The sequence below is a fragment of the Martes martes genome (genome assembly GCF_963455335.1).
Source record: "Martes martes genome assembly, chromosome: 6".
Classification (NCBI taxonomy): domain Eukaryota; kingdom Metazoa; phylum Chordata; class Mammalia; order Carnivora; family Mustelidae; genus Martes; species Martes martes.
In genome coordinates this window covers 49,398,537-49,542,715 of record NC_137893.1, presented here as the reverse complement: position 1 = coordinate 49,542,715, position 144,179 = coordinate 49,398,537, and the positions used below count along the sequence as shown (strand labels likewise).

Here is a 144,179-nt window from a genome sequence, read left to right as displayed (position 1 = left end):
AGTCAATGCTTAATGGGCATACAATTCAAAGGACGCAGAAGAAGATGGATTCAAGATAATAAGTTAAGGGGTCTGGAGAGAAATGGGACCTCTTTTTCCTCTGACACATGTAGGAAAGTTTAAGGAGGGACAAAACTACAGAAAAATTTGGAGGTTGATAAGGGGAATTTAAAGGAGTTTATGATGGACACTACGTTCTTGTGATATTAGAAATTAAGTCATCTGCTGAGAAGGTGAGTGATAAGATGGAGGGAAATAGAATTATTGAGCAGTTGAGGGGACTGTTACTGTTTCCGAACGGGAAAGATAGCCAGGTAGATAGGAGGGAAAGTACTGCTGAGCAGCGGTAGGCAAATGCCCAGCTGGGTCTTTGGTCAAGCATTTATAGTGAGGTCAGTCAGCACGAGGTTGCCACTTACTATAGGTATGATTGCCAGCCTGAGAGAAAGAACAGCAAAAACAAATAATAATGCCTATAGTAGGGCTTGGAAAATAAGTTATGGTGCAAAGAGGATATCTCTAAATAATTAAGGAGGCACGGGAAAGTATAGTTGAAGGGATTGACAATACTGTGTTAAAGCCAAATAGGAAGAAAGTGAAGTCAAGAAGGAGTCTGATTGGGGCGCCTGGGTGATTTAGTCACTTAGGCGTCAGCTTTCAGCTCAAGTCATGATCAGGTCATGATCCCAGGGTCCTGAGATAGACCCCCGCATCGGGCTCCCTGCTCTGCGGGGAGCCTGCTTCTCCCTCTCCCTCTGCCTGCCACTCCCTTCTTTGTGCCCTCATTCTCTCTGTCAAATAAATAAGTAAAATCTTAAAAAAAAAAAAAAAAAGGGAGTCTGGTAGCGCCAAAGACTCTATAAGAAACTATGTTTTAATAGAGTTAAAGGGAAAGTTTGCAGGACTATTCGTGTAGAAATATCTAAAAGACAGGAGGTTATGCTTACAGAAACAGTAGTAGAATATAGTGGCTAAGAGCAAGCAGCTCTGCCCATTACTAGCTACACAACACTAGGCAAGTTAGTCATATTTTTTTTTTCTGCGCCTCAGTCTGCTCAAAGGACATTCTAAGCGACACTGAAGGATTTTTGTGATGACTGAATGAATCAATGTACATAATGCTTCTAGAATTGTGCTTGGTATAAATTATTCTGTAAGCATACGCTGTTATAATGACAAAATTTATGTAGCTATGGAAGTGGGTGTTGAGGAATAAGGAGATGAGCATTATAGATGGAAAAAAGATTAAGGAATTGCAAGATGGGGATTTGGTGAATCATTAATGTGAACACTGTGTATTTTCAAGATGTTGAGGAGAAACAAGGAAAATAAGATTGTGGGGGCGCCTGGGTGGTTCAGTTGGTTAAGCGTCTGCCTTCAGCTCGGGTCATGATACCAGGATCCAGGGATTGAGCCCCATGTTGGGCTCCCTGCTCTGCAGGAGTCTGTTTCTCCCTCTCCCTCTGCCACGCCCCCTGCTTGTGCTTTCTCTCTATCAAATCGATAAACAAAAATCTAAAAAAGGAAAAGAAAAGAAAAGAAATAAGATTGTAAGCTAATGTGACGTACAGTTGATGCAGTGATATCATAGGGTAATGACCATGAGGAGAGTGGCATAACTACGGCATGGTTCAAGATTGGCAATTCAGTAGTGTGGGAAGGTTGTCTTCCCTAAAACTTGTCGCAGAGACAGAGAAGGCATGAAAATATGAATAGCTTCTTCTTTCAAGAGTTTTCAGAAACTTTTGTCAAGAAAAAGCCATGGTTTAGTCAATGCAGCAAGAAATAGAAGAAAGAGGAAGGTTCAATTAAGCAAAATCTGTGGGTATATATGAATGAAGGGTCCCAAAGTCACTTTGGATAATTTTTTTTTTTTTTAAAGGAGAACCAGTAAAGGCAGGATAAGAGAAATAAAAGGTAAGACATTTTCTTTCCTGAAGTGGAATGTAAAAGTACTCACCTTGAGCCATTATCATGGGGGTAAGAGATGGGGAGGTAAGTTACTTTTGATTTTTGTTCACCTCAACTTGACATATCCATTTTCTTTTCTGTCTTGACCATAATATTCTTAAGAAGGTATGTATTCTTAGGCCTAATCAAGAGTTGACTGTGACCTCTTTTACTAAGCAAATAAAATATAAGTGCATTTACACATTTAAAATTAAGGAATAAATAATTCCAATGTTATTTAAACTATTCCAAATCATAGAAAATGATGTTATGAAGTTGACATTATATTAGTACTAAAGCTATATAATAAGAGAAAGAGGTAGTAATGGTCCAATTTCACTTAAGAATATAGATACAGGGACCTGGATAGCTCAGTTGGTTAAGCTGCTGCCTTTGGCTCAGGTCATGATCCCAGGGTCCCGGGATCGAGTCTCGCATTGGGCTCCTTCCTTGCTCAGCAGGGAGCCTGCTTCTCTCTCTGCCTCTGCCTGCCACTCGCCTTCCTGTGCATGCGCGCGCTCTCTCTCTCTCTAACAGAAAGAAAGAAAGAAAGAAAGAAAGAATACAGATACAAATTTATTAATAAAAATATTAGCAAATAAAGTCCAGTATGTATCAGTAGTGACCCAGTATAATTTATTGCCAAAGTGCAAGGATGGTTTCATGTCAGGAATTTTTCAATAACACAATTTATTACATCATTATTTTAATGTATTAAAACTATATTAATAGATGCTGAAAAGACATTTGACTAAATTCACCAGCCATTTCTACTAAAGCTGCAATCAATAGGAATAAAAGGAAACTACCTAAACATAATAAATACCACTTATGCAAAACCAAGTGCAAATGTCATTTAGACATTAACCCAAGAGACTCTAGTTTGAAACTGTTTAAGGAACTATGTATGCATCACTTATTTCAAAAGCTATAGTATGGCTCTATACTAGAAATAATCAGAATTAGAAATGTAAGAAATAATCCACAGACAATAACACAAAAACTTTTACATATTTTTAAAGATTTTATTAATTTACTTGACAGAGAGATCACAAGTAGACAGAGAGGCAGGCAGAGAGGGGAGGAAGCAGGTTCCCTGCTGAGCAGAAAGCCTGATGCAGGGCTGGATCCCAGGAACCTGAGATCACGACCTGAGGCGAAGGCAGGGACTTAACCCACTGAGCCACCAAGGCACCCCAAAACTTTAACATATTTTAAAATAAATTTAATAAGAAAAATAGAGGGCCTATAGGAAGAGTACCATAAAATCTTACTTAAGAGCTCATCAAGAGCTCAACATATGGAAACACATACACCATTCTTGCAAGAAAGGACTTAACTTCATAAGTTTGTCAATTCTGTCCATTGTTATATACACTTAATGAAATTCCAATTTAAATCTCTATGCTTTTAAAAATTTGAATTACCTTACATTTTATATGGAAGAATAAGTGTCCAAGAGAAGCTAAAAAATGTATGAATTTGAAAAATAATGATGTGATTCCTTGCCAGATATTAAAATGTTATAAAGTCAATGTAATCAAAATGGTTGGATATTAGCATAAGAATAGACTAATAGATTAGTAGACCAAATCAAAAGTTGCAGGATACATGGGAACTTAATATAGGATAATGTAGTATTTCACTTCAAAAGGAAGAGAATGGTTCATTTTGTTTTCATATTAGAAATTGCATAATTAGCTATTCATTTGAAAAAAAAATATTGGATCATTACCTCACATGATATATAAAAATGTTGCATTAGTCTTAAAAGCTAAAAAATAAAATTATAAAATTTTCTAAAAGATCAAGTTTAGGAGAGCGTATGTATAACCTGTATGTTGGGGATACCGTGAAAAGCAAGTTAGTAACCAGATTATTAAGAAAATGCATGATTGACCCTACATAAATATTAAAATTTTTCTTAGGGCAAAAAATAGCTGTGTTAGTTAGGATGCATTCAGCTTGAAGTGCCAAGAGATCCAAGTCATACGGGCTTTAACAGAGGGGAGGTTATGGGCTCACATGCCTGGAAGTCTTGAGGCAGGGTGGCCTTTAAGAATGGCTTAACTCAGTGTCTTTATCCAAATCATTTCTCTGTGATTCTCTCATCTTTGTCCAGTTTTTGAATTGGCTTCCTCCTGAAGCTGGTATTAAGAAGCACACCGCAGTTTTTCTAGAAGTGACATGACTAGGATATAATAGTTGACAATTACTAGGATAAAAAGAGCCAATTTCTTCTCATGACCTATTCTTAAGAGTGAGGAAAAAAACCTTTCAGCAAGTTTCTTCTCACATCTTGTTGACTGCAAATGACTACACTTCTGATTCCCTGTGGCCAGGGAACTGAGCTGATGGGCTCAGGCCTAGGTGTGTACCCAGAAAGGATTGTCACAAAATTTGTTTTTCTCAGTGTGGGGGGATTTTGTGTAATTTTTACTTTTTTCTTTAATATCAGGAAGAATTTTAAGAAGTTAACAGGCATTACCATTATAATAAAAATGATAAACTAAAATTATTTCATAACAGATTACTGAAGAGGGTATGGGTTTATATATATATAAACATATATATAAATATATATAAATATTATATAAATATATATATATATTTCTTTATAATTTCATTTCTATTTTTGTCCTGGCAGGGAGTCTGTTTTTAAAAAATGTAATCTTCCTTTAAAATTGGCCCCCCAAATATTATGTGTGTATGAGAAACAATTTTCTTCCAACAGTTTGCAATGAGTTTAATTATGTTTTGTTAAACATTAGCAGTACAATTCACACTTCTCATCAAGCCTTTTTGCTTAGTTGGAGCAATGGTATGGTTGACAGGCTTGAATTATATTTCTACCTCAACAATTGTACTCATTTTATGTCCTCAAAACCATGATCTGTTATGCCACTCTCATCGGAGGAGGGGAAACACACCAGTTCCTTTTGATCTGCTCTGTCCAAGAGGGACTCTGAACAAAGTCCTGCGGAAGTCTGAGCGTCGCGGCAGCGGGTGCAGGAGAGAGGTACAGGGTGATCCCACACTCACTCCACCAGTTGTTCTTACTGGGGCCCTCATTCCCCAGGAAATGCCACCCGGACTACCACACAGAGTGGGCTATTTTTAGCGCTGGGTCAGCTTGAGGAAACTGGAGAACTTGAACACTCACCAAGAAGGAAGTTGAAGAGAGGGAAGGCTTAAGAGAGAAAGACGAGAGGCTTTATCTTTTCCTCCTGTGATTTTATTTGGCACCTAGTCATCCAGTTAGCAAGCTCTAGCAGATAACAGAGATAAAATGCTGCGTAGTGAGAGATGCTGGGTGAAGGGAAGATAGTGGGCAGTGGGAAGGAGTGTGGAACATTCTTACGTGTAGAGGAGGAGAAGTTATGGAATTGAGTTACTCAAACTTAGAGGGAGAGTTAAGGGCAAAGAGGTTATTTCTGGAGAAGTTAGTCAAGACCTGAAGTGAAAATCCTTAAGAGTTTTGGAAGAGTGGCTAAAAAAAATCAGATATGACTTATGATAACTTTCCAGCTATGTTAATTTAGGCAAATTACTTAAACCTTTCTGAGCCTCAGGTTTTTATTTATAACATGTGGGTTTTAAATATCTACCTCATAAGGTTATGAGGCTTAAATGGGCCAAATGTATGTAAAACACTCAGCATGGTGCCTAGAACATAGGAAGCACTTATAAAGAGTGGCTATTATTATTACTTGGTTTTAATTTCTATGTTCTGAATAGAATTGCTCTAGTGTTCCTAAAGAGGCAAATAATAATAAACTATATAGCAAGGGGGCCATTTGAGCTCTTGTTCCTCATACGCATACACTCACACACAGGGAAACAAATTACAGATATCTTCTTGGCAGCATAATCAATCCATAATGAGGCAATCCTTAGGAGAGTTATACTACATTACTCGGACACTGTCCACCTCTGTTTGGTAGCTGTTTAGCAAAGAGGGAAAACCTTCTAAACTATCATGAACATGAGTTAAGTGTAGTATAAGTTTGAGGGCAAACCGAAGTAAATCAATGTATCTCTTTTAGACACTCGTTGCTAGCTACATGTAATAGTTTCCATGGACCAAATTGAATAGAAGATAGGTAAATGCACTAATATTAAGACAATCAAAGAGTGATAAAAAGCAATGTAGTGCACAGGGCCTCCAGCTGATATTTCACAAAGATTATTAATTGAACTTCAAAAATAAGAAAATATAAAATTAGTATTAGAAACATATTTATGTGTTCTAATCAAAGTAAAATAACTCATAGAAGATATTCCTGCACTGGCCAGGATTTGAGACTATGTGACTTCTAAGATCTTCAAACTCTCAGGAAAAAGTAGTATTATCGTTTCTTTGCATGAAAAAGCACGATGATGTAGTCTTTTAATCTTACCTTCTCTTCAACTTGATTTCTTTCATTTTTCAGTGAAAAGCAATTAGCATTAAAAGACTTGGCAAACAGTATTTCATAGTCTGTATAACAAATATCAGCTCCACTCTTCAGGATGACTTAAGTTATTTTGGTTTTTAGAGAATTTTATACAATTTTATAATTCATGTTTAAAAAATTAACAGCCACTTCCATTTACATTTTTTTCTTATTTTTAATTCTACAAGTTCTCTCTCTCTTTCTCTTTCTCTCTTTCTCTATACACACACACACATAAAATCCTTTCCAGTGCAATCCAGAAAAAGATAAATATGCAAAAATTTTTTCTCCTGTATCTTTTCCCTCTCCTTGCAACAATACCCTATTGACTGTATCAAAAATTTAAAGTTAACAGAAATAAGCTATAATTCTTTTTCCATGTTTGAAGGAAGGAAGACTCTAGACATTTTTCCATGTTTGTTTGAAGGAAGACTCTAAGTCACCTGGAATTCCCCCCATCATTTTTAGATTCTGGAACTGGGAAATATATAAATAAATATATATTTATTTATTTACAGACAGAAGGAGTCTAAAGTTGGCTGTTGCAGGACAAGTCTCCCAGGAAGGAGACGCCGAGATAGAGATCTGTGTGCACAAAATTTACTGGACTGTTCTTGGGACTGGCTCTTCCAGGGGAGGGAAGGAGGCAGGATAGGCTCAAGAAGATGGGCTGTAATGTAGTCACAACAAGACTTTAGCCAACTCCTGCGATTGGGTTAGGGAAAGGGGCTTGCCTTTATACTGAATATGAGATGCTTAAGGGAAGGGACCCCATTCTAGGAAAGGAGGCTGTCTAAGGCAGAGGGAAATTCCCAGAGAAAACTAAAAGCTGATGGCTATCAGCAAGCAAAATTCCCAGCTTCTGGGAGAATAAGACTTTTAGTCACGAAGGGAGAACCTAAGCAGTGTGGGACTGGATCCAGAAGTCATGGAGGACAGACGTCAACATCCTTGGGTAAGGTGCTAACTATGAATGTGAGGTGACTGACAATTGAGATAACATTGGATTGCTCTTCCCTCCCCCACAAACATACTCCTATACCCTGTACTTGTCTGCCATTCCATCGGCTATTATCTTGGCAGAGGGATGAAACAGCAGAATACAGAGAACACAAAGATCAATTCTGTGCTTCTGCGTTTCAAAAGATTTGGCCTTGGCAAAGACAAAGTATTCAGAAGAAAGCAGGCTGTGTAAGAAGAGGTTTCTCAACCTCTCCCAGACTAGATAAAGGTTCCCAGGGCTTTGGCAAGGAGAAAAGCAGGAAGGAAAATAGAGACCTGAGAGGGTTGTGGATTTCTGCTGTGGAACTCTGGAGCTGAGAGCACAGGAATGAGGAAGACTCTCCTTACCCTCAAGGAATTTAATTTACAGACTAGCAGGGAAGACACATTCAACAAATAAATGCAATAAGTCAAACTGACTATTATGATAGAACATACAGGAAGGGAACCTAAACAGACCTACACATCTGGAAATGACACACTAAAAAGGAGATATTTAGTTGGGAACCTGCAGTATAAGTAGATACTGTGTAAATAAAGAACAGAGAAAAAGTGTTTCAGGGAATAGGAAGACATGTGGAAAATTGTGGAGGAAGAGAATGTGACATGTCTTAGAAGTCAAGAGAAGTCCCAGATGATTACTGGAATGCAGAAAAGATGAGGAATAGTAGGAAAGATAGGAAAACTCATTGGGAATTTAGTGCTGTAATCAATAGGGAAGGGATGGTGGTCAGAACCCTGGAGAAGCCCTGGGAATGCATGAAATCAAATGGATTGGAGAGGAATTTAGGAGGGAGCATTGATGAGACTTGGTGATTGATTGCTGTAGGAATGAGAAAGAGCTGTGGCAAATATGAAAGATCTAGTAGGATTGGTGGAAAATACTGAGGACCTTGTTTAGTGATGACCAAGAACTTAATAGTAGCACAGATTCTCTGGGAATACAGCGTATATCATAGCTATATAAGTGTGTGTTTGTGTATGTATATCCAAGGTGCATATATATATATGTGTTCATACATACCTATGAATCAGGTTATTTCAGAAAACTTCTCTGCCTTTGGGCTTCCTACTTCCATAGAGTTATTTTGTGCATTTTTATAGACCTGGAGAGAAAAAATACCACCTTCTTAGCAGTTTCCACAGATCAAAATACCCAGAATTTGAGGAAATCAGGACTGTCTTCTTACAGATTTTGCCAACTCATGAAAGACCATTATACTAAGTGTTATGAAAGAACATTTGCTGAAGACAATGCACATATTAGCCCTGTTTCAACCCTTGCTTAAGACCAGTACTTTCCCCTTGTTCTATGGGTCAGGTGTGAAAGGGAAAGGAAAGCAGTCTCAGATAAGGGTAAGTAGATGTCTTTTTTATCTTTCTGCTTCTGAGTTGTAAATATTATGTACTAAGCTCCTGTATTGAGGAAGAAATAAAAATTAGTTTTGCTTCTGTATGCATTTTTTTTTTAAATTCAAGAGTATGCCAAGCATAGAGAGAAACTGACATATTAGCTAATAGAAAATTCTGTAGAGGGGCACCTGGGTGGCTCAGTCAGTTAAGCGTCCAGCTCCTGATTTCCACTCAGGTCATGATCTCAGGGTCATGAGACCGAGCCCTGCATTGTCTCTGCACTGTGTGTGCAGCCTGCTTAAGATTCTCTCTCTCCCTCTCTCTCCCTCTGCCTGCTCCCTCAACTCTCTCTAACAACAAAATTCCTTAGAATATGTGTACTTGTACTATAAAAATGTGTATTATGGGTGTTGTAAAGACTTCTTGGTAAATTTTCTAAGGTATCTTTTTCAAGGTACTTTTTTGTTACCATTATAAATACTACCTTGGAATTATTTTCAGTACTTGATATAACATTTAGTCTGCCAAACACATTCACCAGTGAAAGAGTTAAATAGATTATATATATTCCATCTCTCCCTCGTAATCTAAGGGAGAGATGGAAAAAAAAATCCCCAAATATTACTTAAGAACTTTGTGTCATATTCTTCCAAAAAATAATTATTTTTCAGAGAGAACATAGATGATTGTTCTTCTGTTTAATTCTTAAAGACTTTTCATAAATACTTTTTAAATGAATACCTTTCATAATCTTTCTTTCTAGCTTAACCTCTTAGGTGCAATTTAAAATTAAAGAACGGCTACAGTTCATAGTGAAATTGTTAACAGGATTTACACAGAATTTTGCATATGCCTATGTATTCATAAAATGTATGTATATTGTAGCTTACCATAAGAAAGGCAAATAAATGAAGCTATAATTACATATTATTTTCTCTAATGTATGAATTTGATTTGTTTTATTGTTTTACTATGACCTACATAAGTAAACCAGTTTAAATTGTAAGGAAAACATTTGTCAAGTCACTTAACAATGAACCTAAATTTAAAAATGTATACTATAGAGAGAAACGAACCTAAATTTAAAAATGTATACTATAGAGAGAAACCTGTAATATCGCATAATATGTTTTTTATAAAAGAGTTATGACAACTTTTAATATGCAAGGAAAGCTCTCACTTGAGTAATTAAAATTCCAGACCATCTTAAGACACATACAAATTTCCATCGTAAAATCATGGTTGGCTTGTTTTCCCTGTGAATATATTGTAGCACAAAATCTATTTTTTCTTGTGCAGTTATATGCATTCTAGATTTTTCTCTCTCTCTCTGTCTTTCTCACACATACACCATTTAGCAGTTATTTATTTTTTTTCTACCAGTTTGGTTTGTACCCACAAATCATAGCTCAAGTGGAACTTGGAAGTCTAGGTCCAACCAGTACTAGAATTTGATGGTGAGCAATGAAAACAAGCCCTGCCTAATTAAATAGAAAAGAAATTTGTTGGAAGAATATAGGTTAGCTCACAGAATCAAAGGGAAAGCTGATGAGCAGCCCCAGGAAGGGCAGATGTAGAGCAGTTCCAGAGCTCTAGGTAAAAAGGATCAGTGGACAGTGTCCTCAGAAAGCTCAATGGAATGAATCTGCCCTCTGTCTCAGCATCCCTGTGCTCAGGACCCCGATTCCCAGAATTAGAGTTTACAGGGCCACACCTTGACTAGGGCAGTCTGAACAACTTCCCTGTAATTATCATGAAGAAGGCAGGGAGTTGGGAAGATGTAGATCTCCAGAGGTAAATCGAGGTATGCTTACTAAAAATAGGAAAAGAGTCTGGGAGTTGAGAGTAGTATATGTTCTTAGATTCTAAAATACAGCATACTATAACTACCATAACATTTATTTGTAATTGCTATATATGGCTTTGATCATTAACAGTTAAAACATTCATATGGGAGGATATTGTAGCCAGCAATTCTTTTTATTAAGAATAATAAACAAGATGGGTACCTGGGTGGCTCAGCCAATTAAGAGCCTGACTCTTGATTTTAGCTCATGTCATGAACTCAGGGTCATGAGATCAAGCCCCACATCAGTCTTTGCATTCAACAGAGCTTCTGCTGGAGATTCTCTCTCCCTCTCTCTCTGCCCCTCTCCCTGCTTGCATCCTCTCTCTCTCTCTCTCTCTAATAAATAAATGAAATTTAAAATCCATCCATCAGTCAGTTAATCTTTAAGAAAAAGAATAATGAATAAGAAAAACAAGGACATTCCTTATTCTATCTCCTTCTTCCATCCACTTGTTACTACTAAGCTTTCAATGGAGTATGCAAACATTAAATGAAAATTTTCTTTGCACTTGAGTAAGTATAGGCAACATGTGAAGACATTGTGTTGAGCAGTGGAAATGGTTGTGAAATGAAAGCTAGATAGTCTAGGAGATGAAGGGGGAGAAGAGGGAGGAGAATAAAGAAAAGATGTTCCATTATTTTTTTTAAAAAAAGATTTCATTTATTTATTTATTTGAGAGAGAGAGAGAGAGAGAGAACAGAGGGAGAGGGAGAAGCAGCCTCCATGCTGAGTAGGGAGTGGAACTCTAGGCTCAATCCCAGAACCAGAGATCATGACCTAAGCCAAAGGCAGATGTTTAACCAACTGAGCCACTCAGGCGCCCCAGAAAAGTTGCTTTAGACAGAAAAGTAAAGCAGCACACCTATAGTATTATCATTACATAAAAATGGAATAATATTAATGGCTAACAGTGCTTGCTCTCTGCTAGGCACAATTTTAATTGCTTTCCATGTACCAATTTAGTTTTAAGACAGGTACTATTACCATTCCTGTTTTACAGTTAAGAAAGTGATAAAAGAGGAGGGGTCGGAGCAAGATAGTGGAGGAGTAGGAGACCTAATATCATCAGGTCCCAGGAATTCAGCTCGATAGTTATCAAACCATTCTGAATACCTACAAACTCAACAGGAGATATAAAAGAAGAAGAGCAACAATTCTAGGAACAGAAAAGCAACCACTTTCTGGAAGGTAGGACATGTGGAGAAGTGAATCTGAAGCAACATATGGGAAGATAGACCATGGGGGGAGAGGCTGGCTCCTGGCAAGTGAGAGAGCAGTAGAGCACAAAATTGGAACTTTAGGAGTCTGCTCCACTGAGTGATGTCACTCCAAAGTCTAAGTGGGGGTGGGGTAAGGGGGTGGATCCCTTGCTGAGACTGTGGTCTCAGGACCTGCAGGTACACAGAAAGACTGAGGGTGTCTGAGTGTGGTAGTCGGAGCGGGGAAGCAGGCTCCAGAGACATGGCCGAGGAGTGCACTCTCAGCTCAGGGTTACCTTAAACCATGATCTGAGGCACAGTCGGACCACTGCTCACAAGTGGCAGATCCAGGGAGACTCCCTCCTTCTTCCTCCAGGAGGAGTGACACAGGAGTGCACTGCAGGAATCTACTGGGTTTGGAGACTCCAAACAGAGCTGTGCGCCAGTGATAGAAACTCTTGGTCACAGGCTGGGTGAGCACAGAGTGTGGCCGGAGACCAGGGAGATGGGAGGGATTGACCGCTTTTCCCTGTGGGCGCACTGAGGAGTGGGGCCCCAAGCTCTCGGCTCCTCTGGACTGGAGATTGGGAGGCCACCATCTTCATTCCTGTCCTCCAAATCTGTACGGAAAACATTCAGGGAACAAAAGCTCCTAAAAGAAAACCTGAGTAGATGACTTAGCCTGGCCCCTGGCAAAGGCAGTGCAATTCCACCTTGGGGTAAGACATTTGAGAATCACTGCAACAGGCCCCTCCCCAGAAGATCAGCAAGAACATCCAGCCAAGACAAAGTTCACTGATCATTGAGAACTGCAGAACTCCAGAGCTAGGGGAAAGCAACACATAGAAGTCATGGCTTTCTTCCTATGATCCTTTAGTCTTTCAAAGTTAATTTTTTTTTAATTTTATTTTTTTCTTACTATATTTTAAAAAATGTTTCCTCTTTCCAATTTTAACCATTTTAAAACTATTTTATCTCATCAACACCTTTTAAAAAATATTTTTAAATTTTCATTGTTATAGTCATATTTTACCTTTCATTGTATTTAGTCTTATTTTTTATATACCTGTTTTTCTTTCTTTAACTTTGGGATACAGTTTCTTCTAACAGAGAAAAATATACCCTAACTCTAGCACATGGCTTTGTTCTAGTTTCTGGCCTGATCATATTCATTCCTTTTTTTTTCTTTTTTCTTTTTTCAACCAACTTATTTTTCTTTATTTTTGAAGTCTTAATTAATAATTAATTAATTAATTTAAATTTTATTTTTCTTTCAGTATTCCAAGAATCCACTGTTTATGCACCACACACACTGCTCCATGCAATATGAGCCCTCCTTAATACCTACCACCAGACTCACCCATCCCCCCACCATCCTCCCCTCCAAAACCTACAGTTTGTTTCTCAGAATCCACAGTCTTTCATGCTTCATCTCCCCCTTTGATTTCCCCCAATTCACTTTTCCTTTCCTTCTCCTAATATCCTCCATGTTATTCCTTATGCTCAAGTAAGTAACAATATGATAACTGACTTTCTCTGCTTGACTTATTTCACTCAGCATAATCTCCTCCAGTCCTGTCCATATTGATACAAAAACTGGATATTCATCCTTTCTGATGGAGGCCTAATATTCCATTGTATATATGGATCATATCTTCTTTATCCATTCATCTGCTGAAGTGCATCTTGGCTCTTTCCAGTTTGGCAATTGTAGCCATTGCTGCTATGAACATTGGGGTATGTATGGCCCTTCTTTTCACTACATCAGTATCTTTGAGGTAAGTACCCAGTAGTGCAATTGCAGGGTCATAGGGTAGCTCTATTTTTAATTTCTTAAGGAATCTCCACACTGCTTTCCAAAGTGGCTGCACCAACTTGCATTCCCATCAACAGTGTAAGAGGGTTCCCCTTTCTCCACATCCTCTCCAACACTTGCTGTTTACCGTCTTGTTAATTTTGGCCATTCTAACTGGTGTAAGATGGTATCTCAATGTGGTTTTGATTTGAATCTCCCTGATGGCTAATGATGAACATTTTTTCATGTGTCTGTTAGCCATTTGTATGTCTTCTTTGGAGAAGTGTCTGTTCGTGTCTTCTGCCCATTTTTTCACATGATATATCCGTTTTCTGAGTGTTGAGTTTGAGGACTTCTCTATAGATCTTGGGTATCAGACCTTTGTCTGTAGTGTCATTTGCAAATATCAGTTCCCATTCTGTGGGTTGTCTCTTTGTTTTGTTGACTGTTTTCTTTGCTGTGAAGAAACTTTTGATCTTGGTGAAGTCCCGAAAGTTAATTTTTGCTTTTGTTTCCTTTGCCTTTGGAGATATGTCTTGAAAGAAGTTGCTGTGGCCGATGTCAAAAAGGTTAATGCCTATGTTCTCCTCTAGAATTTTGATAGATTCCTGCCTTATGTTGAGGTCTTCTATCCATTTCAAGCTTATCTTTGTGTATGGTGTAAGAGAATGGTCAAGTTTCATTCTTCTATACATAACTATCCAATTTTCCCAGCACTATTTATTGAAGAGACTGTCTTTTTTCCCCCTGGATATTTTTTCCTGCTTTGTTGAAAATTATTTGACCATAGAGCTGCGGGTCCATATCTGGGCTCTCTGGTCTGTTGCACTGGCCTATGTGTCTGTTTTTGTGCTAGTACCATGCTGTCTTGGTGATGACAGCTTTGTAGTAAAGCTTGAAATCAGGCAACATGATACCCCCATCTTTGTTTTACTTTTTCAACATTTCCTTAGCAATTCGTGGTCTTTTCTGGTTCCATACATATTTTAGGATTGTTTGTTCCAGCACTTTGAAAAATGCCAGTGGAATTTCGATCAGGATGGCATTGAAGGTATAGATTGCTCTAGGCAGTATAGACATTTTAACAATGTTTATTCTTGTAATCCATGAGCATGGAATGCTTTTCCATATTTTTTGTCTTCTTCAATTTCTTTCATGAGTGTTCTGTAGTTCCTCAAGTACAGTTCCTTTACCTCTTTGTTAGTTTTATTCCCAAGTTATATTATGGTTCTTGGTGCTCTAGTAAATGGAATCGATTCTCTAATTTTCCTTTCTATATTTTTATCATTAGTATATAGGAAAGAAACTGATTTCTGTTCATTGATTTTGTATCCTGCCACATTACTGAATTGCTATATGAATTCTAGTAGTTTGGGGGTGGAATTTTTGGGTTTTCCATATAAAGTGTCATGTCATCTGTGAAGAGAGAGAGTTTGACTTTTTCTTTGCCAATTTGAATACCTTTTATTTCTTTTTGTTTTCTGATTGCTATTGCCAGGACTCCTAGTACTATGTTGAACAACAGTGGCAAGAGTGGGCATCCTTGGGGCACCTGGGTGGCTCAGTTGGTTAAAGCCTCTACCTTCGGCTCAGGTCATGATCCCAGTGTCCTGGGATCGAGCCCCGCATCAGGCTCTCTGCTCAGCAGGGAGCCTGCTTCCCCCTCTCTCTCTGCCTGCCTCTCTGCCTACTTGTGATCTCTGTCTGTCAAATAAATAAATAAAATCTTTAAAAAAAAAAAAAAAAGAGTGGGCATCCTTGTCGTGTTCCTGATCTCAAAGGGAAGGCTGTCAGCTTTTCCCCATTGAGAATGATATTTGCTATGGGTTTTTCATAGATAGATTTTATGAAGTTGAGGAATGTTTCCTCTATGCCTGTACTCTGAAGAGTTTTAATCAGGAACGGATGCTGTATTTTGTCAAATGCTTTTTCTGCATCAATTGAGAGGACCATGTGGTTCTTCTCTCTTCTCTTATTGATTTGTTCTCTCACACTGATTGATTTGTAAATGTTGAACCACCTTGCATCCCAGGGATAAATCCCACCTGGTCATGGTGGATAATCTTTTTAATGTACTGTTGGATCCAATTAGATAGGATCTTGTTGAGAATCTTGGCATCCATATTCATCAGCAATATTGGTCTGAAATCCTCCTTTTTGATAGGATCTTTGCCTGGTTTTGGGATCAAGGTAATGCTGGCTTCATAGAAAGAGTTTGGAAGTTTTCTTTCTGTTTCTCTTTTTTGAAACAGCTTCAGTAGAATAGGTGTTATTTCTTCTTTGAGTTTTTGGTAGAATTCCCCAGGGATCAACCAACTTCTTATCAATTCCTTTTTTAGAATCTTTTAAAATATTCATCTTTACAGTCATATTCCATCCTTTCATTGTGTTTACCCTTATTTTTGTATGTATATAAGTTTTTCTTTCTTTAAAATTTTGGGAGGCAGTTTCTTTTAACAGACCAAAATACACCCAAAATCAGGTGTGTGGCTCTGTTCTATTCACCAGTATGTGTGTGTGTGTGTGTGTGTGTGTGTGTATTTTTTTTTTCTTCTTCTTCTTCTTTCTTCTCCACCCCACCCCAGGTTTTGGGTCTCTTCTGATCTCGTTAGTGTATCTTTTTCTGGGGTTGTTGCTACCCTTTAGTATTTTGTTCTCTCATTCATCTATTCTTATATTCTTATCTGGATAAAATGACAAGGCAGAAAAACTCACCTCAAAAAAAAAAAAAAAAGAACAAGAGGCTGTACTGACAGCTAGTGACCTAATCAGTATAGACATCAGTAAGATGTCAGATCTGAGTTCAGAATGATGATTATCGAGGGGTTAGCTGGGCTCAAAAAAAGCATCGAAAATACTAGAGAATCCCTTTCTAGAGAAATAAAATCCCTTTCTGGAGAAATGAAAGAACTAAAATCTAACCAAGTTGAAATAAAAAAGCTATTAAATAGGTGCAATAAAAAATGGCTCTCACTGCTAGGATAAATGAGGCAGAAGAGAGAATTAGTGATATAGAAGACCAAATGATAGAGAATAAGGAAGCTGAGCAAAAGAGAGACACACAACTACTGGACCATGAGGGGAGAATTTGGGAGGTAGGTGAAACCATAAGATGAAACAATATTAGCATAATTGGAATCCTAGAAGAAGAAGGAAGAGAGAGAAGGGCAGAAGGTATATTGGGGCATATTATAGTAAGAATTTCCCTAATTTGGTGGAGGGAACAAGCATCAAAATACAGGAGGCACAGGGAACCCCCCTCAAAATCAATAAAAATAGGTCAACACCCCATCATCTAATAGTAAAACTTACAAGTCTCAGTGACGAAGAGAAAATCCTGAAAGCAGCTCAGGACAAGAGGTCTCTATAATACAATAGTAGAAATATTAGATTGGCAGCAGACCTATCCACAGAGACCTGGAAGGCCAGAAAGGCCTTGATATATTGAGGCATGATATATTGAGCACTAAATGAGAAAAATATGCAGCCAAGAATAAGGTATCCAGCTAGGCTGTCATTGAAAATAGAAAGAGATATAAAAAGCTTCCAGGACAAACAAAAACTAAAAGAATTTGCAAACACCAAACCAGACCAGACCTACAGGCATATTGAAAGGGGTCCTCTAAGCAAAGAGAGAGCCTAAAAGTAATAGACTAGAAAGGAACAGAGACAATATACAGTAACAGGCAACTTACAGGCAATACAATGACACTAAATTCATATCTTTCAATAAAACCCTGAACATAAGTGGGCTAAATGCCCCAATCAAAAGACATTGGGTGTCAGAACGGATTAAAAAACAAGACCCATCAATGTGCTGTCTGCAAGAAACTCATTTTAGATCCAAAGATACCTCCAGATTTAAAGTGAGGAGGTGGAAAACAATTTATCATGCTAATGGACATCAAAAGAAAGCTGGGGTGGCAGTCCTTATATCAGATCAATTAGATTTTAAGCCAAAGACTATAATAAGAAATGAGCAAGGACACTATATCATACTTAAATGGTCTATATATAAGAAGATCTAACAATTATAATATCTATGCCCCTAACATGGGAGCAGCCAATTATATAAACCAATTAATAACAAGATCAAAGGAACACATTGAGAATAAATAAATATAGATATAGATGTCTATATACATATAGATATAGATATAGATAAATATAGATATATTTGTATCTATATAAATAAATATAGATATATAAATAATAAATATAGATATAGTATGATATAGTATGATATCATACTATATAATTTAAGTATGAAATAGTGTCCTTGCTCATTCAATAATACTATGGGACTTTAACATCCCCCTCACTGAAATGGACAGATCACCTAAGCAAAAGATCAACAAAGAAATAAAGGCTTTAAATGACACACTGAACCAGATGGACATCACATGTATATTTAGAACATTCCATCCCAAAACAACAGAATATTCTTCTCTAGTGCACATGGAACATTCTCCAGAATAGATCACATCCTGGGTCACAAATTGGGTCTCAACTGGTACCAGAAGATTGGGATCATTCCCTGCATATTTTCAGACCACAATGCTTTGAAACAAGAACTCAACCAGAAGAGGAAAGTTGGAAAGAACTCACATACATGGAGGCTAAAGAACATCCTACTAAAGAATGAATGAGTCAACCTGGAAATTAAAGAAAAGTTTAAAAAATTCATGGAAACAAATGAAAATGAAAACACAACTCTTCAAAATTTTTAGGACACAGCAAAGGTTGCCCTGTGAAGAATGTATACAGCAATACAAGCCTTTCTCAAGAAACAAGAAAGGTCTCAAGTACATAACCTAACCCTAAACCTGAAGGAATTGGAGAAAGAACAACAAAGAAAGCCTAAACCCAGCAGAAGAAAAGAAATCATAAAGATCAGAGCAAAAATCAATGAAACAAAAACAAAGAAACAGTAGAATGAAACTAGGAGCTGGTTTTTTGAAAGAACTAATAAGATTGATAAACGCTGGCCAAGCTTATCAAAAAGAGAAGAGAAAAGACCCAAATAAATAAAATCATGAATGAAAGAGGAGAAATCACAACCAACACCAAAGAAATACAAACAATTATAAGAGCATATTATGAGCAGCTATTCACCAGCAAATTTGACAATCTGGAAGAAATGAATGCATTCCTAGAGATGCGTAAACTACCAATATTGAACCAGGAAGAAATAGAAAATGTGAACAGACCCATAACCAGTAAGAAGTTTGAAGCAGTCATCAAAAATCTTCCAACAAATAAGAGCCCAGGGCCAGATGGCTTCCCAGGGGAATTCTAGCAAACATTTAAAGAGGAATTAATATTCTCCTGAAACTGTTCCAAAAAAATAGAAATGGAAGGAAAACTTCCAAACTCATTTTATGAGGCCAGCATTACTTTGATCCCAGAACCAGAAAAAAACCCCACCAAAAAGGGGAATTACAAACCAATATCCTTCAAGAATGCAGATGCAAAAATTCTCACCAAAATACTAGCCAATAGTCTCCAACAGTACATTAAAAGGATTATTCACCACAACCAAGTGGGATTTATTCCTGGGTTAAAAGTGTGGTTCAATATCCTCAAATCAATTAATGTGATAGAATACATTAATAAAAGAGAAAACAAGAACCATATGATACTCTCAATAGATGCTGAAAAATGATTTGACAAAGAAAAGCATCATTTCTTAATCAAAACTCTTCGCAGTGTTGGGATAGAGGTTATATACCTCAATATCATAAAAGTGATCTATGAAAAACCCACAGTGAATATCATCCTCTGTGGGGGAAAAACAGAGCTTTTCCTAAGGTCAGGAACATGGCAGGCTTTCCACTCTCACTACTGCTATTCAACATAGTACTAGAAGTCCTAGCTTCAGCAATCAGACAACAAAAAGAAATAAAAGGGGGCACCTGGGTTGCTCAGTGGGTTAAGCTTCTGCCTTCGGCTCAGGTCATGATCCCAGGGTCCTGGGATGGAGCTCCACATTGAGCTCTCTTCTCAGCAGGGAGCCTGCTTCCCCCCCACCCCCTCTGCCTGCCTCTCTGCCTACTTGTCAAATAAATAAATAAAATCTTAAAAAAAAAATAAAAGACATCTGCATTGGCAAAGAAGAAATCGAACTCTCACTTTTTGCAGATGATATGATGCTTTATATGGAAAATCCAAAAGACTCCACTCCAAAACTGCTAGAACTCATACAGGAATTCAGTAAAGTGTCAGTATATAAAATCAATGCACAGAAATCAGTTGCATTTCTATACACCAACAACAAGACAGAAGAAAGAGAAATTAAGGAGTTGATCTCACTTACAATTGCACCCCAAACCATAAGATACCTAGAAGTAAACCTAACCAAAGAGGCAAAGAATCTGTACTCAGAAAACTATAAAACATTCCATGCTTATGGATTGAAAGAACAAATATTGTAAAAATGACTATGCTACCTAAAGCAATCTACAAATTTAATGCAATCCGTATCAAAATACCATCAATTTTTTTCAAATAAATGGGACAAATATTCCTGAAATTTTTGTGGAACCAGAAAAGACCCTGAATAGCCAGAGGAATGTCGAAGGAGAAAATCAAAGTTGGCGGCATCAAAATTCCAGACTTCAAGCTCTATTACAAAGCTCTAATCATCAAGACAGAATGGCACTGGCACAAAAACAGACATGTAGATCAATGGAACAGAATATAGAGCCCAGAAATGGGCCCTCAACTCTATGGTCAACTAATCTTCAACAAAGCAGGAAAGAATGTCCAATGGAAAAAAGACAGTCTCTTCAACAAATGGTGCTGGGAAAATTGGACAGCCACATGCAGAAGAATGAAACTGGACCATTTCCTTACACTATACACACCCACGAAAACTCAAAATGGTTGAAATATCTCAATGTGAGACAGAAATCCATCAAAATCCTTGAGGAGAACACAGGCAGCAAACTCTTTGACCTCAGCCTCAGCAAATTCTACCTAGAAACATCGCCAAAAGCAAGGGAAGCAAGGGCAAAAATAAACTATTGGGACTTCATCAAGAACAAAAGCTTTTGCACAGCAAAGGAAACAAAACCAAAAGACAACTGACAGAATGGGAGAAGATACTCACAAATGACATATCAGATAAAGGGCTAGTATCCAAAATCTATAAAGAACTTATCAAACTTAACACCCAAAGAACAAATAATCCAATCAAGAAATGGGCAGAAGACATGAACAGACATTTAAGCAAAGAAGAAATCCCAATGGTCAACAGACATTTGAAAAAGTGCTCAACATCACTCAGCATCAGGGAAATTCAAATCAAAACCAGTGAGATACCTCAAACCAGTCAGAATGGCTAAAATTAACAAGTCAGGAAATGACAGATGTTGGTGAGGATGTGGAAAAGGGGAACCATCCTACACTCTTGTTGGGAATGCAAGGTGGTGCAGCCACTCTGGAAAACAGCATGGAGGTTTCTCAAAAAGTTAAAAATAGAGCTACCCTATGATCCATCTGTTGCACTACTGGGTATTTACCCTAAAGATACAAATTAGCGATCCTAAAGGGTATGTGCTCCTGAATGTTTATAGCAGCAATGTCCACAATAGCCAAGCTATGGAAAGAACCTAGATGTTCATCGACAGATGAATGGATAAAGAAGATGTGGTATAAATATACAATGGATACTATGCAGCCATCAAAAAATGGTATCTTGCCATTTTCAACAATGTGGATGGAACTACAGGGTATTATGTTAAGCGAAATAAGTCAATCAGAGAAAGACAATTATCATATGATCTCTCTGATATGAGGAATTTGAGAGGCAGGGTGGGGGGTAGTGGGGGCAGAAAGGGAAAAAATGAAACAAGATGGGACCGGGGAGGGAGACAGACCATAAGAGACTCTAAATCTCAGGAAACAAACTGAGGGTTGCTGTTGGAGGGGTGGGGAGGTAGGGATAGGGTGGCTGGGTTATGGACATTGGAGAGGGTATGCGTTATGATGAGTGCTGTGAATTGTGTAAGACTGATGATTCACAGACCTGTATCCCTGAAGGAAATAATGCATTATATGTCAATAATAATAGAAAGAAGGAAGGAAAGAATGAAAGAAAGAAAGAAAGGAAGGAAGGAAGAAAGAAAGAGTGAGTTTAAGAACATTGCTCAGGGTAATGTAGCAAGAATGAGGCAGGTTTGAGATTTGAACCTAGAAGAGTCAAGCTGCAGGGTCTGGGCATTTAACCACTATGCTATACCATGTCTCTGCACATATATAACAGCTGAACAATCATCCAGTATAAATTTAGTAGGGCTAGTCTATTTTAGACCAATTCAAAATACAGAGCCAGTTTAAAAGAATAAATTAGTTCCCACAGCTATAAATATTCTTCTTAAAATTACACTATCATTTCCTTTATATAGCTTCTTCTTTTTTTTTTTTTTTTAACCTTCGGCTAAACCTCCCTCAAATTCAGCCTTTATGACAGAATCTTTGGCCAGAAATTAATACTTAACTAGAACAGGGGAAAATCTGATCCATTTGGGTCTTCCTAGGTTAGAAAAAGAAAACTTCTTTTGAACATTTTAAAGTGTGGTTATTTTGCTCGTATGAAGAATAGTAATTCTAGCTCATAATAATTCCTGAGTGAGAAATGAGGTCTTGTGAATTTGAAGAAAACCCAAGGGACAGTAAATTAATGTATTCTTGTAAGACAATCTGGTCACATTTTCCCCCTTAGATTTAAGTAGCAGCATTATCATGAAGAGTTATAAAATTTCTTACTCAAATACAAGGCTCTTTGTTTTCTTAGTCCACTCATTTTTATAACTTAGTCCACTCATTTTTATAACTATGAATTTATATAAATACATTATCTGGAGATACGTAGTCACACAACTAATTTTGTTTTGTTGTTAGGTTTTGTTGTTGTTGTTAGGTTTTAACTGGTAACTGAAAACCATTAGAAAATAGACAGCATGATATATTCAATTTCATAATAGAGATTCACAGCCCAAACATGATTGAGGGCTCATGTGAGAGATAACATTTTGGTCACTTAGAATTATCTTTCAGTAAATAATGAGAATTGTAAGTCTGAAGCCTGAAGTTTTTCTCTCAGAATTGTCTCCAGATCTTCAAACCCGTAATCATCTTCCCTTCTTCTGAACTTCCATGACACTCACTCTCTCTTCAGTGTATCATTGGTCCTTATCATGCCCTTTCCTGAAGGATAAATGGCTGTTGTTTATGTATATATTGTTATTATCTTGCTGGGGTATAAGTTCTTCAAGATGGGGATGGTGACTCACATTCCTCTGTATCCTCTAGTACAACCTACCACATGGTAGGCCTTCAGGAAATAGACATTAAGGAGATATTTGACCAACTAGATACCACATTGGGTAATTCAAGCTAAAAACTTTCATTAGAGAACATTATTTAAACAGTCTGTCAGTCTACATTGAACCAAATGGGTGATTTCAAAATTCCACTTCACATTAACTGTTTACATGCAAATATATCTGATTAAATGCATCAGGGAAGTCAGCTTTAAATCAAACAGTTGTCTTAACTGTAAACACAATGCTGACATATATGGACCAAGTCTTCTATTTTATTTATGTAAATAATTTGAAGTCAGAAAATGTCAGTTGTCCCCAACTAATGTAGGAAAGTAAAAACAAAATATCTCTTTTCTTTTTTTTGTTTTATTTTATTTTTTTATTTCTTTTCAGTGTAACAGTATTCATTGTTTTTGCACCACACCCAGTGCTCCATGCAATATGTGCCCTCCCTAATACCCACCACCTGGTTCCCCCAACCTCCCGCCCCCCACCCCCCGCCCCTTCAAAACCCTCAGGTTGTTTTTCAGAATATCTCTTTCCTGATAAGTAAGCCACACTTCCAAAATACCATTAACATCCAATTCTTCTCTTTCTTTTGGGACTTTCTCCTGGTTTTTAGAGAGTTGTGTGAATATGGCTGGTGGATCTAGAAGTTATGTTTTGCCAATTATACAATGTTTAACAATTTCAAATTTTTGCTGGCATCTAGCATTAAAATAGAAACTCTAAATAGTATTTTCATGCCTATTTCATATCACATCTATACTCATAGTTACCAAACTTGTCTTTCACAAGTGATGAACACACTGGCCTTGATAGAGGGTTTTGAATCTCTGGGACTTAGCCAAGCTATGAATACCTGTGGTAAACAATAACTTTGGGTGGATTTTGTGTGGTAAACAGATTTCAAATGCAAAGTTTATGTCACAATTTCCTTGGAACAGAAACTCACACATGGAAAGGTAATTGTTTTCTTGCATAGGGCAACTCTCTAACTCTAACTATTCCATGTGCATCCAGTTAAAAATCCGTGGTGAAGGCTGAGCATGTTGAGCATTAAGAGCTTGACCTAATCGATACTAGGCTCACAGTCAAGCAGCACCAGCCTTGGACAAAGGCAGTGATCACACTGGGCCTTTTGGTCAAGGCTTGGAGCCCTCTCTTCAACCCAACCAGTTCTACTGAGAGAAGGACAATGATTAGCATTTCCAAATCAAAGACATTTTGAGTGTATAGCAGTTTGGTGAGTTTAAGTCACAAGTTACTACAAAGTTATAAATTAGGTCCCAGCCACGCCAATCATGGTGGCACCGTGATAGTATTTTCCAAATTTATTGACAATGAAATACTTTAAAAAATCTTAGTGCTCATGTCTGTTTGGATAAAGGTACACAGAAAAGAAATGATTTCATATGCAACTTAAACTTACAGAATATTTTATATATCAATTATATCTCAATGAAAAAATTAAAATCTAAAAATTTGAAACAGAAATGACCCTACAAATGAATGGAATACTGTAAGAAATGATTAAAGTTAGAACTGTGGCTTTTAAAAACTACATCCAGACTCTAATAACAAAGATAAGAAATAAGAAAAATTAAAGTATTTCAATTGTGAGAATAAAATAAAGAGAACAATATTTAAAGTTAAACATACATTTTATAATTTTATTAGAAAACATTTCACACAAACCCCTCAACATTTTAGATTAGCAAACTGATTTCTTTTTAACATACCAAGTACATGTTTAATATTAGAAATAATATTCTTGATTCATACTTCAAATATGTTTCAAGACTTTGTTTTTATGGTGTGAACTTTGAAAAATAAAAATCATTTACACAGCTCTATTGAAGAAAAGAGAAGAACACGAACATTATGTTTCAACAGTTAGGCATCTTGAATTATGCTACTTTGCATCTACAGTCTAGATATCATTTTAGAAGCCCAGAGCCCAATAGCCAACTGCTTCTCCAGGGCTCCATTTGGATTTCTCATGGGAATCTCAAATTCAGCACGTCCCAGCTGAACTCCTTGTGCCTTCAGCTGTACACCTGCTCAGTGTGTCTCTGGGGCAGCTTCCCCAGGTAAATGGCACCACTAGCTCCTTAAGACAGAAAACTGGATGAGTTCTGACTGGTTCTTCATCTGCCCTGAAGTCCACTCAGTCCTCAAGCCTTGTCACTTGTACTTGATGATTAGCTCATGCATCCATCCTCCTCCCCCTGCTCCTTTGGTCTGCTTTACCATCTTGTCTCAGCTCCCCTCTCCTGCCTTATTCACCTCCACTGCTCCCACCTGTTCTTAGGTCACATTGAATCATTCTTAGTTCTCCCAGGATGCAATTTTCTTCTCTTAGGGACTTTCTTTGACCTAGCAAAGAATGTTGCTTTGTTCTTTGGGGGCCATTGCTATTCCCTAGCCTGGAGAACTTTCACACACTTGCTCATTTAGCTACTGCCCACTCCTTCAAGTCTCAACATAGATACTACTGTTTCCAAGAAGCCTTCTTTTGGCATCCTGTATTCACTTGTATATCTTCTAGTACAATCTAGCACAAGGTAGGCCCTCAATGAATATGCTCTGAGATAGTTAATCAACTAAGTACCACACTGGATAGTTTAGACTAAAAATATCATTTTCCCTGTGTTCTTCCTCTATCTTTCCCTGTGTTCTTCCTATATCCCCCATTATTGTGCATTTTTTTAAAGGTCTATTGACTTATCTGTTCTTGTTCTTGACTTATTTTTTTTAAAGATCTATCAACTTATCTGTTCCTACTGGATTGTTAGCAAGGACATCTTAATTACCTATCAAAGACCATGGCACCAATTAGGTGCCATAAATATAAATGAATTAATATATAGTCCATCAAAATCCCTGAATCTATTACCCCACCCTGCATTCTTTCAGGGAACCTGACTTGGGGTCTGATCCCAGGATCTGGGATCATGACCTGGGTTGAAGGCAGGCACTTAACCAATTGAGACACCCAGGAACCCCTCCCTCCCACATTCTTGCAAAGACATTCTTTCCTCAATTTGAAGCTTTAAGAAAATTTCCCATGAATTAATAATCCTGATTTCACTTAGTTTTATGATTTAACCTTCTCATATTTCTCTACTCTACCAAGATGATTCTTAATTTTATTTTATATATTTATTTATTTAATTTTTTTAAAAAATTTAAATTTATGTTTAATTTTTCAAATTTAAATTCAATTAATTAACATAAATAATAATATTTTCAGAGGTAGAGGTCAGTGATTCATCAGTCTTATATACTACCTAGTGCTCTTTACATCATGTGCCTTCCTTAATGTCCATCCCCCAGTTACTCCATTCTCCCACCCCCCTCCCCTCAGTTTGTTTCCTGTGATTTAGAGTCTCCTATGGTTTGTCTCCCTCTCTGATTTTATCTTTTTTATATTTTCCTCTCTTCCCCTATGATCCTCTGTTTTGTTTTCTAAATTCCACATATGAGTGAGATCATATAATTGTCTTTCTCTGAGTAACATATTTTGCTTAGCATAATACCCTCTAGTTCCATCCACATTGTTGTAAATGGCAAGATTTCATCTTTTGATGACTGAGTAGTATTCTGTTATATATCTATCTATACATATAGATAGATATCTATCTATATCTATATATCTATATCTCTATCATATATATATATCACATCTTCTTTATCCATTCATTTCTCTATGGACATCTGGGATTTTTCCATATTTTGGCTATTTTGGACATTGTTGCTATGAACATTGGGGTGCAGGTGCCACCTTTGGATTACTACATTTGTATCTTTGGGGTAAATACCCAGTAATGTGATTGTTGGTTCATAGGGTAGCTCTATTTTCAACTCCCTGAGGAAGCGCCACACTGTTTTCCAGAGTGCCTACATCAGCATGCATTCCCACAACAGTATAGGAGGGTTCCCCTTTCTCCACATCCTCGCCAACATCTGTCATTTCCTGACTTGCTAATTTTAGCCATTTTGACCAGTGTGAGGTGGTATCTCATTGTGGTTTTGGTTTGTCTTTCCTGATGCCAAATGATGTTGAACATTTTTTCATGAGTCTGTTGCTCATTTGTGTGTCTTCCTTGAAAAAATGTCTGTTCATGTCTTCTGCCCATTTCTTGATTGGAGTGTTTGTTCTTTGGGTGTTAAATTCGATAAGTTCTTTACAGATCTTGGATACCAGCTCTTTATCTGATATGTCATTTGCAAATATTTTCTCCCATTGTATTGGTTTTCTTTTGGTTTTGTCGACTGTTTCCTTTGCTGTGCAGGAGATTTCATCCTGATGAAATCCCAATAATTCATTTTTGCTTTTTTTCTCTTACCTTTGGAGACATGTCTAGCCAGAAGTTTCTGTGGCCGAGGTCATAGAGGTTGCTGCCTGTGTTATCCTCTATGATTTTGATGGATTCCTTTCTCACACTTAGTTCTTTCATCCACTTTGAATCTATCATTGTGTATGGTGTAAGGAAATGGTCCAGTTTCATTCTTCTGCATGTGGCTGTCCAGGTTTGCCAACACCATTTGTTGAAGAGACTGTCTTTTTTTCCACTGGATATCAGTTCCTACTTTGTCAAAGATTAGTTGACCATAAAGTTGAGGGCCCATTTCTGGGTCCTCTATTCTGTTCCATTTATCTGTGTGTCTTTTTTGTGCCAAAACAATGCTGTCTTGATGATTGCTTAATATAGCTTGAAGTCTGGCATTGTGATGCCACCAGCTTTGATTTTCTTTTTCAACATTTCTTTTTTGTTGCATACAAATTTTAGGATTATTTGTTCCATCTCTGTGGAAAAATGTTGAGGGTATTTTGCTAGAGATTGCATTGAATGTGTAGATTGCTCTAGGTAGCATAGACATTTTAACAATATTCATTCTTCCAATCCATGAGCATGGAAGAGTTTTCCATTTCTTTGTGTCTTCCTCAATTTCTTTCATGAGTGTTCTACAGTTTTCTGAGTCCAGAGTCTTTGCCTCTTTTTTTTTTCTTTTACTCTTTTAATTTTCATTTTTACAGTTCCACTCTATTTTTCATTACATTTAAGTTTATTTTTGTACATATAAAAGTTTTTCTTTCTTTTCAATTTTGGGATCTAATTTCCTAACAAACAGACCAAAATGCACACAGGATCTAGTGCATTGTTCTATTCTGTTCACCTGTCTGATTGTATTCTCTCTTTTTTTAAATTTTTTTTTTTCATTTTCAGGTCTCTTCTGATTTATCTAGTGTATATTTCTCTGGGGTCATTGTTGCTATTTTGGTATTTTGTTCTCTCATTCATCTATTCTTCTCTGGACAGAATGACAAGACAGAAAAACTCACCTCTAAAAGGAGAATAAGAGGCAGTACGGACTGCCAGGGACCTAATCAGTATGGATATAAATAAGATGTCAGAATAATGATCATAAGGATACTATCTGGGCTTGAAAAAAGCATATACAACACTAAATAATACCTTTCTGGAGAAATAAAAGAATTAAAATCTAATCAAGTCAAAATAAAAAAGGTTATTAATGAGAAGCAATAAAAATGGAGACCCTAACCACTAGGATAAATGAGGCAGAAGACAGAATTAGTGACATAGAAGAGAAAATGATGGAGGAAAAATGAAGCTGGGAAAAAGAGAGAAACAACTACTGGATCATGAAGGGAGAATTCAAGATATAAGTGATACCATAAAGTGAAATAATATTAGAATAATTGGAATCCCAGAAGAAGAGGAAATACAAAGAGGAGGGAAAAAGATATATTGGAGTGAATTATATTGGAGAACTTCCCTAATTTGGGGAAGGAAACAGGCATTTAATTTCTGGAGGCAAAGAGAACTTCCTTCAAAATCAATAAAAAAAATAGGTCAACACCCTGACACATAATAGTGAAACTTCCAAATCTCAGAGACAAAGAGAAAATCCTAAAAGCAGCTCAGGGCAAAAGGCCTGTAATGTACAAGGGCAGAAACATTAGACTGCCAGTAGACCTATCCACAGAGACCTGGCAGGCCAGAAAGGACTGGCAAGATATATTCAGGGTGTTAAATGAGAAAAATATGCAGCCAAAAATACTTTACCCAGCTAAGAAGTCATTCAAAATAGGAGAGAGAAAAAGCTCCTAGGACAAACAGAAACTAAAATAATTTATGATCATTAAACCAGCCCTGCAAGAAATATTAAAAGGGATTTTTTAAGTGAAGAGAGACCCCAAAAGTAACATAGGCAATATACAGAAATAGTGACTTTACAGGTAATACAGTGGAACTAAATTCATATCTTTCAATAGTTACTCTGAATGTAAATGGGCTAAATGCCCTAATTGAAAGACACAGAGTATCAGATTTGATATTTTATTTATTTTCTTAAGATTTATTCATTTATTTGAGAGAGAGAGAGTGAGCATGAGTGGAGGAAAGGTTAGAGGGACAGAGAAACTTAAGCAGACTCTGCACACAACTTGCAGCTCAATCTCATGACCCTGAGATCACCATCTGAGCCAAAACCAAGAGTTGGAGCCCTAACAAACTTTGCCACCCAGGCACCCCAGTGATTCTTTATTTTAATCAAGACTTTTCCCATGGGACTAGGAGCCACCCTCTGTTGCAAATCTTTAGCGAATCTGCTGTTAGATATTTAGTCTTTTTCATCACAAATTTAATTAAGGAATATATCATCTAGCCTTAGGCCCTATGTCATTCCTGGAAAATGTTGCCTCCATGTTGCTTCCCCACATAGGGAAGTTGTATTAAGACCTGGTCCTCTGCTCCCACTTGGCTCCCCTTCCACAACTTCTCAGCTAAATCTGCAGCTGTGGACTTCTGGTCTCTTTTCCCTGATACCATGTAATTGGCTTGAACTTGGCTTCTTGTCTATGCCCTTGCTTCTTGGCCCAGAGCTGAGATATATCTGCTGTTTCTCTGGTCCCAATTCTCGCATACTTGGAGCCACATGTGCAATTGCCATTATCATTGCCTTCAGTGAGCACTCTCACTTTCCAGAGTGGCTTCTCATCAGTTGACCCATCTGATCCTCATAGCAGCCAGGGAAGGGAAGACATTTGTCATTTGAAAGCCTTTTCTATTTGTAACAGGGTTGCAAATTTAATAACTTTTTCCTCATAACTGGTTTACTGTTTCTTATCTACTACATAGTATGTTTTAAATTCACAGTCACTATAACTGCATTTATGGTAGTTTAATCAGTCTTTTTTGGGCATGCCGGTCCCTTTTGGGCAAATGCTAATTATATGAGATTTTCTCTTGCTTCTCCTTACTCAGCTCTAAGATATTATTATGACATTGTGTGAAGGGGTGCTGGTGGGGAGAAGAGTGATGAGAAGGGGCTTTGGATTCAGAGGGTGAGCCCCGCATGGGCCTCCCTGCTCAGTGGGGAGTCTGCTTCTCCTCTCCCTCTCCCCCTGCTTCTCCCTTCTCTTTCTCTCAAATAAACAAATAAAATCTTTTAAAAAATGAATTCTATGAGGGTAACTTTAACTAATATATGAAAAAATGTAATTAATATATTTTGCATAGAACTGACAATCCTTGAAAATGTTTTATTCTTCAGGCACCTGGGTGGCTCATTGGTTGGACATCTGCTTTTAGGTCAGGTCATGATCCCAGAGTCCTGGGATTGAGTCTCACATTGGGTCCCCTGCACAGTGGAGAGCCTCCTTCTCCTTCCCCCTCTACTGCTCCCCCCTGTTTGTTCTCCCTCTCTCTGTATCAAATAAATAAATAAAATATTAAAAAAAAGAAATTTTTTTATCCTTTAATATTTTGTGGTGATGCATGGGAGCTGCACTTGTGGTGAGCACAGCATAATGTATAGAAAAGTCGAATCACTATGTTGTACATCTGAAATTAATATAACATTGTGTGTTAACTACATTCAAATCAAGAATTTTTTGGATGTTTTATTTTTCTAGTATTAGATTAAAATTTTTTGATTGTTTATTTTCTTAACAAACATTTTGTAAATTTTAAAATGAAAATTTTGGTGACTGGTTTACCTAGGTATTCAGAAAGTCCTCATTAAAGGGATTGATCTTACTGAATTTTTAATGTATGATTTCCACAGAACTAAACATAATCTTTTCTTATAACATTTGCCATTTCATTCACTTTCTCTAGCTCCTTTATAATTATAAGATATAAAAATATTTAGTCAATTCACTCAGAATTTTTTAAAAAACAGTCAAAGATCACAGACACTTAACATCAATTAACCAAATAGCTATTTGAACTGATTGAATTGGCACAATAGAGAAAAATTCAAAATTTCAAACTCTAGATTCAATAGTAAGATATAAAAAATAAAATATATGTGTAAATTCCTTGCTTGAAATAAAAGACTTACTGTTCAATACAGGCAGAAATCTTAGGCTAAAAGTGACTTTTGAAAATTGAAACTATAAAAAAAAGTAAATTTTACAACAAACTATAACAAAAATAATTTAAAATTTTTGAAACAGACAAAATGGCAGTAAAAGAATGATTTAAAAATATTTTAATAAACTTAGTGCTCAGATCTTGGTTTCTAATACCATTCTCTAATGGAAGAAACCAGGGCTCCTTGGAGAAATGGATGATTCTGAGATGAGGGCAGGAAACATGCATGATGAACCTGGGGTATCTTATATGCCAGAAAGTAGGGAAGTCCTTAAAAAACAACACACACACACTCACAATGATGGGGTATGACAAAGGGACACAGGATCCAACTTAAAGAGCTCCTAATGGCCAAACCTGGAAAAATTTGAGCAACAGAATAAAGCACAATAAGATTGTACCCAAAGTATAAAATAAATATCCATGAATCATACCAATATAAATGACTGAACAAATAATAAATAAAGGAGTAGAAAAAATTGCCTATGCAGAAGAATTCAAAATAATTTATGTACTATTCCACCAATAGGAGATGGAGCATAATTCCTTACTTCACGAACATGGGCTTCAAATAGAGCTGTCCTTCCAAAGGGAACTCTATGGAAAGAGGAGAAAAAGAATAGCTCTATATTGGAGAAGCCTGACAAATACTACCTCAGCCAGGTGACCAAGGTTAACATCAGTAGTGATAAATCATCTGTATAGTATGTACCTCTGATGTGATAGAATGAAAATGATAATTTACCTTTGTGGTCTTCCCCTCCGAAGTCCTTACTCCCAGATCAATCATGAGAAAGACATCAAACAAATCCCAATGGGGGTATATTCTACAAAATAATGCACCAGTAGTTTTCAAGACTTCAGTAAAGGTCATCAAAAACAAGGAATCTGAAAATTGTCATAGCCAAGAGGATCCTAAGGAGATATGACAACTAAATGCAATATAGTTTCTTGGAGGAGTTCTTGGAAGAGGAAAAGAACAGCAGGTAAGAACTAAGAGCATCTAAGTAAAGTATGGATATTATTTAATAATAGCATATCCATATTTGTTTATTAATTATACTAAATTAATCATCTTCATTTAAGACACTAATAATGGGGGGTATAGGTGAAACAGGTGATCACCATGATAACTGAATACTGTATAGAATTGTTGAATCAACATATTGTACACCTGAAACTAATATAAGAGTGTATGCTAACTATACTGAGATTTAAAAATATTTAATAAATAAAGATATTAGTAATAGGAGAAACTGCATGTGAACTCTGTACAAGCTTCACATTTTTCTATAAATCAAACTTTCTTCAGAAAAATTTATTTTAAAAAAGAAACTACACATGGATATTATATTGGATAGCACAGTTCTATACTAATACTCGGGAAACACTTAAGACTGAAAAACATATACTACAGGAGGCAGTCGGTAAAATCTAGGCTATAGAAAAGACCACAGGACAAATGACCCAGTTTCTTCAACAAATAAAGTGTGGGAGGAGTGTAGGGAAAACCGAAGTTTAAATTGAATTAAGAGACACAACTAATCACAACATGTGGACCTTATTTGAAAATGGATTGAAACAAACTGCAAAAAGATGATAATATTATCAAACAGTTGGAATATTGAACACACACTGGATATTTGATGATCTTAAAGAATTACTATTGGGACGCCTGGGTGGCTCAGTTGGTTAAGCGGCTGCCTTCGGCTCAGGTCATGATCCCAGGGTCCTGGGATTGAGTCCCACATCGGGCTCCTTGCTCAGCAGGGAGTCTGCTTCTCCCTCTGCCTCTGCCTGCCTCTCTGTCTGCTTGTGCTCACTCTCTCTGACAAATAAATAAATAAAATCTTTAAAAAAAAAAAAAGAATTACTATTAATTTTCAGTGTGATTATGCTATTGTGGTTATTTTTTCATTATCCTTATTTTTAGGGATACATATTTTAAGGGTTAAATTATGTAATCTCTGATGTTCGTGCCGAAATAATGTGGAGTATGGGGGGATTGGGTGGAGGTAAGGTGAAGCAATATTGACCAAGAATTTTTAATTGTTGAGTCTAGGTTAGGTATATGGGAATTTTTTGTTTTATCCTATATGCTTATACACATGTTCAAAAATTTCCATAATAAAAAGTTAATTGAAATAAAAACTACACATGGAAAATAACTGTCTAATAAGCCTTACTATATAGTACTCTATTTCTAAATAGTAAAGAGTTTTCCACCTACATATCACCCATACTCAAAATAGCAGCTTCAAGATAGAAAATGACATTTAAGCTGTGTCTACAGGGAGCCAAAAACCTACTGGTTGATTTGATTAATTCAGACAAAGAGCTAGTCAGTTTAGAAAAGGGGGAAAAAATCAAGCTGTTCATTTCTTTGAGTTTACTGAATAACACCTTCCATAGTGCTATGTCCTTATAATAAGTGATTAATATTTGTTGGTCTATAAATCAGTGAATTAATGAAGACACAACGTGGTTATGAAGAGAAGTTGCAAGAGAACTCAGAAACAAAGGTAAAAGGCTAGCTCTAGGCAAAACTATGGAGAAGGCCACCTTTATTTTCCAAATATTCACATGCAAAGAATATCATTGCAAACACACACAGCCTAAATTCATGACAAGAACAAGAACCAGTTTATAAAACTATCAGCAGATTAAGTTTTGACAAAATTCTACCAAAAGTGCTGATGGATATGTGTGTTAAATTGGTATTTCAATGATTTTTATACTATATATATTTATGTAAGTCATACTACGGAGTATCATGTTACCTCATTTTGTGAATCAGACAAAAATAGGTAACATTATCTCTGTTTTTCAGGTATAGGATAGGCTCTGGGAGGCCTCCTAGCATTGTCAGTGCCAGGAGCAGAGGAATGGGGACTGGAACCCAGGTGTCCTGGCACCAAGTCCAGTGATCTTTTTAACACTTAGCGGTATCTCAAGGGAAATACATGATATACTCTGTTGCTTCCGCTTGGATTATATTGGAAAGAAAGTTGGCATGAATAAATCTCTCTAGTTTAGGAACACAAATAACTGTCTCTTTTGCCAATCTCTAGTATTTAAATAGTGTCAGTAAACTGGTGCTTCCTTTTAATAACTGTATATTATAAATGGTCAATATTCTGGTCAACGTAATGCTCTATTAATATTACGTTCTGTTTGTTTAGTGATGCACAGCTGAAATCCAGAAATTAAGCTCTGTGAGGATGGTAAACACTCTTCTCAACATTAAATCCTTTGCTATTGAAAAGGAATATGTATTAAAGTATATTAAAATATTATGTAACAACTTTATAATATCAATTAACACGAAGCTCATCATTCTGCTCCATTATTTGGCAAATGGCTTTATTCTTTCAAAGTATCTTCCTATAGGAGGACTTCTATTCCTCCCCAGTAGATTTAGTCCATTTATCTATCACAGCTTCACTGCTGCTTGATTTCATTTTCCTGCCTATTTTATATGCAAAGAAAATCATTCATAACAGCTTCTGTGTGACTGTTTCTCACCTCCAGTCAATGACCATTTCCATTCAAACTATTTTAAACAATGTCTTGGAAACAGTCCATCCCTTGCCTTTGTGTATATTCTATATCTTTTTCCAACTTTCCCAAATGACTCACTTTTTGCCTTTGTTTTTAATTAGAGGTTCCTCTTATGGTTTCTTCCTGAGTATCCCCTTTGGAGCTAGACAGATATTGTTTTGCACAGCAGAATGTCCAGCTGAGAACAAAAATACAGACATGCATTTGTTGCAACAATGTTTAAGTGGGTTTAATCAGAATGTAGTTCAACGATTCAAATACATCCATATTTCAAGGACCACAGAAGAACTTAACATTTTATGCTCTGTTTCAGCAATATGAACAAACCAAATTGTCAAACACTGAACCAGTAGAAGGTGAATGTACTTCCAAAATCACTTCCCTGATCCACTGCAAATAGCTTGATTACACTGAGGAATGTAACCCATGGAGTTGCCGAGCTGTATTTTTCTGCTTTACCTCGTGCAGAATAATCAAACTAAGAGTTTTCTGAAATGTCACTTCACAAACACACTGAAGAAACGGGGGAGGTAAGCTGGGATTTCTGGGTTGGAGATAATTCCTGTTGGGCCATGGCAGAGTGGCAGTGTATGTACCTCAGGGAGCCCTAGAAACTTGGGTGAGTGTCAAACACCAGGACACGGTGCTGAGTGTTGGGGAATTGATCTTCCTAGAGCAGTCACGCCCAAGAATTCAGATACCATCTGCTTATGTCATCAGGTGGCTCACTTCCTTGCTGTGCCAGGTGTATTATTTTTTTATTGTTGTAGTAACAAATTGCCAGAAACTTAGTGGATTAAAGCAACACAAATTTATTATCTCACAGTTCTGTGGGTCAGAAGTCCAGTAAGGGTCTCACCAGATCAACATCAGTGTGTTGGCAGGTGGAGGCTAGCATGGCGGGTGGGGTCTCGCTCACAACAAGTATCACTGACTCTTTTGTCATCACATCTCTTTCTCTGACCACTGTTGGAAAAGGGTCTCTGCTTTTAAGGGTTGGTGTGATTAGGTAGGGCTCATCTGGATATTCCAAGGAATTTCCCCATCTCAAGATCTGTAACGTTAACCATATCTGCAAAATACTTTTTGTCATATAAGGTAACACATTCACAGGTTTTGGAGAACAGGAAGTAGATTTCTTTGGGGGCCATTGTCCTGCCTATCACACCAAGAAAAGAGTAGAGTGATAAAAGACCTTCTGGCATCCACCTTTCAACTTATCTTTACCTACTGACTGGATCTGGGCCTGCCCATACTCCCCAACATATTCTAACCCTACACTCTTCTTAACCCTTACTTTTAGCTCATCAGGCTTGAAAACCATACCATCTGTAATTTCTCCCATTATTCTCAGCAATACCGAGGATGTGGAAAATTTATAAGAAACGAATTGCTTATAAATAAATTTATAAGAAATAAATTATGAGACAAATAAAAAATGTATAAGAAATAAACTGCTTAACTGAAAAAAATATGTATTAATTAATTCTCAGTAACAATCTTGTGTCTACACATCAGTTATCTCCTGAGGTGGGGACCCAAAATATTTTTCTAAAATTATAAATACTCATTAAAACAGTACCATGAGATGGTCATAATATATTTAACATTGGCAGCCAATTGGGATTCTTTGAATAAATAATAAAATAAAGATGGGTTTCTTCAGAGGAGGACATTCAGAGAATTCCCACCTTCCTTTTAGTCTGAGCCCTAGGTAGCCTTAGGAAGACAGAAGATTATTAAATTGTGTTCTTAGGTCCAAATGAATAAACATTATTTGTCTATTAAATATTGTGGTATTTTATTTTTAAAGAACTGTGCTAGGGGCACCTGGATGATTCAGTCAGAACATTTGACTCTTGATCCCAGGGTAGTGAGTTGAAGCCCCAAACCGGGTGTAGAGATTACTAAAAAATAAATAAATAAAAATGTAAAAAAATATGGTTAAAAAAGAATTCCAGTTTAATAAAGACTGTGCTAATACAAGTTTTGGAGGATATATCTTTGCTACAATTTTATTGATGAATGAAATTGTTTGTTTTTTTTTTAATATTATATAAACTGAAGACAAAATTGAATTTACCTTGGGGTGTCTGGATGGCTCAGTGGGTCAAGGGTTGGTCTTTTGATTTCGGCTCAAGTAATGATCAAAAGTCATGAGATTGAGCCCTGTGTGGGGCTCCATGCTGGGCATGGAGCCTGCTTAAGATTCTCTCAATCTCCCCTTTCTCTGCCCCTCCCCCACCCAGCCCCTATGTACACACACTCTCTCTCTCTCAAAAGAAAAAAAAATTTTTTTTAAATTAGGGAAAAAATTGAACTTACTTTGAAGATAATTAAACTTAAACTTCAAGGTCCTTAATTTTGTATTAGCAGTATTTAATCATACTTTTTTAAAGAAGGTCACAAAAATCACATAAGTTTAAGACTCCATAAAACTTGGGGCCGAGACTGACTGGAGGAGTTTCCTGATTGAATTGCATAAATGTTTAATAATCATAATATTTCCTTAGAATAAATATGTTTGGTCATGTTATTTTGCTGTTTTCTACATCTTAGGTGTGATAGACTATTTTATTTATTCGCAACTTTTTATTCCTCTCCACTTTTGCCATACTTCCTTTTAATGCAACATATTTCCTCACTGTACTAACTTTGGACTTGGTTGGCCAATGGAATGATGATAAGAAGTATGTTGTGTCCCAGCAGAAAATTACAATGTCCTTCTGTAATTTGGCTCTGTCCCTCAACTTCTGCTCTCTCTTGTGAATATTACCTGAATCCCAGAATGAGAAGATATGCAGAACCCAGCCAAACTCAGCATAAGCCCTGTAGACCTATAGCCTTCATGTAATGTCAGTGAGAGATAAGTATTTGTAGTTCCATTGAGATTTGGGCATTGTTTATTATTGTAGCAAAAGCCAAGAATGATTGTCATTCTATTTACATTTTCATTTCACAATAAGGTATCTATCATCTATCTATCTATCTATCTATCATCTATCTAACCACTCTAGTATTTTCCTAGATTTTCAGTATATATATTATACTCTTTAGCTGACTTTAACAAGGATACTTATTGATGGTTGCCAAGGACTGAGTCATTAAACACATGCTTTCTCTTCCCCAGAGACAGTCCTTTGTGTGTGTTCTTTTTTTCCCCCCCCTTTTCTTCTCCTTCCTCCTCTTCTTCTTCTTCTTCTTTTTTTTTTTAAGTAACTTGGCAGGTACACAAGGAAAGAAGCTTGTATCGCTAGGGACTTCAGATCCCAAGACTGTGCTACATGCTCACTATTTTCTGAAAATGCAAAATGCATCCCTGTCTGTTTTCTTGAAGTTAATTCATAAAATGTGGGAGTTTTTCTAATTATTTTTAATTATGCCCCTATAGAATTAGTGCAAATTTCCCCCACTTGTTTATCTGAAAACCCATTATGTGAAGTGAGGCTATGTCCCCCGATAGGTACTATTTACATTTTAAAGCACCTAAGGAGTCTCTTCTGTGGATGCTCTCCAACATAGCCAAATTAATGTCATTTCCATTTTTTGCATTTCCACTAAGTTTCTCCAATCAGTAATAACAGATGTTATTTGTGTGTGAGTTCATTAAATACATTATTTTCTCAAACATACAAAGTTATCTGGAAATCTATCCCTTTCCTACAAGATGCTATGATGCTAAACTATCGACTTTTTTTGACTATGTAAGATGTATCACAGTTGAAATATCTTAATATATATCTATTGAAAAACTTATTCTTTTTTTTTCTGAAAATCTTATCCTTAGTAGAAGGATGAACTTTCTCAGAAAAGCAGCATGATATTCTCATTATTTTACAATTGCTTTGATGGCCTTGACTGAATGTGCACTCCTTGATTCTGTTTCAAACCACTCCTAAATTTGAATTGTGGGGAAAAAAAAGTCTTCATTTAAAAAAATTTTTTTAAAAGAAATAACCACTTGCAGTTATGTAAAATCTTAAAGCTATTTAAAATATCCTAAATTTAAGCAAAGGTAACAAAAATTAATATCCCATAAATTAGTGTACACTACAGATGTAGTGAACGCTAGAGTATCTTTATGCCTTTTTGTATGTGTGTGTGAGTTCACATGTATTCTTCCTCTAAAATAAAAATATTCAAGAAGGATTTCAAGGGAGGTTATATAAAAACTTATAGTAGGTACTCAACAAATGTTGAGAGAACAAATTGGACTGAGCTAGAGAAAAGTGTCTTTTTTTTAGGTGATAACAAATTGGAAAAGGGCACTTTTGGAACATTGCATGAATATCTAAATTTAGGTTACACTGATCTGTATTCGGAATTGATTGTGAAAAGAACACCTTTAAGAGCTTGACTGTATTTTTTCTTCTATTAGACTGAACGTTCTTTTAGCAAAGAATGTTTAGAACATTCAGCAAAATGTTCTTTTATTTCTTTTAGGTCAAGACTAGTGGTGTATGCAAGGCCATCTGTGAACACTGTTTTCTGAGGCTGACTTTTCCATTACTGAGGACAGTTCCATGTAATGGACCAAGCATGGGGCAGATCCTATCAGCACTGGATCCAGGCATCGTGGAGCCTTGGGGTGAATCTTAGCTCTTGAAGTGCCAGTATGCTTTTGTCAAATTCTTATTCTTTCTAAATTTCAATGTCTTTACTTGTAAATAAGAAATAAAGTTGCTTTAAAATTTAAGATTCTGGAAGTAAAGTGTAGTGGGCTGAATGGTGGTCCCCCAATAAAGATATTCATGTCCTAATTCTTGGAGTCTGTGAATGTTACCTTATTTGAAAAAGGGTCCTGGATATTTAACTAAGTTAAGGATCTTGACATGAGGAATCATCTTAGGTTGGCTAGCTGGGCCCTAAATCCAACGACAAATGTCCGCATAAGAGTGAGACAGAGAGACATGAGATAGGCAGAAGAGAAGAAGGTCGTTGAAGGTGGTGGGAAATCACTATAAGTAATACCTACAGATATCAGAAGCTGGAAGAGTCAGGGAATGTATTATTCCCCAGAGCCTCTGAGGGAATGCAATCCCTCTACATGTCGGCACCTTGATTTCTGGCCTCAAGAAGTGTGAGAGAATAAATCTTTTGTTTTAAGTCACTCAGTTTGTGGTAATTTGTTATAGTAGCCATCAGAAACTAGTACATAAAGTTTGTGGTACACAATTGGTTTTAAATAAATATAAATTTTGTCCTTTTATTCTCAAGTCATCATCATTGGAGAGTACATTTTAAAAAGGTACCCAACACTCAATGGTCCATATTTAGGGACTTTGAAATTATTTACTCACTGAATTCACTGAATGTGAGTTTCCACATTTCTATGGTCCTTAATGATTAAAGGAACAAATACAGGGTAGCCCTGGGAGTTTAGATGTATCAATACAAAACTCGTCCAGTGTGTCAGTGGAAGAGATACTGACATTAGGGGCTGGAAAATTGTTTTAGGAAATAGTCTCAAGCCAGGCAATATCTCTAGCATTTCTCTCCCCTGCCCACTAAATGTCAGTAGTACCCTACTAATCATTGTGACAGTCCCCAATTTCCCCACCTTTCCAATTGCCCCCCAATTGCAATAACAGCCTCATTTGGATCACAGGTCTGTACTAGGTCTGCACTGTTCAATCTACGTTAGGCCTTTCAGGCTTGCTCTATATCTCCTGAGAAAAAAGACACTAAACCTTGCCCTCTGTCCCCAAAAACTCTAACACTGGCCCCATAGTTGCTTCCTACTTCATAATCCTTGAGTAGGCTACGCCACCCAATCACAACTCACTCTTTGGTACTGGCTGTCCAGCACCCCAACAAGGAGGGGAAGGATTTGGGAAGGAGCAAAAGAGCTCAATGTGATCAAAAATATAATTCATATATTTGTGTATTTGAAGTTACATATATGATGCATTTCATGTCATCAAAAAATATAAGATATAATGTAAATTTTCAAAAGATAGATATAATGTATTCCAAATGTTGTATATTAAATTATTTTTTTAAGGTTATGCTTGTTCAATTTAGAAAAATTTGTCAAAAGTCTTAATAGTCATGATTCTTAACTCAGTGGGTTCCTTCTATAAATCTATCATAAAAGAAAAAAAAATCTTAAGACCAAAGAACTATACATAAAGATATACTTTGGAATACTGCTCCTTATAATACAAATTTAAAACAACCTAAATGTCCAACAATAGAACAATGAAGAATGGTCATATTAAATTATGGCATACCTAGATGACAGATTCATGCAACAATTAAAAATCATTGTAAAAATATTTTTAATGATGTGGATTATGCTATACTTTTGATAGTAAGTGGTGGTATCTAAAATTTATTCCGGTCAGGATAACTGAATAGATATTTTTCCAAATAAGGAAATTGGACATGTTTCCAATAAGTCAACCCCTACACAAATGGCCAATAAGTATATGAAAAGGTACTGAACATCACTAATCATCAGGAATATGGAAATCAAAACCACAAATGAGATGTCACCTCATACCTGTTGGAAATCTATTGTCAAAAAGATAAGAGATAATAAGCTTTGGCAAGGATCTAGAGAAAAGGGAACCTTTGTGCACTGTTGGTGAGAATGCAAATTAGTGTAACTACTATGGAAAGCAGTATAAAGGTTCCTCAAAAACTTAAAAATAGAACTACCATATGATTCAACAATTCAACCTCTGGATGTATGACTCAAGGAAATGAAATCATTACCTTGAAAAGATACCTGCATCCACATGTTCACTGCAGCACCATTTACAATAGCCAAGACATGGAGACAACCTAAGTGTTCACTAATGGATGAACGGATAGAGAAAATGTGGCATAAATACACAGTTAAATATTATTCAGCCATAAAAAGAAGAAAATCCTGCCTTGTGCAACAACAACTATGCCATTTGCCCATTTGAGGGCATTACACTAAGTGAAATAAGTTAGACACAGAAAGGCAAATAGTATATGACCTCACTTGTGTGAGGAATCTCAAAAAAACGAAACTCAGATTCAGAGAATAGATTGGTGATTGCTAGCAGTGGGGCAGTGGGGGAAATGGGTAATGGTGGTCAAAAGGTACAAACCTCCAGTTACAAGATGTGATGACTTATAAGTGGGATGATTATAATTAATAATACCATATTATAATCTGAAAGTTGCTAAGAGTAAATCTTAGAAGTTCTCTTACAAGAAAAATGATTGTAACTATGTGAAGTGATGGCTGCCAACGAAACTCATTGTGGGAATCATTTTGCAAAATTTACATATATCAAATCATTATGTTGCATATCTAAAATGAATACATTGTTACATGTCAATTATATCTCAATAACACAGGAAACAAATTTATTCTACTTAAAAAATTGTTTATTGCATCCAAGTCAGAAAAGAATAAAATTATCTCTGAACATGATTTAATCTCATGCATAGAAAACCCTGAAGATTCTACAAAAAACAAAACAACAAACAAAAAAACCTGTTAAAAGTAATAAACAAATTCAGTAAAGTTTCAGGACATGAAATCAACTCAGCAAAGTTGGTTGCATTTCTATACACTAACAATGAAAAATCTGAAAGGGAATTTAAAAACCAATTCCATTCATAATAGCATCAAAAGAATAAACTGCTTAGGAATAGACCTAATGAACAAGGTGAAAAAAGACTTTTACACTGAAAACTACAAAATACTGCTGAAAGAAATTTTAAACAGAGAAAATGAATGGAGAGATAACCTGTGTTCATGGATTAGAACACTTAATATTATTAAGATGTCTATATTGTCCAAAGCAATTTATAGATTCAATTCAATTTCTGTCAAAATTCCAATGGCATTTTTTCAGAAATAGAAAAAAAATCATCCTAAAATTTATGTGGAATCTCAAGGGACTCCAAATAGCCAAAATAACCTTGAAAAAGAAAAACACATGTGGAGGCCTCACACTTCGTGATTTCAAAACTTATTACAAAACCATAGTAATCAAAACAGGGTGGTACTGGCATAAAGACAGAAATTTACAGATAAGTGGAATAGAATAAAAAGCCTTATCAGTAAGGATGAATCAGTTGATACAAAAGTTGACACAACTTTTTATCAACATGGACAGGACTGGAGATTTGGCTGAGTGAAATAAATCAAGCAGAGAAAGTCAATTATCATATTGTTTCACTTTCTTGTGGAGCATAAGGAATACCATGGGGGACATTAGGGAAAGGAAAAGTGAATTTGGGGAAGTCAGAGGGGGAGATGAAGAATGAGAGACTGTGGACTCTGAGAAACAAACTGAGAATTTTGGTGGGGGGGATGGGTGAGCCTGGTGGTGGGTATTAAGGAAAGCACGTATTGCATGGAGCACTGGGTGTGGTGCATAAACAATGACTCTTGGAACCCTGAAAAAATAAAATTAAATTAAAATATAGAACATAACAATTATTAAAATGCATTAAAAATGTAAAAAAAAAAAAAAAGCCCAGAAATAAACCCTTGTGTATATGGTCAAATAAATGATCTTTGACAAGGATGTCAAGATCATTCAGTGGGATAAAGACAGTCTCTTCAACACATGCTGCTGGGAAAACTGGATATCCACATTCAAAAGAATGAAGTTGAACCCTTATCTTATACCATATATGGAAATTAATGCAAAATAGAATAAAGGCTTAGACATAATGCCCCACACTATACAACTCTGAGAAAAAAAAAACATAGGGGAAACTTCTTGACATTGGATTTGACAATGATTTCTTGGATATGACATGAAAATCAGGCAACAAAACCAAATAGATAAATGGGACTACATTAAACTAAAAAACTTATGTGCGTCAAAGGGCACATCACTGAAGTGAAAAGGCAACATATGGAATGGGAGAAAATATTTACAAATCATATATCTGATAAAGGGTTAATATCCAGAATATACAAAGAACTACACTTTAACAACAAAAAACAACCTGATCAAAAATGGGCAAGGGCTTGAATAGGTATTTTTCTAAAAATGATATACAAAAGACCAACAGCATATGCGAAGGTGTTTAACATCACTAATCATGAAAAAAATGCAAATTAAAACCACAAGGAGATAACGCCTCACACCCATTAGGACGGCTACTATCAAAAAGACAAAATAAGTGTTGGTGAGGCAGTGGGGAAATCTTGACACCATTTTGCACTGCTGGTGAGATTGTATAATGGTGCAATCATGTGGAAAATAGCATGGTGGTTCCTCAAAATTAAAAATAGAACTACCCTATGCTCCAGCAATACTACTTCTGGCTATATACCCGAAAGAATTGAAAGGGAAGTCTCAAAGAGATACTTGTACATTCATGTTTATAACAGGTTTATTTCCAACAGTCAAGAAGTGGAAGCAACCCAAATGTCTTTTAATGGATGAATGGACAAAAGAAAAGTAATATATACATACAATGGACTATTATTCAGCTTTAAAAAGGAAGTAAATTCTGCAATATGCTACAATATGGGTGACCTTTGAGGTCATTATGCTAAGTGAAATAAACCAGTCACATGAAGAAAATACTGTATGCTTCCTCTTATATGAGGTATCTAAGAAATCCAAAGTAGTCAAATTTATAGAAAAAGAAAGTAAAATGGTGATTACCAGGGCCTAGAGAGAGGGAGAAATGGGAGTTGTTATGCAATGGGTATAGAGTTTAAGTATTGCAAGATTATAATGTGAGTATATAATGTGAATACACTACTCAGCTGTACACTGAAGAATGATTATGATGAAAAAATACTTACTTAGGAAAGCCTTTAGCATTGTTCATAGTGATACATATAATAAAAGATTAGATGTAGAAATAGGAGAACATGGAAAGTAGGATAGAAAAAATCTAAATAGAAAATCATAAAATGAAGCTAGGAGAGAGTTTTATCCAGAACATGAATGGTGTTAAGATTTTGTGCCTTTGACTCTACGCTTTTTAGCAGCCACTGACAATAAGGAGACTAGTTATGTGATTCCTTTAATCTACAAAAATAAACATCTGGTATGATCTTAACTGGGAAGAAAAAAGAATAAAAATATCTATGAAACCTTAGAAGGAACTATGCCAAAATTGTAACAAAGGTTATTACTAGGTAGTGGTTGTATTGCCCTTTTATACTTTTATATATTTTCTGAAATTTTCACAATTGACTTAGAACTTGTAAATAGGAGAATGCTATTGTGCCTCTTGATGTCTTTAGTGGAAATTCATTAAATGTTTCAAAGCGGCAAAAGGAAAAATTGCATATAAGCAGATCTGGTGCCAGGTAAAACCAGCTGTAGAGGAAAAAGGGAAAACTGCCAAGGACAAGGATTGATCTTGGTGTGGTTGAAGGGCTACAGGCCCTGTTCTCTGCATGGAAGCGAAAACATACGAAGTTCTGGGTCATTTATGGGGACAGGGCAGTGGGGAAATAGCTTCTCTTGGGCCACAGTCTTATCTTATGACTTTCTGCCATGAGTAAGGAAGGGGGTGCAGGAGAAGACCCAAGAAAGGAGGGGGAGACTGTTGAGGGTCTAGCATTTTCTCCCAAGGGAAGATATAGAGTTACTGTTTGTTTTTCTGTTGTTTCTCCAGAACCCAACTTTACTCCCAGGCTATAAGATTCCATTAATCCAGACAAATTTTGGTCAAATGGAAAATTACAGAGTTCAATTCATGATTTTGGAAAATTGTAACAGCTTATTGAGATATAATTTATACACCATCAAATTCACCCATTTAAGTCTACAGTGGTTTTTAGAATATATAGAGCTGTGCGGTAATCACCACAATCTAATTGTCATCACCTTCCCAAATCATATCTATTAATAGTCACTTACCGTTTTCCTCCAGCTCAGCCCTAAGTAACTACGAATCCACTTTCTGTCTCTACAGATTTGGATTGGATGAACATTTCATATAAATGGAATCATGAAATAAATGGTCTTTTGTGACTGGTTTCTTTCACTAAGTATGTCTTTTGAGGCTCGTCTATGTCATAATATATATCAGTATTTCATTCTTTTTATTGCTGAATAATATGCCATTGTATGACTATATTATATTTTACTCATCCACTCATCAGTTGGTGGGCATTGGGTTGCTTCCACTTTTTGGCTAGATTCTTAAACTGCTAATAATTTTTCATACATGGAGCCCATTTTTTAAGGTTGCTCTTTATGAAAGTCTTCCTGGGTTTTTCTTAATCAAAGACATTAAATGACTGCTATTCAGCATGACCAGATAGCATAAGATGTTCAACTATCAATTGTCCTCTGAGATGATCAATTATACTAAGCTGATACAGTCTCAGTAAAAAAAAATAGAAACTTGACATTTTATTTAGTTCACACAGCTTTAAGTTAAATGTCCCATTTCTGTAAGGTTTTCTGATATAATGAAAATCATGCACAGATTCCCATCATTACCTGGAAGGCCATTGAGGGGTCTGGAGATAGGACCTGAGTTTGGGAGTCCCTGTTTCAAATTACAGAAGAGTGTAACAAGCACTTAGCTTTATTGTTTTCAATTACATAAAGTAACAAGGACTAATTTCCAAAGCATCAACATAAAATGTCCCCAGGGAATTTGGTTTAATGAACAGCTAAAAGTGATCTACAACGAATGTATTTGCTATCATATATAAATGGTGATTTTAAGGAGCTATCGGGTTTTCTTCTTAGGGGGTGTGAAATCTGGTTTTGCCTATTCATATGTTTTTGGTATACAGAAGGAGACCTTCACCATGTCGTCCTATGCTGTGATCACCAGCATTGGTCCCCAGAAAAGCAAGCACCAGTCCTCTCCCTACTGTCCTCCTATGCTGCTTACTGCCACCCCAGGAGAAGAGCTTATCCCTGTGAACTGATTCCGGCACATGGAAAGGGCTACTTTTTCCAGGGGTGGCACTATCAAAGGACTTTAAAGGTACAGCAATTTCAGGTAGAGTTCTTTTTCTCTGATTCCATTTTAGATTTCCCCCTGCCCCTTTTCCAACATTGTGTGTAGCTTTGCTGCTCTGGTCTGAGACGCAGAAGCAAAGCAAAGGGAATGGAAATACTTGAATGAATTTTTGAAAAAAAGAGTCTGATGTTGAGGAGGAGAAGGTAGGTAAAATGCCATGAAATTGAGGCTATCCAGAAAGTAAAACCCTACTGGATACTCCCCTGCAAATACAGTCATTCAGGAGGAGCTCAGGCTCCTTCTATCTTGAGACTCCACCATTGTCAACACATGGACTGGTCATCCCAGAAGGGTGGCCAGGCCTGCAATAATATACATCATTACTTCCCAACTTCCACTGGCCCAGCACTCACATGCCCGGTCTAACTATAAAGAGGCACAATAGGAAGTTAAAATGGGCTTGGTAAACACTTGGCAATGTCTCAGTCACACCAGCTCTGGGCTAGAGGATTGATGATATTTTCTGTTGTTCTCTGGAGGTCTGATTCCATTGTCTCCAGAAGAGGTCCCTTGTCACATTGTAGTGGTAAATTCTGAGATTTTGGGTTGAATTTAGTGATGAATGGGAATTCATCTGGGGTTGGATCCCTGTTTATTCCTGGTTCTCTAAGCTGAAACACCATTTCAGTAACATCTAATAGTACCCAAATCAAAAATTAGACGTTTTGAAAAAGTAAAATTCAAGAGTTTTGCTGGATCTATCTGATTAAGTGGATTTTGTTTAGTATTATTAAGGTAGGAAGAATCCAACGGTACACTTACTGTGGCATTGGCTTTTTCCCGATTTGCCTCATGGGAATTTTTTTATCATTGAAAAAAGTTTCACTTTGGTGAGCTATGTTGCTGGAATTTTCATTTAGCCTATATGCACAAAGGACCACAACTGGACTATAAGGAGGCCATAAAGCCTGGGTTTAGGAGCACAGGCTCTCAAAAAGACTGCCTTGGTGTTACCTTAGGCCATTGACTTAATTCTCAGTTCCTCAATTTCCTTATTCAAAGTGGGCCCAAGGATGGTAATACAGTCCCCACCTGGACTAATGAGGTGGCTCTCCTTGCTTGAATTCTACCTCTGTCCTTGGGTCCTTCCCCTCTTGCAGAGGTTGAAAAGCTAAAATTCTGCATTTCTCAAACTCCTTCACAGCTAGGGGTTTGGCTGGGATTTCGGGCTCATCCATTTAGATGGATTTGTTTGAAATTTGGAAGGCAGACACGGGGAGGCCATCCTCTCCTCTCACTTGGCCATTTTACGGCTGGCATGAAAAATGACGGAGGTGTGAGGCTTCATCTGCGGCAGGGCTCCAATATCCTTTTTCCAGCTGCCTGGGTGTCAAAAGCTGTGGCAGTGGTAGCAGCTTTTTGAATTTGGATTCCTGTTCTGGGACATCATTTGTAAATTTACTAGCTTCATTGACTGGGAAGGTAATTGCTCTCCTAGTGGGCCAGTTCTATATTTCTCTGGGAATTACTTCTGGAGACCCCCTCTAGAACCTACTTCTCCAGCCCATCTAACAATTTTGCAAACACCAGATTCCCTGTATTAATCCCACGTTGCTTAAAATATTTAGAGTGGTTCCTCTTTTTTTTTTTTTTTTTGGTGTGAATCCTGGTGGAATCAATATCTCATAGGGTTATTGTAAGAACAAAATAATAGATGTAAACCACTGAAGCCCTGTATACATAAGTACTAGATACCTGTGAGTTTTATTATTAGGCAGAGTAATGACCAAGAAGGTGAAATGAACTCTTCCAGGATCCCCGAAGGGTTCCATTTTTAGAGATGAATCTGGCTCAAGCAATATGTCACCAGCAGCAAATAAAGAGGAGTTTAGTCAGACACAGTTAATTTGCCCACATTCCTTTTACATGCGAATTCAGGAAAAGCTATTTGGCCCTCTGCTGACCCCATTACACCGCTAATTGCCATTTCACCTGGTCCGGAAAGGGCATAACCCCCAGCTACTTTTTAGCTCCTGGACTTCATGAGGATGTTGTGAATGGACATACAAATGCATCAGGAGCAGGGGTATTTTATTAAAACTCTCTCTTTTTAAATCAATTTGTTTAGTTTCAGAAGCCAGCTAAAGATAAATAACTGGCTATTCTAAAACAAATGCTAATATGAAAGAAGAAAATGTGGAACAAAACAAAATTACACTTGGTCAGTCTGAAGCTTCCTTTAAGATTTAAAAGCCTAATTTAACATTCATTATTTCAACCTGAAATTCATTCAGTCCGCCTTCCTTATAAATTACCTTTTTAGTACGTGGTTTGCATGGAAGCCACAAGAATTAGCCGCTTCTGTTCTGTCTTTTATTGAGCTCCTATTTTGAGTGTGAAGCAGCCATTAACTTGCTGTGTGTGGGGAATTTACACAACTCAGTATCATTAATGAAAACTGAGTGGCTTCTTTTTGAGAATGGCAGATATTTGCCATCAATGAGGATGATGATGATAATGATAATTATGATTTCTTGACCAAAGAGAGTTTGTGTAACCAGCTTTTTCTGGAAATTATAATTCATTTTTACATGGACACCCTTGCAGAATTGATAGGCATCATATTGCCAATGAAGAATTACTGGTTGCCACATGGAAGAGAGGAACCAGGTGGACTTCAATGAGATTCTTCCTACAACTTTTATTACCAACTTTGGGCAAGAATTATTCCCAAGTTCCTGCTTCTTCATCAATGAAATAAGAATAATGGTTTCTCCTTAGATTTATTACGAAGATCAGAGGTCATAATATATATAAAGTGCTTAGCACAGTACCTTGCACAACAAATCTATTAGCTGCTTTTTTTTTTTTAAGAGTTTATTTATTTGACACGGAGAGAGCACAGCAGGGGGAGCAGCAGAGGGAGAAGCAGGCTCCCCACTGAGCAGGTAGCCCGACGCAGGGCTCAATCTCAGGACCCTGGGATCTTGACCTGAGCCGAAGGCAGATGTTTAACCCACTGAGCCATTCAGGCGCCCCCTTATTGAGCTGTTCTATGTGACCAAAGGAAAGCTGCTTTACTTTTCTCACTAAAACTTCTTTGCAGAATATTAGGACAAGTTTGTGTTAAGGTCTAGCACATGTATGTATCTATTATTATGCCTATTATTATTCTTTGCAAATAGTCAACTCTTTCTTTGAACTAGAGTTATTTGGCCAACATAATACTCCCCAAATATCTTTTTTATAACTGCAGTTATTTACGTTAATATGGTATTTTTCTTCCTAGGCTGAAAAAAGGAAAGAAATGAATGACTATCAACTCAAATAACTTTCGATAGCATTTATGGATATAACCTATATGTTATATATAACATGTTGTAGTTTCTATTAGGTGTTCATTGCTGTCACTTCTTAGTCAACTGGACATTGAAAAAATTACCCCCCCCCCACAGAGCCTCCTCTCTTTCCTTCATAATTTCTCAATATCACTTGATTAGATAATTTTATAAACTCCCTTCAATTTCATTACTAATGTATTGCTGAATCTTACTCCTTTGCTCCTATCATATTGGCACTGAAGGCTTATCTCTTTAAATTGTTCCTCTTCTTTCTTCTTGACCACCTAGCAAGTCAAAGATATTTTCTCTGTTGTTAAAGCTATTCAAAATTCTCCCATATAAAATATCAAGCCACAAACTTATAATTTCCCATCTCGATTAATGTAAACTTCTGTTGGTCTTACTTATAAATCACTTCTGCTCACCAAAAATCATTTTTCATCTTTGTTCTTGTAAGAATATACCTTTACTGACCTCCTTTTTTGTAAACTCCATTCCTTTCCCAAGGTCTTCATTACCTTATGAATCTAGTTTGTCCTTCATACATATCTCTCGCAGTCTGTTTTGGCTAATCTTTTAAATTTTAAGGTGCAAAGCAAGCCAAATCTGAGAGGACTTCAGTCTCTGTGTGGCTTTCCTCTTGAAATCATTTCTCCTCTATCATTTCAGAAAGTAGCACTTAAGCATTCACATATTTACTAAACTGGAGGCTTGGAAGCCAGTAAGTGTGTTCTGTTCTGGTCACCTGTGTACCCTCAGTACTTAGCATAGGTCCCAGCACAAAGATGCCTCTTCACGTTCCTGGATAACCACCACTTTCCATGTGCCTAACAACCTGCCAGGCTCTGGGGACATAAAGAGGAAGTAGGAGCTGCCTAGGGCTTTGATGAACTCATGATCTAACTTCAGGCAGGGTGAAAAGGACAGCTTATGATTCATTGCGATGAGTGCTATGACAGAAGCATGGGCAAAGTCCTGGGGACACACAGAGAAAAAAATCTGCCTGGGGAGGGTCAGTCAAGTTTCAGGAAGAATGTGCCATTGGAACATAGCCTTGAAGGAGTTTCTACCAGAAGGAAAAATCTAACCAGGATAGTTCTACAGACAAATAAGCTGTTGAAGCAAGGTAGAAAACAACAGTCTACTAAGAGCAAACATTCTGGCTCTAGTCCTGTCTTTGCTTTTTTTTTTTTTTTTTTAATTTTTAATTTATTTTCAGTGTTTATATTATATATATATAATATATATATTATATTATTATAATATATATTATATTATATATTATAATATATATTATATATATAATATATATAATTATAATTATATATATTATATATTATATATATTATATATATATATAATATATATATATTATATATAATATATATATATAATATATATAATATATATATATATTTAATTTATATTCACTGTTTTTTCACCACACCCAGTGCTCCATGCAATCTGTGCCCTCCCTAATACCCACCACCTGGTTCCCCCAACCTCCCACCCCCCACCCCTTCAAAACCCTCAGGTTGTTTTTCAGAGTCCATAGTCTCTCAAGGTTCACCTCCCCTTCCAATTTCCCCCAACTCCCTTCTCCTCTCCATCTACCCTTGTCTCTATGTTATTTGTTATGCTCCACAAATAAGTGAAACCATATGATACTTGACTCTCTCTGCTTGACTTATTTCACTCAGCATATGGAGTATTATGCCTCCATCAGAAAGGACGAATACCCAACTTTTGTAGCAACATGGACAGGACTGGAAGAGATTATGCTGTCTTTGCTATTTTATAGTCAAGATTTTGGATATATGACTTTCTTGTGTTCCAATTTCCCATCTTTTAAATGAGAATGACAGTAACAGCATCCCAATCAAAACTTCTGTGAGGGGGCGCCTGGGTGGCTCAGTGGGTTAGAGCCTCTGCCTTCGGCTCAGGTCATGATCCCGGAGTCCTGGGATCGAGCCCCGCATCGGGCTCTCTGCTCAGCAGGGAGCCTGCTTCCTCCTGTCTCTCTGCCTGCCTCTCTGCCTACTTGTGATCTGTCAAATAAATAAACTAAAAAAAAAAAAAAAAGACTTTCCCTTGGGAAAAAAACAAAAAACAAAAAAAACTTCTGTGAGGAGGGGGGCACCTGGGTAGCTCAGTGGGTTAAATGCCTGGCTCTTGATTTTGGTTCAGGTCATGATCTCAGGGTAGTGAGATTGATCTCCACATGGGGCTCTGCACTCAGAGCAAAGTCTGCTTGAGATTCTCTCCCTCTCCCTCTGCCCCTCCCCCTGCACTCACACCCTCTCTCTAAAATAAAAAAATAAATACAATCTTAAAAAAACAACAGCAACTTCTGTGAGGATATCACATGAAATGATGCATGTGTAAACTCACTTGTAAATTTTAAAACATGATATGAAAGTAGCTTAATTTTAATATATGCTGTACATATGCCATGAAAGTTTATATTCCCTACTTGAAAGCCAATAGATAACATTTATGATTATAAATGATTTTAATAATATATATTATTATAATAGTATATAGATTATACAATATATAGCTTTATTTTATTATATATGATATATAAAATTATATATAATATATTTATATCTAAATTTTAAAATATTATTTAAAATATCATAAATTATAAAATATGATTTAAAATATCAATTTAAAATATCAATCCTTAGGGAGAGAAAAATACATTATTTAGAATTATGGGTGCATATACCAAAGGAAATATCTGAAAGTATATGTCTTTGGGAAAGGGCTTGGTGGAGAAGTGTGTAGCACTAACTGTTAGGTACTACTTGGCTTTTGAAACATTTGATTTAAAAAAAATAAAGTACACTAAAATTAAAAAGTTGGAATGGAGAAACACAGAGAAGGAAGTTTATTTGTGAACTTGCACCCTCCATGCCCTCAGGCCCCAAACCAGAGCAGAGACCCTTCCCCTTAACACCTGACCTCACACCCAGATTCATTCCCATCTGACTTTACTGAGAAGTTACTAATGTTCTAGGCTGGTGTTTCTTAATGGAGGCCAACCCATGCCTTCAGATGGTATTCTGGTCTTTTGTGGAGTCATCATTAGTTGCCACAATGACCAGAAGCTGGGAGGTGGGTGAGACGGGTCTGGAGGAATTTACTGGCATTTCCTGGGCAGAGACCCGGGATGCTGGACATCCTGCAATGCGTGAACAGTCCCACACAGCGTAGCATCATCCTACATCTCTCACAACCTTCTCATGTCCCCACTGGACATTCACATCCCCACTGCTCATAAGTGCTCATAAGTTTCTGTGTGGGTGTTTGTGTGTGTGTGTGTGTGTGTGTTTAAGAGAGGGGGGTGGTGGTGGGCAGGGGCAGAGGGAGATCAAGAATCTTAAGCAGGGTCCACACCCAGCACAGAGCCCCACGTGGGGCTCAATCTCACGACCCTAAGATCATGACCTGAGCCTAAATCAAGAGTCGGAGGCTTAACTGACTGAGCCGCCCAGACACCCCATGCACTGAATATTCTGAATGCTTTTTGCACAGTTTTAAACATTGTGCTTAGATTGGAGCTTTCACAAGTGTTGTGCACATTTCAGAAAACCACATCAGCAACTGCAATGCCCCTGGAGTATTTGAGTCTCCAGGGCAACTGCAGCTGTTGCTGCCTGGTGATTCCACGCATACTATAAACGTGTTTAAGCCCGGTTGCAAGGTTTCCAATAAAAGGGAAGTATGTTGCTCATTCACTGAATATGTGTTATTTTTCTTGTATCTAAACTTATTTTGTGCATCTATCTACTCCATTATGTCTTCTTATGTCATGATCAAACATTTACATATAGAAATAGTTTATTATAAATTTATTTTAAATTCTTCTGCCCTGTGCAGTGAGAGCAATATATTGAGATTTTTTAAAAAAGAATTTTATTTATTTATATGCCAGAGAGAGTGAGAGAGCACGAGCAGGGGGAGCAGCAGGCAGAGGGAGAAGCAGGCTCCCCGCTGAGCAAGGAGCCCGAGGTGGGACTTGATCCCAGAACCCTGGGATCATGACCTGAGCTGAAGGCAGATACTTAACCAACTGAGCCACCTAAGCACCCCAGTATATTGAGTTTTTAAAATTTTGCCTACAGGTATATTATCTATGAGCATTAGTTCAGTATGATAAAGGGGATGTTAACAAATATTTGTTATACAAAGTAGGTGATCTGATCGGCTCTAGTATAACTGTTCTGAGAAGGCCCGGAAGTTCTTCTTTGTATTTGACATGAGTCCCTTCTGTCACTGCTTAATGACACTCTCCATTGTCAGTCATTTCTCCCTCCCTTTGGGGAGGGAAAAGAGCTACTCAGAACCACCTTAAAACTGTCCTTTTTTTCACGCCCAAAGTGGAAATGATGTAATATCTTATGCTCACTTGGTTTGGCATTACAAAACTTTTTCTAGATACAAATTTGCATGGCTCATAGTTCCAAATCCATGTTCCTATGCAATCAGCCAAAAGATGGCAGCAACTTTTCTTCAGCCTTTTCACGGCAGCCTTACTTGAGTGGCCCCCACTGGCCACAGGACTGGTCTCACTTCGTGTTCCGTGGGGCCTCCCATGTCTCCACCCCCCGCGCTGGGGCCTGCTGCACTCTGCATTCTGGCCTTCGTACTGCTAATTCACCAAGCTAATTAGGCTAGTTAAGGGTCCATAAAGGCAGAAATCTGTTGGAGTTTAGTCCCATTCATTTCTTTTAGAAAAACTTGCAAGGAAGCTCCTGTCAGCTTTTGGAACGGGAACAGAATCTCAAAGGCTTGGCATGAGAAACAGTTGAAGGTGCCAACCTTCCAGGCCAAAGATTCTAGTCACAAAGAGTCCCAATTCAACTTTTTCCCTTGAGGCAAACTTCAAAGTATGCAGAATCAAAAAAACTCATATAATGAAAATAAACCAAGGAATAACACACTCAGCTAAGACTTGCTGGAAACACATTTCTCCCACTGCACCTCAATTCTCTCTGCCTCTAGAACAGCCTCATGGTACTTAATTACTTATAAGGAGAACAAAGCCAGGTTTCTGATGTTCACTCACTTTATTCTTCCTGTGCCTGAAAAGTTTCTTTTGCTTGTGTTAAAAAAATGTATTAAACAAAGTTATATAGCTTACTATGTGCCAGGTACTGTCCCAAGCCCTTTAAAAAATATTAATTTGCTTCATCTTCATAATTTCCCTACATTGTAGGCACTTTGATTATTTTGTTTTACAGATAAGTCAACATGTAAACACCATTTCCTCTTTTTTCTTTCTTCATTTTGTTTCTCTCTTTCCTACCTAAGGTTTCAGGACCGTGCATAAGTATGTTTTAGAATAAAATTTTTTTAATGATTGGAAAAATTGGAAAATGATCATAGTAGAGATCGGAGCAAAGCATAATCTCAAGACACATTGTTTGGAGTTGTGGGATTTGTGTTTTAGATGAAATATAAGCCACTTAAGAAATGCCATAGAGGGGCACAAACTAAAACCTCTCAAGAGGTTCGTTTTGGCCATTAGGCGCCAGTTAGCAGAATAAAGCAGCACCAGAGGTTTAATCTCTCGGATCTCTCTTGTTTTTATGTACTCTTGGCATTGCCTAATTTTTCCCCCACTAGTGAATTGCTTACCTCTAGGCTTTTTGGGGCGGCAAGAGAAGAATAGCATCCTCACAACCTGTGTAAGGGCATTGTTCACACATCAATGCACATATTCAAAGAGCAAATGCCCAACTTTGGTGACTACTATAGAGAGTCATTCACATTTTTTGCTTGCACCTATATAGTACCATTTGTCTGGAAGCTTTTGTAACAATTTGATTAAAATTTAACACATATTCAGCTAGTTGATTTACAAAATTACCCAAGTGCTTGCAGAGTCTTGGAATTTGTGGTTTGTTAAAATTAGACCTTTCCTATTGGAGCATTTTGAATTCTGCAAAAGAAGAGTATATAGGAGATCACTTGTTAGATAGATCTTTCCTCATATAATTTCTTAAGGGTATTGAAATTTTTGCCATTCCTATTTTTGAGTTCTGAAGCTCATGTCATTTAGATTTGGATTATTGTCAATTATCAATTAGTGGAGAGAGGTGTGGGACTGCTCTCTCTTTTTAAAGCATTTTTTCCATGCCACTGAAATTTTACAGCAGGCTTCCTATTAACTAGAATGGTCAGAGAATGTGGAGGTCTTGCTGATCGGATAAAGGGAAAGTTTATGAGAAAGCCCATTCTGTTAGAACTCTTGGACTCCTTTATAAAATTAATTAGTCCACTTAATGGCTTTAGAAAACAAAGTGGGTAGTATTACACATCACTGAATCTTTCTTTTGGGGAAGTGTCTTGCTGTGCCTCAGGGTGTTTATTCTGAAGGTCCATTATTATTATTTCACATTTCTGCAGTTAGAGGACAAGGACACAGGACTCAATCTACATTGCTCCCTGGACTTACATACTCTGGAATTCTTTTCACTTGTATTCCTGATGGAGAGTTGTTTCCTTATCAACAAGATGCAGTAGCTCTGGCATGGCCTGCCAGGGTTTAAATTCCAGTTCTGGCGTTTCCTCACTGTATGATCTTGGGCAAATTAGTTATCTGTTCCTAGGTTTCCTTATCTGTGAAATCAGCCAAATTGTAGGTCCTATTGCCATTCATTCATGCTTAGGTCATGAATATTAAATATTTGCACAAAAGTACTAAGAAGAATGTCTGAGCTTGGTGTGGGCCAAGCTGCAAAGTCTAAGGGTATGATCCCCAAGACTGTGCTCACTTCTGAAACCAACTGCAATTTCAAGGAGTTCTCCAAACCACTCCAGGGTTGATAATGTGATAAAACTGGACGGATTCAAAGAACTCACTGAAAGTGTGTTACACTCATGGTTATGATTTATTAAGGGAAAGGATCTAAATTAGAAGAGGCTATAGGAAAAGCCATATAGGGTGGAGGCAAAGGCAAAGCTTCCATTTTCCTCATGATGTGTTACCTTTTCGGTATTGATGTGTGATAATACTCATGGAATACTGCCAAGCTGGGATGTTCACCAGAGCTTTGGTGTCCAGTTTTTATTGGGGCTTTATTACAGAGGGATGATTGATTGATTGATTGCCCATCAGTCTCCAGTCTTCCACCTCATCCCTCCCACCCCAGTTTGGGCTGATACCCACGGCCCATGGGGCCCATCAGGAATATTCACTTGGGATATTCCGAGAGTTTATAGGTTACTTCTCAGGAGCTTTGGGTCAGGCCAAGTTTTTTACCTTACAACGTGTCACAGAGTAAGTACTCTCCTAATGTGTATGAGTATCATTATTGATTATCATTATTAATTGTTCTCTTTCTCCTGTAAAAAGATCAAAGAAAAAACACTTCTTTTTCCCACTTCTTTTCTAACTTTTTATTATGAAAATATGCAAGCGTACAGAAAAAAATTACAAGGAGTTCCTGTATACCAACCACTAGATCTGATAGTTAATATTTTGTCATACTTGTATCTATGTAGATGGACATATGTACACATACATGTGTATGCATCTGAATTATTTGAAAATGCCATTATCACAACCCTTCATCCCTAAAATAGTTCAGCATATATTTCCTAAGAATAACTATAGTACCATCTTACACCTTAAAAAAACTAAAAATAATTCTGTACAATGCAATATCCAGACTATACTCTAATTCTAATGGGGGTAATTGAGGGACCCAGTTAATTGCCGACTCCTCTTCCTTAGACACTGTGCTCATCCTGTCTCTTCTCTGTGGAAGAATCCAGAGTGGATCCATGTTTCTTGTTTAATCAGGTCCAAACACTGGAGATTGCCATTAAGTGCTTCCATGACCACGTAGATTTCACATTCCTAGCCTACACTATCACATTCCCCATACATTTACATCATATTTCCTGAGTTGTTACTGTATGCTAGGCATAGTGCTGATTTATGTTCCTAGTCTCAGTTCTCTCTGCTTCCCACCATCAACCCTCTTCTTCAGTCATCATGTATCCTTGTCTTTTGTGCATGTTGACAGCTGGGAGGAGGAGTCAACCTGCCACCCAGGCCTTCAGAGATTCCCTGGTTCAATAGTCTTCAAATTGTGTTCCAGGGGCTCAGTCAATGAACATTAGGAGCTGCCCCAAGGGATGGGGTGATGGTCAAGAGGGTGAGTCAGACACCCCCTTCAGGTTCCCCCACCATTATCAAGGGAGAATTATTGGTCTCTTACTGCTTTAAAAGTGGCTTTACAACCCATTAATCAAGTCCAACCCAATCATTTTACAGAGGAAATGGAAGCAGGCAATGGTAAATTTACTCATTCAGGTATCTAAAACAGTTTTGGGAGATGAACCTCTTCCAGATATATTTGACGCTAGCCTTCGTAAAGGCTGTTCCCTTGTCTGACAGGTCCTTCTGCTCCTCTCTGACTCATCCAGCCCACCTTAAGAAATCAAGAGCCTCTACACTCTCCCCACCATTGGACCTTCCCACAGCCACTCAAAATATTTCCGAACTGTACACATTTAACACTTACTATTGTAGAGTATTTTTCCTCTTTTATGTGCATAGTTTTGCCTTCCTTTTTGGTCAGTAGTACTTTGAAAGTGGAAAGAACAGTTTGGACTTTTAATTCAGTCCACCTAAACATTTCAGTAAACATTCATTAAGTAATTTCTATGTACCAAACACCAGTGAGGTGCTTTGGAGAATAAGGATGAAAAATTTCCTGCCTCCAGATGCTCAAATTCTACTTGAGGAAATAGACCAGGAAACATCATTTTACAGTACCAGACAAATAAAATAAGTACAAAATATAGGTCAGGAAAGGTGCTATGAGAATGCAAAGGAAAAGCAACTCATTGTGACAGAAAAGGTCAGTAAAGTTTCCTTTTGTTGCTATCCACCATGGGGCACATTGTAGACATTCAACAGTTGTTGATTAATGGAGTATTTTATTGAAGGTCAGTTTTAAAGAATCAACATTCAACTTCTTGTTAAAAAAAAAAAAATCCGGAAATGCATATAGCCAAGGCCTGTTTTTTCTCTAAGAGCAAAGCCAAAATTTACATCACTTTTTGAGTTTGTTAGTACTTCTGTAGCAAAGTGGTCAGAACACTGCAGCTGCCTAATAGTCACTAGGTCAGTGCAGCTCCTGGCACTTTGTACATGCTCAGTAAACCAGTTTTTAAGAGTATGATTCATTGCCGACTTCTTTTTAAAAATTTCTTTAGTTTTTTTTAGAGAGGGAGAGACGGGGTATGGGAGAGAATCTTAAGGAGGCTCCATGTTCAGTGCAGAGCCTGACTTGGGGTTCGATCTCATGAACCTGTAATCATGATGTGAGCCGAAATCAAGAGTCGGACACTTAACTGACCGAGCCACCAGGCGGCCCACTCATTACCAATTTCTTAAGTTGAATTCCATCACAAAAAGTAAACGTATATTGTTTAAATCCTCTTGTTCTGGAGCCTACTAGTGAAAGACCTCAAAAACTGTGCAGAAAAAAAAAAAAAAAAAAAGCAATTGTTTTAGAATTCAAAGGAGACTTGGCTCTAAGAGGAAAGCTACATCAGGTGCCCACAAAGGTCAATCCAGTTCTGTGATTCCCAACTCTGACACCATTCTCTTCACATCCTCCATTCTTTCAAAAATCTGTTTCACCTGTTGAGTCCTTTAAAGCCTACCAGTGATTCAAGTGACTAGAGTCTTTTAGTCAAAAAGACATCAGTGGAAGAGCCATGAGAAGTACTCAGGACCAATTACTTCCTGGAAGAGCAACTAAACATTTATTATACCAAGCCCAAATCGTCATTTTTCATAGGCACTTTATAGCAACCAGGTGAATTAATACTTTAAAAATGCTATTCAGTAAGTTAGCTTAGTTTCTTGTGGGTTCATTTGTGGCTAACATCTTTCTCAAAATGGAGTCCATTAGAGGGACCATGAAGAGATTAGAATTCTGTAATGGCTCTTGTAAATACACATTTATTTGTGTTACTAAGTAATTAACATTGGTTTCCTCACTAGAGTCTAAGCTCCTTAAGAGTAGGGACACTGACCTTCTCACCACTGAACCCCTAATGCCTAGCAAAATGCCCATCATTTAGATGTTCAATATATTTTTGATGAATGGATAAATCTGGAAGACAGTACTTGGTGCAGTCCTGAAGTGCTCTTTGCCCTGTAAACATACTTATTAGAGATCAGGATGAAATCACTAATCAAGCTTCCAAAATGGGGGAAAACTGAGGAAAAGTATAGGTTGAACCATAAGAAACCATTGCTTTGGAAGGTCTGTAGGAGAAGAGAAGATAGGCATTTCACATAGCTCAATTTCACGTCATCGTTTTGAAATTTTTCTGCTTCTATTTCTCAATCATATGAATTTATGAGACTAATTTAAATGCATTACGTTTTTTAAAAAGGTCTATGTCCTATGACCATAATCTAAGAGGGATGTGTGAGAGAGACCAGGTGTTTCTGAGGCAATATAATTGCCATTTTCAGATGTTTGAGGGACTGCTGGGGGAAGAATTAGTTCTATGTGTTCTCGGGCCTGGTGAAAGGTAGATCTTGGCTCAACAATAAGAAAGTACTTTCTAAGCCTCAGAGCTGTTTGAGGGATAACTCCTTTATGACCAGATATAAGTCTGAGGAACTCTTTGCTTGTCCTGTTATAAAGGGGAATCCAAGCCACATCAGAGAGCAACTAGATGACCTCAGGGATTCTTTTCATCTACAGAGTTGATGATTTAGCTTCAAGGAACTCAACAAGACCCATTAACCTAGGTCCGGGTGTATTTATCTCTAAGTAAATATTCCCTGTTTAACTGTTAAGTGCTTTGTGATCTAGAAATAAAGGCATTACATATTGTGGTGTATTTTTCTAGGAAAGTGAAGCTGGGTCTAAAAGTATGTGAGTACACAGCTTAAACAGGTATTGTTATAAGAATACCACAACCAACAGAAAAATGTTCTTAAAGTTATAGCAGTAGTGTTTTAAAAGGCTTTAGCTTAAATACCAACTAAATGAAGTAAAGATGGTTTAATTTTTTAAAATTTCATTTTATTTTTTCAGTATTCCAAGATTCACTGTTTATGCACCACACCCAGGGCTCCATGCAATATGTGCCCTCCTTAATACCAACCACCAGGCTCACCCATCCCCCCACCTCCTCCCCTCCAAAACCCTCAGTTTGTTTTTCAGAGTCCACAGTCTCTCATGCTTCATCTCCCCCTTTGGTTTCCCCCAATTCACTTTCCCTTTCCTTCTCCTAATATCCTCCATGTTATTCCTTATGCTCCACAAGTAAGTAACCATATGATAACTGACTTTCTCTGCTTATTTCACTCAGCATAATCTCCTCCAGTCCTGTCCACGTTGATACAAAAGTTGGGTATTCATCCTTTCTGATGGAGGCCTAATATTCCTTTGTATATATGGATCATATCTTCTTTATCCATTCATCTGTTGAAGAGCATCTTGGCACTTTCCACAGTTTGGTGATTGTGGCCATTGCTGCTATGAACACTGGAACACATATGGCCCTTCTTTTCACTACATCTGTATCTTTTTTTTTTTTTAAGATTTTATTTATTTATTTGATAGAGAGAGACACAGCGAGAGAGGGAACACAAGCAGGGGGAGAGAGAGAGGCAGAAACAGGCTTCCACTGACCAGGGAGCCCGATGCGGGGCTCCATCCCAGGACTCTGGGATCATGACCTGAGCCGAAGGCAGACACTCAACTACTGAGCCACCCAGGTGCCCCTACATCTGTATCTTTGAGGTAAATACCCAGTAGTGCAATTGCAGGGTCACAGGGTAGCTCTATTTTTAATTTCTTTTTTTTTAAAAAAGATTTATTTATTTATTTATTTGACAGAGAGAGAGAGATCACAAGTAGGCAGATAGGCAGACAAAGAGAGAGAGAGGGAAGCAGGCTCCCTGCTGAGCAGAGAGCCCGATGCGGGACTCGATCCGAGACTCGATCCGAGGACCCTGAGGTCATGACCTGAGCCGAAGGCAGCGGCTTAACCCACTGAGCCACCCAGTTGCCCCTATTTTTAAATTCTTAAGGAATCTCCACACCGTTTTCCAAAGTGGCTGCACCAACTTGCATTCCCATCAACAGTGTAAGAGGGTTCCCCTTTCTCCACATCCTCTCCAACACTTGCTGTTTACTATCTTGTCAATTTTGGCCATTTTAACTGGTGTAAGGTGGTATCTCAATGTGGTTCTGATTTGAATCTCCCTGATGGCTAATGATGATGAACATTTTTTCATGTGTCTGTTAGCCATTTGTATGTCTTCTTTGGAGAAGTATCTGTTCATGTGGTCTGCCCATTTTTTGGCGTGATTATGTTTTTTGAGAGTTGGGTTTGAGGAGTTCTTTATAGATCTTGGATATCAGCTCTTTGTCCATAGTGTCATTTGCAAATATCTTCTCCCATTCCGTGGATTGCCTCTTTGTTTTGTTGACTGTTTCCTTTGCTGTGCAGAAGCTTTTTATCTTGGTGAAGTCCCAAAAGTTCATTCTCACTTTTGTTTCCTTTGTTTTTTGTTTCCTTAAATGGTTTAATTTTTATTTTAATTCCAAGGAAGACTGGCCAGGATTGTTTTGCATATTTGAGTTACACAATCCAATTAGCTTAAATTGGAGATGGATATAGCAATGGTAACAGCCCTGAACTTGGTTCTTCCCTGTCTCTGGAAGACCACATTCATTGGACCTCTACTAGGTGTCACAAAGGAGAATGAGACAATGATACCTTCCTTCAAGGACCTAACATCTCATCTGCTCCATGTTTTGACCTGGAATATAATACTTCCTGAGCACTTACTTTGTACCATTAACATTTATAACACCCTAGACAGTAGGTACCATTTTTATTTCCATTTATAGATGGGAACTCAGAGATCTACAGAGTATAGAGAGACTGTGTAATCTGTCCATGGACACACAGCCAGTAAATACCAAAGAGGTTTTGAACCCAGGCAGTCTGGTGTCAGAGTTCGTAAGTTTAACCATTCCACTATACTGGCGTCTAAGTGGAACACAATTCTTCCTTTTGCACTGTTCAAATGGGGCTGACTGAAGGCTGACTGCCTAAAATGAACATACATGATATGCACTCATCAAAGCCTACTCAGTTCATGTGTATTCTTCCAATTTCAGTTCAGTTGGCATCTATGGAAAACCTACTATATTTTGGGCACTGCACTAAGTGATTTCATAGTGACTATCTCATTTGAGCCTAACAGCTTTGTCAAACAGATATTAATTCTATTTTGAGAATGAGAAATTGAGAGGCAGAAGTTAAATGACCTATTGGGTTTCGCACAATTAGTAAGAGATAGTGCTGAGATTTAAAACCAGACCTCTTAATTCTAAGTCCTGTGCTTACAACAGCCTTGCAAACATCATTTTTAAAGTGTACACATCTGTGGTTTTTAGTATATTTATAAGATTGTGCAACCATTACCACTATTCCAGAACAGTCATCCCTCCAAAAAAGAAACTCTATACCTAGTAGCAGCCATTCCCCACTCTCCCCTTTATTCAGTGCCTGGTAACCATGTATCTACTTTCTACCACTACGAATTTGCCCATTTTGGACATTTCATATACATGACATCATATAATCAGTGTTTTTGGGTGACTGCCTTCTTTCACTTGGCATGGTGTTTTCAAGGTTCACCCATGTGGTAGCGTATCAGCATTTCAGTCTTTTTCTTCACCGAATAATTTTCCATTGTATGGATATACTTACTATATTTTGTTTATGCCCTCATCAGTTAATGGACATCAGGACTGTTTCCAGTTTGGGGCTGTTACAAATAACACTGCTTTACACATTCACATATGAGCTTTTGTGTGAACGTTTGCTCTCAGATCTTTAGGGCACATACCTAGGAGTGGAATTGCTGGGTCATACAGTAGCTCTCTAACATTTTGAGGAGCTTCCAAACTGTTTTTTGTAGATGTTGCATCATTTTATTTACATTCCCACCAGCAATGAAAAAGGGCTATAATTTCTTCACTTTCTCTCCAACACTTGCTATTTTTCATTTTTTAAAGTCACCCCAATGCACATAAATTGGTGTCTTGTAATGGTTTGGTTCACATTTTCCTAAGTACTAATTGTTGAGCATCCTTTCATTTGCATATTGGCTATTGATGTATGTTTTTGGAAAAACAGCTTTCAAATCCTTTGCCCATCTTAAAATTATTTTAAAAGTGTTTATTTTTGAATCATTAAGAGTTCCTTACATATTCTAGATATGAGATCCTTACCAGATGTAATTTGCAAATATTTTCTCCCATTCTGTTTTTTTTTCTTTCTTGAAATTTTTGTGATGCTTGGTTGCTTGTACTTTTTGGTGTCATACCTAATAAACCATTGCTTCATTCAAAGTCATGAAGTTTATATATAAATATCATTTTAAAACTTGGATTTCAAAGATTTTCTCTTCTCCTATTAAAGGAGAGATAATCACAAAGTTCCCTTTGCAGTCTTAAATAAGCCTGAGCTCTATTTGGGATTGGAAAATTGGGTTCATTTTTACTTGTATTATTTTAATATAGAATTCACAAATTTTCTCCTAAACTAATTTATGTAAAGTACTTACCACAGGGCATTAAATAAATCATAATTATTTATTATCTTAATCATTAAAGTTATTCTGGGAGATTTAAATCAATTTTCAGAATAAAATAATAAACAAAATAGTAATAAAAACTTGGAACTCATGATTAAATGAAAAGCATTCAGAAGACATGTTAGCCCATGTGATAGCTAAAAGTTGAGATGACTTCCTTATGCCTGCTAGGATTGGCAAAAGGGTAGCACTTGTACCTTGAGCCAAGAGTGAAGTCCTCTAAAATTTGGGGACAGGAAAAAAAAAGCCTTTGTTTCATAACTTTGTTTCAAATTCCTTAATTATGTAAATGTACATTCAAGATTTTATGGGGCAATTCACCTATTGTTGGACCAATGGATCTTGCCTTTCAGATTATCTTTTCACATAACCTAAAAATGGTAATTTCAGGGCCACTTGTCTCTGAGCTCACTCTTATTCCACCACAATCCATGGGGCCAATTCTAGGGAGAATATTAGGACTAGCACATAATATCGTAGAAGCAGTGCATTGCTTAACTAGAGGGGATGCCAATAACTCAGTCATTGTAGATTTCATAGGGTTATGACTTTCCATCAGATTAGCAGACAGTGTTTTGGAGAAGGAGACTACTTTCTAACATGTATAAATTTACCCCTGGGGTAAGCTATGTGGCAGTCACGGGTATCCCCCAAATTTCCATCTGTTTGCCAGCAGTGTATCCATCAGAACAATTTTGGGGAACCAAACTGGGGCTCTTATGTTATTTTGGTAGTTGTCTGCCCTATAGTATTCCCTCACTTTGTTAATATGGTAACGATAATACCCATAAACTTTATTTATTTTTTAATAATGCAGGGCTTGAACTCATGACCCTGAGCTCAAGACCTGAGCTGACAGCTTAACTGACTGAGCCACCCAGGTGCCCCAATACCCATAAACTTTAATAGACACATACCAATGACCTAAGAATCCTTGATCTTTGCATATTTGAGTAAAAGTAACAGTGTCAATGGTCATTGTGAATAATGATATGTTTTCATGAATGATTAAAACTCACTGATCCCTGACAGAAAGGCAGAAAAACCTCATAATTCACAGAAGAAGTCCAAATGACCATTAAATATATGAAAAGTTCAGTTTCACTAGTAACAAATCTAAAATTAAAGCAGTGAGGCATTATTTTTCATTTACTAGGCTGACCAAAATGAGAGTGCTGGCAAAGGTAAGAAGAGATGGCATTTATATGCTGTTGATGGAAATGGAAGGGTACAATTTTCTGGCAATAGTCAAAATGTCAAATGTACATTCCCTTTGATCCAGACATTCTACTTCCAGGAAATTATTTAGTTGAGTAGAAATATCTAAGTAGGCAAAAGCTTTGTACACAAGAATGTTTACTGTAGTTATCATTGGCAGCACTGCAGTATTAGAAATAATCTTTATCTCCAATTCACTGGTTCAATAAGTTGAAAATTGAATGTGCATATGACATGTGCATATGTGTGTGTACAAGTATGTTCATATACATACACACATATATACACAGAGAAAGCAGTGTGCGGTGTTACCTCTAGGACACAAGAGTGGGAGAAAGGAGGACTTTGACATCTCTCTTTATGTACTATCATTATGTCTGGTAAAAAAAAAAAAAAAAATCACCCGTAGCACTTTTGTCATTGTCTAAAAAGTAGACCTGTGAAGTTTATGCTGCATTTGTGAACTGAAAGCTAGTCAGCAATATAGTTCAACTGTGTACTGACTGCACACTGAAAATATTTTCATAAAGTATTCACAGGATACCAGCTATTTTCCTTTGGGTAAAAGTTGTGTTCAGCATGTCCAACACAAATTAAGGTACATGTTACAATCACAAGCCAAAAACAACTATGAACAAGATTATTCTGTATATAATATGGCTGGTAAACGCAGCTGACTCACAACAGACTTGGGGACAGTTACACAAGTTCTGAGCCCTCCACTCTATGCTAAGGCTCTGAGGAAAAATGGCCTTGTTTCAAGAGTCCTGAGCAGTGCAGGTGCTACTTTCCATCTTAAGAGTCAAGTCTTCATCTAAGAGGAATCCCTAGAAGTCAGTGATCCTGGGGTGCTCATGTGGTTTCCAAGCTTCTCAGGAATGCGAAGAAATAAAAAAAAAATTACATTTACAAAGTAATTTCTCTGTTCCTGGCTCTCCTAAGTCCCTCCAGAAAGAGGACGCCAGTATGGTTGGAATATTTGTGATCTCCCCAGGTTCCTATGTTGAAATCCTACCCCCCAGAGATGGTGGTATTAGAAAGTGGGAAAGGTGGAGCCCTAATGAATAGGATTACTACTCTTAGGAAAGAGGACCCAGAGAGCTCCCTAGCCCCTTCCACTATGGGAGGACATAGTGAGACGTCTACAACCCAGAAGCCAGTCTTCACCTAACCATACCGAGACCTTGAGCTTAGACTCCCAGTGTCCAGAACAGTGAGAAATAAGTTTCTCTTGTTTATAAGACACCCAAACTGTAGTATTTTATTACAGCAACCTGAACAGACCAAGACAGACTATGTTTAAAATTCAAAAGACCAGGTCTGAATCCCGGTTTTTCTCATTCCTGAAGGCATATGTATCCGAGTCCCTATTTCTTAGCCTAGAAAGAAGCTCTAATATTACCTATGCCACTTCCTTTCTCCAGTTGATGCAAGGCTAAAATGTGGTCATGATGGGTAAAGAGTTTTCAAAGTGGTGAAGTCTTCAATGAAAGGGAAAGTATTTTAGTAAAATGTGACTTAGTGTATTTTGAAAGTGACAGATTTTCTTTTTCTTTTTTTTTTTTTTTATTTTATTTGAGAGAGAGAGAGAGAGAGAGAGAAAGTGCACAAGCAGGGGGAGCCGCACAGGGAGAGGGAGAAGCAGGCTTCCCACTGAGCAGGGAACCAGATGCCAGGCTTGATCCCAGGGCCCTGGGATCATGACCTGAGCCGAAGGTCATGTTTAACAACAGATGTTTAACAACTGAGCCACTGGGCACCCCAAAAGTGACAGATCTTCAAGGATCAGCCCTAGTTTGTGGTTTTTCACCAGCTCTGGTTTAAGAGAATTCGATTCTGTTTATAAAGACCTTTTAAAAAGTAGTGTTTTCTTAAGTTTATTGTATGGTGATCATTGCTGACCACTTCTGGCATCAAGTGTTTTAGACGTAGTCCTTCCACGCCAGCACTCATAGATGGTTTTATTAAAATAATAACATTTGTAAAGGCCCAACAATTAAGAAATCATCCTATTTGACTTCTTAGAGATACCATTATGGCACAAACTGTAACTATTCTTCAAGTCTTCTGCAACAGCAAAATGAAACCCTGCCCAAGTTTAATAAAGACAGTACTAAGAGACAGGTAATCTGCAGGCAAGAAAACCTTTTATTTTAAACCACAAATAGTCAGCAGGTGGCCACAACTATCCATGTTTCATTAAAATCACATAAAACCTAGGTACAAAAGCACCACTGATTATTGCTCTAGAAAAACTGCGTGAAAAATTTAAATACGCACAGTAAAAACACCACAGTTTGCACAGGACTCGATTTTTAAAGCAAACGCATGGAATGCTGAATCAATCTTACACACAGCTTCCAATATCAAACTGATATTTATTTCACTTGAGGATGATGGAAATTTCCAAAAAGCACAACCATGAGAAGATAAAATGTCCATCCTTATATATTTTTGTATGCCAACTAGCAGAATCCTAAAAAATTAGCATTTACAAAATACTCGGTAAAAATAGCTTTTAAAAGTTGCCCCGAGAGGTACATAAAATCAACCCCAATTTTTCACGACAATTCATTCTCCCTTGTTATCTACAGATTCAGTTTTCTGTGCCTGTGAAAAAGAAAGGGGGAAAAAAAGAGAGGCAGTTACTATTAAAGCTACTAGAAGCCCAAGAAAAGTCTACCCAGCCAACACACACGCTTTGAACATCTGTTTTTTAGCAGCTCTATTGCAAAACCTAGTTCAACTCTGGGTGTAAAGCAGACAAGGCAGGAATACAGTACGCAAACACTCTGCCGCATTTATTGCTTTCTGCTTTTCAAACGGCCACAGACGTTTACCTACAAGCTCCCACTGTTCATGATTAAAAGAAAAACACCACACTACTATCTGCTTCTAGTCACTGCAAACATGCAGAATTTCTACTGTACCCTTAACTCTCACTGTTTCAATCTGCCCCTTTACTGACAGTGTGCTGGGTGGGGTACCTCTGGAGGTTGAGACATTAACAGTTGAGCGAGAGATGTGGATCTGCAATAACATTACGGGCAATAAAGAAGAGACATTATGAACGTGCTATCACTGGCTGAAGCACTGAGCAATTTCTGTTAAGACACTGAGTCAATCAGCGGGAGGCAGTCATGGCAAGTACCTCTTCAGCTTTAGTTTCACCATTTTCAGATGGTGCAGTACCTTCCTTTCCAGCTTCTTGCTTTTCCTCCTTCTTCCCTTTAGCACCTTTGTTAATCTTTGTTCCCGGTTCTTTCTAACAGAGGGTCAGAGCACAGGGAAACAAAGCGTGTTAGACGGGGTGTGAGGTCAGGGAAGATCCGTCGGCCTCGCCCAAACACGAGGCGGGGCGCAGCCATAGCCAACATGGTGGCTTGTGGGGGGCAGAGGGGAAGCCAAGTCTGCAGGGCTTCAAGTGAGTCACACTGAGGCCCTGTGAGAATGTTAACGGGCTGCTTGGACGGTCCACTGACTTTCTCTTCTGGGGAAAAGATGAGGCTTCTCCTCATGCTTTTGTTCAGTGGGCTTCCTCTCTTGCTACAGAGAAGGGGTTCTGTTGGTCAAGAGCAGTGGCTGGGGGAACGGAAGGATGAAGCAGAAGCTGGGGAAGGAGCCAGCAAGAGAAACCCTCACGTGAGGACGTGGGGCTCGAGGGACGAGAAGGCTGAGAAAATGCTTGAAAATGAAGCCCCATGTGAAGAAAAGTTCCTCATTTTAAGATGAAGCCACAGAAGTGAGTTCTGCTTCAGAATCATCTACTCAATGCCATGGATACATGTAGTTTCTTTCTTTCTTTCTTTTTTTTTTTTAAGATTTATTTATTTGAGAGAGTGCACACGTGAGAGACAGAGAGAGAGAGAGAGAGCGAGCATGAGCGGGCTGAGGGGCAGAGGGAGAAACAAGCCCAATGTGGGGCTCCATCCCAAGACACCAGGACCATGACCTGAGCGGAAGGCAGAGCTTAACTGACTCAGCCACCCAGGTGCCGCCCCCAAATAGGGGTAGTTTCAAACAATTCACAACAGTGTTCTGAAGGGCAGAGCACAGAAAAGTACTTTGGGATAAGTTTCTTAATAATTCTGGGCTTGTCTCCTCATTTGCAAAACCGGGTGTGTGTACCTACCTCAGTAGGACTGACGTGAAGGCTTCATAAGAAAAGCAATTAGAACAGGGTCTGGCATAGTAGAAGAGCCACATAAATGTTTGCGGATGTTAATTATTTGCTAGCATTAATTATTGTACGATGAGTCATCAGACTAGCCTAAGACCAGTTAGTTAAAGGAAGTCAGGACCCCTCCCCCAGCCCCTGGAGTTGCGGGCACCTGGGTGGCCAGGGTCCAGCCTCATGCCTCCCGAGCCACCATGTGAACTGTGTGCTGCTACCAAACCCCTCTTGGACATGAGGCTTCTTGGAGCAACATGCTCTGACTTCCTTTGCCTTTACTGACCGAATGAGAAACACATTCCTGGTACAGCATAAAACTGTGCTCTATGCCTTTTGAGAAAGACTATTAACAATGGTGACACTTTTCTAGTCGTATGTTGAGCCTGAATTGGTAAATGTGATCTCTCCTTGGATGATTTTTAGATATGGAATTATAATTTACTCATTGTTTAAAAGGCCAGCGTGGGGGAGGGAGCACCTCTTACCTTAGCAGGTGTTTTTCTTGGTTTAGGTTCAGGTTTGGGTGGAGCAGGTTTCTGTAAAGATAAATTAAATCACACAAATACTGAAAAAGACAACCCTCGGGACCAAAAGGAACGCAGCAAGACTGTAAAAGACAACAGTCCATTTTGGCTATGATTCTGTTCACTTAAAAATATTTTGTTCTATTTTCAGCATCAGGTAATAGCATAAAGATCTGTGCATTTCATAACTATTTTCATCCCAGGTTCTCAAGTGAACAGCAGGTGAGATTTAAAAGCCGACTCATTATTCCCCAGTCCAGCGTAGCTCTCCAGGAACAGGTTTAAGCTTCCATCTCTGATGTCTCTGTACTTCCTTTGATCACAGCACAGCGGCAAGAGGAATGACTCAGGCCCTCGGCCAAATGACTCAATGAATTCGGTCATACTGGCCTTCCCAACAGTCTAGAAATCACAGCACAATCGCAGGCAAAGCCCATCCGGTAATGAAGACTGCTGCCTGTGAAGTATTTCAAAATCATTTCCACATCCTTCCACCTCTGATGTTGATTTCAAGTTCTGTAGCCAAGCTTCTTCCTATTTTCATCCTCTCCAATGCCAGCTCAAGGTGAGAGAAGAATCTCTCGCCCGCCCAGACACTGGGCTCACTTACCCCTGGAGCTCTTTATTAAGAACATTATTATAATGATAAAATGTCCACTGTTAGCATCCAAAGTTTAAGATTTTTCTTAAACGTAGCCGAAGAGTCCGTTAAGTGACTATTTTTCTCTTGATTTGGGTGGTTCTCTTCCCCATTGCCATGAGCGGTGCCTGTCCTGTGGCTAAGATCCCCTCCATAGGGGGGTTCAGCTCTCTCTTGCTTTCCAGGGCTCCTAGACCAGGGTGCATGTGGGGACACTGGGGAAGATAACGGGTTTAAGCCTCTGGTTTTCTATAGCTATTTTAGGGCAAATATTTCTCTCATCAAGCTAGAAAAAAATAAGTGTACTTTAGGAGCACTAAGGAGAAAGGTTTTTAAGCAGAAAACACTGCCCAGGGTCTCCCCCTCTGGAGAAAAATTCCTCCCCAATGTCTCTAGGTGGCTCAGGTTCATAACTGAATCTGGCCCTGTTCATCAAGGGCATAAAGGAAAATCGTAGACAGTGCAATTCCAGAAGACTGGCTGTTAGACATGAATTTTCAAATAAAAAAAAAAAACCCAAACACCAGAAAACTGGGTTTGAGAAGGAAGGGGTGTTTTTGTTACTCTAAATCTATAGTCTGTTCCCCAAATACAGCAACTTGCAGAGATCCTACATTTTTGGGATTTAAAAAATTGTGTTATTTCAGGTTTTGATTGTTTTGAATTAACATGTGTTAGTTTTCACAATTTACAGCAAATAATTTTCTTATATATTTTCTGTAAAAGAGACCTCTCCCCAATTCAGCACTCAAGTGCGTTCATGGGACAGGAAAGGAGGAGGTTCTACAGTCTATAGTCCCACTGGCCACTGAGGAGGCTCTGGGTCAGCAGCATGGGCAATGATCTCAGTGGAAGGTGCTTGTACTGCATGTTCATGGTGCTCAGGACAATCCTGGTTTTAAATTTTGGTTTTTATTTGACTTATGAGGTCTTTACTGGGCTACAGGTCCATGGACTACAGCGGCTTGTAGTATAATGTATAACCCTAACAAAAGTTAAAATAGAACTACTGAACCATGGTGAAAGTTAATATTGGACAGAGCACACCATCTTGAGGGGGCTTCCGTAGAATCCAGTTTCACTGTGTACCCACACATGTCCCGGCTCTTAATCTTTCTGGCGGCTCTGACATCACTTCCTTAGGTTGCTATTCACGTGAAACACTGCCTCACCCAACCCAAACTTGGCCATACTTCTGAACTTGTTAGTGTCCTAATAAACATTTCTGCATTGATTTCCTACTCTGTGCCAGGCACAGGTGTTGGCTAAGGATGAAATCCACGCTTCACTAAAGGCCAAAATAGCTAGCATATCCTGGCGGCCAAGAAGCCAATGCCTTTCTCCCTGTATCTTAGTGCGCAACATGGGCTGCAGCTATTTTAACCAAATTCCTCCACCGGAGAGCCAGGCTGACCACCTGTCTCGGCAGAATGAGGACTGGTACGTTGGCAGGACAGCAAAGAGGAACATGAGAGCCAGCAAGGAGCACAGCACAGTGAGAAGGGCTGGAGCACATTCATGGCCAGAGCTTGGTCATACCCAATGATCTTAACCCTTCTCTTTGCCCCAGGCCTCACCCACAGAGGGAGACTCTGAGTGGCAAAGTAGAATCATTACTTTTTCAAAGATTCTCTGGTTCTGAAATGAGGCGCTAGCACATGGATTCCGATAGCTTTTCGCACATTCTGATGGAAGCATAAGCCACGGAGACTCTGAATTCTTGTCCACTTGAGCACATCGTATGTGGAATCAGAAGGTAGGACTTGACTTAACGTGCTTCTTTTGTTGCAGAGATCTAGCAACATCCAACAACTTCCTGGGCTTTATATTCTTGGTAATAGGGCTGGCCGTGTGACTTTTCACTGACCTGTCTGCTCAAGTGAACTGCTTGGCAACACTGGTCACGTTTGCTAGAAATTCTGACTAGGTAATTTCCAAAAAGGAAATAAAAAAACTCAAGGGAAGTAACACCTTAATCTTCCTTCCGCTGCTTTGTCCTGAATGGAGGGGGAATATGGACTCATAAGAAGTAACAACAAGGGGGTTCCAGAGTACTCACCGCTGACAATCTGGCAGACCGTCTGGTGGGCTACAAAGGAAATGAAAAAAATATGTATTCTTATTATACCCAACCAATTTGGTTTTTAAAAATTCATTCCTGATATCTGACTTTGTTGGAAGAGTATAATGGTATGACTCCCATTACTGGGCTGCAGTCGAAAAAGCCCAGAAAGAGCCATAATGGTATGGCTCCTGGTCAGCACAGTAAGACATATTTTGAGCACCCTGGGTACCATAATACTCAAGAGGAAGTTTTTAAAGATGTGTAGACACACTGTTCAAAGAAATGGCCTCTCCTAATTAAGGGTGTTGTGGGTAAGAAGAAGAAAGGAAGATTAATTTAGGTTCCGACCCATAATCTACTTTTGTGATAAAATGAGCAACAGGAGCACTGAGGAGCTATTTAAGAACTAGTTCCAGTTTGACTCTTGTTTCTTACAAACAGAACTAAAACTTATATATTAATACAAAAAAAGATACATACAAGTGTGTAGAGACAGAAATAGGAGTTGTTACTATGCTTGAAAGGAGAATGAGGATAAATCTTAGGCAGTTAACAAGAAAGACTTTCTTCTACCTGTAACGGGTATTTATATTTATTTATTTGCTAAATGTGTATGTTTAATTAAAGAGTTAGACAGAGTAAAAAGACCACTAGTCTTTTTTTAATAAAGATTTTTAAAAATTTTTTCATTTGGGGGAGAGAGAGAGAGTGAGATCATGAGCAGGGGGGAGGGTCAGGGGGAGGAGGAGAAGCAGACTCCCGGCTGAGCAGATGTGAGGCTCCATCCCAGGACCCCGAGATCATGACCTGAGCTGAAGGCACATGCTTAACTGACTGAGCCACCCAGATGCCCCCCAAATTCATTAATCTTTTCTTTTAATTTGGAAGTTTAGAAAATTTAGAAAAACTGGGTTGAGACTGGCATTTTTCAGGAAATCTTTTTCTCTTCAAGGACGGTACAAATTAAGCAAATGAGACTGCAAAGAAAATTTAAAATAGCCAAACTGTTGTAGGCATTTCAGAAAGAAGCACACAGAACCGATATTCTCCTTACCATCAGCAAAAGATGGCTCCCCACGGGATTTCACATGCTGAAAGTACAACTGCCTTTCTTTAAAAGTGTTCCAGAAATAAATACTCCATACTTTTTGTCTGTTGTACTCACTGTTCTGTCTCTGGCAGAACGCAGTGTATGTACCACCGAACGTATAGTAGATTCTCAAAAGGCTGTGCTGAAAAAATGAACTTGATCTTTTCCCTAATTCTTGCTGCCTTACGCAGACTTTGCCTCATTACAATAGCTTACGTGCTTCAAATAATTGTTTTAAGGGGGTCAGCAGAAATGGTCAGTAAGAACCCAGGCCACAATGGCAAGGAATTATGGAATTCTTGAAGCTGTGCTTAGGTCAGTGCAGGTCAGCTGGTCAGGTCAAACTGGAAGAAATATTTCTTGCCATCTTCACGTCTAAGAACTTTCTTCCTGAAAATAGCCAGAGGAGGCTAAACTCAACTTTCTTTAAACTACAGAAGGAAATGAAGGGCCAGAGCCTCCATGAATAATTTTAACCCTGGGGTCTCAAGGGAAAAATCAGAGTTGGACTTAAGAGCAGAAGGTGCAGAGACTAGGAGACGGCGCCGGTGAAGGCAGCCATGATATACTCCCTGCATGGGGTAAGGGGATGTACAGCTCGACGCTTAGCATGGGAGGAGCACCTGTGTCACATGCTAAGGAGGAAAACAGCAAGATATCTGCTGGGTTACCAGGGGTGCATTCATGACAATGCACCCATGAGTCACAGGGAACCAGGACCCAAATCCCATGAAGCCTTTCTCAGGAGGGTTAACTGCAATGAACTGAGTATCACCAAACGAAAGACAACAGTTGCAGTTAAACCAGGCAGCAAGTAACTCGTACTTCTTCAAAATGCTCTCCGAGCATCCACTAATTACGAAACAGAACTCAGCACAGATGCTTCTGCATGACCTCAAGAGCTGGCCCCCCCTCTCCCCAGTGACGCACAGCTGGCAGAAGAGGGCTCAGAAGGAGACACTCTGAGAGAAAAAATGGCAGCCTTTATGTTCAAGAGGGATGAAGGGACCTTATCTGACTCCCTCTCTAGCTGTGTCAACGTATGTGTACCTCCTCAGCCTTACCTCACTGTTCGCCTCATCTGTCTCACGTCTGTACCCCTCCGGCATTTCTGTAGCTCCAGTGCTTAGCAGGGGCCCTCAATAAATGCTGAGGTGAACAGAATGCATAAGCACCAGAAACATGTAGTAGTGGGAACTTGAGGGGAGCCAGGCTGAGGCCACTGCTCACTTACTGTCCAGGTTGGGATCTGAAAAGAGGCCAAATATACTAACTACTACTTAGTATTGCCTTCCTATCCATCAAGTAGTGGTTCTGAGTAAAATCTCACAGAAGTGAGGCCAAATCATGTGAAAAACTGCCCCACTCTGGTGCTGTAGCTCCTTTCCTCTCCATGTGAATCCCTGAGCATACTGAAGAGGCAGACATCAGAGAGCCCTTTGGGATTTCCAGAGATATTCCAACCCCAAGCAAGCACTATTCTACAGGGCCCCAAAGCTGTTCTGGTCCAAAGGACTCCCTATCTTTTTATAATTCAGGCCCAGTATAAGAGTTTCAAAATAAAAAGCCCAGGAAATTAATGCAAAAACAAGATCTGCCTCTCCAGGCTGTCTAAACCACCGTCTCTAAAAAGCACATCTTTAACTGTAAAATCATTTTATGATTTTCTGTCTAAAATTTACCAGCTCTTCTTTCTATGCTATAAAAAAAGGACTTTTCTTGAATTTTCCTTTCCAGTAACCATCATAAGAGATTTTCTTTTTCACTGCAAACAGTGGAGGCTGAGACGAACCTTTCACTCAGGCAGCGGCATGGTTATGCATGCAAGTGTGTTCACCTTCCTAGAAAGTTCCACCAGCTTGCACAGCCTCAAAATCTATAAACGAATGGGCCGTATTTATTGGCTATAAAAGGGATGAGACTGCTATTCTTTCCTCCTTAAAGAACTAGAATTTTAAGTATTCATTTGAGGCTCGGACCATTGGGCAGGACAGGAAAAAAAAAGACAGGAAGAATTTTTCTCAATTTGTTGACTGTGAATCCTCAGGAAAAGTGGCCAAAGGGTGGTTCTCAGAGGAGGAAAGAAGATTTTAAGAATGACATGTCCCCAAGAATTACAGAAACAAGAAATGGAAGGGTTTGTCACTGCGGTGTATAGGTGCTGGGCACAATGAAAGTCTTCAATAAGCATTTGATTAAGTGATCGTTCCCTGGGTTGGAGCAAATCCTGGTGAAGGCTACTCCAAAAGAGACAGAGTCTTTTACTTTAGCATCTTGGTTGCAAAAGAACATGGAAGTCTAATTTCACTATGACAAAGTTCACTGGGGTAGCTGGATTCAAGTAGAACCATTGGACTTTGCTGAATACTGCTTGAAACGTATGGGCCATTCCAACGGGATTTAGAAGTCTGTTTATTTTTATAAGATTTCTTAATGCTCCTTAGCTTGACCATGTACAGATCTTCTTCAACTTCCAATGGAGTTATATCCTCATAAACCCATCATAAGTTGAAAATATCATAAGCTGAGAATGCATTTTTTATACCCAACCTACCAAACATCATAGCTTAGCCGAGCCTCCCTTAAATAGCCCAGAACATGTATACTACCCCACAGTTGGGCAAAGTTATCTAACACAAAGACTGGTTTATAATAAAGTGTTGAATATCCCATGTAATTTATTGAATACTACACTGAAAGTGAAAACCAGGATGGTTGTCTGGGTATAGAAGGGTTGTACATGTATCGGTTGTTTACGCTCATGATCATAGGGCTGACTGGGAGGTCACGGCCACTGCCCAGCATCACAGGGGAGTATCATATCACACATAGCTAGCTTGGGAAAAAGCATGGTTTCTACTGACTGAGTATTGCTTTTGCACCACAGCAAAGCCAAAAAATTTTAAGTCAAACCATCACAAGTCAGAGACCATGTGTACTCGAAGACAAAAGCCAGAAGTCAAGTTGCTTTTAATTTCCAAAGACAAATGAGGAGCCAAGTAGAAATTAGCTTTTTGCAAAACTGGGAAGCAGAGAAAGATGGCTATCGGAGCCTTGGCTGGGGAATGAAGACAGAAAAATGGCACTGGATAACCAGATTTATGATTACCACAAAAGTGGCATTAGGACAGGGGATTCTGAATCAGGAGACTCAAATATCTTTCCTGTTTCTGCAATACACAAGTTGTGACATCTGTGGAAAATAATGTATTTCTCTCAGGACCTTGTTTCCTCCAGTAAAGCTGGAAATAATAATATATGCCTATTATCTAACACAGCATTTCTCTGATATTCATTATTCCCCTTCCTGGCTTTATTTTTCTCTTAGCAAATATCCAGTGACATTATTTCTTTCCACTAAAATGGAAGCTCCATGAAGGAAGAGATTTTGGCCTCCTCTGCTCACTGTGAAATCTGCAGAGCCTAGAACAGTGCTTGGCACATTACAGGTGCATGATACATTTCTGTTGAGGAATGAATGTGCTCTGCCCTCATTTCAGGGTTATTGTAATTGATCAGATAAAATAATGAACATGAAAGGGCTTTGTAAACTGCCAAGTGTAATGCTTTTAACAAATTGTTGTGGTCTCTTATTGTCCAAAAACTATACTCTGCTCCACGCCTTTGAAATATCATGGCAGCGGAAGAGGATTTTCAAAAGAGGATCCCTCTTCATAACTGATATCTATTCCCTATAGTCAAGCCTGTGCATATTCAATGACATAACTAGAAAATTCAGTCAATTCACTGGGGGGAAAAAAAATCAATCAATATACTGTCTGAAAGTTCTTACCCTACCCTACCAGCTAACTGACTGACCTTTTCACTTTTCAAGCAATTGTGTTGATGTCCTAAAGACAATTCCTGAGTTTTAATCCAGTTTCGGCTTAAATGACAGGGAAAGAGTTTTTTTCTAGGAACGATTTTTGCTAGCAATAACAGAATACATATAATAATACAAAGTAAAATATTAAAAATAATAATATAAAAAACATATAAATAACACAATTACAATTCTGAGGCTAAAATAATACGCATAAAAGACAGCTATCTGGATATGCAAAAATCTCTTACATATATTCCAACCAGCTTGATTGCTGTGTAGAAGGATCGGAAAGACTGTTTACACTATCCAAGATCTATTGTGTGTAATGGTTTCTAGGTTTTCTGACTGACAGATCAATTTAAATAGCAGTTCCTCAGGAAAAATCCAAATGCATTTTGTGTCCAAATCTAAAAATTACACTAAGATTTGTTACACTTAGCCAACTGTCCTACAAATTACATTTTGCCATTTTCAAGGAAATCCATGCATTTATCATTTTTTGGTTGATTCTAGTGTTTGTTCAGTAACTCGACATGGGACCGCAAACTTCACCTCCCAAACTGTTAGACACTGAATGCTGGGTAAATGGATGGTGGGGCCTTGGCCACAGGCAGATTTGTTTGTTTTGCTTCAATTTTTTAAAGATTTATTTATTTATTTGACAGAGGAGTTTGTCCTCTGTCAAATAAATAGAGGCAGCAAGAGAGGGAATACAAGCAGAGGGAGTGGGAGAGGGAGAAGAAGGCTTCCTGCCCAGCAGGGAGCCTGATGTGGGGCTTGATCCCAGGACCCTGGGATCATGACCTGAGCCGAAAGGAGATGCTTAACGACTGAGCCATCCAAGCGCCCCTGTTTTGCTTTTAAATTAATTATAGATTCTGTTCAAGATTTTCCATTTGGCAGAACACATTTCCTTGTACAAATTTTGTGGAGGGGTTCTGCTATCATGACAAACTCCTCTGAATTATTAAACCACAGTATGAATCACCCAATCAAAGAATCTAACCAGATACGATTTGTCTCTCACATGATCCCTTTCAGTTTATAAGCTCAAGGGTAAAAGCTGCAGTTTTTCTACACACTGCAAAGCTCTGTGCAAAAGTGAATGGCTGTCATCAGAGTCAGCATCTAATCTGCCACTTTTTCATCCATCTCCTTTTGGAAGTTCATGATAATATCGTGGATGCAACCATCTCTCTCCATTTAGCTATTTGGAGGTTTCTGTACTTTAATACAGAGCTTCTTTGAATTGTTACCTAATTAATTATCCTAAGCTCTAAGAATTTTCTTGATTAAAAAAGAACTTTAATATTTTGACATCTTGTGCGTCTTTCACAGTTTTTTACTTTAGAGATGACTCCTTTTAGGCCAATATTCAGAACCAAAAAAAGAAATTTATAGTTCACTCACTGGAGAAGAGAATTTATTAAATCAACAGTCTTTCATTTCCTTGGTGTGAAAGGCAGACTTTGTTCTCCTTGATGAATTTACCTATTATCTCACTCTTTGCCCAGAAGGAATTCTCAGTATCCACTCTCACAGATAGCACAACCAACAGGTAGAAACATAAACAACACAGTAAGTGGAAAATGCCTCATCAGTGTATTCAACTGAAATTTACCTAGGCCAAGAGACACTCCACAGTGACCCTTTTATCTCTGGCTTATGTAGTCTCAACAACGTTACTCAGAATTGTATGCATTCAGATGTAGACAATCCTAACAATATTAAAAAATTCCAGTTAAAATAAATACAGGATGTCAAGGATACACTTACCTCCTGTTTAGTTACTTTGGATCCATCCTTGCCCTCTGTATTCTCCGGAGACTAGAAAGAAAATATTTCAGTGAATTGTATTTAAAAGGGAAAGCACACATTTGAGAAAGATTTGGGAAAAAAAAATAGCTATTTCAATTCACAGGACCACATAAGTCAACAGATATTTTGTGGAGAAAAAGTAAGTTTATAAGAGGAGACATTTTATACACACACACACACACACACACACACACACATACACACACACACACACACACAAAAACACACACAGCATTTATCTGCATAACTGCTCTAATTTTAGCACCGGAATGGTGCAAGAACTGATAGGAACCCCTGTTTTTAATGTGCACTCACCCTAAGCCATTTGCATTGATTTTTGATGATTCCATCACTAAAGAATAGGGACCCAGCGGCTACAGGCAGTGGTGCCAGGAATCCACCACACGTTCCAGTCGCTTTGTTTCTCTAAGATGAGGCTGCTAAGAAAGCTCGGCCTGAGCACAAAAGCATATTTTTGTTCCATATTCGCCTCGCTTTGATTTCTAGCCCACTTCTTGATAGGACTTGACAAATGTGTCTTGATTATTATTCTTCCATTATCAACTCCAGCATCTCTACCGAACTCCCAGCCTTGGCAGGACAGCCCAATGCCCTGCCACCCCAGCTGACTTGTTTCCTGATTTTGACCCAGCCCCTGGGACAGCACCTGCCCACGCTGGTGACAGCTCACACCTGACTCCTTTATGTGCGTACAGCCGTGCATACAACTGTGGGAAAAATATTCTTGGATTTAAGCGACATGCTGCAGATCCCAATATATTTTTATTGGCTAAAGGCAGTAGGTAAGATGAAAATGATGAAACTAATTAGAAGATTGAACTATTTCACATACTTTAAAACATATAAAGGTGGAAGGTGAATATTCAATCTCTATGACACAGGTGGGCAGAAAATATGAATAGAGTTTCCAAGAGGAAACATACAAAGAGCAAACTGACATTTAGCATAATGTTTGGCTTGAGCAAAATGAAACAGCTATGCGGTAATGCCTCATCTATTAAAATGAGGAAAAAATTTTAAAGATCATAAAACCCACTGTTTGGTGGGCCTTGGTGACACTGTAAATTAATATGATATTTTCAAAGAACAAACTGGCAATCTGAGAAAGACACACAGGACTAATCTTATATAATGATCCAGTAATCCCAGTTTTGGAACCAGGACTCAAAGAAAGGCTGTAAAATTACAGTCTTAGTTATGCTGTTTCTAATATGGAGTAACTGGAAACAACTCACATGATCAGTAAATAAAGAGAAATATTTAAGTAAACTATGTAATTATTAATTCCATGGGATCAAAAATAGTTAGGCTGTGTGAATACATAGAAAGTCCACATAAAATAATGCTAAATTAAAAAAACTGAGATTATAAAATAACATGTAAAACACAGATCAGAAGTAGATAAAGTCGCTTAGAAAGTCAAAAGATTTTTTTCAAGGCAGACCACCTAGTAAACCTTTAATTTTCCCTGAGGGCTGCCTGGTACCCACAGTCTGTCAGTTCACCTCTCTCTGGAACCTCGCATGCATGTGCATGGAGCGAGCCCTTCCTTCCTTCCTTCCTTGGAGTCCTCACTCCCTCCTAGGAGTCTTCCCTCCCTCCTGCTTTGCCTCCCTCCCTCCCTCCCTTCCTTCCTTTCTTCCTTTTTCTCTCTCTCTCTCTTTCTTTCAAGATTTATTTATTTATTTGAGAGACAGAGAGAGAGCTAAGGAACATGAGCAGGGGGAAGGGACAGAGGGAGAGGGAGAAGCAGACCCCCTGCTGAGTGGGAAGCCCATTGCCTTTGCCAGACTCAATCTCAGGACCCCAAGATCATGACCTGAGCCAAAACCAAGAGTCACGCTTAACCAACTGCAACACCCAGGCGCTTCTCACGGAGTTTTTATTTCCCAAATGAACCAACCATTTTCCCCTCTTTCCTGAAACCTTCTTTATCATGAAGGGAAACAGAGCTTCTCTTTTCTGTTCCCCACTCTCTTGCACAGGAATTTCTAATTCACAGATCTTGCTATATCAGCCGGCCAAGTTGGAGACAGTAAAATCTTACAAAGTGCGAGCATATGAAGACAGTCTGTACGTGGACCATTTGGCTTTGCTCTATTCCATGCTACAAACCCGACCCTTCTGGCCACAAATGAGAACCTCTGTTGACTGGAGGGGGAGATGAACCATGAGAGACTGTGGACTCTGAAAAACAATCTGAGGGTCTTGGAGGAGCAGGAGGGTGGAAGGTTGGGTGAGCCTGGTGGTGGGTATTATGGAGGGCACATATTGCATGAAGCACTGGGTGTGGTGCATAAACACTGAATTCTGGAACACTGAAAAGAAATTTAAAAAATAAATAAAAATTTAAAAAAGAAAAAAAAAAGAAGTGCTGGGCTCTCATTCACACCTGTTAGGCCACCTGTAACTGGTAGGCATTTAGAGAAGTAGCACACAGTTATTCTGATGTTAACTGACGTTAAAAAAGTTAAAAATGGATGTTAATGACATAATTTTCAGTATTTTTCTCTGAAGTGCATTAGTGACAGCAATATGACTGGGAGATTACTTTCTAAACACTGACCTAAGTCAGATGCAAATAACTGAAAAAAACAAAAAAAGAAAAAAAAAGAGAAACCTGGAAAAACGCCACACACACAAAAAAACAGGTATAAGTGAAAATGTTAATGGCTTCAGATGAATGAATATAAGACTGGAAATGTGAAGAACTACAACTCAAGGCAAAGCTGGTTTCTCTGGCAATCTCTCCTCAAGGGCCTTCTGTTAACAAGCACGTAACAAATTTAGTCAGAAACAAGCCAGATGATCTTTACCCTGGGATCAGTGTGGTACTTTAGCATGAATGCCCATCAGGACATGGGCTTGAATGCTGGTTCTCTACCTAGGAGTTGTGATCTGGGCCAGTAACTTATCAGTGGTTCAGTTTCTTTGTCCGTGAATGACAGACAATAATGAATTAAGCTCCCAAGCATTATCCTAAAGACTAAGAGATGGTAGAGCATTTTGTAGATGGTGAATTGTTATACCGATGTTATGCAATGAAATAAGAATCTTAGTGAGTCCTTAAATTATCAAATATCAAATTATATTCAACAGAACCTTAAAGGTCAACATATCCAGATTCCCTGTAACCTTGTCATCTGTTTTTGTTGAACAGGGTAACACAGAGTAATTTCAGATGGAATTACCATTTCAGACTGTCTTATCACACACCCTGTCCACCTTTAACACTTAGCCATGAGTCTGGGGACAGGAAGGAGGGTATGGTATGAAGGGACTGAAACAGAAGCCCAAAGGTTTTGTTCCAAGAGATTGTGAGGAATAAAGACAAAGGGGGAAATGGGGACTGGGGGATGTATAGTGATGATCTCAGATGTACTTCAACCTTCTAGTGGGCTAATGGGAAAGATGAGGTGAGTCTGAGGAATTCCAATGCAGAAAGGTTCTCATCTCACTTCCCAGGATAGGGCAGGTCTGTGGTAATCTGGTTCGAATCCAGAATGGTCAAGAGGGTAGAGAACCGCAGCCAAACAAAAAGGTCTCATTCACCTATCTGAGGTTACTTCAGCACCTGAGTACAAGGTAGTGAATTGAGAGCCAGGAAGGGAATGGCAGACATACATGGTGGCCAGATGGGATTCTAGAAGTTTAGAGTACCACTGAGAGCTGATCTGAGGACAAGTCATCAGGAAGGTGGATCACTGAACACCTGGTGACCAGATGGGTACAGAGAAATAGCCAAGAAGGCCTGAACTTTGGCAAAAATCAACAGGTAGCTGAATTTTTTTCAATCACAAATTCTGAAAATAAAAGTAGGCTCACTCAAATAAAAAAGAAAATAACCCTCAAAACATAAGCTCTAGACCAGGGACAGAAGAAATAATAAATTGTCATAGACTGAGGAGGAATTAGCTCAGAGCGCAACAGAGAGCAACAAAGGCATGAACACTACGCAAGAGAGGTTAGCGGACACGGTGGTTAATTGAGAAACTCCACATATACCTAACAGACATTTCAGAAGCCAGGAACAGACGTACTAGTAGGAAGGCAAAGACACGGTGGCTGAGAATTTTCCCAAATTGAAGTCATGAGTCTCCAGATCAAAAGCTTATGCCAGTTTTCCCAGCACCATTTATTGAAGAGACTGTCTTTTTTCCACTGGATATTTTTTCCTGTTTTGTCAAAGATTATTTGACCATAGAGTTGAGGGCAGCTATATGTAGAAGAATGAAACTTGACCATTCTCTTACACCGTACACAAAGATAAACTCGAAATGGATAAAAGACCTCAACGTGAGACAGGAATCCATCAGAATCCTCGAGGAGAACATAGGGAGTAACCTCTTTGATATCAGCCACAGCAACTTCTTTCAAGATATGTCTCCAAAGGAAAAGGAAACAAAGGCAAAGATGAACTTTTGGGACTTCATCAAGATCAAAAGCTTCTGCATAGCAAAAGAAACAGTCATCAAAACAAAGAGGCAACCCACGGAATGGGAGAAGATATTTGCAAAGGACAGTACAGATAAAAGATTGATATCCAGGATCTCTAAAGAACTCCTCAAACTCAACACACACAAAACAGATAATCATATTAAAAAATGGGCAGAAGATATGAACAGACACTTCTCCAATGAAGACATACAAATGGCTACCAGACACATGAAAAAATGTTCATCATCACTAGCCATCAGGGAGATTCAAATCAAAACCACATTGAGATACCACCTTACACCAGTTAGAATGGCCAAAATTAGCAAGACAGGAAACAACGTGTGTTGGAGAGGATGTGGAGAAAGGGGAACCCTCTTACACTGTTGGTGGGAATGCAAACTGGTGCAGCCACTTTGGAGAACAGTGTGGAGATTCCTCAGGAAATTAAAAATAGATCTTCTCTATGACCCTGCAATTGCACTGCTGGGTATTTACCCCAAAGATACAGATGTAGTGAAAAGAAGGGCCATCTGTACCCCAATGTTTATAGCAGCAATGGCCACGGTCGCCAAACTGTGGAAAGAACCAAGATGCCCTTCAACGGATGAATGGATAAGGAAGATGTGGTCCATATACACTATGGAGTATTATGCCTCCATCAGAAAGGACGAATACCCAACTTTTGTAGCAACATGGACAGGACTGGAAGAGATTATGCTGAGTGAAATAAGTCAAACAGAGAAAGTCAAGTATCATATGGTTTCACTTATTGGTGGAGCATAACAAATAACATAGAGGACAAGGGTAGATGGAGAGGAGAAGGGAGTTGAGGGAAATTGGAAGGGGAGGTGAACCATGAGAGACTATGGACTCTGAAAAACAACCTGAGGGTTTTGAAGGGGTGGGGTGGGAGGTTGGGGGAACCAGGTGGTGGGTATTAGGGAGGGCACAGATTGCATGGAGCACTGGGTGTGGTGAAAAAACAATGAATACTGTTATGCTGAAAATAAATAAAAAATTTAATTTAAAAAAAAAAAAAAAGCTTATGCCAAGGAACAAACTGGAAACAAGACAAATGAATACAATGAAACATGATGTAGTAAAACTACAGTAAAGTGAGAAAAAAATCTTAGAAATTATCAATTAAAAGATGGATTATCTACAAAGAATTACTTCTCACCAGCAACTACAAATGCAAGAAATATGGAGTAATGTTCAAGTAGTTGAGGATAACTGTCAACCTAGAATCAGCTATCATTTAAGAATGAAGGAAAAATACAGATATCTCAGAATACAAATACTTAAGAGAGTTAACTATCAACAGAGCCTTCCTTTTAATAAGGACCTGTTACTAATCGATCAAATTTAGCAATTAGAAAAATGAATTCAGATGGAAGCAAAGTATATATGAAGTAATGTATGAAATACTCGTAAATCTAGTTAACTATTACTTGTAGATAATAACACCTATTTTTTTGTGTTTAAGAGTTTCAACAGAAATCCTAGACCAGTGCTGTCCTATAGAAATACAGCATGTAATTCCAGCATTTCTAATAGCCACATTAAAAAAGAAAAAATAGATGAAATTAATTTTAATATTTTATTAAACTGAATCTATCTAAAATTGTATCATTTCAATGTGTTATCAATTTATAAATTATTAGTGAAGTATTATTTTACAAAGCTTTCTGATACTAAATCTTCAAAATACAGCATGTACTTTACACTTTACATAAGCACATCTCCACTCAAATGCTAGGTTTTCACCAGACTACCTGATCTATATTTAAGAGTTCATAAAATTTATAGTAGTTTCACATATCCAGGTTGTTCCAAACATATTTAAATTTTTTCAATAACTTAATCTAACATAGGTTTTTTTAATTTAAATCAATTAAAATTGAAATTTAAAAAATTCAGCTCATTCTCTTTTTTAAAGAATACTTAACTGCCTCATGTAGCTAGTGGCTAGCATACTGGACAGCATAATTCTAGACCATAATAACCACAAAAAATGAGAGCAGAATGAATAGATGAGAAGTTACAGCATGCTAGAATCCTGGTTTTGTTCTGGAGGATGATACAGACACAGAATCATTTTAGACTTTGTTAAAATAAAATTTAAAGATAGCCCTTAAATTTTTTAACATAAGGAACAGGATCTATAAACTTCCAAATCAGGAGGAGTGGAATAAAGCAAAATTTAACAAAAAAAAAGTAAGGAAAGAAAAGAACAAATAATAAATAAAAACCACAAAATAAGTCCTTAGAAAAAGTCCAAATACATTAACAATCACAATATACCTAAACAAATTACACTCATCCATTATAATGTCAAGTGACAGAAAGAGGAAAAACAGAATAATGTTTGTATATGATTCCACTTTTACAAATTTTAAAACATGCACAAATCAATATTAAGGATTCATATATGACACATATATCAAAAAAGCATAAAATCATGGACTGGAAGGATACACAACAAATTCATGATAATGGTTACCTCTAAGGAGGATGATAAAGGAAGGGAACCAAGGGGATATTTCTAAGGAAACATCAACTTTATCCGTAACATTTTACTTTATTTCAAAAATATCCGAAGCAAAATGATAACATTAAAATTTGTGAATTTTGAGAGGCAGGTAAATGAATATATTATATTATTTTCTGGATTTTTCTGTATTTATTTTTTTCCAAATAAAAATATTAGCAATATTGAGGGAAAAAAAGACTAGAAGAAAATTTGTTCCATTAAGTCTGGTTTAACAGTGCCCTAACACAAATTCCATGACTAGGCTTATCCACGGCATTTTGTGCACTTCTTAAATGACTTGTAAATCTGGTTTATATACTGCTTCTTTCTTTTCTGTTCAAGACATGTATTCATAATTGCTTCAAGCTGGGTTCATAGGAAGACAATGGAGCGAGCAAGACGGTAAGCCAAGAGCACAACCCCATGGATGCAGAATGCTCCTTGGGCTAGCGTAGGAGGAGAGCTGATGGAGAGGATGGATTCCTTCAGCAGCGGACCAGCGGTCCCATCCCCATTCTTTCCCTATACAGACATGCCTGAGCCCTGCACAGAAGGATGCAAAAATGCCCTAAAGGGACACAACCGCATTCTCCTGAAGATTAAACAGAACCGGCAGTCCTTAGCAGGAAGAAACTTGAAATTTTTGTTCCACAAATGATCCAGAAGGAATCAACAGGTAAAATTTTACCCCATTGCCGAGCTTCTTTCTCTTCGAAAATAGCAGTTACCACCGGATAGTTGTAACTCCCTCCAAACTCAAGAAGATACCAGAGAAGACAGGAAAATCCTTATACCCCTCAGCAGTTACCTGGGGACAGTTCAAACGGCATGCGCCTGTGGGTTTAACTGAGCCGACAGATACTGATGGTGTGGCCTACAGCTGGGATGTGTAAGGCTAGTACCTGGCTTGTGCCATCATTCTGAGCCGTACAAGACAAGAAAGGGGGAAGGCTCAGGATTCTCAGCAACCCGTGCAGGGCCTTATATTAAAGTTCCAAAAATTCTTTGTTGGTAAGTGTAGGCCCTTAGAGATTTTCTTCTAAGATTGTCAGTGGCAAGGGATATTGCTTTATAAATTAAGTGAATTACTTGAGAGCCTAGAGTCTGTATGAAATTCAAGTAACCATTTTCTAGCAGCTATAGAACAAATCCAGTCTCAACTCCTGGGCTGTCCATGCTAATGTGGGAAAGCTGGGAGCAGATAAAACAATGCAATTAAACCAATAATTACTTCTTTTAACCTACTTTGAGGTGATTCTTCCCTAACTTGCTGGCCAATTTTTTTTAAACCTCTTTATTATTATCTAAAATTTCGTTAAAAATTTTTACATTTTCTGTTACAAACCCAAGACTGGAGAAAAGATGCTTCTAAGAGTGAGCTGGTTAGCAGAGGAAATTTTGGGAGGAAAGATCCAAATAACCCACGCAGAGAAATGTGCACATAACGAACTCTGTTGCTCTTCTGCTAAAATGAATATAAAACTCAACTATTTGATTAAAATAATGTTAATTTCCCCCTCAAATGGGGGCACTTCCAATGAAATTCTCGAGGTTTTCCAAATAATAGATAGTACTCTTAAATTCAAATATTCCTATGACACATGAAACAGACACTAAAATTTTTATTTAAGCCAAAAGAATCGTTATTTAACATTGGCATGGTTGTTTTTCATTCATTCTGTAGATCTATGTTTGGGATCTTCCAATACTGCATAACTTTTACAATAATCTTTAAAAACCCAATACTTATAATGAGAGATCACGTTAAGAGAGTTATTACTCAAACTAATGTTAAATGTCTCAGTTACCTCCTTCCTTGCTTATGTCTATTAATTTCATCAACTTTTATAAACCCAAATTCATTTACTGAGGTCACATCAGACTAGTATGTCTTCCCCAACTATTATTTTGTTGTTAGAGATAAAAGCAGTTGAGTTAAAAACTTGTCTGTAAAAGATTAGATGACCCAAAATAAATAGCAACTACCTCTTTTCTGAGATATACTTTCAGGGGATTCAGGTATAAAAGATAACAAAGTAAAAAAAAAAAGCCATGTTCTAGGATGTTGGGTTATATTTTGTTAGCATAGGTATATATAATGCAATACTGGAAGTATATCTTTAATATGAAATAAACAACCTTAAACATTTCACACATCGCTTTGGTCTAAATCGCCTCTTCCATGACTTTTTTTTCATGTAAGAGACTCTGTACAGATGGGAAAGCACCTGGCTGAAATCAGAAGCCTGAATTCCAGTCTGGCTCATATCTCACTTCCCTCTGCCCAAGTTTCTTCATAAGTACAAATGAAGGATGATGGGCCTGAAGATCTCATCTTCTTGACTTACTTAGCTGCTCATGTCCTTATTAATCACACTGCAGAAGTGTCCCTGTGTATATTACAGAGATAGCTATAGGTATTGGGGTCTGGGAAAAGGATAAAACAAGGGACCCTGAAGAAGAAGAAGAACAAGAACAAGAAGAAGAACAAGAAGAAGAACAAGAACAAGAAGAAGAACAAGAACAAGAACAAGAAGAAGAACAAGAACAAGAACAAGAAGAAGAACAAGAACAAGAACAATAAGAAGAACAAGAAGAAGAAGAAGAACAAGAAGAAGAACAAGAAGAACAAGAAGAAGAAGAAGAAGAAGAAGAAGAAGAAGAAGAAGAAGAAGAAGAAGAAGGAGAAGAACAAAAAGAAGAACAAGAAGAAGAACAAGAACAAGAAGAAGAACAAGAAGGAAAAGAAGAAATAATTTATCTTGCATTTATGTGATAGGCAATGATCTAAATGTTTTAATCTTCACCACAATCTTGTCAAGTTTTATAAATGAGAAATTGAGACTAGAGAGGTTAAGTAACTTGCTCAAGATTACCTAGCTGGTATTCTTGCTGGTAAATTGAGACCTGGAATTCAGACCCAGGTAGGCTGGCTCAGAGTTCATTCTCCTTAGCACTACACCTCTCAGAGTGGTTTGTGTCCATTTCCTGAATTTCAAAATTGGGTGCAGATCTAGAATGCTAGAAGAGCAAAAGATTTCCGGATTGGGAAATATTTTAATCTATAGATCTTGCAGAAAAGCACATAACATGTCGTGGAATGTTTCCTATCCCCCTCATTGCTGAGTCATTAAACAATTACCCATGAACAACAATAAACAATTTCTCACTAAAAATACTGTATGTTGAGTTGCACACAAATGTACCATTTCCGGTTTCTGAATGGTCACATACACAGACAAAAGTATCTTTATCTCACTACTCAGACTAAAGACAAAACACCAAATCTTTTCTATCAGTTTTTATAGCCCTTGACATCTTCCAGAGAGTTGTACATTGTGTTGTACTTGGTCCTCTCGATAACATGGGAATATACATGGGTGACCCTACCAATCCCATTCTACAGACAAAGAATAGAAGTTCAAAGAGGTCAGGTGACTTTGCCCTGGTAAAGAGTGGTGGAGTCCACAATGTATCCAAGTTTTCCAACTTTTACACCTGGGGATCTTTCCAGATGGTTACTTTGTTTTCCTATTTGCCCAGATATAAATTAATTTCTAGCAAATGGTAAACACAGTTATGATGTTCCTTATATTTTTGCAAAACTGATAATCAGCTAGGTCTGATGTGATTGCATGTGACTACCAAAAGTGGTAATAAAATTAAAAATTGTAATGAAGAGGAGAGGTAAAGGAAAGCAATGAGAAGTAGAAAGAATATAGTTTTTAAAAATGTATTATATGGAACACATGTAGAACTTCAGAAGGAGCCTTCAAGGCTTCACATTTTGATCACCTCAAATCTTTGGTATGTCTTATCTCCCACATACATCATGCTTAATACTCATGACTTCCCACAAAGTAGAATTTAACTGTTTCTGTCCAGTATTGTAAAAAAATACAGCTTATACTCAAAAAGAAAAGAGAGAAAATAAAAATATATAAGAAACTCAACACCTAGTGCTTCATGCAATATGTGCCCTCCTTAATACCTACCACCAGGCTCACCCAATCCCCCAGCCCCCTCACCTCCAAAACCCTCAGTTTGTTTCTCAAAGTCCACAGTCTCTCATGGTTCATCTTCCCCTCCAACTTCCCCCAACACCCTTCCCCTTTCCATGCACAAACAATGAATCTCAGAACACTGAAAAAATAAATAAAATAAAATTTAAAAAAAAAACACCAAAAAGCAACTCAGCACCTCTCAGGGTAAACTCGGTATTGATCTTTGCACGGGGTCACAATAATCAAAATACAATTTTAAAATAATATCACCTAACAGCATACCTCTTAAAAATAACTTTTGTAATTACACATTAATCTTGGTAATCCAGAACCTGAAATAAAAATCCATTTAGTCATCGATCCAAAAGATTTTCTAAATTATAAAGCTTTTATTCTTATTTGAAGAGTTCTAAAAACAAAAGCACCTGCTCATTTTAAAATCCAATGCCTAAGTCATAATATTTACATTACAATCTCTCAATATATTGTATACTATGCCAGGTACTTACGTGTTTCTGATCACAAGAGTGTATCCCTATTATTCTATATAGAACAAATTAGTGAAGACAATATATCTTGGAAATAGTAAATCCAGCACTTTATGGTAATTAGAGGAAACACTGAGACTTAGACTCTGGATACTCAAAGATATCAATACTTGGGTGAGGACACTGTTCACATACCTATCTTGTATATGGCCCTAAGGTCCATTAGTTAACTGAAATATCCGGAAGCCTTCATGGCAACGTGCCTCTCCCAGAAGCACAGGCCTAGACCCTGAGACCAACCTGAGGGCACAATCACAGATAATGATGACTTGTTGGGTAACTTGGACAGGAACCTAGAAAAAAATGGCATCAGCCTATGTCTTAATAAAGACAACATTTACTCAAATGAACACTCGCGTATCTATGTAACTCTTGATTCTTCCTTGTTTCATTCACCGGGCATCTTAGTTTAAGTAAAAATACACGAGGTTCTCAGAAATAAACATTTATGGGAAGTATTGTTGGTGTGAGGGTTAAGAGCAAAATTCTTGGGTAAAAGAGGCTGGCTTAGAATTCCTGGGTCTATTACCTCCTAGCTGCATGACCTGGGGGGAATTCCTTCATCTTACTAAATCCTCATATTCTCTTGTGTATGAGAGGCCAGGCCGTAGGGCTCGGCAGTTAAAAACACAGGCTCTGGAGCCAGACTGCCAGGACTGCAGTCCCAGCTGGGCCATTTCTTATCACTGGGGCCCTCCCTAAGATGGCAGTTTGAAGAGTACGTATACCTTAGTGGGTCGTTGGGAGTATTCCATTCATTAATGCAAAGTGCTCAGAACAGTGCCTGAGTTGTAGGAAGCCATCTAAATGCTATTTATTGTGGCTGTCATTATCGTATCTGTGAGATGAAAATAGCCTCATATAACTGTTGTGAGAATAACATAAAATAATATGAAATTACACGATAATACTTCCCATACATGTTTGTCTCTAACAGCTTCACATACTTTGGTTTAAAATAAGATGCCTAATGAATATAAAGCATATAACAACTAAGGTCTGGTACAGCCAAGCATTCAATAAATGGCAGCTATTTAAATTTTAACAGTAATAAATATATTTATATGTTGTTACTGTTAAAGTATTAAATTTTGCAACCAATTTTGAAATTTAAAAACGTTTTTCCTATTTCCTTCTTCTGAATATGTGTATCATTTACTTTATGTGTGATCAAATATGCATTTGCCTTCGGCATGTCTAAATGGCCCCATTTCTGGATGTGTCCACAGATATAATAATACTGGACTCGATAAATACCTTGACCAGGAACCAGTATCACCAACTGAACCGACTGAACCAAATCACACCAACTGATGTGAATGAACTCTTCTAAGAACACAGTGAAATGGGCAAAAAAATATGCAGCCAGTGAAAAAGGAATTCAACATTTTGATATGGTTTGTTATCTTCAACACTGATTTTTAAATTACTCAGGAGACTAACATCATATTTCAACATACTAGGTACTGTGAAAGCAGACAGCTAAAATGCTGTTTATTTCAGTCACCGTTTCCAAATTGTACCCTGCAGGAAAGTGGAATATATTTAACTTTGGTGTAAACAAAAGCAGTGTTTTAGGTAGAAAATACAGGAAAAGAGGATCACTCGATAACTGATTTGCCAAGGGAATTTTAATGTTCTATGGAAATATTTTTAAACATATTTTTTCTTTGAGAAAAGCTAACCATGTAAAAATGTACCAGATTAAAGCTATGTTCCTTCAGAAACACTGCATTTGTTATCTGGTTGTTGAACATCTCCTAGAACTGCAGTTAATTAAACATGCAGGGTGAGTTCTACCGGCTCCCTATCCACCGTGTGTGCTGTTTGTCCTCCTACAAAATGGAAGCATGGTACTTATCAGAAGCCTGCTATTTCACTGTAGTTCTCTGAATATCTGAAAATATCATCGTTGCAATAATGAACACCCCTTGACTGTTTTACACACGCCAGGTGCTATTGCTAAGTACTTTGCATTCACCATCTCATTTAATTCCCCCAACAACCCAATGAGGTAGAATATATTTGTTTCCCTCTTTTACAGACAAGAAAACAGAGTCTGAGAGAATTAGGAACTTCTAAGTGTGAGAAGAAATTAAGCAATGCCCCCTAAATCATACAGCTAGTAAACTGTACATGTTCGAACTATACCAGGCTACCTCCTCACCAAGTATATGAAATAATTAAACTTACTACTTTCTTTCCTTGAAAATCAAATATCTCACGGTCAAGTCAAATTAGGAAGATTATGAAGTTAATTCTGTATTAGGTAATCAAATAATGTGTGCTAATTTAGAAACATGGTGCTTGTCAGACAACCACCTTTATAATACTAGATGGTGGTTACAAGAAAGGCATAAAGGCCCTGAAGTCACTTACTAATGAGGGAGGGCAGTTACTGCACACAATGTAATCTCAATTGCTAACAGGCCTTGAATTTAACTTCCTTATACTTCAAAGAAAGCAAGACTTCACAGAAAAGACCCATGACAGATCACCTTTAATAACAAACTAGCACTGATCATCCTGAGATTAAAAAAAAAAAAAAAAAAAAGCTATAACCTCCAACCCTCTTAACCAAACAACTTCTTGTCAGTGTTTCTTCTGTGGACATGTGGTCTGGCCAAATCTTTAAATTCTCAGGCTTTTTTGTGGCTCATTATCATTTCTTGCCATGAATTATAATTACTTACATATGTATATTACCTTCCCTATCAAACTAAAAGATCCTTCAAAATGAGGGCATTTACTTACTCACTTCAAAAAGGGTTGGGAAAAAACCCAATTCACTTATTTTCCCAACATGATGGTACTTTGCATAAAGGTGATGCTCCATAAATGTTTATTTAACATAAAATAAGTGAATCAATTAATAAAATGTAAAAGTCGTCATTCTGGAGCCTTTACTCAACATAGGTACCATATCAATATTAACTCAATTAAACTCAGCAAGCATTTATGGGATAGCATGCTACATGTAGTTAGGCCCTTTCATATTCATACTGGAAACCTCAATATGGTTAAGAAGGCTATTCATCCTAAATTGATTTATAGATTTAATTCAATCCCTTTTAAAATCATGGCAGGTATTTTTGCAGGTATTTTGTCTATTACACTGCAAAGAATGTAACAGACAAAACAATTCTGAAAAAGAACAACAAACTAAAGGACTGATACTAGCAGAATTCAGATCTTACTATAAAACCATAATAATCATGATAATGTGGTATGACAGAAGGGCAGACTTACAGACAATGGAAAATAACTGAGAACCCAGAAAGAAATCTTTATATTTATGATGAATTGGTTTTCCACAAAGGTACCTATGCAATTTAGTGGGAAAGGGATGATCTTTTCAACAATTGGTGTTGGGAAAACTGGCTATCAACATGCAAAAGAAAAAACAAAAAACAAAAAACAAAAAACAAAAAACACCAACCAAAAAACAAAAACCCAAACCCAAACCAAACCAAAACAAAGGAGAGAGAGCTCATTTAAACCCTTATCTCACACTAGATACAATATTAACTCCAAGTGGACCACAGAACTAAATATGAGTGAAAACTACAAAACTTCTAGGAGAAAATATTTGTGACTGTGGTTTAGGCAAAGATTTGTTAGACATGATGCTAAGCAGATTTTATCAAAATCAAAAGGCATCCTTAAGACAAATTATTTTTAGAAGTCACAGACTGGGAGAAAAAATCTACAAACCATACAGCTAATAAAGGACTTGTATTTAGAATATTTAAAGAACTCTAACAACTCAATAAGACAAACAACCCAATTAAAGAGTGGGCAAAATATCTGAATAGACATTTTACCTAAGAGATAACACCATGCTGGTAAGCGCATGAAAAGATGTTCATTGTCATTAGTTATTATGGAAATATAAATTAAATTAATCAGAATGGCTATAAGCATAAAAAGTGACAATACCAGGATGTAGAGACACTGGAACCCTCATCCATTGACAGTATGTACAATCACTTTGGAAAATAATTTGAAAGTTTCTTAAAATGTTAAAAATAGACTTTCTTACCACCCACCAGTTCTACAGTTAGGAAACTTCCCAAGATAAATGAAAATATGCCCATCAAAGATTTACACATCTACATTCACTGCATCATTATTCATAATAACTGAAAACTGGAACAATCCAAATGTCCTTCCATTTGTGAAAGAATAAAAAATGGAATATCTTTAGGCAACAGAAAAGAAGGAAGTACTGATTCATGCTACAACATGTATGGACCTCAGCAACGTTACACTGAAAGAAACCAGACACAAAAGGCTGCATATTGTTTGATTCCTTTTACATAAAATTTCTAGAAGAGGCAAATCTATAGAGTCAGTAGGTTAGTGGTTGCCTGGAACTGGGTGGGAGCAGAAACTAGATGCAAACAAGTCGAGAAAGCTTTTCAGAGTGATGGAAATGGTTCAAAACTAGATTATGGTAATGTTATACAACTTTATAAATTTACTTAATTAGCATACTTTGAATAGATGAATGGACATTATGATAAGTATATCATACCTTAAATAAGGCCTTTTTTTTTTTTTTTAAAGGAAATTATACTCCCATCCACACTGCTTGATTGTTGCTAGAGTGTATCATTTACCACTTGGCAGTGACACTTCCAATCTTTTTTTACCAGACTGGCTTTAAAAAATCACATCTCCTTATTCTTAATAATATACATTTCTTTGTTGTCTAGCAAAACTGAACATTTCATCTATTTGAGTCTGCTGTTTTCTTATAAGGATATACATCTTTTCCATAAGGACATGTGACACTTTTATCTTTTTAAAATAGCAAATTTGTTCAGTGATATGTGATACAAATACTTTTTCCCAAAGTTTTTAGATTTTGTTAACAACGGGTTTTTGTCATACTGAAATATTCATTTTCATGCAGTCACATCCATCTGTATTTTCATTTACAGAGTCTGTCTCTGGTATTATGACATGTGATACTTTTTTGAAACATTAATCAGAAACCTTGAATATTGTTAGTTAAGCATCTCTTGTGCCAAGCCCAGCACTACTAGGACTCTCCACTTTAAGAAAAGAGATAAAACCTCATTTCAAATTTCAAATCTAGAGACAGAATTTTCTTTCTTAGGCCTTTGAGTGTGAAGAGACACTAATGTTTACACCCCAAATTTATGAAAATTGCCTCATTAGGATATTTCTGATGTGATACACAAGACATTTCCAATAGTTTCAGTGATGAGGTACCAGAAAAATAAAAAAATAGGATGTGAAAATGTGTTTGCTGTTGCTAATCATGCCAGGACCATGACTCTAGGCCTCATTGGCTGATTCCTCTTTGTAGAACATCATATCATCACATAATAACGTGACCACAGCAGGCATTCATGGCTTTCTGACCAGAACAGTCTAGAACTCAGTCACTCATGATCTCACCACCACATGCATTCATGCATATTATCATTTTCCCTGCTATTCCACTCATTACTAAAAAGTGGTGGGTGACCCATCACCCATTAGGTAATAAATACTGGAAACCGAGCTTTTTTCAAATTTAGCAAACTCAGAGATCTAATGCTACCTAAAGAACTCTCTACTGTTGAGTGCATATTGCTTCAAAAAATATTTACCACAGTTATAAAAAAAATCATTTGGTTTACTATAACTGTAACTATCATAATAAAGATACAGACAAAATAAAGATATGATTAAAAAAATAAAAGAACATTTTACATTAATGTGGATATTATGGCCTTTAAGTTGTATAATCAAGCCCTGCTTATATTAAGATACAATCAGAAGAGGCATTCAAATGCATGATAACAGAAAATGACTCTGTTTTTCTCTGTATATATTTGACTCCTACCTACACTTGCAAGATCAGCCCAAATTCAACCTTCTTTCCCTATCAATCCTACAGTGTTTACAATCTACACCTGAACAGCATACTCTGGACTGAATACACACACACACACACACACACACACACACACACACAGTCTTAATGTTACTCAAGTGCTTTGTGCCTGTTACTCTTATTACCTTCGATGAATTATATAAGTTCCATGAGCGTGAACTATGTATCCCCATGACATTAAAGCAGTGCTAGGATTCCAGATTTTACTCTGCAGAACAGCCTAAACAGGCGTTCATCAAACAACTTCTCTTGATTTCTGGAAAAAGTTGAGAAAAGGGGGCCAAGATGGCAAAAAAGTATTGAGGGGGCACTTTTAAAAATTTATTTTAATGTAGAACAGGCAGGCCTTTAGTCAAGAAAAAGAATGTGGAGAAATATGTAAATGCTTTAGCAGGTGCCCCAGCTTTACAGCTCTTGAAGTGCTAGGCACAGATTGTCTTCAGTTCTTTTCTTCGTATCTAGGTAGGCTTTACCTAATGTAGTGGTTTCCAGTGTAAGCTCCAGTGACCTCCAGGATTCCATAAGGCAGCTCTAAGGCGTGACTGGATAGATGGGATGGCCATGGTAACTAGGTTAAATTTGTGGCTGCTTCTGTCCAGGTATCAACTTTGGGTTCCAGGTATAAACGAAAAGCCTTCCTATTAATCAAGGACAGGTTTTCCATCTCCGAAGAACATGCTGATGTCCGGCGGGATGACATTCAGGCCCTTGTCCGCAAGTTTGCCCCTAATCCCAGGATGCCTGGCTAGATTCTTCACAGGGACTCCAGGGCCTTCCAGAAAAATAAAACAACCAAAAGCCAGTACTGTTCTTTTCTTCCCTTCTGTTTCCTTAAGAGGTGAACAATGAGATCAAGTAAGAGTAATGGTTTCACCAACTCTGGCCCTTAAACAAGGACTCCAGCACATCAGGGTCTATTGTGATAATGGGTTTGTGCACATCTACCTTACTGTTCATTTAAATTTGTTAATAATTCTCAGGAAAAGGGATGGCACGAATTCACTCCATAACTCATCTCCTGATGATTGGTTCTTTTAACTCTGCTAGAATTCCCACCCTAGTCACTAAACCTCAGTTCAATTTTGAAAATGGTGGTATCATTTTAAATACCCTAGTTCTAGTAAAACAGGCCTGGAAAGCAACATCTTCATAAACAAATTTAAATAATGAATCTCAAGTATTAGTACTCTTAATATGCCACCCAACTTCTCAGGTTCCTAATCTCTTTGCATTTCCTAAATTCATCTTGACCCACCCACCACTAAATCTTTGGTAGTAGCTATTGGTCAGTGAAACGTTGGGAAAATCAGGTCTTTAACCCCTAGTTCAATGGCGTTAACACCTCTCAAGGTGTTCTGAGCAGGAAAAGAAAGAATACAAGTCAAACTCTTCCCACAGTATGAAGCACATAGTATGTGCACAATAAATTTTAAGACCAAAAAGCAAACAAACTTTCGTTGTATTTTTTTTTAAAGTAGAGGAGACAAGTTCCCATCAAATTCTTGGTAATGGCAGATAAGGAAGCAAAATCTTCTGTATTTTTAATACTCCGATATTTTAAAATAATGCATTCACTGATACAAATCAGACCACAGTCTTTAACTGATAAATCAGGATAATATTTGTAATTTTGCCTCAAATTTAAGACACTGGCTGGTTTACCCTTCTGGCAGGCAGTGGAAGGGTGCAAAACATTTTCTTAGGTTACAGCCGCCACACACTGGATTTCTCGGGGCGGAGGAAAGCCGTCCCTTCCCTCCCCGGGACAATGACCAGTCAGTCAGTCGAGGCCAGACTCCGCGCGAAACGTGCATGGCGGTGCGAGATACTTCGTGTCCCGGGCCCGCGCGGAAGGGGACGTAATAGACCTTCAGGAGCTGCAGCTGAGACGAAATGGTCCCCAGTTCCCTGTGAGTACCGAGGGGCGCCGGGGCACGCGCACCCCGCCTTTCCCGGCTGAGTGTGGGCTTGGGTCGCCAGAGTGGAGCCGGTGGCCCCGGCCCTCGGCAGCCCCGGTGGGCGCCCCCGGCGCTGTCCCGTTCTGCGCGTGGCTAACTCCTCCGCTCCCGCCGCGACCTGCCGGCAGGTCCCGGCCGCCCGGCCCCGCCTGCGCAGTCCCCAGCCCTGATTGACACGGGAGTTGGTACATACGGGTCTGCAGCAGAGGCGAGCAGGGGGGTGAGTGCTATTTTAAACATGGCTTTCCCTTCCCTTGGCCTCAGAGCCAACGCGGCGCGCCCAGCCGTGGGCTAGGCCCACCTGGGAACAACCCCAACATCTGCCCGACTTATTTATTTTTTTTTCCCGATCTCCTTATGCATGGACTTGTTTCCCTCCCCTCCCCCCCATCACGGCTTTCCCTCCACACTAATCACAACCCGGCAGTTTCAAAGAGGAAACTCCCCTCCTGGAAGGGGGAATGGAAAGCTTTTTGCTTCTTGTTGTTCGAGGTGGAAACCATTCCAGCTAGCACGAGTTCAAAAAGAAGGGAAGCCGCGTCGCTGGAGAGAAAGTAACAGTCAGAAATCGATGAGGGCGGAGGGAAGGAGAGAGGGAAGGAGGAATGTCCGCAACAGGCATCTGACAACAAGCGTGGAGAAGCGAAGAGATTCGCTAACCCGAGTTACTACCGAGCGCATTCCGCGCAATCCACCGCAATGACAAGATCTGCTGGAAGCACAATTTGAAGGCCTTTGAAATCTTTCTCCGTAAGACTTACCTTTCTCTTCGGCATGACTACGTTCGTGCAGCTAAAAAGTAAAGCAACGGGCTGGAACTGCAGACACCGCCGCTGGATGCCGCCGCTGCAGCTGCTCACGCGCAGGGCACGGCGTAGCCCGGCCTCACCGACCTGCACCTCCGCGGCTCCCTCCGGGGGCCCTCTACTCGCTCGCCTCCCCGCTCCTCCAATGAGGAGCCCCGACAGCCGGCCGCGAGGCCCCATTGGCTGCGGCAACATTCTAAATTCCACGAGGGCACGCCCACCTCAGTGCACAGGGTAAGCGCTGTTGTAGTTTCCACTTCACCGAAAAAAAAAATCTGCCTGGTGACTGAGCATGCCCAGTTCAACTAGTAACCCCCAAGCCCCACGGTCCTGGAGTTTCATTGTTTTGCTGCTCCCTATTTGGGTCCTGTCAGTAGGAACAGTGTGAGCCTTTATAGTCAGGAAAAAGAGTAAGTTTGGACACATCAAGGCACTTGATAAGTTTCCTACCCCGTAAAGGCTTGTAATGAATGTTAGGGGATGGAGACCTGTAAGAGTGAGAAGATAACCTGTTCTGGGAGAGTGCGGCAATTTCAAAGAGTCTCGGCTTCCCTTCCTAGATATCTAGTGACAATAATCTCTAAAGTTACTTAGTTTTAGTTTCCTAAAATCTGTGATTACAAATCACTAGCTAATTCAGCCAACTTCAAACTAGGCTTGAAGATGAATAGGATATGTTTGTTATGGAAATTAGAAAAAGAATGAACAAGGTCAGAACAGATTATTTTATATTTGAAACATATTTCATATATTTAAATAAATATATTTAAAATATACATAATTTAATGTTTCTCAAAGTTCTGCAGAGCATTAAACTGACATTGCAGAGACACTTCTGAATTTATGAGATCAGTTTTATCCTGATGACAAACCAGTATAAGATCTCAAAAGAAAAGAGAGCCATGGACCAATATCCCTTATAAACATAGACACAAAAATCTTGAACAAAATTTTAGTAAATCAAACCCAATAACATTTAAAAGGATAAGACATCATGACCAGTGAGGTTTATCCTAGGAATTCAGAGTTGGTTTAACATCTGAAAACCAACCAATGTAATTCACTATATTAATAAAATAAAGTAAAAAACCAAAATGATCATTTCAGCACGTATAGGAAAAGCACTAGTGAATGGGTAAGTAAACTGTGGTAACCATATGCAATAGAATAATACTCAAAAATAAAACAGAACAAAATATTCCTACATGAACAGATGCCAAAAACAAGATGCCACATGAAGGAAGTCAAATACAAAAGACTGTACTGAATAATTTCATTCTTAAGAAATTATAGGAAAAGCAAAATTAGGCAAGCTTAACTTCATAATCCTATTAAAGGCAAAAGTTCACACCACAAACATGGCTAAGTCCACTTTGGCCATGCAGAAGCTGCAAATATGTATTAAATAATGTCATCAAGTAGTTAATTTTATCGCTTGGCTTTTTTCTTTATTCATTTCCAAAATAATGAATTGACATCCTAGCAAACTCCAGAGGTGGTCAATGACTTTCTTTTTGTAATATCTTTAGGAACTCATGGATTCTTATATATGTGATATGCTTCAACCTATTGCCATTATTACTATTTTTTATGCTCATATTGCCCCAATCTGAGATGTTTTTCAAGTTGGTCCTTTTGACAGATTTGTCTCTGATAGGTTTCTTGCTTTCAGGCATTCAGTAGATCACAATGTATTCAAAATAACTCAGATAAAGCCAGTTCTTTTTTTGAGAAGTGGATAAAAACTTTGAGGTTAATAACTTTACCATAAAAATAATATTTATAATGGAGTTGTCTCAGAAAAAAGTTTATTTGCAAAATGCTTGGTGGTTAAAAAAAAAAAAGCCAGTGAAGACATTTTTAATAAGATTATGTGGGAAGGATGCTGGGTAGCACTTGTAATCGGGTTGAACATTTTTTTCTTTCTGGAGACCAAAATGTTTCACAACAAAGGCAGTCTAGGGTGAATTTTTCCCTTTATGATGATAAACGGTTCACAATTTGGCTTCTTTAGTTCATATTTTTCAAGGCTAAGCAGTCAACAGCAAACAAAATTGTGAATGTTTTTACTGCTACATAATAAAATAGTTGTAATGAAAATGAAATTTGCTAGTTGGGTAAAGAAAGTTGATTGTGGGAACCTTGGGTCATTTGAGCCTCTTAGTTCATTTACAAGTTATGAAAATAACAGATTAGTTTTGAAATGAATAACAGCATCAATTCTCTTTCCTTTGAAGTGGATTGCACCTGCCTGAGCAGAACATTCCGGGATGGAGGGTTCTCCCTGTACCTTCATTGGCTTTAAGGTCTGAGAAGATAAGCACAGACCTGTGGAGGAAAGAGGACTAGGCAAAGAGAGTGATTTAGTGGGTAGCTAGAATTCCAATTTAGGAGATAAAGATACCTGAGCAGAAATGAGCATGCCTCATACCAGACAATGAGGAGGCAAGGTCAACCTGGTAAGAAGACTCATTTGTTTATCAGTATATTCTGCTGAATGTTTCACTTGTTTCAAAATATCAACCTCTAAGCCAGTAAAGTCTTCTCTGCAAGATGTGGAGACTATCTTAGTTAAGATAGACAATGGACAAATAAAGGGAGTTATTGCCTGAGAAAGAAAGTAAAATTAGGGAAGAAACTTCTTTTCCAATTCTGATTCCTCTTCCCTTCTTTCCTACTCAAAACAGTTGGAATCTTATACCTACCACAGCATTTTTTTAAAGATTTTATTTATTTGACACACATAGAGAGAGAGAGCACAAGCAGACAGAGAGGCAGGCAGAGAGAAAGGGCCGGGAAAACAGGCTCCCCGCCGAGCAGAGAGCCAGATGCGGGGCTGATCCCAGGACCCCGAGATCATGTCCTGAGCCGAAGGCAGAGGCCCAACCCACTGAGCCACCCAGGCACCCCCACAGCATTTTTCAAAACAGCAGGGCAAACCCATTGGTGGTATCATGGCTATTATTAAGGAAGAAGAAGAAGGAGAAGGGAGGAAAAAAAAAAAAAGGGCAGAGAATGGAAGATGTCAGGGTGCATTTCACATGGTAAAGAGAAGTGGTGTTTTCTAAAATGTTTCCATTTTTCATACATTCCCACATAAATACACAGCACACACGTACATATACAGTTATGCACACATGCATATATGTGTGTGCAGGCGTGTGTGAGTGTTCTAGGTTGTGACTTGAAATGTATTTTTAGGATGGGTACTGGTGAAAAAACTTTAAAGCTACTTCACAGCCCTCGTGAATCTTGTGGATCTTTGGGGTTCCAGCAATGTTTTCCTCTGAAGAAGGGCACATAATCTTCAGATCATGAAAGGAACTTTTGAAGGGAAATGATAATCTCCCTCTTGATCTGTCCCTTCTTCTTTCTTTCAGGCAGGCACAGGCAGGGTTTTGCTTTAATTAATGGCAAATTTCTGGAGAATTAATATCTAGAATCTATCTATTGTTGCTTCTGATAGCTCTGTAATTCTGGAACAAATTGTTCTTCAGCAAATTGGCCAAAGAATTCCAGAGGTGAATGATTTCGGGAGTATAACAAAACATCAAAAACAACTGACAAGAGGTGGCAAAGGAATACTGTATTTTGTTCATATTTTTATTAGTCAAATCTCTAGTTTGCTGAATACTAACTTTTGGAGAGACCATGTCTAGTTTTTACAAAGTAACCAGGTCGAAGAACCACCAACCCCAAATCACAGGAGCTATCACAGGCTTCGTGGTGAGGACACAGCAAGGTAAGGACACCAGGTTGCAGGTTCCTAGGCCCCAAGCCCAACTTGAATCAGAATTTGTAATGACTGGACCTGGGAGTCTGCACATCAGACAAGTTTCTCCTATGATCTTCTCATGTATGTATGAGACAGAATAAGAGAGAGTATGTGCACACAAGCGGGAGGGACAGGGGGAGAGGGAGAGAGAATCTCAAGGAGATGCTGTGCTGAGCTCAGAGCCTGGTGTGGGGCTTCCCTTCCCACCCTGAGATCATGACCTGAGCCGAAACCAAGAGTAGGACAGTTAACTGACTGCCATCCAGGCGCCCTTCTCTGCGATTCCTATATTAGAACTCAAGAATTTTAGGCTAGGCCTAGTTCTCAACGACTATCTGCTGAATGCCAGCAGTGAGATTCAAATGATATAAAAGCGTGCTTCCTACTTACCACACTTCCAGAGAAGGAGCCTAATTCTGTGGGCGAAACTTCCCCACCGTGGACCTCCCCTGTGCTTGTGCTCCGTCTCTCCTCGGTTCCAGCTTTGCTTGGCACTGCATGCTTACTTTGCATTCTTCTCCCCGCTGTACTTGCAAGGAGCCTGAAGGGTCATTAGAAACTGTACAGTTTGAGAGCCCTAGAATAGTACCTCCTCCCTTCTTCCCTGGCAGTGCCCTAGGCAGCTTTTTGAGCCCCCGACAAGATTAAATTCCCTGGCCCTGCATCCTCAAAGGGAACCTAACCTGCCCAAAGCTCCAAAAACCACACCCTTGCAATGTTTTATTATCTCAGTGATTGTACAAGCATACCTTGTAATTGTATTAACAGCAAGGGGCGGGACATTCTGTGATCTTCTAACAGGAACCAACTTGTTGTTTTCCCCAGCTTTCAATCAAATTTAATCTGTGTGCACATTCTTTACCCTAGGTATGTTCTACACAGTTTTCCCACCCCCAGTCCTTTTCAGGTTCAATCTCTGTGTTATTTACCTCTCCTTCTTCTTGTACTGCTTAAACTCCTCGGAGTGTAATTAATTTGCTCTTTGTGGCTCCCCAATGACTATTTGGGGATGAATTAGCCATGCTCAGTAGCTAGAACCAGGGATTGGGCTGCATTTGTTCAGCCATCCCTTTCTGCCAGATTGGGCATATGTCCGGTGCCAAGAGCCAGCCGTATTCAAGGAGGTCAAAGTTAAGGAAAGGAACGCCTGAGGCTTCGTGGTGAGGACACAGCAAGGTAAGGACACCAGTCATACCTTTAGGGGAAAAGCTTATAGCTGCAAAGTGCCAGAAACTAGTCAGAGGTTGTTGCAATCTCTCAGACCCAGTTATACATTCTTATAGATTATGGCCATTGCCAGTACACTCTCAGGACCACACCCTGCCTTCTAAGATGGCAATCTTGGCTACCCATTTCTAATGTCTTCCATATTTCTTCAAACCTCAGAATCCTTGGGATCTTGCAAGAAACATCCAATTGCCCCATTCTTGTCACTGTGCACAGTGGTCCTGCCTTTCAGGGCAGATCGAACCATTTTCTTTCCACAGTGAAAACAGAGAAACAAAATCCAGGCTTAGGGAAATGAAAGTCAAATGAATCATTCTGGAAAACACTGAATGGCAACTGGAGAAGATTTTTCAGGTTAGCTTGGTTAATAACTGTCATAATTCTCAAGGCAGTACATTTCGACTTAGCAGTGGAACACTAGCCTGAAAAGTGCCATAATCTTTAAGGTTCCTTTTACACAGAGTTGTTCTTGTTGCTTTTTTTGAAGCATGGAATTGTGTTATACCCACAGAATATCTCATCCTCTCCCCTTTTCTCATTCCTATTCCCACTTCTGGCCTTTGGAACTTTTAAAAGATTTTTTTTAAAATGTTCTTTCCAAATAATCCAGTTTACCTCTTTAAATATAGGATATGTTGCAACTTTTCTGAAGTTTTAACTATTTTTTATGTTTTTTTTTAAGATTTTATTTATTTATTTGACAGAGAAAAATCACAAGTAGGCAGAGAGGCAGGCAGAGAGAGAAAGGAGGAAGCAGGCTCCCCCCCACCAAGCAGAGAGCCCGATGCGGGGCTCGATCCCAGGACCCTGAGATCATGACCCGAGCAGAAGGCAGAGGCTTAACCCACTGAACCACCCAGGTGCCCTAACTATTTTTTAAATAAATGGTCATCAAAAAGCCCTGAATTTGGAGCCATATGGCTTGAACTCAAATCTCAATTCATTGAACTGCAATCCCATTACTTAACCTCTTTGAAATCTGCTTTTTTTGTTGCTGTAAAATGACAATAATGATGTTGATCCAAGACAGACACTGCTGGTTACCAACCCAATAGTCACACTAGTCTTTGGACTTAGTGACAGAATTCTGATTTTTGGCAATAAACCTGGCCAAAGCAAAACAAAAGCTTTAGTTCTCCACTTCCCCAGCAGGGAGAGGTTGCTATGTGATACTGTTTTGGTGAATGAGATGTGTGCAGCCATCACAAGGCCATCGTGTCAACACCACCTATAACAGATCAGGGGCAGACCCAGCCCCACAGCTGCCTTCTGCCTTTGTTCTTCTCCTTCTTCCATCCCGGAAGTTGGCAATGATGTCGAAAGTAGAACATTTATCTATGTCCAGGAGGATGAGAGGCACAAGTCGAGGACGAAAGAGAAAAACGGGGATGCAGTTTTCTGTACTGGCCATTGTAACACTCCGCTACTTTTTATGCATGGAAAATAAGCACCTGCTTGATCAGGCCGTGGTAGGTGGGTGCCTATGACATGCAGCTGAATATAATCCCTCATAGATTTTGTGTGAAAATAGGAGACAATAAACTATAGGAATGCACGTATGCCTGCTGCGTAGTACTTAGCATATTTTGTTCGAAGAAATTATATTAGTGTTGTAATGAGCACTGGGTATTATATAAGACTGATGAATCACAGACTTCTACCCCTGAAACAAATAATACATTTTAAGTTAATTCATTGAATTTAAATTTAAAAAATTAACTAAATAAAAATAATAAAATGTTTAATACAGAAAAAAGTATATTATATTCCCCCTAGATTATAAAATAGAACACAGAAAAATTCTAACTTTTTCTGAATCTCTAAAGGCCTGATTATGAATGTTTGTCTCAAAATTACTTTAAAATAGGCAGAGATAAACATTATAAACAAGTTTTATTGTTGTTGTAGAATGTGCTACTCTAAACTATGGCCTACTGCCATGTGCTAAGGGACGGATATGTTGGCTTGTTGCTCAACTCCGTCTTTGCTGTCATATGCCTCCCTGTACTGTCAATGCTAGAATCTAAAAACCACAGCCCAGAGCCCATGCAGCTCGGGTTCTGGGTGTGATTTTGATTTGGCCAATTAGATGCACTAGTATGAGATTTGGAAAGTGGAGATTAGGAGGAGGCCACACTAGGCTATGTCTGCTGTGTCTGCTGCTTTCTGTTATCCTGCAACAACATCAGCAGAGATCCCAGGCACTGGCTTTGTGGGTTTTGCTAGGCAGGACTCCCTGCATCCACGCTGCAGACATAGACTGTGGCTGGTGTGGCGTGCTCTGGAACTGGAGCAATGGTGGCTTCCTGATTGAGAAAGTACTTTTATTCTCATGGATTCCTGATGCTAGTGGAGTCCTGACTTCTGAAGAAGCAGTGCTCCTTTGATGACCTGGTTCTGGGATGCAACTTTGGGAGTTTTCTGAAAGTTAAAGGTGGAGTCTGTTTCATTAGTCCTCCCAGCTGTCCATAAGCCATTGACTCCTTTGAATGTATCTCTTCCCCCTTAAATTAGATATAATAGGTTCTGTTCCCTACACTTGAACTCAGAGCCATAGAGATTCTATTAGTGTTGTTTACAAGACATTTCCAGCTTTAAGGGGCACCCTCTTTTCCATCTGAACCTACAATTATGGGCACAGATGTTGGAGATGTAGACTGTGCGTATCCCTGAGTGACCACTGTGAACAGAGCCCTTTGAAATTCCCTCCAATGGAAATAGGATACAAGTGAAAATAACCTTTTATTTAAGTTGTTGATATTTGGGGGAAGTTTATTGTCACGAGATTATCTGTCTTATTCTGAAATGACATAAAATTTAGAACCTAAGAGCTTCGGCTACTGTTTTAATAATAAACCCTAAAATATGTGGCATTGGCTTAACAACTGGTCAGAGAGAATCAAAGACACAACTGCTGAAGACTGGAGGAATGGATTTTCTGGTGGGGAAACATTTGGAAAAAGTGTTGTCTACAGTAAATCGGAAGGTAAAAGGCATACCTAACTTTAGGAAAGAGATTGAAAACATTAATATTACCATTTAATTTGCTGCTATCAACTGCATTTGGCACAATATTACAAGAAAGAGATATGTTTGGAGAAGAATTGCCCAGTTTGCAACAATAAAAAGACTAGAGAGTCTCCAAATTCAGGGATTCAAATGCAACTGGTTCTCAGTAAAGGATAAAATTGATACTTTGAGCCACAAGGAACTATTAAAACTCAGCTTTGTAGCAAGCAAATCACTGAACATGGATTAGGGTGTGGTGGCCTGAAATTCCTTTCAGTTGGACCTGAAATTCCTTTCAAAATAACATAAAATGGTTCGGGGGGGGAAAGGTGTTCTCACTGCTAGGCTCAAGGAACCTACAATTAGGAAGGGAAGGAAGAAGGGAGGGAAGGAGGAGGGAGTCAGGCATTGGTGCAAGAAAGCACAGAAATATGACAAATTCATATTTCTAGAAAGGAAACACGGGAGTAGATAAGAAGTCAACCAAGGTTAAGTTTGGAAGACAGTTTCACCTAAAAGAGGCACCAACCTGGATTAAATGCCACTGTGACTGAGACTTAAAATGACCCTTGGCCCCTTGGATGAGAAGTATGCTGAGAAAACTGCTAAGTCTCTAAAGCAAATATATTCTCCACTGCCTACTTCGGACAAGGTCGAGAAGAATCATAGAAAAAGAGGAGCCTCCCAAAGGGAAAATCCAAGGACCGTGGAGATGAATACACAGGGGAGCCCCTCCTAGGAAATGTACATGAAGCCTGTTCAGGACAATTCCTCACCTTTGGGGTAAGAGGACTAAAACTTCTGCTTAGCCTAATACCAGAATTATAAAAGGCCAGTGACTGCCGTGTGTTTCCCATTCTTCCTATTTCTACTAAAGGATTATTTTATTAAAGCATTTATTAAAGTCATCCTGATCCTACTCCCAGGCAGGTCTCTGGATCAAGAGGAGATGTACATGGACCTGGTGTAGAGGATAGTATTCTCTGATATGCAGATTACCACACATCACCCGTAGGTCCTGGGCTTTGATCTTGATATCGTCACTGGGATTTTTGAGTTCTCTTTGCTCAGAAGGGATGGAGTAAATGCATTTTGTTTGCAGGAAGGAGGATGAAAGAAATATTTCATGCCCAGAAGAGAAGACTATAGTAATAATCAATACTGTTCATCGGCTTTACTTCTAATGGCATTATCCTTCTCCTCCTCCCATTTTTAAAGTTAGGCCTGGCTATAGGACTTTGGCTAATTAAATATGAAGATAAGTGATGCTTGTCTTTCCTGAGTACCATTTTTTTTTTTACTGTGGTAAAAACCACATGACATAAAATTTACCATTGTAACCACTTTTAAGTGTACTATTCTGTAGTGTTAAGCATATTCCCATGAATGTACTTATGAAACCCAGAACATTTTCATTTTGCAAAACTGAAACTCTGTACACATTAAATAACAACTTCCCTTTTTACCTCCCTTCCCCTCTACCCTGTGACCACCATTGTACTTTCTGTATAAATTTTACTACTGTAAGTACCTCATATGAATGGAATGAATCACGCATTATTGTCATTGTGGACTATTTTATTAACATAATGTCCTCAAGTTTCATCCATGTTATAGCATATGACAGGATTTTCTTCCTCTTTAAGGCTGAATACTATTCCATTGTATGAGTAGTCTACATTTTGTTTGTTCATTCAGCTGCCTATGGACATTTGTGTTGCTTTTACCTCCTACTGTGAATACTGTGCTATGCTGAGCCCCATTTTTAAAAGTCAGTGTCTGATTCACCATACTTACTCTTTTTCCTGCTGTTGTGAACAAAGAGGCATAAAGTAAGATGAATTCTCTCAGTCTGGATCCCTGAATTATTGAAATGAGCAGTGTTCCCTGCTGATGTGCAGTGAATAGATAGAGTGAATGAGAAATAAACCTTGTTATTTTAAACCATTGAGATTTTGGGATCCTATTCCCCTCCCCCCAAGGAAAACTGATAAGGTTTTAACTTTTAAAATTAAAATTTGACTTTTTTTTTTAAAGATTTTATTTATTTATTTGACAGACAGAGATCACAAGTAGGCAGAGAGGCAGGCAGAGAGAGAGGAGGAAGCAGGCTCCCTGTTGAGCAGAGAGCCTGATGCGGGGCTCAATCCCAGGGCCCCGGGATCATGACCTGAGCCGAAGGCAGAGGCCTTAACCCGCTGAGCCACCCAGGTTCCCTAAAATTTGACTTTTTCAAAGTTCACAGGGAAAAACGATGAAAGAGGCTTTTACGGTGAAAAGGCTGCTATGTTTGAACCTTACACCTCCATTGGATCACTTGGTTACACCTTCTTTGTGAGTTTTTGTTTGTTTGTTTGTTTGTTTTTGTTCTCGTTTTGTTTTATATAGCCATATCCATGACTTCTCTTTCTTTAGTTGGCCAAAGCCTGGAGAAATCCCAAGTCCCAATTTCTCATTTCTTATCTGTTCATCATCTCGTTTTCTGTACTTTGGATGGTCAATGTCATTGCACCCTATATATTTGATAGGAACACATTTGAGCATCAAAACCCTTTAATAACAGAAGTTGGGAAGATGGTAGTTAATTTTCTCCTTCCCATTAAAATCACAGGGTTGAGGGGTGCCTGAGTGACTCAGTCAGTTGAGCATCCGACTCTTGATTTTGGCTCAGGTCATGGTCTCAGGGTGGTAGGATTAAAACTCCAAATCAGGCTCTATGCCCTGGCTTGGAGTCTGCTTGAGATTCTCTCTCTCTCTGTCTTCCCCTCTCTCTGCTCTCTCGCTCTCTCAAATAAGTAAATCCTTAAAAAAAATTTTAAAAATCACAGGGTTTATATGGTAGCTCCATGACCAATTGAGATGCTGTCTCCTATCTCATCTTTCTGTCATCCTCATTTTACAGCTTGTCATCTGCTAATATGACTGATCCAATGTAATATATTCCTCATGTGTACATTTTGGCCAGCAGGAATGAAAAAAGAAAAAGAAAGAAATGCTCTCTTTCTTTAAGGCAACTTCCAGAAGCTGCATATAGCCCTTCCACTTATATCCCATGGTAGAATTTAGTCACATCAAACATTAAAGGAAGCTGGGAAACATGGTCTTCTTTCTGATCAGTGATGTTCCCTACTTGCAGTAAATAACATGGAGGTTCTACTTTTGAAGAAGAAGAAAATAGATTTGGAGGTTTAACTAGCTATGGCAGGCAGAGTAACAGTCCCTCAAGGATATCCACATCCTAATTCCGAAGATGTTCCTGTGAATGTGTAAAAATGGAAAAATGACTTTGCAGTAAGGACCCTGAGATGGGGAGATTATCCTTGACTCTCCAGGTGGGCCCAGTATAATCACATGGATTCCTAAAAGCAGAGAACTTTTCCTGGTTATGGTCAGAAGGCAGATGTGACCACAGGAGTGTCGGAGAGGTTCCATGTGAAGAGGACTCAACCCACCACTTCTGAGTTTGAAGAAGAAAGGGGACCATGAGCCAAGGAATGCAGATGGCCTTTATAAAGCTGGAAAAGGCAGGAGAATAGATTCTCCCCTCAAGCCACCAGAAAAGAACACAGCCCAGCCAACACCTTGTAACACAGGGAGAGATGTTGGACTTCTGGCCTATAGAACTGTAAGACAATAAATGCTTGTTGTCTTAAGCTACATTGACAATCTGTTACAGCAGCAATAGAACACCAGTACACTACCATCCCAGCCACAGTGCCTCTCTTTAGCCACCCAGATATCTGTGCACACTTTTTTCTTCACACACAGAATAGACTCACTTTCTGTCCAAAGGAGAAACCCTTTAAATCCCATCCATCTCTTCCATTTACTAGAACCCCTCTGTAGATCTTTAATTTAGTCTGGTGTTTTACAGTATTTAGACTAATATCTCTTGCTAGACCAAAGAGAAAAGAACTCTGATGAGGCTTCATGTTTGCTTTTGACCCTATAAGGAAGCCATGAGAAAATTTAGTTATGAGGTGAGGATCAATTAACGCTACTTAGGAAGACTTTAAAGAGCTCTTGTCCCACAATCTAAGAAAATCTGAAAATTAGCATTGTCCCCAGCATTGTACTCCTTTTCTAAGAATTTTGTTTTGGCTACTTCCCTGTATTGAGACCCCTTTTAGAATACATAACCTAGTGTGTCAGTGTCTTTAGACTGGAGAAGTAATCTTCATTTCAGATGCTGACGTGCTCCTCCTTTTTTTAAAGGCTTAAATCAAACATATAAAATCCCTGTATTCTATTGATTTTTCCCTTTATCAAAATGGAGAAATTAAAATAAATGACATTCTGTTCTAGTTAGGATATAGAAAGTGTGACAGTCATCTCCATCCTCATATGGAAAAACAATTACATAAACGTAGGAACTCATATATTAAAAGAGAAAGTTGTTAAATGCAAAAAAAAAAAAAAAAAAGCCAAAAGAAACTAAATTCCAGAGAAGGGTCAAATCTTAGCAATACATATAAATGCATAACAATGGTAACAATGTAGCTGATTTTTTTTCAGAAATCACTCAAAAGTGTTATTTGCCAGGAAAAGTAAAACTAGTGAAAAATTTAAAATAATTTCTTAATTATTTTTAGTAAACTAAACTTTAAGTTTTTTCTTGATGTGAAAATGTAACTTTCAATTTAGTTGCTAATTTATCATGCAGATATTTTGGAAGTTTTTCTTTTAGTACTCAACATAACTGATTATGTGTCAAATAATTTTTATCAAGTTGAGCAATAAATATGAACTATTTTTATTTAATTTTCAAACTCCACCTCACCCCTGAAAGCATGGGAACAACATCACCAGGCCAAGTAGCCCATACCTATGTTCAGGCCACCTCTTGAAATGTGACTTTGAGATCAAACAATTGAACAAGAGAAAGTCCTCGATTCATAGCCTTCTCTTAGCCATAGTTTTGTGGAACTGACCTGGCATACATTTGTACCTTCCATGAATCCAATGTCAGTGCTGCTCACGTGATACCCCTAAAAACTCAAAACTCAACAAAAGGAATGAAATACGAAGTAATAATATTTTATTAGGTAGAGTTGCACTTTGGAGAGCTGCATTCTATTGTAATACTAAGTTTTTTTCTTAACACTCCCCAAGGAACAGTTTTTGTCCTGTTTGGTGCAACAGTGCCCCACTGAGAATGCATAATCTAAATGAATTTAAAGCATTGAGAGAAAATATATAAAGTGCACATTTGCAAGAAAAATATATTTTCCCTGGAACTATTTAATTTAATTTGTCTTCTTACATATAATGTTATATGTATAAGGGGTTACTGCCCCCCCTAAAAAAATTTCCTAACTTGATTACAGAATCAGTGATCCCAAAGTTCATTTAATAAAAATTCAGTCTGGAGTGCACTTTTTCTAGGGACTTCAGTCACTGTACAGTGTACATGTGTCCAGTCTGAGATCTTTGAATAATTACAAAGGTAATAATAATAAGATGTCATGCGCTATTTTCAATATTTCAAAATGCCTTGACACAATCATACTTTTGCTGGGCTTTCTCCCCCTAATGTGCGCAGTTTTATAGGTCTTTGTTCTTTAAAAACAAGACATCAAATTGTTGTTTAATTACGTGATGTTATTGACATCTCCTTCTGGCCCAATCACCTACACTGCCCTCTGCCTCCCACAGCTTCCTCCATCTGTGTGGCCACCATTCCTAATCCCTCTTAGAGATTTGTCAGAATTTTTAACAAAACAAAAAAATGAAACAATTGTTGCTCGCTAAGTAATTTTTTCTAAACATAATATTTTGAAACACAATGTCCCCAATTGAAAATTGTTAGCAGGCAAGTTAATAGTGATAATGTTTCAGCCTCTCATCTGGTTTAACTTCTACAAAGGTCTAATGAGGTCAAATGCATTTTCCAAGGTCATGCAACTGGTTAATGATGGGGACAGGACTAAGTCCCAAATTTCTGACTAAAACCCGTTATACTATTCACTACATTAATGCTGTCCTCAGCATTGACAGCATTAAATGCGTGTGCCGTAAGTACCATGAAGGCCATTTTCTATGGATGGAGATTAGTCGTTGCCTTCACACCCTAAGGCTTATAAGAGCTACTTCTCCATGCCTGCTTGTATGCCAGGGTATTGTCGTCAGCTCAGACACAGCAGAAGGCTGGGAGGCAGAATACTCATGCAGCACTTTTGACAGATCGCTGAAAGCAAGCTCCTGTTGTCTGTGACTGCTGAGTTGTGCTATGATAATTGTGATTTGCAACAATGTCCCCAAGGCACTGCAGGTTCTCAGGATGTGATCTGAAGTATCAAAGGGTTATTATATTTGGAACAGTCTTAGCATTTACTATATTTGATGGCATTCCTAGGTGACAATATGGCAGTTCTCAGTCAAACACAATTTGTTTAATTGGACTTTAAAATAAGATTTCTGGAATATAATTTAATAGAAGTCTCAAGGTCTAGAGTAGCATTGCTTATTTTTATAGTTTATACTTGTTATTATAGTTTCACTTTTGCCTCATTAAGCCTTTGCTGAGAATTATGGTATGGGTCTCAATGATTTTTTTTTTTTTTACTTGTTCAAACTACTTAACCTTTGAATTCCTTAAAACACAATTAATTCATTGGGGATATGGACATTGGGGAGGGTATGTGCTATAATGAGTGCTGTGAAATGTGTAAACCTGGCGATTCACAGACCTGTACCCCTGGGGATAAAAATATATTATATGTTTATTAAAATAAATAAATAAATTTTAAAAAACACAATTAATTCATCAATTATGCATTTGTTCAATAAACTATTGAGCACTTATTATGTGCCGCATTTATGCTAGATATTGGAGAGATACTGGTGAAAAAAAGATATAAAACTTAGGGACTATAGAACTTAAAGAACAAATAAAGTTACAACGGTGATGAGTGTCATATGGTTGTTACAGTTTATTAAAGGCAGATTTGATAAAATTGGGAATAAGAGAAAATGATCCCTTGAGGAAGGAATGATTAAGCAAAAGTCTGGAGAAATAGCCTTTAAGTAAGCAAAGAAGGCAGAGATCTTTAGGCAGAACAGCATGTGCAACATCTCTGTGGCAAGAGAGTATTCAGTGAAATAAAGAGCAGTGCTGCTCATGTGCAGAGAGGGTTGGAGGTTATTATATGAGATGATGAGAACTAGGACAAGATCATGCATAATTTGTAGGCATTGTTAGGTCTTTTTGCTTTATTTGGAAAGCTGCTGAAAGCATGGAAAGAGGTAGGGTGATTAAATCTTGTTCAGAAAAATCATTCTGACAACATTGTAAAGAATAGATCGGAGAGGTAAGAAGGTGGTATTGAGAGCTATTAGGAGATGATTTTAGGAATACAAGTGATATATGCTGATTGGTTAGGCTATTAACTCCCCCCCCCTTTTTAAGGTTTATTTATTTATTTTAGAGAAAGAGAAATGCATACCTGTGAGTGGGAGTAGGGACAGAGGGAGAAGGAGAGCGTACCAAGCCGACTCCTCACTGGGTATGGGAGCCTGATGCAGGGCTTGATACCACAACCCTGAGATCACGACCCACGCCAAAACCAAGAGTCGGATGCTCAACCAACCAAGCCACCCAGACTCCCCAACCATGATCTCTTGATGGGGGTGATATCACCCCAAACAGGGCAAACATTTGTTCATTTGGGGGCAAAAAAAAATCTTAACTATTATTATTATAGTTTGTAACCCTCCAATTCTGATTGATAAAATCTTATTCCTCAGTATTTAATGTCTCTCATTGGGTTTTAGTGTTGTTTTGAGATATCACATGAGCAACACTGGTATTGGAATTTTGGATGATACACAAAGTGTATGCAAAATCAGTGCCACATAACAACAGGGAATGGTTGGCTATAATTGGGGACTTTCTTTTGCAGGATTATTTGATCTTCAATTTATATTACAAGATATAGTCTGAGCATGGGTATGGGTTGTTTTTGGCTACCTTACATGTTGTTTATATCTGATCATAATGCTTTTGTATGTGAATTGGGCTTTGAGAATTAAATAAAAGCAGTTTATATTATGTTATTTAATTTGACAGAAGTTAATCAACTCATCATGCATCTTATCAAATGATGAAAAGAAAATGTCAACAATATCTGAATTGGTATTTAGCAGCTAATTAAATTAAATTTTTTACTCCAATATCAGGCAAAAGTCAGTCAAAATTAAAATAACTAAGAAATTAATTTAAAAATTAATTCAGTTTTTAATTATACTTTTGCTGGAAAATACAACTTTATTTATTTATTTGAGGGAGAGAGGGAGGGAGAGAGATAAAATGAGCAGGGGTAGGGGCAGAGGGAGAGGCAGGCTCCCTGCTTAGCAGGGAGTGGGACTCCGGGCTCAATCCCAGGACCCCTGGATCATGACCTGAGCTGAAGGCAGACACTTAAGCATCTGAGCCACCCAGGTGCCCCTGGCAAATACAAGTTAATGATTTTTTTAAGAAAACTTGATTACACGTCTATTATTAGTATGTATTTATATAAATTGCTCATTTGCATTTATGCATATATTTGATACATTGCCATTTACATAAGCATATAAATTACATTAAAATTTACCTAGTGTAAATTGTGGAAGGGAAAGGGGATAAAAGTAGAGGATTGCTATTTTCCATAGTAAGCTTTATTTAACATTTAAAACAATGTATATGCACAAGTTTGATAAAAATTAAAACTTGTAGAAAAAAGATTAAATGACATACTGTGTTTCAAAATTGTCAATCAGAGTACCTGGTTTGTAATAAAGAGTTAATAAATTTTTTTATTTACCAAAAAGGAGTTACTCAGCAAATACAGTTTTAAAGTTAAGTTAAATGTTGATAGCTTTCTGATTTACCTTTTAACTTCAAAACTTTACTTAGCCATTCTTAATCCTTTAGTGAATAAAAAAACTCCTGTATTGTATTTAATATACTGACTGTTTTTAATATATAAATCACAGCTATACATTATATTTGTGGTGCTTACATTTTGTGGATGGGGCAATTAGGAAAAAAAGTCTAAAAGGGCTTCTTAAGGCATAATAATGAGGAAGAGATTAGTAAAAATTGTTTAGATTAGGATGATAGAAGTAGAAATGCAGAAACACAGAAAATTTGGGGAGAGATAAGTCAACTAGGATTTGATAATGAACAGAGTGAGAGAAAGGAAGTTGTGAAAGATAATACTTATGTCTAGTTTACACAATAACAAATGATTCAACCAGGCACTGAGATATGGAATCACTGGGAGAATACCAGAAGTTTGTCATTTGCTTGTTTATTTTGTGGAATTTGTGTGTGTGTGTGTGTGCGTGTGTGTGTGAGAGAGAGAGAGAGAGAGATTGTGTATTTGTGGGCAACATTTAATGAAAAAGTTTGCAAATACTGACTTTTAGGTGCCTATAGTAGGCAGAATAATGGTTTCCTCAAAATTTCCACATCCTCAATTCTGAAAACTGTGAATAAATTATGTTACATGGCAAAGCGGAATTAAGATTACACATGGAATTAAGGTTGTTGATTATCTGACCTTAAGATATTTTTTTTTAAATATTTATTTATTTATTTATTTGACAGACAGAGATTACAAGTAGGCAGAGAGGCAGGCAGAGAGAGAGGAGGAAGCAGGCTCCCTGCTGAGCAGAGAGCCCGATGCGGGGCTTGATCCCAGAACCCTGAGACCATGACCTGAGCCGAATGCAGAGACTTTAACCCACTGAGCCACCCAGGTGCCCCTGACCTTAAGATATTAATGGTAATCCCCAAGGAAACCAATAAGAAAATAACTGAAGTGTTTAGTAAAAGATAAATTCTATATGGTAATTATAATAGAACACTAGAAAGTATCTGTTTAACACAAAGGAAGGCAGTAATTGAGGAATTGAAGAATGCAAAAGACACAAAACACATATAAAACAAACAACAAAACAGAAGAATTAGAAATAGAAATAGAATAGAATTAGTAACAGAAATAGATAAAATTTATCTATAGACCTAATAGATGCCTATAGATAGTAAATCCTATTTATCAACAACTACATTAAATGGATTAAATTTTTGAGTTAAAAGACAGAGTGGCAGAGAGATTTTAAAACAAACAAACAAAAGAACAAATAAAAAAAAAAAACCACAATGATCCAACAGTATGTGCCTAAGAGATTCACTTTAGATCTAAAGACAAAAATATGTTAAAAGTTAAAGAATAGAAATGAGATAGCTGTAACCAAAAGAGAGTTGTAGTGGCTATACTAATACTAGACAAAATTGACTTAAAAATAAAAATTTGTTTTATAATTTATAATACTAGAGAGAAAGGTGGACATTTTATAGTGATATAAGGTCAATATGCTAGGAAGATACAATAAATATAAACATCTATGTACCTAACAGCGACTCAATATGTATGAAGCAAAAGCTGACAAAATTGAACAGAGAAACAGTCAATGTGATAATAATACTTCAAGACTTTGATATGTCACTGGCCATAATGAATAGTGAAATAGAAGATCAACAAGGAAGTAAATTTGACAACAGTATAGATCAACTAGATATGACATCTATAGAAAAAAAAAAAACCAACAACAGCAGAATATATATTCTCAAGTGTGCATGCAATGTTTACCAGGATAGACCACTATGTTAGGCCATTATGTTAAACACATTTCAATAAATTTAAAGCAATTGGAATCATACAAAATATATTCTTTCAACTACAGTGGAAGGAAATTGGAAAGAAAAAACAAAAGGAAATTTTGAAAATTCACACATATGTGGGAATTAAACAACACACATCTGAAGAACTGATGATTCCAAGAAGAAACCACAAGGGAATTTAGAAAGTATTTGGAGATGAATGAAAGTGAAAACACAACATACCAAAACTATGGGACACAGAAAAAAAGAAAACAAAACAGTAATCAGAGGAAAATTTATAGCTGTAAGCTAGGAGAAAAGGAAGGAATATTTCAGATCAACAATCTAAACTATGTTAAGATTAAGATATAAGGAAAAGAAGAGCAAATCAAACCTGAAGAAATCAGAAGGATAGAAGTGATAAAGAATAGAGCCGAAATAAAGAAAATAGAGAATAGAAACATTATACAGGAAGTCAAAGAAACTAAAAGTTAGTTCTTTGAGGAGATCAATAAAACTGACAGATATTTAACTAGACTCATCATGATAAAGAGAGAAGATTTAATTACTAAAATTAGGAATGAAATAGGGGACATTGTTACCAACCTTAGAGAAATAAAAAAGCTTAAAATGAAATACCATAAATAATTACATGTAAACAAATTAGATTACCTGGAGAAAATGGATAAATTCTTTTTTTTTAATGGACAAATTCTTATGAAGATACAAATTACCAACACTGACTCAAGAAGAAATAGAAAATATGTATTGACCTATAATAAGCAAGTAAATAAATAAATCAGTAATCAAAAACCTTATATCAAAGAACAGGCCAGGACCATTTGGCTCCTCTGGTGAATTCTACCAAGTATTTATAGAAAAATTAGCACCAATCTTTCACAGACTCTTCCAAAAAATAGGAGAGAAAGGAATACTTGCTAACTCATTCTATGATACAAAAGCCAGATAAGGACATAACTTGAAAAGAAAACTACAGACCAATATCACTTGTGAATTTTCAACAGAATACTACTAAGCCAAATCTAGCAACATATAAAAAGAATTATGCAACATGATCAAGTGGGATTTAATCCAGGAATCCAAAGTTGTTTCAACATAAAAAAAATGAATCAATGAAATATACCATATTATAGAGTAAAGGGAAAAAAAAAACCCTCAACATCATCATTTCAATAGAAGCAGAAAAAGCATTTTCTGATAAAAATATTCAACAAAGTAGGAACAGAAGGGAATATGCTTGAAGTAATAAATCTATGAAAAACCCATAACAGATATCACACTTAGTGGCGAAAGTCTGAAAGCTTTCTCCTCAAATCAGGAACAAGCAAAGAATGTCTCTATTCAGTGGGAGGGGGGGAGGGGAGAATCCAATTGGAGTGAAAGAATTAAAGCTGCCTCTATTTGAAGAAAAGCTATTACAGTTAATAAATTGAGAAAGTTTGTAGGACACAAGATCACTATACAAAAGTGAGTTGTGTTTTATACGTTAGAAAAAATATAAAAAAATGAAATTAAGAATACTATTTCACTTATAAAGTATAAACAAGAAGAAGATACTTTGGAATTTAGCCAAAGAGAGACAAGATTTGTACACTGAAAACTGAAATTGCTGAAAGAAATTAAAGAATGCCTAAATAAATGGAAAGATACCCAGTGCTCTTGGATTGGAAGACTTAATATTGTTAAGATGACAATACAACCCAAATTAACCTACAAGTACAATACAATCCCAATCAAAACATCAACTGTCTTTTCTTTTTCTTTCTTTCTTTCCTTTTTTTTTTTTTTTTTACAGAAATGGATAAGCTGATCCTAAAATTCATATGGAATTGCAAGGAAGCCCAAATAGTCAAAAGAATCCTAAAAAAGAAGAACAAAGTTAGAGGACTCACACTTCTGATTTCAAACCTTTCTTCAAAAAAAAAAAAAAAAAAAAAAAGAAAAAAAGAAAATCAAAGCAATGTGTTACTGGCCTAAGCATAAATCTATAGATCATGGCATAGAATCAGAGTCCAGAAATTAATTCAGTCATCTGTGGTCAATTGATTTTGGACAAGGGTGCCAAAATCATCCAAATGGAGCAAGAAATAGTCTTTTCAACAAATAGTGCATGGACAGCACTATTGTTTGACAACACTATTGATATCCACATGCAGAAGAATGAGCCTGGACCACTTTCTCACACAATATGCAAAAATTAATTCAAAATGAATCAGATGTATATGTAGTATCTGAAACTATAAAACTCTTAGAAGAAAACATAGGTGTAAATCTTTATGACCTTTGACTAAGCAATGGCTTCTTAGACAACATCAAAAACACAAGCAATCAAAGATAAAATAGCTATATTGGACTTCATCAAAATTAAAAACTTTTTGGGGTGTCTGGATGGCTCAGCCTGGATGCAGCTCTTTTTTTTTTTTTTTTTAATGTTCAGTTAGCCACTGTATAGTACATCATTAGTTTTTGATGCAGTGTTCAGTAACTCATTAGTTGCATATAATGTCCAGTGTTCATCACAACACATGCCCTCCCATCGCCTGGTTACCCAATCCCCCACCCCTCTCCCCTCTGAAACCCTCAGATTGTTTCCCAGTGTTCATAGTCTGTCATGTTTCATCTCCCTCTCTGGTTTCTCCCCCTTCAGATTTCCCTCTCTTTGCCTATGGTCCTCCATGCTATTACTTATGTTCCGCATATGAGTGAAACTATATAATAATTATCTTTCTCTGGCTGACTTCACTTAGAATAATCCCCTCCAGTTCCATCCATGTAGATGCAAATGATGGGTATTCTTCCTTTCTGATGGCTGAATGATATTCCACTGTATATATGTACCACATTTTCTTTATCCATTCATCTGTTGAAGAACCTCTTGGCTCCTTCCACAGTTTGGCTATTGTGGCCATTGCTGCTATGAGCATTGGGGTATAGATGGCCCTTCTTTTTACTATATCTGTATCTTTGGCGTAAATACCCAGTAGTGCAATTGCTGGGTTGTAAGGTAGCTCTGTTTTTAACATTTTGAGGAATCTCCATACTGTTTTCCAGAGTGGCTGTACAACCTTGTATTCCCACCAACAGTGTAAGAGAGTTCCCCCTTCTCCAAATCCTTGCCAACATTGGTTGTTTTCCGTCTTGTTAATTTTTGCCATTTAACTGGTGTAAGGTGGTATCTCATTGTAGTTTTGATTTGTATTTTCCTGATGGCTAGTGATATCAGTGTTGTAAGTTTGAGCCCCACACGGGTGGAGAGATTACTTAAAAATAAGATCTTTTAAAAAAATTAGAAAGTTTTTTTTTTTTTTGCATCAAAGCACACTATCAAGAAAAGTGAAAATACACCCACAGTATAGGAGAAAATATTTTCTTATCATTAATCTGACAAGGATCTAGTACCCAGATTATATATATATAAAATTTTAACTCAGCAATAATTAGAAAGAGGCAAAAGATTTGAGTGGATATTTCTCTAAAGTAGAAATATGAATGGCCAAAAAGCATATGAAAAGATACTCATCATCATTAGTCCTTAGGAAAATGCAAATCAAAATCACAATGAGATACTACTTCACAACCATTAGGATGGCTATAGAAATAAAAAAAGGAAAGAACAAGTGTTAGTGAGTATTTGGAGAAATTGGAAATCTCTTACACTGCTGGTGGGAAGATAAAATGGCTCAGCCACTTTGGATACTGTTTGCAGTTCCTAAAAAGGTTAAATATAGTGTTACAATGTGATTTACCCCTGGAACTATACCTAAGAGAACTAAAAACTCATGTTCATAGAAAAACTTGTACATGAATATTCATTTCACCAAAAGGTGAAAATATCCCAAATATTCATCAACAGTTATCGATGGATAAACAATATGTGGTATATCCATACAATGGAATATTTTTCAACCATAAAGAGGATGAAGTACTGATACATGCCACCACAGGGAAGAACCCTGAAGTATGGATACCACATGGATGAACTAAGTGAAAGAAACCAGACACAAAAGGCTATCTATTGCATGTTTCCATTTATATTTACATAATGGGCAAATCCATAGAGACACAAAGTAAACTAGTGGTTGCCAGGAGCTGAAGGAAAGAAGAATGAAGAATGACTGCTGAGGGGTGTGAGATGTTTTTTGGGGGTGATGGAAAAGTTCTGGAATTAGCAGTGATACTTAGACAACTTCATAAATTTACTAACAACCACTGAATTTTATGCTTTAAAATAGTGACTCTTATAGTATGGGAATTACATCTAAATTTAAACAGTAGTGAAGAGGGAGGCAGAAGAGAGTCAAAGAAAGAGATGCCATGCTGCTAGCCTTGAAAAGTGAGAAGGGACCATGAGAGCAGGGAAGGTGGGAAGGAGTGAATGTGAAGGAGAGAGGTGAAGTTAGGAGTGGTGGCAGTGGTGGCTAAAGCATTGAATCTGAATTTTTTGAGGAGAATGAAGAAATTTTGAATACTCATGTTGGAGAATGGGAGAATAAATTGACTCGTGGGATATAGTATATAAATATATATATATATTTATATACATATAGTATATAAATATATATATATCCTATATATAAATATATAGGATATATTTAAGGATTTATTTGGTTTGCTACTATTGTCTTAAGTTGTTCACAAATTATTACATCTTAGACTTTTCACCCCCAAACGTATTTTAAAATTCTTCTGATTTTCTCTTGATGTCTAGAACAGGGTTGAGAAAGCATTTAGAAATATTTTTGGATGGATTAACTACAGTATTCAATTAATCAGAATATTATAATTCCCAACATTTCCAGATAAAGAAGGTTTACCATAACATAATCTATATATAGCATAATCTATACTATAAACAAATAATTTGGATGTCTCTCCCCAGTTCTGATTTCAGTAGAAGGTTTCCATTAAAAACAGGTAGACAAACAAAAGCTCAGTTATAGAATATCTGTTTTAAAGTTCAAAAGAAAAACAACAAAAAGACTTTATCCCACAAAAGTTAGAAAAACCTTTATTTTGAAGTTAACGAACTTCTTAATTTTTTAAGTTTATAGATTCATTACTATTGGAATATACATTCACACTGGAGTGTTAAACAGTGAGAAAGAAAAATCCTTTCTGAGGAAGCAGATGGTGAAATACAACATGATGGGTGACTCTGGACAGAGGTAAGGAGACTCCTTCCGAACTCCTTCTCTACCGGGTAGAGCCCACAAATACATGTGTTGTTGCAATTGAGCTTCTCTGAGACCCTGTTCCATTCAAGAGGCTGATAAAAAATGTGACCATTTAGCTGCAAGTGGAAATCTCAGAGTGTGTGAAGCATAGCAACCAGGAGAGAGTTCCAAGGAAATCACCCAGCAACAATCAGAAAGTTGAAAACAAAGCAAGCCAGTAACCAAAACATAACCCAGACCTGCCAAGGAGTCAAGAAAAGAAAAAACACTCCTTGCAGAATGGAGATGCTCTGTGTCAGGTTAAAGGCATCAGAGTAACAAGACTTGTACTTGATTACTCATATTTAATATATATTCCTACTATGTGCCAGTGCTTTGAGGCAGGAATTCTAATTTGAACAAGAAACAGTACCGTCTTCAATAAAATAATAATGTATTCTTTAAACCCCAGCAGTGTAGTGTGATAAATGCAAAGGTAAGTCATCAACAGAATGCCATGGGAACACAGTGGGTTGGGAAGTTAAGAGCCATGTTTAATTTGAGGTGTCTTTAGGACACTCTAGTGGATCTACTCATTTGGCAGTTGGATTTACAGGCCAGAGGCTGGAGCATACAACCTGAATGGTGATCCTGGTGATAGGAATATATATAGGTAGAAGTGGAAGTCCTGAGTTTGGAGAAAGCTGTGGAGAAACTCATGAAAATGAACTAAGAGCTCTGGGAGCATTGGCATTTAAAAGGGAAGCCAGAAAAAAGGAAGATGGAAGGAGGAAGAAATCAACCAGGAAAGAGAAGCAGCAGAAGAGCGAGGGAAGAGAGGACACCAAGAAGAAGCCAGTGTTACACAGCACTCCGAAGTTTACATTGAATTTGAAACTGAGGAGGTCATTGGTGACATTCATCAGACCAGTTTAGATCAGTGCTGGGTGGAAGCCAAGTTACCATTGTTGAGAATTTATGTTGGTTGAGGAAGGAGGTGAGCAAAGACAAACACTTTCATGGTATCCTAAAGAAGAGTGTTACAGTCTTTACATTTGAATGGTACCCTTTGACACAGACCTGCTAGTGGCTATTCAAGTGATCATTCTAGGCTGTACTTTAAGACTTCTCTCTCACTTAACAAGATCTGTGATCAAACCCTGAGAAGCCAGGAGAGAGTGTGAAGTGAACTGATACTTTATAGCAGTGACTGAATGCAAGGTCCGATAAGTACAGGATTTCACTTAATTCTTACAGAAACCTTACAATAACGTTATGTTAGCTTAAGATTCAAAGTAATAATAAAAGTGACATGTAAGTTAAACAGCATTCCTTCTAACCTCTGTGGTCATCACTTTGCTTTGATTTAATAGCCTCGGCAAGACCTTTTATTTCTGTTGCTTATAGTTCTCCCAGATTTTGAAGTCTTTGGTATGAGCTGTCAGTATATTGCATTTAGGGTCTGTCCCACCTCCTCTTACAAGATGCATTACGGGATCATTGTCTACATCAGGGCAACCTGCTGTTGAGGCTCAGCTCTGTCACATACCTGATTCGTCTTCTTCCCAGGTGATCCTCAAATGACTGTTTCTTTCAATCTCTATTTTTCCCCCTTTTGGTCATGATCTGAAAAGATCATGTTGTGTCTAGAAGCTGTGTCCAATCCTATGATGATTTTCTCCAAGTGGAAAAATGTACTCTGAGCAACTAGTTTGAATTATTCACCTGCTGCTTGTATTCCCACTTCATATCAGGTAAGACTGTGTGAAAGTGCTGTTTGGGGAGGTCAAAAAAATTGAATGCCAGAAATTCCCTGTAGGCCTTTGGTGATCACCTGAGCTTCATGGAGGAAGTGATGGGAATATTGACTCTCGGTATCTTAATGTTTACACAATTTTTGTGTATTTAGGTTCTATTTTAAGATTTGTGTTGTTTACATAATTAGTAAGGTCAGTCTATTATTTTAATGTCTAGGAGATATACTAACTTATAGAACAGGACGCCAAATTGGAATAGGTTAACTGAGGACTCTGTTTCAAGCTCTCTATCGTTTAGAGAATGTGTATCCAAGAAGCTGAGTTTTTATAGCACAGTTTTTGAAAGAAGAAACTATCAAGAACTGGTCTTTCCAGCCCACCTGTGAACAGTGCTAGGCACTTTAATCAGATCTTTGTGTTGCTGAATAATGTACCTTACACAAATTCAGATCTGAAGCTAAACCTTACCCTGTTTTCAATTTCTTAAGCAACATGTGAACAAAACCATATTTACTTTAAGTATCAAGCTGTGTGTTTATGTTGACAAAAAAATATTAAGATGAAATCACATAGACTAAATACCTACTTGTTATTTGGTTTAAGAATTCACTTAAATACATTCTTATTTCCTTGAGGCTCAGACTCTTATATCAGAAAATCTATTTATGTTACACTCTAAAATCAAGGTATTAAACAATTCACCAAACACTAACAGAATTCATCACCACCTTCAAATCATTCTGGAGTAGAATAAAAGAACCTCACAGTGTAAGGTCATCAAATCCAAATCCCAATTCCTTATGTTTGAAGAGCCTATAAAACGGCTTCCATAAAACAGTTAACGAAAATATTAGTTACCCTTTAAAAAATATGACTTTAACTTCAACCCATTTGTCCTAACTATAATCTCTGATTTCAATATAAACATATCTAATCCACTTGCAAGTGACAATCATTCTGATCTTTTAAGAAAACTATGATACTCCTTCCAAGGTCAGAATTATTGTGTGATTTTGATGTGTAGTGTTGTTTTGTGGGGGGAGGGAACACACAATACACTTCCATTGCTGTGTTTCCAATCATAACCTCTACCTTGCCATGTGAGAGTGATATTTGTGTGCCCCAAAAGCCCCAAGTTCAGTTTGTGATGTTTAAAAATAGACACATATTTAATATCAAACAATAATATATAAAATAATTTATATAATAATTGATTCCTATACTTACTAGTATCTTTATTTGGGAAAAACAGTACTGAATCTAGAAGAAAAGAAATGAAAGGACTAAACAAGTGGTCCCCAAAACTAAAGAAGTGTTTAAAAAACTCTTATTTTAAGGAATTCTTATTAAGGAATAAAGTTGGAAATAGGAAAGGTATAATTAGCCCTGAAAGCAATCATTTGTTAGAAATAAGACACACCTTCTTAGTCAGAAGAAGGAAATTGTTGCTTATGGGCTAGTATTGTTTTAGGAAAACTTTCAAGTGTTGCAAGGGCATTATGAAAGTGTGTGTAGCCAGTTTCAAAGTAACTGTGCTAAGTGAAGCTTGAGCCACTCCAAACTGTCAAAGTATATGATCTCTCTAATGATCTGCGAATGGAATTTTGTCCCACAATCTAAAATCCTTAGTAAGTTACCAATATAGAGGGTGGGAGAAGCCTTGGTGTTGGGCGCTGTTGAAGCACAGAAGAAACACAAGAAGGTGAAGTAGAAGAGATTCCAAAGGCATAAAAGGAAACAGAGATGGCAAGTCTTGGCCTTTCATACCTGTGACCTTATCCTAGTGTGGTCTAGTCAGAGAATGTTAGAGCTGGAAATGACCTTGAGAACCCTGGCTTCTACTGCTTCATTTTCAGATGACAAAATTGAGCTTCAGAGAAAAGCTATATGATGGTAGACAGGGATTTGAACTGAGTAATCTTTTTCCCATTCCTGGTGAAAAATTTATATTATTTAATATCATCTAAACTGTTCTCATTAGTTATTGCTAAGGTATTATTATAATAAAAGTGATGCAGTGGGTGCATGTAAATGTGAATGAGCAGTGGCATCGTCATTACTATTTTTACAGAGTTTTTGAAAATGGAACTCTCACATTTATCCTAGATCAAACACTTGACTAATCCCCTAGAAGCCTAAAGACCAGATTCTAGATCAAACCTCTAAACTGGTTTGCTTGTCCAGTTTCTGGCCTTCAACTTCCTTGGTGGAAATGATCATTGACCCTCCTCAAAGAGGGTATATTGACAAAGCACAAGATTTTCATACCTCCATTGGACGTTGCATGGAGAATCAGAGCTGATGTTCTGCTTTGCAAGTGGGAGGCCATGATAGGAAGATAGGGTCAGAAAATCCCAAATCTTTGGACTCATCGTCCTTCATCATCATCCTTCTGTAAACCACCCTCCTTGGTGTGTATAGTCAGCAGCATCCCTGGGACAGACCATTACCAAATGTCTTGATAGAGCTCTTGTCAGCAGGAGTGCCCCACTCCCAGGAATGAATCCAGTTCATGGTGTTTGCTCTTTGTTCCTGGGGACAGCCCCTTCCTGGGGCTGCTCCACGTGTCAGCCACACCTCCTGAGGAGAAAAATGCTCTCCCAGAGTCTTCCAAGTGCCAAGTTCAAGCTCCTTCAGTAGCCAAGATAGCTCTATTATTTTTTTCTAAAGTCTCCTCCCGTTGCAGTTCCTGCTTTAGTGCAGTGTTTTCTGACCTATGGGCTTCAGATGCCCAAGAGGTCATTGAATTACCCCAAGAAAATGTGAATCAGTATTTACATCAAGTATGTTTGTAACTGAAAAATTAACATTAATTAATGGTTATTGTGCTTTATATCCTGCACTGTGCTAAGCACATTGTATATATCATCTCATCTAATATTCACAAATATGTGGGGCACCTGGGTGGCTCAGTCGGTTAAACATGCAACTCTTGATTTCAACTCAGGTCTTTATCTCAGGGTTGTGAGTTCGAGTTCTGTGTTGGGCTCCACACTGGATTTGGAGCCTACTTAAAAAGTAATTAATTAATTAATTAAGTCTTTACAAAAATGCTATGAAGTTTATATAGTGGCTACTTCTATTTTATAGATGAGGAAACTCAGCCTCAGAGATGTTTAGTAAATTGCTTAAGATCACAAAGCTAGCAGATGGATAGTAGTCAAACCCAGGCCACTGAATTTCAGAGTCTACAGTCTTAACCATGGTATATCTCTTATATATGTGCAATTACTTTTTTATAAATATCTGTATACATTTTGATTAAAAAGTTATAGACTTAAAAGCATTATACAATTTACAGTAGATTTTTATTTTATGTTTTTATTGTTTTTCTATACTGAAAATTCCTCAACTATTTTATGCTTGATACATAATATATTATTTTTTAAGAGCTTTCTCAAGAGTCTTGCTCAAAGCCTTTTAAAAATATGATAGAGAAAAAGAACTTTGTAAGTTGATGGAAAACCACACTTATACCTGCTCTTTTTAGCAGCCTTCTGCTATACCCTGGGAAGGGACCCCACCACAGATTATGCCCTTGACTGAAATGAGCACCAAAACACCTTTCAATGAAGACCTTGAGTTACACTAATGCACCAACCCTGACACAAATTAATTGAAATAAAATAAGGTGGAATTATTTTAATTGACCGGCTATTTTATTTATTTGTTGATTCACCCTTCTAACAAATTTTTATTGGCTCCTAGTAGTCATTGAGTTAGAAACTAACTCAAGAAATGGTCTTGGCCAATTGCAAGGCAATATGATACCTGACTAGTTATTTTGCCTGCTAAAACTCTTTCCTTATTTTTTGTATTTATATTCTAGATACCCTCACTTAAAAGAAATCACTTAGCAAATGGAAAACTTAAGAAATACAGATATTAGAATTTCACTCTAAAGAATCACCAGGTTCCACTCTACCTGCTCCCCAAGCTTCAAAATTTCACTGGCCATGGGTTACTCTACAGGGATGTTAGGTATGTTAGCTGCTAGCTACATCTTTGAAGTCATACTTAATGGGGTCATATGGCACACACTGTATGGGTGCTCTGTTCAGGTGCAAATGGGATTCCAGGAAAAGTTCTCAAAGAGCTTTTACTTCTGCTTTTGATTCTAAAGAGAAATTCTGATTAATAGATTTTTAGGGAATTCTATTTCAAATTTTTAAGTTAGAATCAGGAAGCAGGCCAGACATAAAGGAATTTAAAGAGCTTTGCCTCTCTAAAAATCTGCATCAAGACAAGTTTGCTACCCCAGTGACATGGCCCACATGTAAAAGCTGTGCTTGTTACTACCTCTGGGCCTGAAGCCCATTGTGAGCAAACTGTCAGGTACAGCATGCTTGTAAGAACCCTTCTGTGCTTTGTAGGACTCCTCTTTCCCACAGTCTACATTTCTATCCTGAATGCTTTGGCAGTGTGGAAGCTCTGCTACTGGCCAACAGACTTGCTTGGTGCTGTCTGCTCAAGGCACCTGTCCCAAATCTGCATAATAAGGTTCTACCTACCTGTTAGGATCCCTGATGAGGTGGTTTCAAATACCATGGCTACTTTTATCTTTCACCTGAATGTTGCTCTTTCCATTGATAACTATTTTCATTAATTCAACAAATATTTATTGAGTGTTAGGCATTGTTCTAGAACTTGGGACTATAATGGTGAACAAAAATAGAACAAAACAAAACAACAAACCCTGCCTTCATGGAACATTCTATAGATACCAAATCCTGGTGAATTGGACTCCTCCCTCATCTGCTACCACTGAATACTTTTCCTTATACCTGAAAACCCTATTTCCAGGTTGCAATTCTCTATAGTCTGCTGTCCCACTGAAGTAAAAGGATCCAATCTTTTTGCAAGATAGAGTGTTACATGAAGAAAAGGTACATGACCAAGAGCAAGTAAATAAGGCTAACAAAACCCTAGAGATCAAAATGAGTTAAGGTTTGCAAAAATATGGGAAGCAATAATTATAACTTTTGAAGTTTGAATTAAAAAAAGGAACAAAGAGGTGGTAGGCCCATTGGGTGGCATAAAGGCAGCAGTGATCTATTGTTGAAATAGAAAAAAAACTATGCTATTAAAGCTCAGTTTTACTTCTGTCTTCTTACTGGCAAGAGGAGAGACACATTAGCAAAAGAAAGGGAAGCCCAAGGTGGAAGAACTTATTTACTTTAAATAGTCTCTTAATTCTCGTAAATTGCATCCCAGTGTTTCATGAAAAATGTCCAAATTACATTGCTAATCCAACCTGAAAGTAGAAATACAAAGAATGGTAGAAATTCCAGTTTACTGGAGATCCGTAAGTACTGTCTCTACTTTTAAAAAGTGGAAGGGAGGGGTGCCCGCGTGGCTCAGTGGGTTAAAGCCCCTGCCTTTGGCTCAAGTAATAATCCCAGGGTCCTGGGATCGAGCCCCACATTGGGCTCTCTGCTCTGCAGGGAGCCTGATTCCTCCTCTCTCTCTCTGCCTGCCTCTCAGGCTCCTTGTGATCTCTGTCTGTCAAGTAAATAAATAAAATCGTTTAAAAAAAAAAAAAAAAGTGGAAGGGAAGTTTTTCATAATCAATGCCAGTTGACTTGATCTTGGATTTTTAAAAGGTCTATAAGCTATTTACTGATAGACAAGGCCCACAGGCCTGTGTGTGGGGTGTGTGTGTGTGTGTGTGTGTGTGTGTGTGTGTGTGTACTTATGGGTCACATCTATGGTGTGGCCACTGCCAGAGTGGTTTTGCTGTGTTGGCCTTGGGCATGAAGGCCTCAGGATGGCATCTGAATCTTATTCAGTTGTTCCAGGTGTTTATAGAGCTTATTTTCCAGGCCATTAGCCAGGACCTGCATGTAATTTCCATCCTTCATGTCATTCTGTGTGTTCCAGAAGCAGTCTGTGATCTTGTACTGGCTTAGGTTCTACATGAGGGTGATCACAAGTTCCACTTCATCCTCAGTGACCTCTCTTTGTGAATCAATGCTTATGTTCCTCAACCCCACACAAGAATATCCTTGTCCTACAGCCTTACTGGCAATGATGGCAAAAGCTATTTTTAGCAATCCAACAAATGGTGAGTACTCACAAAATGTGCTGGAATTTTTGAGTTCACTAGAGAAATGGTGGTGGTATGCAGGCCTCTTGTGGGGGAGAGATGTTGGATTTTAAAGAGTTGGTTTGGAAGCTTTTAGGTCAGGAGTGGGCATATTATGACCCACAGTCCAAATTCATCCCATTGCTTATTTTTTTCAATAAAGTTTTACTGCAACAAAGCTATGCCCCCTTTTTTATGACTACTTTTGTGCTATTAGAGCATTTTTTGAGAATTTACAACAGAGACCATAGGGCCTGTGAAAGCCCATTTTTACTAAGTGTAAAATTTGCTGTATTTACTATGTGTCCTTTTGTAGAAAAAAATTTGCTGATCCCTGCTCTAGGTAAAGAAGCATGGGAACTAGGACTTGAATGCTAAGAACTATCTAATGAAACAATATTGGGGTGGGGAAGGCAATCAGGTTACTAGCTATATAGATCAGAGAAATGCTGTTTACGTTGAACACCTCATGTTCACTAAAAATTCAACCACCATTTCTAGAGTATTTACTATATTGCCAAGCACTGGGAGTGTGACTATAAATAACTGTTGGGTAGAGGAGACATATCTAAAAAGGAATAATTCAAAATAAGCTTACACTGGCTATGAGAAGGGTGTGTTCAGAATGAAGAGAGATCTCTGAGCAGGGAGTTTATGAACCTAAAGAAGACAAAGTGCAAGTTGAAACTAAAGAATGAGTGGGAATTAGCTCCTTGGTGAAGTAAGATATTCCAAACAGATCTGTTTCAGCAGTGGTACAGGGCACAAGGTAGTATATTTAGTGAGAAAATAAGATTCAACGTGATACTGTGAACTTGAGCTTCATTATAGAAGCAAAAGAGAAGTACTGAAACATTTTAGTTGCTGGAATAAGATTGTCAGATTTGCAAATTAGATGAACCTCTCAGGCAATGATGTAAGTCAAAATAGGAATCCACGATGGGGCACCTGAGTGACTCAGTGGGTTAAAGCCTCTGCCTTCGGCTCAGGTCATGATCCCAGGATCCTGGGATCGAACCCCGCATCAGGCTCTCTGCTCCGTGGGGAGCCTGCTTCCTCCTCTCTCTGCCTGCCTCTTTGCCTACTCGTGATCTCTGTTTGTCAAGTAAATAAATTAAAAAAAAAAATAGGAATCCAGGAGCCTGGCTTAGGTGACACCAATAGAATCCAGTCAAGAAGAGGTTAGTGCCTGGACTAGGGTAGTAGTGGTATGGGTTGAAAAGAGGAACAGATGTGAGAAATATAAGATGTGAGACAGGCATACTTTAGGGACGTTTGATTTAATGATGCAAAAGGATGATAAATCAAGAATAATTCGTAGATTTCTGGTATGGTACCTAGATAAATCATGTGTCAGTAGCTGATATGGGAAAATTAAAAAAAGAGAATCAAGTTTGGGCATGGGAGAGACGATGAACCAGTTCTGAACATGTTGATGGGAGGAACTTGTAGGTTATCTATTTGGAGATTTCTAGCAAACAGTTACATCCTGAAGCTTAGGGGGAAGATGGGACTAGTCAGTCATGTGTACAACTAATGATTGAAAATATATTAGAAAAGCATGTACATTAGGAAAGCAGGGATCCCAGTGGAACCATCAGGAAATCCAACATTTCTGAGTGATGAGCAGAGAAGGAGTAACCCATAAAGGAGACCAACAAGGAACTATTAAAAAGTCAGGAAGATGGATGGAACTAGAGGGTATTATGCTAAGCGAAATAAGTCAATCAGAGAAAGACAATTATCATATGCTCTCACTCATATGTAGAGTTTAAGAAACAAGGCAGAGGATCATAGGAGAAGAGAGGAAAAAATGAAACAAGATGAAATCAGAGAGGGAGACAAACCATAAGAGACTCTTTAATCATAGGAAACAAAATGAGGGTTGCTAGAGGGGAGGACGGTGGAGGGATGGGATGCCTGAGTGATGGACATTGGGGAGGGTAGGTGTTGTATTGAGCACTGGGTATTATATAAGACTGATAAGTCACAGACTTGTACTCCTAAAACAAATGATATATTATATTAATTAATTGAATTTAAATTTTAAAAAAGTCAGGAAGAGGGCTCATTTTCCACAAATCCCTTATGGAAAATAGATAAATATGGTCTGGATAAAAGTAAAATTAGGCAGACTGAAACTATTTGAACGAGTACATCCAAATGCACTGATTAATGCCCAATGTCAACCTAGAGAGAGGACCCTAGATGAGAGAAGCTAGACTCTCCATTATATTGAGCTTTTCAATTAATGTCTTAGATAAAAGACACCTCCTTAAATGTTTGAACTATGAGAAACTGAGAGGAATACAAAACATGTTACATAAAAAAATTGGGATGTGAGAAACCTTGAATGACTACAGCCACAGGTTCTATCCAATAAAATAAAATTTTAAAAGGATTAAAGTTTCAGTAGTAAAGTACATGATGGGAAAATGTGACTTAGCAATTTATTGTAGAAAGAAAAAACTTATAGGAATTAGTTGATGATTAGCTTAATATAAGTCAACAGCATGAAGTAGGTGCAAATAAGAGGTAGGATGATTTAGACTGACTTAATTGAAGCATAGTGTCTAGAATAGTGACTCTCAAACTTTATTGCCCATGATAATCAGCTGGGGAATTTTTATTGCTCTTCCGTTCCATACTAATTAAGTCAAAATCTTGGGGTGGGGGGCAGGTGGTGGGGCCTAGGCATCAGTAAAACTCCCTGGTCGATTCCAGTGTGCAGCCATATTTGAGAAAAAGTGAATAGGATTGAGAACAAAAAATAGAATAATGGTTTTTAGCTGGGAGCAGGAGACATTAGAATCACCTGGGGGTATTGTTCAAAATACATGTGACTGAGCCCCCTTTCCCCAAGTTTCCAATAAGCCTTTTTGGTTGGGGTTCTAATGTACCACCCCTCTCCACCTGGGCTGAGAACCACTGGCCTAGAATAGCTCTACTCTGTACTGCTCAGACCATCCCTAAGGTCTTGAGTTTGTTCTGGCTGCCTCTCTTTACAAAGACCTTTAGATTAGAAGCCTCAAACTGGTGGCCACAGGCTGGATCTTTGGTCCTGGGAGACGGGAGAACAGTAGGGATTAGGAGGGTGGTAGCTAAAAAATGAAACATTGTCAATATTTTTAAAACTAAGATATTTCATATGATCTTGATTTCCAGGTTTCCTTAAAAAAAGGTGAGATCTGGCAAATCTGATCCCACCTACCCCCTTACAATGATCACTTAGTGCCCAGTCATGGCTGTCAGCTTTAGAACAGGGATGTACTCTCTAGCCCTAAGTTCACTTATTTACATTTTCACACAAGCTCCCCAAAATGCTTGAGTTGGCTACCCCTACTATAGACCAATGGATCATGTTCTAGGGAAGAACAGGAAGGTGGAAAAATCTTAAAAGTATGTCTTATAAGGAATGCTTGAAAATATCTACAGTATTAGATAGAAGAGAAAACCAAGTAGGGTTCTTCACATTCTTGGGTCATTGTCATGTGGAGGAGGAACTAGACTTGCTTGGACTCAAAATGAAGAAGTGGGCCTACTGGGTAGAAGCCACTGGGAGACAGATCTAACTGCACATCCCAGCTAATTTTCTAATAAGTAGAACTGTCTAAACAGGAAGGTATGCCTTTAGAGATAGTGAGTTCTCAGTCATAGAGGTGTGTTGGGTTAGATGTCTGACACCTCTGTGAGGGATAAGGCAGGTGTGGGATGGGTTTTGAGGTAGAAACCGCAGTGGGGCTTGGGATGGATGCCATTTGATCAGGGATCTTGGTGTCTGGAACCAAGGGGCAGTTACTGAAAACTACTTCTTAATGAAGTGTTGGATTACAACCAAAAGGTCAGTTTGAGTTCATATTGACAATCCAAAGAGAGCTAAGCAGAGTTAAGTGGGGTGCAAATCAGGGAGAGCAGTTTGGAGCTGATAGTGGTGACAGGGTAATCTGGAGCAGTTCCTGAGTTTAGGGGAAAGGAAGGGGAAGAGTAGGGTGATAATGGTAAAACCAACTCTGTTCTTTCCACCTTAGGCACATTTGGGCCAGAGTGCTAAAGGGACTGTCAGCCCTGAGTTGGAATGTGGGGGGGATACTCTAGCATTTATGAGATGTGTCTTAAAATGGGCTTCCTAGCTGTGGTAGATTCTGATTCCAGCTTTGAAAATCACCACACCTGAGAGCCAAGAATAATTTGCATAATTTTTGCCTTTTCTGATTATGAATTTGTGTTTTGGGATGAAGTTGACCATCTTCCAACATTTGTAATCTTTTTTAAATTGAAGAATAAGGTTAGGAATGATTTCAAAATAATTTCAAAATTAATGAACCCATATTCATGTGTCATAGGACTTTTTCTTTAAAATACTTTGAACTTTTCTTCTGATTGTAAAATTTATGCTCTTTCTTAAAAAAGAAGAGAGAGAGAGAGAAAATCACAAAGAAAATTAGAATCACCCATAATTGTGTCACCTAGAGGTAAATACAGCATAATTTGGAATGTATTCTCCACTCTTTCATTATGCAAGAGGAAATTTTTTTTTAAGATTTTATTTATTTTAGAGAGAGAAAGAGCCTACTCAAGCAGGGGAAGGGGCAGAGGGGGAGGGGTAAAGGGGGGGAGTGGGAGGGAAAAGCAGATTCTGCACTGAGCTTAGAGCCTAAGGAGGGCTTGATCTCAAGACCCTGAGATCATGACCTGAGCCAAAATCAAGAGTCTGCTTAACTGGCTGAGCCACCCAGGCACCCCAAGGAAATTAAAAAAAAAAAAAAAAATTAAACATGAAATAAAATTTTAAAAAACTGTTACAGAACTTTTTTTCACTTATCTCTAACTTTTTCTTCATAATTAAATATGGGGGATGCATAGAACGGTGGATAAAAATATGTATTGTTCTGCACTTACAGTGCCATGGATCTTGAGTTCACAATGTAGAACAATGTAGAAATTCTTTTTTTTTTTCTTTTCTTTTAGCTTCCTGGACCCAATTCTAATGTGGTAGTGGGGTTTTCCCCTCAACACCAAGCAATTCCCAGATACCAGCAGGGTGTCCAAGGGTTCAACTCAATTCTGACATTATCTACCTGGAGATAGCATCAGATTCCATAGGTTAAGAATTCAGTCCTGTAAGACTGCACCCCTTATGCTTTGCATGCCAGTTGCAAACCCCAGGCTATTACCTCGATAACCTCCTCCTTAGGCTTGAATAATTTGTGCGAGTGGCTCTCAGAACTCAGGGAAATACTTACTTAAATTTATCAGTTTATTGAAGGATAGACTGAAAGAGATGAATCAACAACCAGATAAAGATACATAAGGTGAGATCCCTAGTAAAGGAGTTTCTGTCCTTGTAGAGCTCGAGGCTTGAAGTTGAAGCGTTGTTGAAGTGTTCTGGTTCCCCATGCATGGAAGCTACCTTAAAAAGAAAAAAAAAAAGATAAAAAAACTGTTCTCTTTGGTTTTTATGGAGGCCTCATTACATAGTCATGATTGAGTAAGTCACTGACCATTGGCTGATTCATCCTCCAATATCTCTCTCCTCCTCAGAAATTAGGGAGTAGGAGTAAAAGTTCCAACTTGCTAATCACATGGTCCTCCTGGCAACCAGCCCTCTCCCTCGGGGCTGACCAAATATCATCTGAATGACCAAATATATATTTCTTGTAAATCATTAGATCACATTTTTCTAAAAGAGATGGCAAAAAAATCTTAATTAGCTTTTTAGCTGGTCTGAAATCCTAATAATAAACGGACACTAAAACATATACAGGGAAATTTATAGATCACTGCATTCAACAAAAGCAGAATGTATATTCTTTGTATATATGAACATGTATATATGAATTCTATGTATATATGAACACATGAATGTTCAAAGTGGCTTTATTTGTAGTATCCAAAGTATCCACCAACAGGTGAACAAATAAAGAAATTGTGAACTACACATATAGGGAACTACTATTCAGCAATAAAAAGAAATGAACTATTTATCCACCCATCAACATTGGCGAATCTCAAAATAATTATGCTGATTGATAACCTAGACAAAAAAGAGTACACACTGTAACAGTCCATTCACATAAAGTTCTAAAAAAAATACAAACTCATCTGTAGTGATAGAAAGCAATTAAGTGGTTGCTTCAGAATAGAGTAGAGGAAGGGATTACAAAGGTGTAAGAGGAAAATTTGGGGGATGATGGATATATATATATATATTTTTTTCCTAAATATTTTATTTGTCAGAGAAAGAGAACAAGCAGGGGGAGTGGCAGGCAGAGGGAGAAGCAGGCTCCTGCTGAACAAGGAGCCTGACCTGGGACTCGATCCCAGGACCCTGGGACCATGACCTGAGCTGAAGGCAAATGCTTAACCAACTAAGCCATCCAGGTGTCCCAATGGATATGTTTATTATCTTAAATGTGGTGATGGTTTTGCAGGAATATCAAACTTTTCAAATTGTACCTTTCAAATATGTGCAGTTGATTGTGTGTCAGTTATGCTACAAAAAGCTATTCTAAAAAAGAACAAACTCATGTATGCCTCCTTTTGAGCTCTGTGCTCAGGTTTCATACACACATGCTTTTGAGGCTCCTGGGGTTGGTGACCTTAACTGTTTAGCCTAAGGAATACTGTGATCATTGAGCTTCTCTCATAGAATATCTTTGAGTGTGCCTGGGTAACTCAGTCAGTTAAGCATCCCAGCTCCTCATTTTGACCCACGTCATGATCTCAGGGTCAGACATTGAGGCCCACATGGGACGCTATGCTGAGCGTGGGGTCTGCTTGAGATTCTCTCTATGCCCCTCCCCCCCACCACTCATGCACCCACACATGCACACATGCACTGTCTCTCTCTCACTCTCAAAAAAAAAAAAAAAAAAAAGAAAAAAAAAAAAAAAGAAAGAAAAGAAAAGAAACATCTTTGGTGGCTGAAGATAGCCTCTTAACCATGCCTGTCTCACTCAGGATTGAACCGAGTGTAGTCAAGCCTCCTCTACCCTTTTTCCAAGCAATGTCAGAAAGTATAGGATGCCACGAGATTGTGAACTCCCTGGGGCAGAAACTACCTGTCATTCAACTTTGTCATCGTGAAATCATCACATCTAGGGCCTGGCAGGTGTGAAGTATATATTCGTATACTGAAAGGAATGGAGTGGAATCACAGTTTTCTGAACAATGTCTATTTAATCAACTCATAGGTTTCCTTTGGTTAAGAATTCTATAAGGAGTCCATTAACTCAGGTAGTTTTCACTGTTGGATCCAAAGTACAAAGTCCCACAGAAGATAAATTATCTGACCACTTTACAAGACCCTGAAAAATGATACTGGAGTATTTGGCGACTGAGTTTGACTAGAGTCTTGGCCTGTAGCCTGTGTCTTAGCTTTCTATCTAGCTGATAAGCCTTCAGTCAGATTGGTGGTCTGGCTCTTTTGCATTCATCCTCAAAATCCTGCCTTATGGCTCACCCCTGCCCACCCTAATGGTTCTTGACTGTTTACCAACAAGCCCCTCCCAACTCCCCCTCCCAACAAACAAAATACTGCTAAGGGAGCACAAGCTAAAATTACTTCTGGGTGGTTCATTCCCAACCCTGGCTGCACATCAGGATCTCACCTGGAGAGATTTTAAAAACCTGGTGAGTGCCATCTCAGGCCAATTAAATAAGAATCCCTGGGTGTGACCTCTGGGTACAAGGTGGTTTGTGTTGTTGTTATTGTAGTTTTAGCCCCACAGAGAGTTGGAACATGCAGCTAGTTGAGAACAACTGCTAGGTCGATGGTATCACCTTTTTGTGTGGAAAGTCAGCACTTTCTTAATATGTCTGACAAAACCTGACTGCCTTTATGAACTACATTTTCCTGAAAGGCCAAGTTCTCTCATTGGTTATGTATGGGTCATGGTAGTTACGAGAAGAGTTACTCTGTAATTAAAATAAGATGAAACTTAATTCCCGTAGGAAATTACATTGTACCACACAGTAAATTATACTTTTCATTGGGAAATTATAAAAAAAGAATTTAGCACTGGCTAGAATAATATAATGTTTAATTTTTTAATTACATAATTAAAAGATAATTAGATGAATAGGTAATCATTTGTCTAATTGCAGTGATTAAATGATTGCTTCCATAATGTAAATTACCTTCCATCATAGTCAGCGATCTAAAATATTTTCTAAACAGTTAGGGGTATTTTAAACATTGGATCATTTTATGAATAAACGGCCTATATTTGGTTGATCGTCTCCCTTTGACCAACTTGTCAGCTGCACCAAGGAAGAGACCAGGAGTTCAGTCATCCTGAGCTGCAAGGGTCTATCAGAATCTCTGGGTCTTAGCTAAGCAGGTTGGTGTCCCAAGCATAACCCAGGGACAGGGAAAGGAGACTGTAGGAGCTCGGGGCTCATTGTGGTGTGCTAGATATTGCATTTATGTCTTTAAAAACTCTGAGTCTCGGTTTCGTCACCTGCGAGGAGGGGATAATAACACCTGGCTTAAGGATTGTTGCTATTAGGTACATAGTAATAAAGCTCTTAGCATAATAACTGGCATACAGTTAATGCTTAAGAAATGGTAGTAATTATTATCTTTTAAGTTGTTTTTTTTGTGTGTGTGTGTGTCAGAGCTTTCTTATATTGTTCCTGGTCCTTTATTTGGCTGTCCATAGAGAGGACCTGTGGTGACACAAGGACACCCCAGACTTAGGTCACTGGATTCTGGATGACAGTTGCTGGTGCTGCAAGATGGAGTGGCAGGTGGGGGTGAGGGTAAGTTCATTTGTATGGGTCTCTCCTATGGAAGAGGGCTTGGGCACTGGGACAAGCCCAAGTCTGGAGGGAGAGAGTATCCTTGCCTTCAGCACTGCTCCAAAGCTAGCCTCACAGATCCAAACTAAACAGTGATCAGGAGATGTTAACAGTGGAAATCAAGCCTCTTTAACAAATGCTCCTACGGAGATCTGAAGTCTATCTTAAGCTCTTAGGGAAAAAAAAAAAAAAAAACAACATGTTTTTCTTTTTTATATTTTTCAAGGTTTTTCCTTCCTGACTTTCCTTTCTCTGACATTATACATACTAATTGAAATTGAGCTAGATGTTCTGCATCCAAGTGGAGAGATCTGGAAAGGCTCATCTAGATTTGTGCTTTTAAAATGGGTTTCCAGTCTCCTGAGCTGAGTGACCCAGAGGGGCTAACAGCAGAAGAGGATAGGGTTCCACATTAACACCCAATGTTCCCACACATCAGATTTGGCAATTCTACTTCGATCTGTTTTGTTTGTTAGGGTTTTTGAATAAAATTCTACTTGCAAATAAGGATTCTTCTACTAAAAAAAAAAAAAAAGTTGAAAAACTAGAGAATTAGTAACTCTTCCATGTTATAAATGGAGCTTAGTGTTGTAAAGTGACTTGTTTGAAGTTACACATTTAAAAAATAATAGAACTAGGACTGGTAATTAGTTCTTCTGATTTTCAGTCCAAAGACATGGTCCCCTATATCCATGCCTCTTAGAAGATAGGGAAAGGCGGGTAGGAATACATGACACACTTTCCAGGCCACGGCTGTGTGAACACACTGCAAGAGAAATCTTCCAGTCAAGTGAAAGGAAGGCCGCCCAGTCTCCGCATCTTTATAGTGGAGACAACACCCGAAAGGAAAACCATACAAAAAAGGGACACAGAAAGGGCATATGTTCTCTTCATTCCTCTCTTCCCTTGGAAGCTTTCTATTGTGTTGCCAATTAAGCGGCATGACTTGGGATAGGCAGCTTGGAAGCCATACAAAGGTTTGTACATTGTAACCAGGAGTGGCGGGAGGACCCTGGAGCACATTCGTTTCATGACAGATCCTCAGGAAAATGTTACAGAGAAACTCAAGTATCTATACTTTAGTTATGTTCTACCCTTGTGGTCTCACTTCAAAGTGTGACGTGATTCTCTCTTGGAATCTTGATTCCTGGCTCATCTATCATCTAGTAAGGTCTTATTTCAGCACCCTCCCACCATAATCTTAAGCATTCCCACGTATCCCACCTTTAGTTAACATACAACTAAGTAAAACAGTGTTTGCTACTCTCCATTCCCAGTTCTATGCAGAATGCTGTGGATAAGTTCCTCCTACATACAAATTCCAGTGCTGCTGAGGAGAAGAAATCCTTTATATGTGTAGGGTAGGTGACAGGAATGAGCGTTGAATGGAAAGAACATGGGCAAACATCTAGACAGATGAAGAAAAGTAATCAACTTGGGCAAAGAAATAAAACATAACCATTGGTTAAGTCTTGAGTGATCAGGACTGGTAATATGATGTCACTCCCTGAGTTGACTATGATGCTATGATGACTCCCTGGTCATGCACGTATAGCCACAGAATCCCTGCTAGGGCAGGAGTATAGATGGAAGCCAGACCACGTGGCAATTATTTTCTTTAGCACCATATTGCTTTGAGAAGCTTGCTAATCACTACTGCTAAACCTCCATCTAGATTCTTCTACCTTATTTCAAAGCCACAACATTATTCTGGTTGGCAACATGAGGTGGAGAGGTTTTTGTTTTGTTTTGTTTTGGGTTTTGTTTTTTTGGTTTGTGTTTGTTGTTTTTTTTTTTTGTTTTGTTTTTTTTTTTTGAGGAGTAAAATAAAGACAAGGTAATTATGTTTTTAGCAAGAAGTATTCAATACAATATGCTTTGGGTTGTTTTAACATTACAGCTTAACTAAATTGACCTTGGTTTTATACCAGTTGAATAGAGATGTATTTCTCTGATTTAACAAAGGGCTGAAAGAATCATTAAAACATAAAATTTATGCATGCACCATCTAACTACCTCTCTGTAGCTAAATGTAATTTAGCTAAAATGTAATTTTCTAGCAAAGAATTTGTGGGGAATTAAAATGAAAAGAAGTAAAGCCTTGGGAAAGTAGCACCAAAATGGATGGAAAATATGAAATTATCTCAAGTCCAAAAAAATCTGTTTCTTATAAAGAATTGGAGATCTGTTGCACTTTAGAATTATTTACATTTTTTCAAAAATGTTCTCACTGTCAGTGGGAGAATAATATGTGAAGAAGTATCTTTTGTCACATGAGCCATGTAATAAAGAGCTGGGAAAGGGTCCAAAGGACTCATCCAATCCAGTCCTCTGAGTCCAATAGGATGATGACCTCAACTGCTTGAAATAAGTGCTTCCTGTCTACTTTTGCTAGCTCTTTCTTTTATGTAAAAACAAGCACACAACCAAATTAAAAAAGGAAGACCTATTTTTCTTCTTGATTTTTAAAATTTCTTTAAATAAAAATTTATCCCAAACATTGTATATTTTAGACTCAGTTTAGCTCTGTTTTTTTTTTTTAATTTCATGTAGTATCAATACTAGGAAGAGGATCGAGTTATCAGCAACGTGCTAAAAATTTTCCAACACATATGAATTTAGCTTTACATATATAAAATAAAATGTGCTGATCCGAAGGGGGATTAGTTAGAATTAACAACATTGAAAAAAAGGAAAACTGTAGAAGAAAATCTTCGTGGCGCTCCTTCAGCCACTATCCAGGGGAAAAGGAGTGTTGTGTTAGTCACCAGACTTGAAGCACTGATATCACACTGGGCATCTCACCTCTATTTTGAGATCAATCTATTAGGATGCTTTAGCTTGCAGATATTAAACTTGAAATTCAATTGGGCCCTGATTCAATATTTATCAAGAAAACTATTATTGTTGGGATTTCTGTGATGCTCCATCCATAAAGAAAAAATAAACTTCACCCTGGACAGACTATAGGATGTTTAGTTGGAGTCAAAACTAGAAAACTTCTTCTAGGAGCAAGCAGCCTCTAGAAATTCTTTTGGTTTGAGACTGTCCTGGTTTGTGCCTGGGACACCGGTGAAAGGAGTTCTGTTCCCTAATTACAACCAGTGGTGCTAGGGATCCACACCTGGGCTGGAGCGTGTGCAAACGGATATCAGGGAGCCAAACACAAAGCTGGAGCCATGTTTCCTCTTTCAGAGAATATGTCTCTGAGCTGTGCCTGGAGTGGGTAAACCTCCAGAGTTAGTGAACTCTATAGGTGACGAGCCAGGGTTCTAGCAGTCTTTGGGGCTGATGTGCTTTTCAGCCTTAGAATTCCTTCCAGTGATTGAGATTTTCCATCTA

The 144,179-nt window shown here is 37.9% G+C and overlaps 1 protein-coding gene across 10 annotated transcripts; it reads right to left on the bottom strand.

Annotated features, from left to right (window-relative positions):
• Nucleotides 1–68,126: 68,126 nt before the first annotated feature.
• Nucleotides 68,127–100,641, bottom strand: HMGN3 (high mobility group nucleosomal binding domain 3). Of its 10 annotated transcripts, none has more exons than XM_080806382.1 (7): nt 100,316–100,623; nt 80,101–80,151; nt 73,403–73,432; nt 70,665–70,715; nt 69,157–69,270; nt 68,936–69,035; nt 68,127–68,615 (listed from the first exon to the last, which is right to left on the bottom strand). In XM_080806382.1, exons 1-7 carry the CDS (start codon nt 100,553–100,555, stop codon nt 68,602–68,604), a joined length of 600 nt encoding a protein of 199 aa, XP_080662508.1. In that variant the 5' UTR covers nt 100,556–100,623; the 3' UTR covers nt 68,127–68,601. The 10 variants fall into 10 exon arrangements, 7 of the variants coding, with proteins under 7 accessions (XP_080662508.1, XP_080662512.1, XP_080662511.1 ...); XM_080806386.1 differs by having other exon boundaries at nt 68,132–68,615; nt 68,993–69,035; nt 100,316–100,473; XM_080806385.1 differs by having other exon boundaries at nt 68,133–68,615; nt 68,949–69,035; nt 100,316–100,473.
• Between the last annotated feature and the right edge of the window lie 43,538 nt (nt 100,642–144,179).

Bases quoted from the DNA above. Each gene is read 5' to 3' on its own strand.
- HMGN3 (XM_080806382.1), bottom strand. From the start codon at position 100,555: ATGTTGCCGCAGCCAATGGGGCCTCGCGGCCGGCTGTCGGGGCTCCTC. The intron at 70,716-73,402 runs GTGAGTACTCTG...TTATCTTTACAG, and splicing joins GGTCTGCCAGATTGTCAGCG to AAACCTGCTCCACCCAAACC. The intron at 69,271-70,664 runs GTAAGAGGTGCT...ACCCTCTGTTAG, and splicing joins CAAGAAAAACACCTGCTAAG to AAAGAACCGGGAACAAAGAT.